This window comes from Heterodontus francisci, chromosome 29 (assembly GCF_036365525.1).
Source record: "Heterodontus francisci isolate sHetFra1 chromosome 29, sHetFra1.hap1, whole genome shotgun sequence".
NCBI classification, from domain to species: Eukaryota; Metazoa; Chordata; class Chondrichthyes; order Heterodontiformes; family Heterodontidae; genus Heterodontus; species Heterodontus francisci.
Window position 1 is genome coordinate 58845692 of NC_090399.1, and position 144179 is coordinate 58989870.

Genomic DNA, 144179 nt, shown 5'->3' on the forward strand with positions numbered 1-144179 from the left:
GGGCGGAGCCTCCAAAACTTCGGTGTCCTCCGGGCTGACCTGCAGCAGTTCCTCCCACAAAACTCTGCGCGCGTCCTCGCTGGACGGATCCGGAGAGAACAACGCACTGTAATCAGTAAGGACCAGGAAGCCCATTCCCTCCGATCCGTGATGGAGGATCCGTCGTCGGCCAGCAGCTCAACGAGCTGCTAACGGACCCTCCGCCATTTTTCCAGCGAGTAGAAGAGTGAGGCGCGGTCCAAATCTTCCAGGATCTGAATTCGCGACCTCACATGTGCGCCTCAGGACCCTCTGAGCTACAGGTCCCTCAGCGCGCCCTTCTTCTCTTTGCACACCTGCCACAGGGCCGGGTCCATGACAGCATGACCGAGGCAGGACTCCAAGTCGAGCACCTCCCTCTCCAGGCGCCTGATCTCGGCTTCCCGCCTCTTGGTCGACCCCTTCGCGTACTCCTGACAGAAGACGCGGGTGTGTGTGAGTCTTGCCCACGTCCCACCATAGCCTCAAGGAGGGGAAGCCCCCCTGCTTCCTTCTCCAGTCGGCCCAAAATCGACAGAACGAGTCCCGGAATTGCTCATCCTCCAGCAGCCAGTTGTTAAAGTGCCAGTACGCGGACCCTGCCCGCGTGCGGAGCGGAGTAAACTCCGCCCACAGCAGGTGGTGGGCCGAGCACAGCACCAGCCGCATGGAGGCCGCCAAGACGCAGGAGACGTACGCCTGCGAAAAGTAAAGGCAGTCGATTCGGGACCCTCCTCCTCCAAACCTCCACGTGAAGGCGCTGGAGTCAGGATGGAGATTCCGCCAGACGTCCAAGTTAAGGGAGCTGATCAGCTGAAAACCACAGCCTCTGGAACCGACTGAGCGGTGTCTGTTGGATGTGTGGGGGGAATGGGAGGAGCCTGGGCCGAGGAGGAGCTGGCGGCCGGGAGGTTGGGGCAGTTCTTACGAACATGACCCACCCCCTTGCAGACATGGCACCGTGCCCCGTCCGAGGTCCAAAAGATGCGGTAGGCCATCCCCTGGAACTCCACATTAAATTGGCCTTCCGAGTCCTCCTCCCGCGCCAGCTGCATAAATAACTGGCGGCGGAAGGAGTAGACATGTTGGAGGCTATTTTCCCGAAGACCAAGTCGGACTGGGGTGATCCCTGACCTCACCTCCCCCAGATGGTGCAGGTGGGGGAGGTGGAGCTCACTGGGAATGAAGAGTGGGACGTTGGATAACATTATCCGCTGCACAGCGGACCCCAGAGGGTCCACTGGCAGAAACAGGAGAGGAGAGGTCACCCTGTTGGGAGTTTTCTATAGACCTCCAAATAGTTCCAGAGATGTAGAGGAAAGGATAGCGAAGATGATTCTCGACAGGGGCGAGAGAAACAGGGTAGTTGTTATGGGGGACTTTAACTTTCCAAATATCGACTGGAAATACTATAGTTCGAGTACTTTAGATGGGTCTGTTTTTGTCCAGTGTGTGCAGGAGGGTTTTCTGACACAGTATGTAGACAGGCCAACCAGGGGCGATGCCACATTGGATTTGGTACTGGGTAATGAACCCGGCCAGGTGTTAGATTTAGATGTAGGTGAGCACATTGGTGATAGTGATCATAATTCGGTTAGGTTTACCTTAGCGATGGGCAGGGACAGGTATATACAGCAGGGCAAGAATTATAGCTGGGGGAAAGGAAATTATGATGCGATTAGGCAGGATTTAGGATGCGTAGGATGGGGAAGGAAACTGCAGGGGATGGGCACAATCGAAATGTGGAACTTTTTCAAGGAGCAGCCACTGCGTGTCCTTGATAAGTATGTACCTGTGAGGCAGGGAGGAAGTTGTCGAGCGAGGGAGCCGTGGTTTACTAAAGAAGTTGAAGCGCTTGTCAAGAGGAAGAAGGCGGCTTACGTGAGGATGAGACGTGAAGGCTCAGTTAGGGCACTTGAGAGTTGCAAGCTGGCCAGGAAGGATCTAAAGGGAGAGCTAAGAAGAGCGAGGACAGGACACGAGAAGTCATTGGCGGATAGGATCAAGGAAAACCGTAAGGCTTTCTATAGGTATATCAGGAATAAAAGAATGACTAGAGTTAGATTAGGGCCAATCAAGGATAGTAGTGGGAAGTTGTGTGAGGAATCAGAGGAGATAGGGGAAGTGTTAAATGAATATTTTTCGTCAGTATTTACAGTAGAGGAAGAAAATGTTGTCGAGGAGAATACTGAGATACAGACTACTAGACTAGATGGGATTGAGGTTCACAAGGAGGAGGTGTTAGCAATTTTGGAAAGTGTGAAAATAGATAAGTCCCCTGGGCCAGATGGGATTTATCCTAGGATTCTCTGGGAAGCTAGGGAGGAGATTGCAGAGCCTTTGTCCTTGATCTTTATGTCATCATTGTCGACAGGAATAGTGCCGGAAGACTGGAGGATAGCAAATGTTGTCCCCTTGTTCAAGAAGGGGAGTAGAGACAGCCCTGGTAATTATAGACCTGTGGGCCTTACTTCGGTTGTGAGTAAAATGTTGGAAAAGGTTATAAGAGATAGGATTTATAATCATCTTGAAAAGAATAAGTTCATTAGCGATAGTCAGCACGGTTTTGTGAAGGGTAGGTCGTGCCTCACAAACCTTATTGAGTTTTTCGAGAAGGTGACCAAACAGGTGGATGAGGGTAAAGCCGTGGATGTGGTGTATATGGATTTCAGTAAGGCGTTTGATAAGGTTCCCCATGGTAGGCTATTGCAGAAAATACGGAAGTATGGGATTGAAGGGGAATTGGTGCTTTGGATCAGAAATTGGCTAGCTGAAAGACAGAGGGTGGTGGTTGATGGCAAATGTTCATCCTGGAATATAGTTTCTAGTGGTGTACCGCAAGGATCTGTTTTGGGGCCACTGCTGTTTGTCATTTTTATAAATGACCTGGATGAGGGTGTAGAAGGGTGGGTTAGTAAATTTGCGGATGACACTCAGGTCGGTGGAGTTGTGGATAGTGCCGAAGGATGTTGTAGGGTACAGAGGGACATAGATAGGCTGCAGAGCTGGGCTGAGAGATGGCAAATGGAGTTTAATGCGGAAAAGTGTGAGGTGATTCACTTCGGAAGGAGTAACAGGAATGCAGAATACTGGGCTAATGGGAAGATTCTTGGTAGTGTAGATGAGCAGAGAGATCTTGGTGTCCAGGTACATAAATCCCTGAAAGTTGCCACCCAGGGTAATAGAGCTAATAAGGCATATGGTGTGTTAGCTTTTATTAGTAGTGGGATCGAGTTTCGGAGCCACGAGGTCATGCTGCAGCTGTACAAAACTCTGGTGCAGCCGCACCTGGAGTATTGCGTGCAGTTCTGGTCACCGCATTATAGGAAGGATGTGGAAGCTATGGAAAGGGTGCAGAGGAGACTTACTAGGATGTTGCCTGGTATGGAGGGAAGGTCTTACGAGGAAAGGCTGAGGGACTTGAGGTTGTTTTCATTAGAGAGAAGGAGGAGGAGAGATGACTTAATAGAGACATATAAGATAATGAGAGGGTTAGATAGGGTGGATAGTGAGAGTCTTTTTCCTCGGTTGGTGATGGCAAACACGAGGGGACATAGCTTTAAGTTGAGGGGTGATAGATATAGGACAGATGTCAGAGGTAGTTTCTTTACGCAGAGACTAGTAGGGGCGTGGATCGCCCTGCCTGCAACAGTAGTAGACTCGTCGACTTTAAGTGCATTTAAGTGGTCATTGGATAGACATATGGATGAAAATGGAATAGTGTAGGTCACATGGTGTCACAGGTCAGCGCAACATCAAGGGCCGAAGGGCCTGTACTGCGCTGTAATGTTCTATGTTCTAAAGGTCCCCCCCACAGTGAGCCCTTTGCTCAGGGCCAGGGACACGGCCCGCTCGGTCTTTAGAAAAAACACAGCCTTCCCGTACATCTTTGAGGCCGCAACAATGGCCGAGGGGCCGACAACCTCGGCCATTGTCTTCACACAGGCCTCAATGGACATGTTGGGGTGGGGATAGCTCTTCACCCCATGGCTGGATGTTATTAATTTAAAGGGTGACGGGGCTACGTGGGCAGCCACAGAGGCTGCAGCTGCATAGGTTGTAGAGGGCCCCGCCACCTGTGATGAAGGGCTTGCCATGGGTCTAAAAGCTGACCCACCTCAAATTGTAGGCTTGAAAATAACTTTAAGATGCACAAAACAAACAAACAACAGGTTAGGGGAGAGGCTGAGGGAATAGAGGAGAGGGAAAGACAGGCTGTAAGGGATGACTTTCTTTTCCTTTCTGGAGGTGGTGCACACAGCACACTTGAAACAGTCTCTGCCAGCACATTTGGTCTTACAGTCTTCTGGTTGGGGGAGGCGTCTTCACCTGGGTCAGCTGAAGCTGCCAGGCACTATTTATCCCCTTCTTTATATTAGCCAGGCAGCTTCAGCTGACTCAGGCTGGGCAATTGGGGTGGGGAGGGAGCTTCCCTGCAACTTTCGTGCAACTGCACAGCTCCCTGCAGAATTGTATAGCCCCCACCCCTTGTTTTTCTGGCCTCTTCCACCTCCCACAACAGTCCAAATGAAATAAGAGTCTGGTGCTAACACCCACCTCGAAATACAGACTTATTCCAAAAGTCTTTCCTCTGCAGCAAAAGTTGTTCAAAGTTTTTGCAGTTTCTCCTCAGCTCTCCCTCTCCAGCAGCACCTCCAGCAACTGACTGCAGCACTGTCAGCTGCACCTCGTTGATACACTTTGGAGTCCCACTTAGGAAGCAGCCAACCCCAGTGCTGTACCTGTCCTGGGAGAGTTTGATGGGGTCAGTGTTCAGGCAGCTTTACTCCATGTAACCTGTACTCTCCCTGCTGTGGGACCAGTTTAAGAGAAGATGGATATCATTCCTGATATCTCCCATTCCTGACTATTAAATTCTGACAGAGTTTGTGTTGGTCAGTATTGTTATTATAAACCTCTTTCCGTTCAGCCCAGATCGTTCTCTCTCTCACTGGGGTCCGGGTTCCATCGGCAGTTCCTTCACGGGAATGTTCTGACTATTGTTATTGGACCACTGGAAACATCACTGTCTGTTCCCACTGTGATCTCCCGGTACAGGCCCTAACCACTGATTACATTCCTCTCCCCAGTCACTGTCTGAAACTGAACCAGACTGTTCACAACCTCATCGTCCTATTTAATCCAGAGCTGAGATTCTGACCCTGTATCCTCTTCATCACCAAGACCACCCACTGCCACCTCTATAACGCTGCCCGTCTCCACCCCTGACTCCACTCATCTGCTGCTGGACCCTCATCCATACCTTTTTCCCTCTAGATTTGACTATTCCAATACTCTCCTGACCAATCTCCTATCTCCCACCCTCCATAAACTTCAGTTCATCTTAATCTCTGCTCCTTGTATCCTAACTCACACCAAGACCCATCACCCATCACCCATGTGCTTGCTGAAAAGGAGATTCGAGGTTATAAAGAGTCTCCCTTGATACAGGAGTGTGACAGTCTGGAGTAAGACCCTGTGCTGACATCAAAGATGGTCGGTGGGATTGTTGCCTTGATGTAACAGCTTACATGTAACGTCAGTTTAACAACCTTTTTTATCCTGGGGTTAGAGGGATCTCCCCAGATACAGGAGTGTGAGGGAGGGATTTGAGAGACCTCCCTCTATAAAGGAGTGTGAGAGAGGGTTGAGAGGGAGCTCCCTAGATATAGGAGTGTGAGAGATGCGCTGGAGAGATCCCGCAGATACAGGAGTCTGACAGAGGGACTAGTGGGACCTCCCCAGATACAGCAGTGAGAGATAGCGGTTAGAGGGATCTCCCCTGATACAGGCGTGTGAGAGAGAGATTAGAGGGATCTCCATAGATACAGAAGTGTGAGCGAGCTGTTAGAGGAATCTCCCCAGATACATGGACTAGAACATGCGTCTGGAGTGGGACAAGCTGTTGATGTTAATGGTGATTGTTGGATGTCCTCATCATGGTGTCAACCTTCCCAGTAACATCAGTTTAATGACCTTACTTACCCTGCACTTTCACAAACATGAGCAAACATTTCTGAACAAAATCAGTTTGACAGCAGATAAATGGATTGATTGTCACAACTGATTGTATCTCTGAGGGAGAGTCAGTCTTACAACTTTATTTAACCTTCTCCTCCTTTAAACCTGAGCAAGATTCTCAGGTCAGTTCATATTTGCAGTAGATAAATGGAATGAATGTCACAGCTAATTGTAGGTTCAATGAAGTTCAGAATCTCACACATTATCCAAACATCCCCAGTCAATCATTCATCAGTTACTGTAAACAAGACCAGGGAAATGTATCAGAATTTTAATAATACACGAGCTAATAGAATCACTAACCCTCCCTCACTGACCTCTCTGCATTTCCTCATGCAAGTTAAACACTGCTTCCCTGATAGAGATACAGACACTGAATCATTCTGAGTATAGATCCATGGACAGTAACACCAGCAGGGAAATAGTGTCGATAATCACTCAGTGTTTGATGTAGAATTTTCTGATATTACAGGAGTTGAAAGAGGGGCTAGTGTGATCTCCCAGATACAGGAGTGTGAGACAGGGGTTACAGGGATTTCCCCAGATACAGGGGTGTGAAAGAGGGGCTAGACGGAACTCCCCAGATACAGGAATGTCAGAGATGGGTTAGTGGGACCTCCCCAGATACAGGGGTGTGAAAGAGGGACGAGACGGAACTCCCCAGATACAGGAATGTCAGAGATGGGTTAGTGGGACCTCCCCAGATAGAGGAAAGTGAGAGTAGGCTTCGTGAGACCTCCTCAGATACAGGAATGTGGGAGAAGGTTTGACAGAACCTTACACAGATACATGAGGAAATAGAGAGAGAGATTTTAGAGGGACCCCCAAAGCACAGGACGTTGAGTGATTTATCAGCGGGATCTCTGCAGAAAGAGGAGTGTGAGTGAGGGATTAGAGGGACCTTTGCAGATGTACAGTGAGAGCAAGGGTAGGGAGCTTTCTCCAGATACTGGAGTGTGGGAGAGAGTTTGGCAGACCTACTGAGACACAGGAGTGTGGGGAAGAGGGTTTAGAGGGAACTCTACAGATACCAGAGTGTGAGAGTGGGGTTAGAGGGACTTCTCCAGGTACAGGAGTGTGGGAGAGGTTTTGACGGACCTACCCAGATAAAGGAGTGTAAGGGAGAGAGAGTTTAGAGGGGCCTTCCAAGGCACAGGATTTTGAGTGCGTTATTAGCAGCATGTCTGAAGATAGATCCGTGAGTGAGGGATTAGAGGGATCTTTGCAGATGGACGAGTGACAAAGGAGTTAGCGGGACTACCACAGATGCAGGGATGTGAAAAATGTATCAGAGGGATCTTTTCAGAAAAAGGCATGTGGCAGAGAGTTCAGACGGACTCCCCAGCTACAGGAGTTGAGAGACGTGTTGGTCAGGACCTCCCCAGATAGAGGAACATGAGGTAATTATTACAGACAGGTCGCCTCTGGTGAAAAGTGGACACGTAGTTTGGTAATGAAGTTTCCCCTTTTGATCGAAATAATTTTTCCTTGATCAATTTCAGGGGCTTCTCACGTCATGTCTAAAAACAATTCAAATGGGCTGATGCCTGTGGATTCATTTGGTGAATCTTTGACAGTGAACAGTGAGAAAGCTACTCCTTTATCCCAGTCATGGGGGTAATCACGGCAATATACCCTGATCATGGTTTTCAGGGTTTGATGGTATCATTCCAGAGCCTCTTGGGGCTGTGGGTGGTTTGTTGAAGATTCCAGCTGGTCAATATCAAGGCTGTGTAGGACTTCCTGGAATGTTCAAGGACATGAAATTAATTCCTTGATGGGACTGAATTTCTTTGCACATGCCGTATCATGTGAAAAAGTGGGTCAGCCCCTTGACTACGGCTTTGGCAGTAATTTTCCTGAAGGGAATGCCTTCTGGGAATCGGGTGGCCATATCCATGATGGTTAGGAGGTATTGGTAACCTGTCCTAGTTTTGGATATTGGTCCCACACAATCGGCAAGAACTCTGGTGAAGGATTCCTCGAAAGCAGGGATAGGGATTAGCGGAGCAGATTTGATGATTTTCTGGTTTCCCAACAAGCTGGCAGGTGTGGCAGGTCCTGCAAAATGTAACCACATCCTTATGGATTTGAGACCAAAGTGTCAGCTTATCCAGGTATTGTTCTGATACCCATGTGCCAAGCCATTGGGATTTCATGGGCAATCCTCAAAATCTCTCTCCGATATTTAGGGGAGTCTAAGATTTGGTGAACCACTGTCCACTCCTCCTCTGCTGGTCACTATGGAGTTCTCGATTTCCTCATTATTACTCCATTTTTAAAGTAATAACATTCAGACATTTTCCTGCCTCTGCCTCAGAACAGGCGGTCTGCTCTATTCTTTTCAACTTGGGATCTGCCTGATGGGCTAAAATTAAAAAGGATTTCCTCTTTACTTCCTTCTCCTGCCTATAATCTCCAAAAAGTATTTCAACCAGCCAGACCTCGGGGTCCTCTGACTGAATTACTGCCTCAGCTTGCTCTGCTGGAGCTTGCTTAGCCATGGACCTGGTTACCACACAGTCAGGGAATATTCCAGGGACTTCCTCCTGTATTTGTTCAGTCTCCTTGGCCTCATTAGGTTGGTCTAAAACTACTGGGGCTGCTACTACTTTACCTCCAGTCAAATCATTACCTCACAGCAAATCTATTCCAGCCACAGACAGACTAGGAACAATCCCTCCTGTAACTGGTCCAGAGACTTGGTCACACTGCAGGTCGACCTGATATAGGGGTACAGACATGTACCTGCCTTCAATGCCTTTGATCAGAGCCTTCACCTTTAGCGAGCTCTCTGGTGGAAAGGTCATACCTTTATCCAGCATTAAAGATTGTGTGGCCCCGGTTTCTCGGAACAGGACAATGGATTTGCCTGTTACATTAGAGGGTCATGGGGACACTTTTCCCTTTAAAAGAAAATTCTGATAATGTTCAGGAATATTTTCTTCTTCTCCCACACCCACAGCAGAATTCTTTAAGGGATTCCTTACCGTGGTTAGGACCACAAGCCTGTCAGCCTTGCTGCCTGCTTGGACATCCTTTTCCAGGCTAGCCTTGTGAATTCCTACAAAATTTACTGACTTCCCCTTTAGCTGTCAGCTTTCACATGCCCTGTTTTACTGCAATGGGAACACACAGGTCTGTGGAAGACATTCCTGCCCTCTGCACTTTCTTTCCTGACCAGTTGGGGGCTTCTTGCATTCTCACTTTTGGTTCCCTTTTCACTCGCATCACATCTTTTATCATTATCCCACTTTCTGTCCTTTCTAGACCTCTGGGGATTACTATGGAAGGGTCTTCCCTGAGAAAAAACTGATTTATGAATAAGCTCATAGTCGACTGCCATCACAGCTGCTTTTCTTACCCTTGTATTTCTTTGCAGTTCAATATGAGTCTTTATGTGAAGGGGAATGCTGTTTTTAAATTCTTCTTGTAAAATAGCTCCTCTTAAATTTTCATGTCAGAGGTCTAAGTTGAGAGATCGTATCAAGCGATCAAAAGCCATGTGTTTAACTCTTTCAAATTCAATAAAGGTTTGGGCAGGTCTTTTCCTAGTATTTCAGAACCTTTGCTGAAAGGCTTCAGGGACTAACTCGTATGGATTTAAGAAAGTAGTTTTAATCTGTTCGTAATCACAAGAGCTTTCTTCTGGTAACATACCACTGATGTGTGAGAGAGAATGAGTTGTCTGTAAGATTGTGTGTATGTTAGGACAGAGTAAACGTTCCTGTACACTGTCCCATCAAACACTCCCAGTGCAGGTACAGCACCGGATTGGCTGGGCAATTTGTGGAGCACTTCCTGTGTGTAATCAGCTGCACCTGTGGGAGCAGCAGCTGGAGAGGAGAGAACAGAGAGCTGAGAACTAACAACTACAAATTATAAACTATAACACAAGTGTGGACCTGAGTCTATTTATTGGAGCAAAAGACCTGCAAGTTATTTTGGAGAGGTGGGTGTTGGAGCACTGGTGAACTGTTTTTCTTGGACTGTTGGGGGAGGGAGGAGATTCCGGAAGATCCAGGGGTGGGACTGAAAGATTCTTTCGGGGGCCCCTGTATTTGCTTTTGTGTTTTCCTCCATCTTGCACGAAGGGGCCTCCCTCCTCACCCCAACTGCGTGGCTCGGGACGGCTGGAGCTGCCCTGGTGAAGAAACTCTTTGTAACAAGAGCAGAAAGTGGAAAGAACCAGGGGTTCCAGTCGACCCGGGTGAAGAACCCTCCCCTGACCAGAAGACTGGACTTTGTGTTCTCTAAAGGAAGGTGCTCCAACCACCAATTGAAGAGAAACATCCTCACAGCATTTCTCTCCCTTCCACCACTCAGCTACCTAATCTCTACTCTCCTCTACTTTTCCTTTTCACCCCTATCCCCCTCTACCCCCACCCCTGCCACATCATATTGCCTTCGTTTAAAAAACTGTTGTTTGCTTTATTTCTTAGAGGTGTGCGTGGCTCTTCGACCCCATGACAAGCCCCTCTTCACCAGTGGTGGGGCTTATCGCATGAATGCTGCTGTGGCTGCTGCAGCTGCACATGTTGCCCCCTCACCATTTGCACCGATATTATCGAAGCATGGGGTCAAGAGCTACATCCACCCCAATATGTCAATAGAGGGATGTGTGAAAGCAATGGCCGAGGTTGTTGGCTCTTCGGCCATTGTTGCTGCCTCTAAAATGTACGGGAAGGCTGTGTTTTTCCTGAAGACCGAGCAGGCGGTGTCCCTGGCCCTGAGCAAGGGGCTCACCGTGGGCGGGAATCTTTCTGCCAGTGGGCACCCTGGAGGCCACTGTGCAACTGGTCATTCTGTCAAATGTCCTGGCCTTTATTCCTGGTGAGCTCCTCCTTCCCCACCTGCACCATCTGAGGGAAGTAAAGACAGGTCTCACCCCAGTCCCACTCGGTCTTCCGGAGAACGGCCTCCGACATGTGTACTCCTTCCGCCACCAGTTATTTTTGCAGCTGGCGTGGGAGGAAGTCACAGGTGGCCATTTCAATGTAGAGTTCCAGGGGATGACCACCGTCATGGGCATGTTCGGACGGGGTGTGGTGTCATGTCTGCAAGGGGGTGGGGCATGTTCGTAAGAACTGCCCCAACTTCCCGGCTGCCAACTCCACCTCGGCGGCACAGAGTGGCACCTCCTCCCACTCCCCCTACACCTTCTAAAGACGTCGCTCAGTCGGTTCCGGAGGCCGTGGTTTGCACAGCCTCCAGTGGGGAGAGGGGTGTTCGTCCGAGTAGAAGGAAGGCGCGGTGGAAAATTAAACGCCGAGAAGCGTGTCCCCTGGACACCATGACACAAACTGAGCCTAGGCTCAGCCCAAGGCCTGCTCATGGGGAAACCACCTGTCTCAGGGCTGGGCTCAGGCCCAGGGTGACCAGGCAAAAGGAGGGTGCGGAGGCCGAGGCTTCCAATGACATGGAGGTCTCTGAGCCTCCGCGCTCTCGTGGGAAAAAGAGGAGAAGGCACCCCTCCACGGAGGTAAATCAGGGCCCTGTCGATGTCTATGCTTTCCAGTGATACAATCTAATGCAATGCTTTGAATGAGCTGTGTAACACTCAGGGAACAATGTCACCTCCACTTTCCAGGCAAATACTGTCCCTTTAACTCCTGCCGACAGTTTACCCAATACCCCAGGCACAGTTGCTACATTGAAATGTCAATTGATAATTTAAAAAACTGGATTGAGAGATTTATGTTTGGAAAAATATTAAGGAATATGGAACCAAGGAGAGGTGTAGATGGAGTTAATGTACAACCCAGCCCGAACTGAATTGAGTGGAACAGGCTGAATGGGCAACATAAACTCTGTTAGTATGAGGAAAAAAATTCCACTTCCCCTGTGCGCAGTGTACTCAGGTTTCCACACAGTTACAACCCAGTCATTATATTCCAGTCCATAAAATTATTGCAACCTAAATAAAGACCAAGGGTTTGTCAAACACGGTTTGATCAAGGTGAGGCCCCTTTAACTAGAAAGGTCAAAGCCTGTGATCACAGGACAAGCCTGACCCTCACACTGTCCATCACAGTGAGATGAGACATCACAATAGGTTTGTAAACTGGGTCAGTTTGAGACAGGAGGTTGTACAAGCAGTTTCAGTGAAGGAAAAGGAGCTGCACTGACTGGGACTAACTGGCTGATCTATCTCAGAGTGAATGTGGTCAGGTAGAAGATCTGAGCAGGTTCACTTTGTGAAGGGTGTCTTGCAGGCCCCCACCTGCCAAGAGTGAGGCACACATTATTTTTCCACATGAACATTAAAACTTAAAATAGTGGCTGGGAAGAAAAGAGGGATATCACAAGGAATTGCCAAGTCCCTGACTGGAAAGACATTTGCATGCGAGTAGACAGTGTTGCAACAAAGGACCCAGTCCCTGCTTCTCCAAGACACACAAGACCTGGTCAGGCCACTTTAGTCACATGATTAACTGGCTGTTTTTCTTTAACTTGCCACAGAATGTTTGAAAGTCAGAAAGCTGTTTGCTCCTGGACTGAACAGATCTCTCTCCTGTCTGCTCCCATCTCTTTCTCACGGAACTGAAGACCCACTGAGGACACATGAACCCCAAGAGAGAAAGATCTCCTGCAGTGAACAAGATTTAAGAAGAATAGTGGGCCCCAATGAAAAGTACGATCTGTCTCTAATCAAAGACTCTACGGCGAGCTGGAAACACAGAATCAGTAACAAGAAACCCCCTTCAAACACCGCCTCAAACCTCTCTACTTTATTTTACTTCTGCTCTTTTCTGCCTCTATTTGCATGTGTGTATTGAGTGTGCATGCTAGCATCGGCGAGTAGGTGTTAACTGAATTAAAGTTATGTTTTAATAAATTTCACCTTTCTTCTTTAAACCAAAGAAAACCTGGTGTGCTCATTTCTTTGCCTTATAATTGGAAAGCGGTGAACAAGGATTCACCAAAGGGGGATCTCAAAACACGGTGTGTTTAAAAATCAAACCATGTTCCAATAAGACCAGGTGAAGATAGTAAAAGATCCTGAGACACCTTTCTCACCTGGTCAAAGTAACATTAAAAGGTAAAATAATACATTGGTGAACAAGTGGAAGGAGTTGATATTCTGGTTGTGTATCTGGCACATCCTGTTAGCTGAGATCATGAGTTAAGGACTGGATTGATGCCCAACACATAAGCTTGTGTTCTGGAAGATGGGGAGAAATGGCAACTGTCAAGCTGCCAACAGACCCATCATCACACAGAAGAGAAACGCCCCAGGATTTCATCAGAGAGCAGAGTCACTCCCAATTTGTGAGAGTGTAAATAGAGCAGCAAAGTTTCCAAGCCCAGATTCGGAAGGTTTCCACTCCGGCTGTCTGATCCGGAGGAGCTCGACGGAAGATGAGGAAATTTATTTTGTTGATTTGTTTCCTGTTGTTGACTCAGTCCATCACTGCTGGAACTGGGAAGAGCCATGGATTTGGTGGATGTGCTGGTGGAGTTTACGGAGATTTGACAAATATAGGTCTGTCAATTTCTCTGATCTCTCAGCAGCCGGGACTCAGACAGTTTCATTTTTAAAATACTTTATTCTCTTTGAAATTCACGGTTTGATTAGTTGAATTAAGTTGATTGTATGAAAGACTGAAGAATTTAATGTAAACCAGTTCCCCAGGTAAATCCCCTGATTGTTTATTCACTACCTGAGTGAGGAGAGGGAATGGTGAGCTGATCCAAACAGACCAGCAATAAAAGCACAGATTACTGGGTGTTGCCGAGTTGGTGGATCTCAGCCGGAGCATTGACCCGGTTGCCAGACTCTGTAATTGGCCTCAGTACCCAGGTACTACAGAGGGGAAACTCACAGTTGCTGCTCCCGATCATTGCAACCTGCTGCAGAGTGTGAGAGTGAGGACAGGATCGGGAATTCCTTCAGTCCCTTTCCCCCACACTGACTGTGCAGACTCACAGGTGAAGGATGGTGAATTGGGAGCAATACTGGAGGTGTCTGTGGAATCAATCCCCAAACATGAGTCAGTTTTTCAAAATATGTGGGGAGGAAATGGGAGTAAAAGGGTTTTAAACAGGTTTATTTAATTTTATTAATACTGCAGCTTTCATAGAGATGGGGATGTGAGAACATGCATTAAGTAGATGTGACAAGTGGTGAAATGATCCATTGTCAGTAACTGGGTGTCAGTCTGCCTCAGTTGGGTGTTGAGTGAACAAGTTGTGGGTTGATGTCCCACTCCAGTCTATACAGTCCAGCACTGGGGGAGTGCTGCTCTGTTGGAGGTGTCATGTTTTGGATGAACCATTAACTGGAGACCCTGTCTACCTGTTATGGGACAGGGAATATCTGGTACATTATTTGAAGAGCTGGGAGTTCTCCCGGTGTCCTGGACCAATATCACTCTCACAACCAACATGACCAGAAACTCCCCATCCTGTTAAATCTCATTCACTGTTTGTGGGACTTTGCTGCAGTGTTTCCTATAAAACAGTGTCGGCTCTTCAGAAACAGTCCATGGTCTATGAAACTCTTTGGGCCCTTCTGGTGATGGGAAAGGTTCTATATAAATGTCAGATCTTTCTTTTCTGTGTCTCTGGTCTCAGATAGTGGATGTGGTGGGGTCCACTCTGAGGAAAACCCCTTGGGCTGCCCTTCAGGACAGAGAGTGAGTCTGTACAGGTCAGGGGGAGGGAGGGAGGTGTGGGGTTTTATTAAATACAAAAGAGCTAAGGTTGATGTGTGGTCCAGAGTCAGTGCCAGTAACACTGACAGACTCAGCTTCATGTTTTCTCATTGTTCTCCCTCTCTCTGTGTACAGAAACTTCACTCAATTCATTCTTTATTTTGGATTTTAGGCCAAAGCGGAATGATTGTACCAGAGTGTCATGATGGTGACAGTAATACAGACAAGGAACTTGTCCAATTTTCATGCTTTGGGAAGTTCCGATGTTGCAGACTGAAAAAGTGACAGATCCAGAGATGGATTCCCACCAGCCCGACCTCTCCAAGTTCTCACTGAATGAAACCTTTGTTCCTGGGAAACAGGCTCTGTTTGATTGTTTCGGTCCTGTAACCCCTGACCCTGTATTACTGCTGTCTGAATAATGGGCTGTACTCAGAAATAAAACTTACTGCATTGATCACTGCTTCATATCTGTGTCTTGTTTCTCTTGAGGATCAGTGTGTGTGAGGACAGAGTGTTTGAGGGTGGATTGAGGCTGGGAGAAGATGTGGGAATTACAGGAAATAGGAAGAGGAGATCACTGCAGGGAATCTCTGAATGTTCAGAATAACACATTCAGAAAGAGACTGAGATAAGACAGGGGTCCCAGAGTGACAGCACTCTGACCTTTCGACATTCAAGATATCTCACAGAAACGGGTTTGTTCAGCTCGCTTGGAATGAGATATAATTTTCTTCAGACTCACAATCTGTCCAATAGGACAGCGTAGAGCAAGCTTTACTCTGAATCTAACAGTGCCATACCTGCCCTGGGAGTGTTTGATTGGACAGTGTAGAGGGAGATTTACTCGGCCTCTAACCTGTTTTTTTTTATGTCGAGGGGGCCTTTATTCCTCAGGCCCCCTTTATATAAATACTTATATTTTTTTAAAAATAACTATTAAAACCAGATAAATAAACAAAAAACTCAAATTAAAATGCCATTCTCGGCGTCGACAATGCACTCCAGTCCCTGCGGTGCCCACCGGTCGCGGAAGGTCTCAAGCGTACCGGCGGACACCGCATGCTCCTTTTCCAGGGACACCCGGGCGCGAACGTAACCGCGAAAGAGGGGCAGGCAATCGGGGAGGACGGACCCCCCGACGGCCCGCAACCTGGACCTGTGAATTGCCACCTTGGCCAGGCCCAGGAGCAGACCGACGAGGAGATCCTCCTCCCGGCCCAAGCCCCTCCGCACCGGGTGCCCAAAGATCAGGAGCGTGGGACTGAAGTGCAGCCAGAATTTGAGGAGCAGCCCCTTCAGATACTCAAATAGGGGCTGCAACCTCGCACACTCCGTATAAATGTGGAACACGGACTCGTCCAGGCCGCAGAAAGTACAGGTGGCCTGGGAGTCCGTGAACCTACTTAAAAGCCCATTGCACGGGACTGCTCTGTGCAGCACCCTCCACCCCAGGTCCCCGATGTAAAGGGGGAAGACTCCCGCGTAGAGAGACCTCCATCGGGGTTTCCCCTCGCCGCCAGATGGCAACGCGGACCGCCAGGGCGTGTCCGGCCGGCAGGCGAGGGCGAGGAAGTGGAGAGTGTGCAGGAGCAGCCCGTACAGGAAACCCCTCCGCACCGATTGGAATGGCACGGAGGGCATTTCCGAGAGGCGGCTCGGGTTGTGCGGGCCCAGCTCCCGAGGAGGGTTTCGGGGCCTGGGTCCGATGAGCAGTTCCGGCTGAGCGGGTGTCAGCTCGGCCGGGATCGCTCCGCACTCCAGAGCCCCCTCGCCACCCGCAGTGAGGGACATCCCGGGGGTTACGGCTACTCCTCCGCCCGCCGGACCGTCCCCGGAGTCGGCCGCCCGGACAGCCGAGGCGCTCTCCTCCGCCGGCGGGGGAGCGCCCTGACTGGAGGCGACCATGTTCCAGACTCGGAAAAGATCCCGGTAAAAGACAGGCAACTCCCTCAGAGAGGCGCGGCTAATGGACTCCACCGGGAGCTGCGTGTTGTCTTGAAGGCAGTGACACTGGCGGAAAAAATACGTCGCCAGCGCACACCATCTGGGAGGACGCTCGACGTACAGGTATCTCTGCAGGGTCCGAAGGCGGAGAGTCGCAGCCTGGGTGCGGACGCACACCAGCGACTGACCGCCCTCCTCGATCGGGAGACTCAGGACCGCGGCAGAGACCCAGTGTTTCCTCTTGCCCCAGAAGAAATCGACGAGCTTCTTCTGGATCTTGGTGGCAAATACAGGGGGCGGGGCCAAAGTGACCAACCGGTACCACAGCATGGAGGCCACCAGTTGGTTTATGACCAACGCTCGGCCCCTGTAGGAAAGCACTCGGAGCAGTCCTGTCCAGCGCCCCAGCCGAGCGGTGACTTTCGCCTCCAACTCCTGCCAGTTTGCCGGCCAGGCTTCCTCAGCGGGGCTAAGGTGGACTCCCAGATAGAGGAGGTGCGTGGTGCTCCACGCAAAAGGTGTCATCTCCTCCGGCAGGGAGTCCACCCACCACTGACCAACCAGGAGTCCGGAACATTTCTCCCAATTGATCCTCGCGGAGGACGTGGCCGAAAAGGTCTGCTGGCAGTCGCGCATCCTCCGCAAGTCAACGGGATCTGTGATTGCGAGGAGCACGTCGTCGGCGTAAGCCGAGAGGACGACCCGCATGGCCGGCTCGCGCAGAGCCAATCCCGTCAACCTCCTGCGAAGCAGGCACAGGAAGGGCTCCACGCAGATGGTATACAATTGGCCGGACATGGGGCACCCCTGACGCACTCCTCTCCCAAATCGAAGGGGCGCTGTCAAGGACCCGTTAACTTTGACTAGACACTCTGCGGCGGCGTATAAAAGTCGGACCCGGGCCACAAAATGCGGCCCGAGTCCGAAAGCGCGCAGAGTCCCGAAAAGGTAATCGTGATCCACCCTGTCGAACGCCTTCTCCTGATCGAGGGAGAGAAAGGCAACCGACTGACCAGTCCTCTGGGAAAGATGGATCAGGTCCCGGACCAGGTGGATGTTGTCCTGGATGGACCGGCCCGGGACCGTGTAGGACTGGTCGGGGTGGATCATGTGGGCCAGCACGGAGCACAGGCGGGTAGACATAGCCCGGGCAAAGATCTTATAATCCGTGCTGAGGAGGGAGACCGGACGCCAGTTTTTAAGCAGGCGGAGATCGCCCCTCTTCGGCAGCAGGACGATGACCGCCCTGCGCCACGAGAGGGGCATCTCCCCGGTCGCCAGGCTTTCCCCCAGGACCCGCGCGTAATCGTCCCCCAGGACGTCCCAGAACGCCCTGAGGAACTCCACGGTCAACCCATCCAGCCCTGGGGATTTGCCCCTCGAGAGCTGGTGGAGGGCGCCAGTCAGCTCCGCTAACGTGAGTGGAGCCTCCAATCCTTCGGCGCCCTCCGGGCTGACCTGTGGCAGGTCCTCCCACAAAACTCTGCGCGCATCCTCGCTGGACGGATCCGGAGAGAACAACGCACTGTAATACGTCCGGACCAGGAGGCCCATTCCCTCCGGATCCGTGATGGAGGATCCGTCGTCGGCCAGCAGCTCGACGAGCTGCTTACGGACCCCCCGCCATTTTTCCAGCGAGTAGAATGGTGAGGCACGGTCCAAATCTTCCAGGATCTGGATCCGCGACCTCACATACGCGCCTCGGGACCCTATGAGCTGCAGGTCCCTCAGCGCGCCCTTCTTCTCTTTGTACGCCTGCCACAGGGCCTTGGTGGTGGCGGTAGGGGGAACCTGAGGACCAGAAACAGGAGGCAGCTCCCCTCCAACAGATGGGCCCTGCACCTCAGGGCCCTGTGTTATTTCTGTAGAGGGGTGCCTTCTCCTCTTTTTCGCACTTGGGCGCGGAGACTCAGAGACCTCCATGTCATCAGAGGCCTCCGCCTCCGCACCCTTTTTTCCCTTTTTAGTCACCCTGGGCCTGAGCCCAGCCCTGGGACAGGTGGATTCCATGGGAATGGGCTTTGGGCTGAGCTCAGGCTCGGGTTGAGTCAAAGTGTCCAGGGGACGCGCCTCATGATGTTTCTTTTTTCCCAGCGTCTCCCTTCCGCTCGGATGGACGCTCCCCTCCCCGCCAGAGGCTGTGAAAACCACAGCCTCCGGAACCGACTGAGCGGTGTCTGTTGGATCTGCGGGGGGAGTGGGAGGAGGTGCTGTGGAACCACTCTGGGCCGCCGAGGTGGAGCTGGCGGCCGGGAGGTTGGGGCAGTTCTTACGAACATGCCCCACCCCCTTGCAGACGTGGCACCGCGCTCCATCCGAGGTCCAGAAGACGCGGTAGGCCGTCCCCTGAAACTCTATACCGAAGTGGCCCTCCAAGACCTCCTCCCGCGCCAGCTGCATGAATAGCTGGCGGCAGAAGGAGTGGACATGTCGGAGGCTGTGCTCCCGAAGACCGAGCGGGACTGGGGTGATCCCTGACCTCACCTCCCCCAGATGGTGTAGGTGGGGGAGGAGGAGCTCATCAGGAATGAAGGGTGGGACGTTCGACAAGGTTACCCGATGTGCAGTGGCCCCCAGAGGGTCCACTGGCAGGAAAATCCCACCCACTGTGAGCCCCGTACTTAGGGCGAGGGACACAGCCCGCTCGGTCTTCAGGAAGAACACAGCCTTCCCATACATCTTTGAGGCTGCAACAATGGCCGAGGGGCCGACAACCACGGCCATTGCCTTAACACAAGCCTCAATAGTCATATTAGGATGGGTGTAACTCTTCACCCCATGCTTTGATGTTAAGATTTTAAATGGTGACGGGGCCACAGGAGCAGCTGTCACAGCTGCTGCAGCATAGGAGGGCCCCGCCACCGGAGAGGACTGAGAAGTCATGGGGCGGAAGAGTTACAAGCACTTTGTTGAGAGCAAAAAAAAAGAAAAGAGCAAATACAATAAATCAAAAATGTAACACTTAAAGGATGTAGCACAGGGGAAGAGGCTGAGGGAGAGGAAGGCCAAGAGGAATCAGTCTTTGTTAGTATTGCACAAGTCTTGTAGCTGGACTTCCAGTTGGGAGGGTGGGGTGATGTCTTCACCTGGGTCAGCTGTAAGCTGCCCAGGCACACGCCTCCTTCGATGTTCAGATAATAAGTCTCTTCACCTGGGCAGCTCCAGCTGTCCCAGGCTTAATAGTTGGGGTGGGGAGGGAGCTCCCTATCCAAAGATGTTAAACACAGGAGCTCCCTATTGAACAATACAGCCCCACCCAAGGTCTTCAGGTCTCTTCTTTCCCCACCCCCAACAATCAATGAAAAAGACTTTCAGTACCAAGCAAACTCACAAAAAGAGCTTCCAGTTCTCTGCCTTCCTTCCTTTGTTGAAATTTGGAAAAAACTTTTGTTTCAGTTTGAGTCTCTCCCTCTTGCAGCAGTCACACAGCCTGCAGCCTCCAACCTCTGCACACAGCCACAGTCAACTGCACCTCGTTGATGCACTCAGGCTCCCAAATCAGAGAGCAGCCAATCCCAGTGCTGTACCTGCCCTGGGAGTGTTTGATTGGACAGTGTAGAGGGAGATTTACTCGGCCTCTAACCTGTGTTGTACCTGCCCTGAGAATGTTTGATGGGACAGTGTAGAGGGAGCTTTCCTCTGTTCCCATCCTGCCTGTGGGTAGAAACTGCCAGGCACCTTGGTGGCCAACTATAGGCTTGTTCATACCCTGCTCTCACACATCATGACTGTGTCCAGTGGAGAAGTGGCATCCACAGCCCCCCCTCTAATATTCACATATATGGTGAGTACATAGACAAGGAGTGGGGAGCAGGCAGTGGAGAATGTTGAGGAGGCAATGGAGATTGGGAAGAGGGACAATTGGCAGAGGGCACATAAGATTAATGAAATGCATACCTGGCTCAATGACTGGTGTGGGAGAAGTGGGTTTCGGTTCATGGGGCACTGGCACCAATACTGGGGAAAGTGGAGGATGTACCTTTGGGAACGGTCTGCACCTGAACCGTGCTGGAACCAGTGTACAAGTAAATGCATAACTAGGGAAGTAGAGAGGGTTTTAAACTAAACAATGGTTGGGGGAGGGGGGTGGGGTGGGGTGAGGGGTCAAACCTCGGTAGATGTAGCAAATCAATGGGTAGAGTCAAGGCAGGAGAGCAGAATAGTAACATGGGAAATGAAGGTCAGAAAATAGCAGGAAGGGACAGAGGGAAACAAACCTATGAACACATCAACAGTCAAGACTAGATGTTACAAAGATAACAGAAAGACAACTAAAGGTTCTGTATCTGAATGCACACAGCATTCACAACAAAGTAGATGAATTGCTTGCACACCTTGAAGTTTCTAATTATGATCTGATAGCTGTTGCAGAGGTGTGGCTGCAGGATGACTAGGATTGGGTCCTGAATATTGAGGGGTATATGATATTCAAGAAGAATAAGAAGCTAGGTAAAGGTGGAGGGGTAGCACTGTTAATCAAGGATGGCATTGGTGCAATAGCTAGAGATGACATTGGTTCTGGAGATCAGGATGTAGAATTGGTTTGGGTGGAGATGAAGAATAGTAGGGGAAAGAAGTCACTAGTGGGAGTGGTCTACAGGTCCTCTAACAGTATCCACAATGTAGGATGAAGTATTCAAGAACCAATATTGGGTGTTTGGGACAAAGGGACAGGAATATTCATGGGTGAATTTAATCGCCATATAAACCTGGAAAATCAGATTGGTAATAGTAGCCTGGATGAGGAATGTATAGAACAGCACTTGAAGGAAGCACTGAAGGGGCACAGAATGTACTCTGGCTCGGTAGCACCATTACTGACCGAGCTGGCCGAGTCCTAAAGGACATATCTGCTTGACTGGGAATGCGGCAGGTGGTGAGGGAACCAACAGAGGAGAAAACATACTTGATCTTGTGCTCACCAAGCTGCCTGCTGCAGATGTATCTGTCCATGACAATATTGGTTGGATTGACCACCAGACAGTCCTTGTGGAGACAAAGTCCCACCTTCATGTTGAGGAAACCCTCCTTTGTGTTGTGTGGAACTACCATCGTTCCAAATGGGATAGATTTTGAACATATCTAGCAATGCAAAACTGAGCATCCATGAGGTGCTGTGGGCCATCAGCAGCAGCAGAATTGTACTCAACCACAATCTGTAACCTCATAGCCCGGCATATCCCCCACTCTACCATTACCATCAAGCCAGGAGACCAACCCTAGTTCAATGAAGAGTGCAGGAGGGCAAGCCAGGAGCCTCACCAGGCATACTTCAAAATGAAGTGTCAACCTGGTGAAGCTACAACACCGGACTATCTGCATGCCAAACTGCGTAAGCAGCATGCGATAGACAGAGCTAAGTGATCCCATAACCAACAGAGCAGATCTAAGCTCTGCAGTCCTGCCACATCCAGCAGTGAATGGTGGTGGACAACTAAACAACTAACTGGAGGAGGTGGCTCCACAAATATCCCCATCCTCAATGATGGGGGAGCCCAGCACATCAGTGCGAAAGATAAGGCTGAAGCATTTGCAACAATCTTCAGCCAGAAGTGCCGAGTTGATGGTCCATTTCGGCCTCCTCCTGAAGTCCCCAGCATCACAGATGCCAGACTTCAGCTAATCTGATTCACTCCGCGTGATATCAAGAAACGACTGAAGGCACTGGATACTGCAAAGGCGATGGGCCCTGACAATATTCCGGCAATAGTACTGAAGACCTGTGCTCCAGAACTTTCCGCGCCCCTAGCCAAGCTGTTCCAGTACAGCTACAACACTGGCATCTATCCTGCAATGTGGAAAATTGCCCAGGTATGTCCTGTACACAAAAAGCAGGACAAGTCCAAACCGGCCAATTACCGTCCCATCAGTCTACTCTCAATCATCAGTAAAGTGATGGAAAGTGTCATCAACAATGCCATCAAGCGGCACTTGCTTAGCAATAACCTGCTCAGTGACACTCAGTTTGGGTTCTGCCAGGGCCACTCAGCTCCTGACCTCATTATAGCCTTGGTTCAAACATGGACAAAAGAACTGAACTCACGAGGTGAGGTGAGAGTGACTGCCCTTGACATCAAGGCAGTATTTGACCGAGTATGGCATCAATGAGCCCTAGCAAAACTGAAGTCAATGGGAATCAGGGGGAGAAACCTGATGGCTGAAGTCATACCTAGCGCAAAGGAAGATGGTTGTGGTTGTTGGAGGTCAATCATCTGAGCTCCAAGATGTCACTGCAGGAGTTCCTTAGGGTAGTGTCCTCGGCCCAACCATCTTCAGCTGCTTCATCAATGACTTTCCTTCAATCATAAGGTCAGAATTGGGGATGTTCGCAGATGATTGCACAATGTTCAGCACCATTCCTGACTCCTTAGATACTGAAGCAGTCTGTGTAGAAATGCAACAAGACTTGAACAATATCCAGGCTTGGGCTGATAAGTGGCAAGTAACATTCGCACCACACAAGTGCCAGGCAATAACCATCTCCAACCAGAGAGAATCAAATCATCTCCCCTTGACATTCAATGGCATTACCATCGCTGAATCCCCCACTATCAACATCATTGACCAGAAACTGAATTGGAGTAGCCATATAAATACCGTGGCTACAAGAGCAGGTCAGAGGCTAGGAATCCTGTCGAAAGTAACTCACCACCTGACTCCCCAAAACCTGTCCACCATCTACGACGTGCAAGTCAGGAGTGTGATGGAATACTCTTCACTTGCCTGGATGGGTGCAGCTCCAACAACACTCAAGAAGCTTGACACCATCCAGGACAAAGCAGCCCACTTGATTGGCATCCCATCTACAAACATTCACTTCCTCCACCACCGACACACAGTGGCAGCAGTGTTTACCATCTACAAGATGCACTGCAGCAACGCACCGAGGCTCCTTAGACAGCACCTTCCAAACCCGCGACGTCCACCAACTAGAAGGACAAGGTCAGCAAGTGCATGGGAACACCACCACCTCCAAGTTCCCCTCCAAGTCACACACCATCCTGACTTGGAACTATATCGCCGTTCCTTCGCTGTCGCTGGGTCAAAATCCTGGAACTCCCTTTCTAACAGCACTGTGGGTGTACCTACCCCACATGGACTGCAGCAGTTCAAGAAGGCAGCTCACCACCACCTTCTCAAGGGCAATTAGGGATGGGCAATAAATGCTGGCCTGGCCAGCGTCGCCCAGATCACATGAATGAATTTTTAAAAAGAATGCTTTCAAGATCGTTTCTTGGAGCAGCACATTCTGCAACCAACCAGAGAGAGGTTATATTCTAGTAGGTATCGTGTAATGTGACAGGATTAAGTAATGACCTGAGAGTAAATGCACCTCTAGGTAGCAGTGACCACAATATGATTGAATTTTACATCCTGTTTGAAAGAGAGAAGAGTGTGTCTAAGACCTGTATTTTAAACTTAAATAAGGGCAACAATGGAAGCTGAGCTAGCTGACGTGAACTGGGTTACTAGGCTCGGAGATAGATCAATAGAGAAGCAGTGGCAGATATTTAAGGGGATATTTCAAAATACTCAGGATAAGTATATTCCTACTATGAAGAACAATTCTAAGGGGAGGACCCACCATCCTTAACAAAGAAGTTAAGGAAAGCATCAAACTTAAGGAAAAAACAGATAATTACATAAAGGTGAGTGGCAGGTCAGCTGATCGGTCAGAATACAAAGAACAGCACTGAATTAATAAAATGTTATACAGGAGAAAAAAAATTAGAGTATGAGGGGATGATAGCTGGAAAGTTAAAAATAGATAGCAAGAGTTTCTACAGCTATTTAAAAAGGAAAAGAGTAAGTAAAGTGAATGTTGGTCCTCCAGAGACTGAGAACGGGGAGTTAATAGCAGATAATAAGGAAATTACAGATGAACAAATATTTTGCTTCTGTCTTCACTATAGAGGATACAAAAACGTTCCAGTAATAGCTGTAAATCAGTAGGTGGAAGGAAGAGAGCAACGTGGTAAAATTACAATCACCAGGGAAGCGGTACTGACCAAACTGATGGCGCTGCGGGCTGACCAGTCCCTGGGCCCTGATGGTCTTCATCCTCGGGTCTTAAAAGAGGTGGCTAATGAGATGGTTGATGCGTTGGTTTTAATTTTTCACAATTCACTAGATTCTGGAAAGGTTCCATCAGAATGGAAAGTAGCAAATATAACTCTTCCATTCAAGAAGGAGGGGAGGCAAAAATCAGGTAACAGTAGGCCTTTATCTTGATGTCTGTCATGGGGAAGGTTTTAGAATTGCTCATTAAGGAGGTTGTAACTGGGCACTCAGAAAAACTAAAGGTAATCAGGAATAGTCAGCATGGTTTTGTGAAAGGAAAATCATGTTTCACCAATTTATTGGAGTTCTTTGAAGGAGTAACATGCGTTGTGGATAAAGGGGACCCATTGCAGTACTGTACTTGGATTTACCGAAGGCATTTGACAAGGTGCCACATAAAAATTATTGTGCAAAGTAGGAGCTCATGGTGTTGGGGTTAACATATTATCATGGATAGATGATTGGCTGACAGGCAGAAAACAGAGAATATGTATAAATGGGTCATTTTCTGATTGGCAGGATGTGTCGAGTGGAGTCCTGCAGGAGTCTGTGCTGGGGCCTCAACTTTTTACAATTTATATCAATGACTTAGATGAGGGGAGCGATGGCATGGTAGCTAAATTTGCACTTGACACAAAGATAGGTCAGGAATTATGTTGTGAAGAGGATATAAGGAGGTTGCAGACCAACACAGATAGGTTGGGTGAGTGGACAAAAATCAGGCAGATGGAGTATAATGTGGGAAAATGTGAAGTTGTTCACTTTGGCAGGAAGAATTAAAAAATGCAGAGTATTACTTAAACGGAGAACCACAGCAGAATTCTGGGGTGCAGAGGGATCTAGATGTTCTAATGCATGAGTCACAAAAAGTTAGTATATAGGTACAGCAAGTAATAAAGAAGCCTCATGGAATGCTATCCTTTAGTACAAGAGGATTTGAAAATAAAAGTGAGGATGTTATGCTTCAGTTATACAGGGCATTGTTGAGACCACATCTTGACTAATGTGTGCAGTTTTGGTCTTCCTATTTAAGGAAGGATGTGAATGTGTTGGAGGTGGTTCAGAAAAGGTTTACTAGATTGATACCTGGAATGAGTGGGTTGTCTTATGAGGAAAGGTTGAAGAGACTGGGCTTGTTTTCACTGGAGTTGAGAAGAGTGAGGGGAGACTTGATTGAAGTTGATAAGATCCTGAACGGTCTTGACAAGGAGGATGTGGAAAGGATGTTTGCACTTCTGGGTGAGTCCAGAACTAGGGGGCACTGTTTGAAAATTAGGGGTTGCCCTTTCAGGACAGAGATGAGGAGAATTTTCTTTGTCTCAGAGGGTTGGGCGGCTTGGAATTCTCTGCTCAGAAGATGGCGGAGGAGCGGTCATTTAATATTTTTAAGGCAGAGGTGGATAGATTCTTGTTAGGTAAGGGAATCAAAGACTGTGGGGGTAGATGGGAGTGTGGAATTCGAGACACAAACAGATCAACCATGACCTAATTGAAGAGCAGAGCAGGCTCGAGGGGCTGAATGGCCTACGTCTGCTCCTAATCATATCTTTGTAATTGGTTGATGAAGAAAGAGGTTGACAAGTATTTAACTCTGAGTTAGTTTAGTCCCGAGCATAGAATTCTAGAATAATGCAGCACAGAAGGAGGACATTCGGCCCATCAAGCCTGTGATTAGTTCACATTAGTTCCATTTCTCTGTCTTTTCCTGATAGTATTGCAATGTTTCTGCCCATCAAATATATCTCCAATTCCCTTTTAAAAGTTATTACTGAATCTGTTTCCAACTCCCTTTCAGACAGTGCATTCCAAATCACAACAACTCACTGTGTAAAATAAAATCTCCTCATCTCACCTTTGGTTATTAGAATTAGAACATTACAGCGCAGTACAGGCCCTTCGGCCCTCGATGTTGCGCCGACCTGTGAAACCATCTGACCTACACTATTCCATTTTCATCCATATGTCTATCCAATGACCACTTGAATGCCCTGAAAGTTGGCGAGTCTACTACCGTTGCAGGCAGGGCGTTCCACGCCCCTACTACTCTCTGAGTAAAGAAACTACCTCTGACATCTGTCCTATATCTATCACCCCTCAACTTAAAGCTATGTCCCCTCGTGTTTGCCATCACCATCCGAGGAAAAAGACTCTCACTATCCACCCTATCTAACCCTCTGATTATCTTATATGTCTCTATTAAGTCACCTCTCCTCCTCCTTCTCTCCAACGAAAACAACCTCAAGTCCCTCAGCCTTTCCTCATAAGACCTTCCCTCCATACCAGGCAACATCCTAGTAAATCTCCTCTGCACCCTTTCCAAAGCTTCCACATCCTTCCAATAATGCGGTGACCAGAACTGCACGCAATACTCCAGGTGCGATCTCACCAGAGTTTTGTACAGCTGCAGCATGACCTCGTGGCTCCGAAACTCGATCCCCCTACTAATAAAAGCTAACACACCATATGCCTTCTTAACAGCACTATTAAACTGGGTAGCAACCTTCAGGGATTTATGCACCTGGACACCAAGATCTCTCTGTTCATCTACACTACCAAGAATCTTCCCATTAGCCCAGTACTCTGCATTGCTGTTACTCCTTCCAAAGTGAATCACCTCACACTTTTCCGCATTAAACTCCATTTGCCATCTCTCAGCCCAGCTCTGCAGCCTATCTATGTCCCTCTGTACCCTACAACATCCTTCGGCACTATCCACAACTCCACCGACCTTAGTGTCATCCGCAAATTTACTAACCCACCCTTCTACACCCTCTTCCAGGTCATTTATAAAAATGACAAACAGCAGTGGCCCCAAAACAGATCCTTGTGGTACACCACTAGTAACTAAACTCCAGGATGAACATTTGCCATCAACCACCACCCTCTGTCTTCTTTCAGCGAGCCAATTTCTGATCCAAAGCTCTAAATCACCTTCAATATGATTATAAATCCTATCTCTTATAACCTTTTCCAACATTTTACCCACAACCGAAGTAAGGCTCACAGGTCTATAATTACCAGGGCTGTCTCTACTCCCCTTCTTGAACAAGGGGACAACATTTGCTATCCTCCAGTCTTCCAGCACTATTCCTGTCGACAATGACGACAATAAAGATCAAGGACAAAGGCTCTGCAATCTCCTCCCTGGCTTCCCAGAGAATCCTAGGATAAATCCCATCTGGCCCAGGGGACTTATCTATTTTCACACTTTCCAAAATTGATTACACCTCCTCCTTGTGAACCTCAATCCCATCTAGCCTAGTAGGCTGTATCTCAGTATTCTCCTCAACAACATTTTCTTTCTCTACTGTAAATACTGACGAAAAATATTCATTTAACGCTTCCCCTATCTCCTCTGATTCCACACACAACTTCCCACTACTATCCTTGATTGGCCCTAATCTAACTCTAGTCATTCTTTTATTCCTGATATACTTATAGAAAGCCTTCGGGTTTTCCTTGATCCTATCCGCCAATGACTTCTCGTGTCCTCTCCTTGCTCTTCGTAGCTCTCCCTTTAGATCCTTCCTGGCTAGCTTGTAACTCTCCAGCGCCCTAACTGAGCCTTCACGTCTCATCCTAACATAAGCCTTCTTCTTCCTTTTGACAAGCGCTTCAACTTCTTTAGTAAACCACGGCTCCCTCGCTCGACAACTTCCTCCCTGCCTGACAGGTACATACTTATCAAGGACACGCAGTAGCTGCTCCTTGAATAAGCTCCACATTTCGATTGTGCCCATCCCCTGCAGTTTCCGTCCCCATCCTACGCATCCTAAATCTTGCCTAATTGCATCATAATTTCCTTTCCCCCAGCTATAATTTTTGCCCTGCGGTATATACCTGTCCCTGCCCATCGCTAAGGTAAACCTAACCGAATTGTGATCACTATCACCAAAGTGCTCACCTACATCTAAATCTAACACCTGGCCGGGTTCATTTCCCAGTACCAAATCCAATGTGGCATCGCCCCTGGTTGGCCTGTCCACATACTGTGTCAGAAAACCCTCCTGCACACACTGGACAAAAACTGACCCATCTAAAGTACTCGAACTATAGTATTTCCAGTCAATATTTGGAAAGTTAAAGTCCCCCATAACCACTACCCTGTTACTCTCGCCCCTGTCGAGAATCATCTTCACTATCCTTTCCTTTACATCTCTGGAACTATTCGGAGGTCTATAGAAAACTCCCAACAGGATGACCTCTCCTCTCCTGTTTCTAACCTCGGCCCATACTACCTCAGTAGACAAGTCCTCAAACGTCCTTTCTGCCGCTGTAATACTCTCCTTGATTAACAATGCCACACCAGCCCCCCCTCTCTTTTACCATCTTCTCTGTTCTTACTGAAACATCTAAATCCCGGAACCTGCAACATCCATTCCTGCCCCTGCTCTACCCATGTCTCCGAAATGGCCACTACATCGAGATCCCAGGGACCAACCCATGCTGCAAGCTCACCCACCTTATTCCGGATGCTCCTGGCGTTGAAGTAGACACACTTTAAACCAAGTTCTTGCTTGCCAGTGCCCTCTTGCGTCCTTGTAACCTTATCCCTGACCTCACTACTCGCAACATCCTGTCCACTGGAACTACAATTTAGGTTCCCATTCCCCTGCTGAATTAGTTTAAACCCCCCCGAAGAGCACTAGCAAATCTCCCCCCCAGGATATTGGTACCCCTCTGGTTCAGGTGAAGACCATCCTGTTTGTAGAGGTCCCACCTACCCTAGAAAGAGCCCCAATTATACAGGAAACCAAAACCCTCCCTCCTACACCATCCCTGCAGCCACGTGTTCAACTCCTGTCTCTCCCTATTCCTCACTTCGCTATCACGTGGCACGGGCAACAACCCAGAGATAACAACTCTGTTTGTCTCGCTCTAAGCTTCCACCCTAGCTCCCTGAATTTCTGCCTTACATCCCCATCTCTCTTTCTACCTATGTCGTTGGTGCCTATATGGACCACGACTTGGGGCTGCTCCCCCTCCCCCTTAAGGATCCCAAAAACACGATCCGAGACATCACGAACCCTGGCACCTGGGAGGCAACACACCAACCCGTGAGTCTGGAATCTGAGCTTCAAACACTGCGGCACATCCGGGAGGGGGAGAATTAACTGGACGTTTTGTTTCAGGAGGCAGTCACACCTGGTAGATTAAGTAATTCAAATTCAGTTAGTGATCAGGGACAACAGGGTGTGATTGCAAGTGAGGCATGTTGGGGGGATCCTGAGTTCAAGAGTGGAGGAGCCTCAGCCTTTGACCTTATCCAACAGGTCTGAGATTTTTGCTTCCTGTGTGGATGAGGAAATGGGATGCGGGGAGGATGAGCCAACTGACCATGGCACCATGGTGCAGAAGGCCATTCAAGAGGGGGGAGCAAAAAGACAAGTGGTAGTCATAGGGGATTCTATAATTAGGGGGATAGATAGTATCCTTTGCAAGCTGGATCGGGAGTCCCGTATGGTGTGTTGCCTGCCCAGTGCCAGGGTGCAGGACATCTCTGGCCGGCTTGAAAGGATATTGGAGCAGGAGGGGGAGGATCCAGTTGTTGTGGTCCACGTTGGGACTAACAACATAGGCAAGGCTAGGATGGAGGACCTGTTTGGGGATTGTAAAGCACTCGGAACGAAATTAAGGAACAGGTCCTCGAGGGTCATAATCTTCGGATTACTGCCCGAGCCACGTGCAAATTGGCTTAGGGATAAGAAAATTAGGGAAGTAAACACGTGGCTAAAGGAGTGGTGTGGGAAAGAGGGGTTCCATTTCATGGGGCATTAGCATCAGTTTTGGAACCGGGGGGATTTGTACCGATGGGACGGTCTCCACTTGAACCGATCTGGAACCAGTGTTCCAGCGAAAAGGATAAATAGGGTGGTCTCTGGGACTTTAAACTAGTGAGTCGGGGGGAAGGGAAAGGGAAAACGACAGGGAGTATGATGGTAAATAAAAAGGGAAGCAGCAGGTTAACATGTGTGCAGGAGGGTTTAAGTTCAAGGCAGACTATTAAAGAAGCAGAAAGGAAGGATAACTCAGGAGATATTATTAGAGATGTTGGAAATCATGAGGGTAAGAAAGCTAGCATAAAGGCACTTTACCTGAATGCTCGTAGCATTCGTAACAAAGTTGATGAGTTAACGGCACAAATCATCGCGAATGAATATGATTTGGTAGCCATTACGGAGACATGGTTACAGGTTGGTCACGACTAATGGGCGGCACAGTGGCGCAGTGGTTAGCACCGCAGCCTCACAGCTCCAGCTAACTGGGTTCAATTCTGGATACTGCCTGTGTGGAATTTGCAAGTTCTCCCTGTGTCTGCGTGGGTTTCCTCCAGGTGCTCCGGTTTCCTCCCACATGCCAAAAGACTTGCAGGTTGATAGGTAAATTGGCCATTATAAATTGCCCCTAGTAGAGGTAGGTGGTAGGGAAATATAGGGACAGGTGGGGATGTGGTAGGAATATGGAATTAGTGTAGGATTAGTATAAATGGGTGGTTGATGGTCAGCACAGACTCGGTGGGCCAAAGGGCCTGTTTCAGTGCTGTATCTCCAAACTAAGACTGGGAGTTAAATATCCAGGGGTACCAGACTATTCGGAAGGACAGACAGGAAGGTAAGGGAGGTGGTGTAGCTCTGATACTCAAGGACGACATCAGGGCGGTGCTGAGAGATGATATAGGTTCTATGGAGAATGAGGTTGAATCCATTTGGGTGGAAATTAGAAACTCTAAGAAGAAAAAGTCACTGATAGGCGTAGTCTATAGGCCACCAAATAATAACATCACATTGGGGCGGGCAATAAAAAAAGAAATAACTAATGCCTGTAAAAATGGTACGGCAATTATCATGGGGGATTTTAATCTACATGTAGATTGGTCGAACCAGCTCAGTCAGGGTAGCCTTGAGGAGGAGTTCATTGAGTGTATCCGTGATAGTTTTCTTGAACAGTATGAAATGGAACCGACGAGGGAGCAACCTATCCTAGATCTAGTACTGTGTAATGAGACAGGAATAATTAATGACCTCATAGTTAGGGATCCTCTTGGAAGGAGTGATCACAGTATGGTTGAATTTAGAATACAGATGGAGAGTGTGAAGATAAAATCCAATACCAGGGGGACTACAATAGAATGAGGGAGGACTTGGCTAAAGTAGACTGGAAACAAAGATTTTATGGTGGGACAGTTGACGAGCAGTGGAAGACTTTCAAAGCAATTTTTCAAAGTGCTCAGCAAAAGTATATTCCAGTGAAAAGGAAGGACTGGAAGAAAAGGGGTAATCTGCCATGGGTGTCTAAGGAAATAAGGGAGGCTATCAAATTGAAAGAGAAGGCATACAAAGTGGCCAAAAACAGCATGAAACGAGAAGATTGGGAAAACTTTAAAGGTCAACAAAAAGCCACAAAAAGAGCTATAAAGAAAAGTAAGATAGAACATGAGAAAAAACTAGCACAGAATATAAAGACAGATAGCAAAAGTTTCTATAAATATATAAAATGAAAAAGAGTTTCTAAAGTAAACGTTGGTCTTTTAGAGGATGAGAAGGGGAATTTAGTTATGGGATATGATGAAATGGCAGAGGCATTGAACAGGTATTTTGTATCGGTCTTCACAGTGGAGGACACTAATAACATGCCAGTAATTGACAAAGAGACGAACGTAGGTGAGGACCTGGAAACAATCATTATTACGGAAGAGGTAGTGTTGGGCAAGCTAATGGAGCTAAGGATTGATAAGTCTCCTGGCCCTGATGGAATGCATCCCAGGGTACTAAAAGAGATGGCGGGAGAAATAGCAGGTGCACTGGCGGTAATTTTCCAAAATTCGCTGGACTCTGGGGTAGTCCAAGCAGATTGGAAAACAGCAGATGTGACGCCACTGTTTAAAAAAGGAGGTAGACAAAAGATGGGGAATTATAGACCGGTTAGCTTAACCTCTGTAGTGGGGAAGATGCTTGAGTCTATTATCAAGGAAGAAATAGCAGGGCATCTTGATAGAAATTGTCCCGTTGGGCAGATGCAGCATGGGTTCATGAAGGGCAGGTCATGATTGACAAATCTTTTGGAATTCTATGAAGACATTACGAGCAAGGTGGACAATGGGGACAATGGGGACCCAGTGGATGTGGTGTACCTGGATTTCCAAAAGGCCTTTGACAAGGTGCCGCACAAGAGGCTGCTGCAAAAGATAAGGATGCATGGCGTTAGGGGTAAAGTATTAGCATGGATAGAGGATTGGTTGACTAACAGGAAGCAGAGAGTGGGGATAAATGAGTGCTATTCTGGCTGGCAATCAGTCACTAGTGGTGTGCCTCAGGGATTGGTGTTGGGACCACAATTATTTACAATTTATATAGATGATTTAGAGTTGGGGACCATGTGTAGGGTGTCAAAGTTTGCAGATGACACTAAGATGAGTGGCAGAGTAGTGTGCAGATGACTGTGAAACTTTGCAGAGGAACATAGATACATTGAATGAGTGGGCAAAGGTCTGGCAGATGGAATACAATGTTAATAAATGTGAAGTCATTCATTTCGGTAGGAGTAACAGTAAAAAGGATTATTACTTGAATGGTAAAAAGTTGCAGCATGCTGCTATGCAGAGGGACCTGGATGTCCTTGTGCATGAATCGCAGAAGGTTGGTCTGCAGGTACAGCAAGTAATTAGGAAGGCAAATGGAATTTTGTCCTTCATTGCTAAAGGGACTGAGTTTAAAAGCAGAGAGGTTATGTTGCAGCTGTATAAGGTACTGGTGAGGCCGCACCTGGAGTACTGTGTGCAGTTTTGGTCTCCTTACTTGAGAAAGGATGTACTGGCACTGGAGGGGGTGCAGAGGAAGTTCACTAGGTTGATTCCGGAGTTGAGGGGGTTGGCTTTTTTTTTAAGAGATACAGCACTGAAACAGGCCCTTCGGCCCACCGAGTCTGTGCCGACCATCAACCACCCATTTATACTAATCCTACACTAATTCCATATTCCTACCACATCCCCACCTGTCCCTATATTTCCCTACCACCTACCTATACTAGGGGTAATTTATAATGGCCAATTTACCTATCAACCTGCAAGTCTTTGGCATGTGGGAGGAAACTGGAGCACCCGGAGGAAACCCACGCAGACACAGGGAGAACTTGCAAACTCCACACAGGCAGTACCTGGAATTGAACTCAGGTCGCTGGAGCTGTGCGGCTGCGGTGCTAACCACTGCGCCACTGTGCCGCCCCATATGAGGAGAGTCTGAGTAGATTGGGATTATATTCATTGGAGTTCAGAAGAATGAGGGGGGATCTTATAGAAACATATAAAATCATGAAGGGAATAGATAAGATACAAGTAGAGAGGATGTTTCCACTGGCAGGTGAAGATAGGACAAGAGAGCATAGCCTCAAGATAAGAGGGAGCAGATTTAGGACTGAATTGAGAAGGAACTTCATCACCCAGAGGGTTGTTAATCTATGGAATTCCTTGCCCAGTGAATTAGTTGACGCTTCTTCAGTAAACGTTTTTAAAGCTAAGGTAGATATCTTTTTGAACAATAAAGGAATTAAGGGATACGGTGAGAGAGCGGGTAAGTGGATCTGAGTCCAAGAAAAGATCAGCCATGATCTTATTGAATGGCGGAGCAGGCTCGAGGGGCTGGACGGCCTATTCCTGCTCCTAGTTCTTATGTTCACTGAGTGGGGAGTGGGGAACACTGAGTTGGGAACACTTACTGGGGAGTGGGGAACATTGAGCAGGGAGTGGGAAACATTGAGCGGGGAGTGGGAACACTGTGTGAGGAGTGGGGAACACTGAGTGGGGAACACAGAGTGGGGAATGGGAACCACTGAGCGGGGAGTGGGGAACACTGAGTGGGGAACACAGAGCGGGGAATGGGAAACACTGAGTGGGGAGTGGGGAACACTGAGGCCGGAGTGGGGGGGGGACCACTGAGTGGGGAATGGAAAATACTGAGTGGGGAGTGAGGAACACTGAATGGTGAGGTGGGGATCACTGAGTGGGGAGTCGGGAATACTGAGAGGGGAAAACTGACTGGGGAGTGGGGAAGACTGGGCAGGGAGTGGGGAAGACTGGGCAGGGAGTGGGGAACACTGAGCTGGGAGTGGGGAACCCTAAGTGGAGAGTGTGGAACACTGAGAGGGAACACTGAATGGGGAGTGGGGAAAACTGACTGGGGAGTGGGGAAAACTGACTGGGGAGTGGGGAAGACTGGGCAGGGAGTGGGGAACACTGGGCAGGGAGTGGGGAACACTGAGCGGGGAGTGGGGAACCCTAAGTGGACAGTATGGAACACTGAGAGGGAACACTGAATGGGGAGTGGGGAAAACTGAGTGGGGAGTGGGGAACACTGAGTGGGGAAAACTGAGTGGGGAGTGGGGAACACTGAGTGGGGAACACAGAGTGGGTATTGGGGAACATAGAGTGGGTATTGGGGAACACTGATTGGGGAGAGGGAACAATATGTGGAGAATGGGGAACACTGAGTGGGTATTGGGGAACACAGAGTTGGGAACACTGACTGGGGAGTGGGGAACATTGAGCAGGGAGTGGGGAACACTGAGCGGGGAGTGGAAATACTGAGTGGGGAGTGGGGAACACAGAGTTGGGAACACTGACTGGGGAGTGGGGAACATTGAGCAGGGAGTGGGGAACACTGAGCGGGGAATGGAAATACTGAGTGGGGAGTGGGGAACACAGAGTTGGGAACACTGACTGGGGAGTGGGTAACATTGAGCAGGGAGTGGGGAACACTAAGCGGGGAGTGGAAATACTGAGTGGGGAGTGGGGAATACTGAGTGGGGAACAGTGAGCAGGGAATGGGGAACATTGAGCAGGGAGAGGGGAACACTGAGTGGAGAGTGGGGAACACTGAGTGGGGAACACTGAGTGGGGAGGTGGGGAACACTGAGAGGGGAAAACTGAGAGGGAAGTGGGGAACACTAAGTGGAGAGTGGGGAACACTGAGTGGGGAACACTGAGTGGGGAGGTGGGGAACACTGAGAGGGGAAAACTGAGAGGGAAGTGGGGAACACTATGTGGAGAGTGGGGAACACTGAGTGGGGAACACTGAGTGGGGAGTGGTGAACATTGAGCAGGGAGTGGGAACAATGAGTGGGGAACACTGACTGGGGAGTGGGGAACATGGAGCAGGGAGTGGGGAACACTGAGTGAGGAGTGGGGAACACTGAGTAGGGTGTGGGGAACACTGAGTGGGGAGTGGGGAACACTGAGTGGGGAGTGGGGAACAATGAGTGAGGTGCGGGGAACACTGAGTGGGGAACACTGTGTGGGAAGTGGGGAACACTGAGTGGGGAGTGGGGAACAATGAGTGAGGAGTGGGGAAAACTGAGTGGGGAGGTGGGGAACAACTGAGAGGGGAAAACAGAGTGGGGAGTGGGGAACACTGACTGGGGAGTGGGGAACACTGAGTGGGGAACACTGAGTGGGGAGTGGGGTAAACTGAGTGGGGAGGTGGGGAACACTTGGTTGGGAAAACTGAGAGGGGAGTAGGGAACACTGAGTGGGGAGTAGGGAACACCGAGTGGGGAAACACTTAGTGGGGAGTGGGGAAAAGTGAGCCGGGAGTGGGGAACACTGAGCGGGCAGTGGGAACATTGAGTGGAGAGTGGGAAACACTGAGTGGGGAACACTGAATGGGGAACACTGAATGGGGAACACTGAATAGGGAACACTGAGTGGGGAGTGGGGAACACTGAGTGGGGAACACTGAGCGGGGAATGGGGAACATTGAGCAGGGAGTCGGGAACACTGAGTGGGGAACACTGACTGGGGAGTGGGGAACACTGGGCAGGGAGTGGGGAACACTGAGCGGGGAGTGGGGAACCCTAAGTGGAGAGTGTGGAACACTGAGAGGGCACACTGATTGGGGAGTGGGGAACACTGAGTGGCGAGGTGGGGAACACTGATTGGGGAGAGGGAACACTAAGTGGGCAACACTGAGTGGGTATTGGGGAACACTGATTGGGGAGTGGAAACAATATGTGGAGAGTGGGGAAAACAGAGTGGGGAACACAGAGTGGGTATTGGGGAACACTGATTGGGGAGTGGAAACAATATGTGGAGAGTGGGGAACACAGAGTGGGGAACACTAAGTGGGCAACACTGAGTGGGTATTGGGGAACACTGAGCGGGGAGTGGGGAACACAGAGTTGGGAACACTGAGTGGGGAGTGGGGAACATTGAGCAGGGAGTGGGGAACACTTAGCGGGGAGTGGAAACACTGATTGGGGAACACTGAGCGGGGAATTGGAAACACTGAGTGGGGAGTGGAAAATACTGAGTGGGGAGTGGGGAACACTGAGCAGGGAATGGGGAACACTGAGCAGGGAGTGGGGAACACTGAGTGAGGAGTGGGGAACACTGAGTGGAGAGCGGAGAACACTGAGTGGGGAACAATGAGTTGAGAGTGGGGAATACTGAGTGGGGAGTCGGGACTACTGAGTGGGGAACACTGAGCGGGGAATGGGGAACATTGAGCAGGGAGTCGGGAACACTGAGTGGGGAAAACTGACTGGGGAGTGGGAAAGACTGGGCAGGGAGTGGGGAACACTGGGCTGGGAGTGCGAAACACTGAGCGGGGAGTGGGGAACCCTAAGTGGAGAGTGTGGAACACTGAGAGGGAACACTGAATGGGGAGTGGGGAAAACTGAGTGGGTATTGGGGAACACTGATTGGGGAGAGGGAACAATATGTGGAGAGTGGGGAACACTGAGTGGGTATTGGGGAACACTGAGCGGGGAGTGGGGAACACTGAGTGGGGAACACTGAGCGGGACATGGGAAACATTGAGCGAGGAGTGGGGAACACTGAGTGGGGAACACTGAGCGGGGAGTGGGGAACACTGAGTCTGGAGGGGGGGACCACTGAGTGGGGAGTGGAAAATACTGAGTGGGGAGTGGGGAATACTGAGTGGGGTACAGTGAGCAGGGAATGGGGAACATTGAGCAGGGAGTGGGGAACACTGAGTGAGGAGTGGGGAACACTAAGTGGAGAGTGGGGAACACTAAGTGGAGAGTGGGGAAGTGTGTGGGGAGTGGGGAACAATGAGTGAGGTGCGGGGAACACTAGTGGGGAACACTGAGTGGGAAGTGGGGAACACTGAGTGGGGAGTGGGGAACAATGAGTGAGGAGTGGGGAACACTGAGTGGGGAACACGGAGTGGGGAAAACTGAGTGGGGAGGTGGGGAACAACTGAGAGGGGAAAACTGAGTGCGGAGTGGGGAAAACTGAGTGGGGAGTGGGGAACACTGAGTGGGGAACCCTGAGTGGGGAGTGGGGTAAACTGAGTGGGGAGGTGGGGAACACTTAGTTGGGAAAACTGAGAGGGGAGTAGGGAACACTGGGTGGGGAGTGTGGAACACTCAGTGGAGAGTGGGGAACACTGAGTGGGGAACCCTGACTGGGGAGTGGGGAACATTGAGCAGGGAGTGGGGAACACTGAGCGGGGAGTGGGGAACACTGAGCGGGGAGGGGAAACACTGAGTTGGGAGTGGGGAACACTGAGAGGGGAGTGGGGAGCACTGAGAGGGGAGTGGGGAACACTGAGTGGGATATTGTGGAACACTGAGCGGGGAGTGGGAACACTGCGTGGGGAACACTGACTGGGGAGTGGGGAACATTGAGCGGGGAGTAGGGAACACTGAGCGGGGAGTGGGGAACACTGAGCGGGGAGGGGGAACACTGAGTTGGGAGTGGGGAACACTGAGCGGGGAGTGGGAACACTGAGAGGGGAGTGGGGAACACTGAGAGGGGAGTGGGGAACACTGAGTGGGATATTGTGGAACACTGAGTGGGGAGTGGGAACACTGAGTGGGGAGTGGGGTACACTGAGTGGGGAACACTGACTAGGGAGTAGGGAACATTGAGCAGGGAGTGGGGAACACTGAGCGTGGAGTGGGAACACTGAGTGGGGAATGCGGAGTGGGGAACACTGAGCAGGGAGTGGGGAACACTGAGAGGGGAGTGGGAACACTGAAGGGGGAGGTGGGGAACGCTGAGTGGGGAGTGAGGAACACTGAGTGGGGATCACTTACTGGGGAGTGGGGAACATTGAGCGGGGAGTGGGGAACACTGAGCGGGCAGTGGGAGCACTGAGTGGGGCATGGGGAACACTGAGAAGGGAGTGGGGGACAATGAGTGGGGAACACCGACTGCGGAGCGGGAACACTGAGTGGGGTGTGGGGAACATGAAGTGGAGAGTGGGGAGCACTGAATGGGGAACACTGAGCGGGGATTGGGGAACATTGAGCAGGGAGTCGGGAACACTGAGTGGGGAAAACTGACTGGGGAGTGGGAAAGACTGGGCAGGGAGTGGGGAACACTGGGCAGGGAGTGGGAAACACTGAGCGGGGAGTGGGGAACCCTAAGTGGAGAGTGTGGAACACTGAGAGGGAACACTGAATGGGGAGTGGGGAAAACTGAGTGGGTATTGGGGAACACTGATTGGGGAGAGGGAACAATATGTGGAGCGTGGGGAACACTGAGTGGGTATTGGGGAACACTGAGCGGGGAGTGGGGAACACTGAGTGGGGAACACTGAGCGGGGCATGGGAAACATTGAGCGAGGAGTGGGGAACACTGAGTGGGGAACACTGAGCGGGGAGTGGGGAACACTGAGTCTGGAGGGGGGGACCACTGAGTGGGGAGTGGAAAATACTGAGTGGGGAGTGGGGAATACTGAGTGGGGAACAGTGAGCAGGGAATGGGGAACATTGAGCAGGGAGTGGGGATCACTGAGTGAGGAGTGGGGAACACTAAGTGGAGAGTGGGGAACACTAAGTGGAGAGTGGGGAACACTGCGTGGGGAGTGGGGAACAATGAGTGAGGTGCGGGGAACACTGAGTGGGGAACACTGAGTGGGAAGTGGGGAACACTGAGTGGGGAGTGGGGAACAATGAGTGAGGAGTGGGGAACACTGAGTGGGGAACACGGAGTGGGGAAAACTGAGTGGGGAGGTGGGGAACAACTGAGAGGGGAAAACTGAGTGCGGAGTGGGGAAAACTGAGTGGGGAGTGGGGAACACTGAGTGGGGAACCCTGAGTGGGGAGTGGGGTAAACTGAGTGGGGAGGTGGGGAACACTTAGTTGGGAAAACTGAGAGGGGAGTAGGGAACACTGAGTGGGGAGTGTGGAACACTCAGTGGAGAGTGGGGAACACTGAGTGGGGAACACTGACTGGGGAGTGGGGAACATTGAGCAGGGAGTGGGGAACACTGAGCGGGGAGTGGGGAACACTGAGCGGGGAGGGGAAACACTGAGTTGGGAGTGGGGAACACTGAGAGGGGAGTGGGGAACACTGAGAGGGGAGTGGGGAACACTGAGTGGGATATTGTGGAACACTGAGCGGGGAGTGGGAACACTGCGTGGGGAACACTGACTGGGGAGTGGGGAACATTGAGCGGGGAGTAGGGAACACTGAGCGGGGAGTGGGGAACACTGAGCGGGGAGGGGGAACACTGAGTTGGGAGTGGGGAACACTGAGCGGGGAGTGGGAACACTGAGAGGGGAGTGGGGAACACTGAGTGGGATATTGTGGAACACTGAGTGGGGAGTGGGAACACTGAGTGGGGAGTGGGGTACACTGAGTGGGGAACACTGACTAGGGAGTAGGGAACATTGAGCAGGGAGTGGGGAACACTGAGCGTGGAGTGGGAACACTGAGTGGGGAATGCGGAGTGGGGAACACTGAGCAGGGAGTGGGGAACACTGAGAGGGGAGTGGGAACACTGAAGGGGGAGGTGGGGAACGCTGAGTGGGGAGTGAGGAACACTGAGTGGGGATCACTTACTGGGGAGTGGGGAACATTGAGCGGGGAGTGGGGAACACTGAGCGGGCAGTGGGAGCACTGAGTGGGGCATGGGGAACACTGAGAAGGGAGTGGGGGACAATGAGTGGGGAACACCGACTGTGGAGCGGGAACACTGAGTGGGGTGTGGGGAACATGAAGTGGAGAGTGGGGAGCACTGAATGGGGAACACTGAGTGGAGAGTGGGGAACACTGAGTGGGGAGGTGGGGAACACTAAGTGGAGAGGGGGGAACACTAAGTGGAGAGGGGGGAACACTGAGTAGTGAACACAGATTAGGGAGTGGGGAACACTGAGAGGGGAGTGGGGAACACTGAGTGGGGAGTAGGGAACACCGAGTGGGGAACACTGAGTGGGGAGTGGGGAAAGGTGAGCCGGGAGTGGGGAACACTGAGCGGGAAGTGGGAACATTGAGTGGAGAGTGGGAAACACTGAGTGGGAAACACTGAGTGGGGAACACTGAATGGGGAACACTGAATAGGGAACACTGAGTGGGGAGTGGGGAACACTGAATGGTGAGGTGGGGAGCACTGAGTGGGGAGTCGGGAATACTGAGTGGGGAACAGTGAGCGGGGAATGGGGAACATTGAGCAGGGAATGGGGAACACTGACTGGGGAGTGGGGAACACTGACTGGGGAGTGGGGAACACTGGGCAGGGAGTGGGGAACACTGAGCGGGGAATGGGGAACCCTAAGTGGAGAGTGTGGAACACTGAGAGGGAACACTGATTGGGGAGTGGGGAACTCAGAGTGGGTATTGGGGAACACAGAATGGGTATTGGGGAACACTGGGGAGTGGGAACAATATGTGGAGAGTGGGGAACACTGAGTGGGGAACACTAAGTGGGCAACACTGAGTGGGTATTGGGGAACACTGAGCGGGGAGTGGGGAACACAGAGTTGGGAACACTTACTGGGGAGTGGGGAACACTTAGCGGGGAGTGGAAACACTGACTGGGGAACACTGAGCGGGGAATTGGAAACACTGAGTGGGGAGTGGGGAACACTGAGTGGGGAGTGGGGAACACTGGGAGGGGAACACTGAGCCGGGAGTGGGGAACACTGAGTCCGGAGGGGGGGAACCACTGAGTGGGGAGTGGAAAATACTGAGTGCGGAGTGGGGAATACTGAGTGGGGAACACTGAGCAGGGAATGGGGAACATTGAGCAGGGAGTGGGGAGCACTGAGTGAGGAGTGGGGAACACTAAGTGGAGAGTGGAGAACACTGAGTGAGGAACAATGAGTGGAGAGTGGGGAACATTGAGTGGGGAGGTGGGGAACACTGAGAGGGGAAAACTGAGAGGGGAGTGGGGAACACCATGTGAAGAGTGGGGAACACTGAGTGTGGAACACTGAGTGGGGAGTGGTGAACACTGAGCGGGGAATGGGAACAATGAGTGGGGAACACTGACTGGGGAGTGGGCAACATGGAGCAAGGAGTGCGGAACACTGAGCGGGGAGTGGGGAACACTGAGAAGGGAGTGGGGGACATTGAGCAGGGAGTGGTGGACAATGAGTGGGGAACACCGACTGTGGAGTGGGAACACTGAGTGGGGTGCGGGGAACACTGAGCGGGGAGTGGGGAACGCTGAGTTGGGAACACTGACTGGGGAGTGGGGAACATTGAGCAGGGAGTGGGGAACACTTAGCGGCGAGTGGAAACACTGAGTGGGGAGTGGTGAACACTGAGTGGGGAACACTGAACGGGGAATAGGAATCACTGAGCGGGGAGTGGGGAAGACTGAGTGAGGAGGTGGGGAACACTGAGTGTGGAACACTGAGTGGGGAGTGGTGAACACTGAGCGGGGAGTGGGAACAATGAGTGGGGAACACTGACTGGGCAGTGGGCAACATGGAGCAGGGAGTGGGGAACACTGAGCGGGGAGTGGGGAACACTGAGCGGGGAGTGGGGAACACTGAGTGTGCTGTGGGGAACACTGAGTGGGGAGTGGGGATAACTGAGTGGGGAACACAGAGTGAGGAGTGGGGAACACTGAGTGGGGAGTGGGGAACAATGAGTGGGGAGTGGGGAACACTGAGTGGGGAACACTGACTGGGGAGTAGGGAACATTGAGCAGGGAGTGGGGAACACTGAGCGTGGAGTGGGAACACTGAGTGGGGAATGCGGAGTGGGGAACACTGAACAGGGAGTGGGGAACATTGAGCGGGGAGTGGGAACACTGAAGGGGGAGGTGGGGAACGCTGAGTGGGGAGTGAGGAACACTGAGTGGGGATCACTTACTGGGGAGTGGGGAACATTGAGCAGGGAGTGGGGAACACTGAGCGGGGAGTGGGAGCACTGAGTGGGGCGTGGGGAACACTGAGAAGGGAGTGGGGGACATTGAGCAGGGAGTGGTGGACAATGAGTGGGGAACATCGACTGTGGAGTGGGAACACTGAGTGGGGTGCGGGGAACACAAAGTGGAGAGTGGGGAGCACTGAATGGGGAACACTGAGTGGGGAGTGGGGAACACTGAGTGGGGAGTGGTGAACACTGAGTGGGGAACACTGAACGGGGAATAGGAATCACTGAGCGGGGAGTGGGGAAGACTGAGTGAGGAGGTGGGGAACACTGAGTGTGGAACACTGAGTGGGGAGTGGTGAACACTGAGCGGGGAGTGGGAACAATGAGTGGGGAACACTGACTGGGGAGTGGGCAACATGGAGCAGGGAGTGGGGAACACTGAGCGGGGAGTGGGGAACACTGAGCGGGGAGTGGGGAACACTGAGTGTGCTGTGGGGAACACTGAGTGGGGAATGGGGATAACTGAGTGGGGAACACAGAGTGAGGAGTGGGGAACACTGAGTGGGGAGTGGGGAACAATGAGTGGGGAGTGGGGAACACTGAGTGGGGAACACTGACTGGGGAGTAGGGAACATTGAGCAGGGAGTGGGGAACACTGAGCGGGGAGTGGGAACACTGAGTGGGGAATGCGGAGTGGGGAACACTGAACAGGGAGTGGGGAACATTGAGCGGGGAGTGGGAACACTGAAGGGGGAGGTGGGGAACGCTGAGTGGGGAGTGAGGAACACTGAGTGGGGATCACTTACTGGGGAGTGGGGAACATTGAGCAGGGAGTGGGGAACACTGAGCGGGGAGTGGGAGCACTGAGTGGGGCGTGGGGAACACTGAGAAGGGAGTGGGGGACATTGAGCAGGGAGTGGTGGACAATGAGTGGGGGAAATCGACTGTGGAGTGGGAACACTGAGTGGGGTGCGGGGAACACAAAGTGGAGAGTGGGGAGCACTGAATGGGGAACACTGAGTGGGGAGTGGGGAACACTGAGTGGGGAGTGGGGAAAACTGAGTGGGGAGGTGGGGAACACTAAGTGGAGAATGTGGAACACTGAGAGGGAACACTGATTGGGGAGTGGGGAACACTGAGTGGGAAGGTGGGGAACACTGAGTGGGGAAAACTGAGTGGGGAGTGGGGAACACTGAGCGGGCAGTGGGAACATTGAGTGGAGAGTGGGGAACACTGAGTGGGGAACACTAAGTGGGGAACACTGAGTGGGTATTGGGGAACACTGAGCGGGCAGTGGGGAACGCTGAGTTGGGACCACTGACTGGGGAGTGGGGAACATTGAGCAGGGAGTGGGGAACACTTAGCGGGGAGTGGGGAACACTGAGTGGGGAGTGGGGAACACTGAGTGGGGAGTGGGGAACAATGAGTGAGGAGTGGGGAACACTGAGTGGGGAACACGGAGTGGGGAAAACTGAGTGGGGAGGTGGGGAACAACTGAGAGGGGAAAACTGAGTGCGGAGTGGGGAAAACTGAGTGGGGAGTGGGGAACACTGAGTGGGGAACCCTGAGTGGGGAGTGGGGTAAACTGAGTGGGGAGGTGGGGAACACTTAGTTGGGAAAACTGAGAGGGGAGTAGGGAACACTGAGTGGGGAGTGTGGAACACTCAGTGGAGAGTGGGGAACACTGAGTGGGGAACTCTGACTGGGGAGTGGGGAACATTGAGCAGGGAGTGGGGAACACTGAGCGGGGAGTGGGGAACACTGAGCGGGGAGGGGAAACACTGAGTTGGGAGTGGGGAACACTGAGAGGGGAGTGGGGAACACTGAGAGGGGAGTGGGGAACACTGAGTGGGATATTGTGGAACACTGAGCGGGGAGTGGGAACACTGCGTGGGGAACACTGACTGGGGAGTGGGGAACATTGAGCGGGGAGTAGGGAACACTGAGCGGGGAGTGGGGAACACTGAGCGGGGAGGGGGAACACTGAGTTGGGAGTGGGGAACACTGAGCGGGGAGTGGGAACACTGAGAGGGGAGTGGGGAACACTGAGTGGGATATTGTGGAACACTGAGTGGGGAGTGGGAACACTGAGTGGGGAGTGGGGTACACTGAGTGGGGAACACTGACTAGGGAGTAGGGAACATTGAGCAGGGAGTGGGGAACACTGAGCGTGGAGTGGGAACACTGAGTGGGGAATGCGGAGTGGGGAACACTGAGCAGGGAGTGGGGAACACTGAGCAGGGAGTGGGGAACACTGAGAGGGGAGTGGGAACACTGAAGGGGGAGGTGGGGAACGCTGAGTGGGGAGTGAGGAACACTGAGTGGGGATCACTTACTGGGGAGTGGGGAACATTGAGCGGGGAGTGGGGAACACTGAGCGGGCAGTGGGAGCACTGAGTGGGGCATGGGGAACACTGAGAAGGGAGTGGGGGACAATGAGTGGGGAACACCGACTGCGGAGCGGGAACACTGAGTGGGGTGTGGGGAACATGAAGTGGAGAGTGGGGAGCACTGAATGGGGAACACTGAGTGGAGAGTGGGGAACACTGAGTGGGGAGGTGGGGAACACTAAGTGGAGAGGGGGGAACACTAAGTGGAGAGGGGGGAACACTGAGTAGTGAACACAGATTAGGGAGTGGGGAACACTGAGAGGGGAGTGGGGAACACTGAGTGGGGAGTCGGGAACACCGAGTGGGGAACACTGAGTGGGGAGTGGGGAAAGGTGAGCCGGGAGTGGGGAACACTGAGCGGGAAGTGGGAACATTGAGTGGAGAGTGGGAAACACTGAGTGGGAAACACTGAGTGGGGAACACTGAATGGGGAACACTGAATAGGGAACACTGAGTGGGGAGTGGGGAACACTGAATGGTGAGGTGGGGAGCACTGAGTGGGGAGTCGGGAATACTGAGTGGGGAACAGTGAGCGGGGAATGGGGAACATTGAGCAGGGAATGGGGAACACTGACTGGGGAGTGGGGAACACTGACTGGGGAGTGGGGAACACTGGGCAGGGAGTGGGGAACACTGAGCGGGGAATGGGGAACCCTAAGTGGAGAGTGGGGAACACTGAGAGGGAACACTGATTGGGGAGTGGGGAACTCAGAGTGGGTATTGGGGAACACAGAATGGGTATTGGGGAACACTGGGGAGTGGGAACAATATGTGGAGAGTGGGGAACACTGAGTGGGGAACACTAAGTGGGCAACACTGAGTGGGTATTGGGGAACACTGAGCGGGGAGTGGGGAACACAGAGTTGGGAACACTTACTGGGGAGTGGGGAACACTTAGCGGGGAGTGGAAACACTGACTGGGGAACACTGAGCGGGGAATTGGAAACACTGAGTGGGGAGTGGGGAACACTGAGTGGGGAGTGGGGAACACTGAGAGGGGAACACTGAGCCGGGAGTGGGGAACACTGAGTCCGGAGGGGGGGAACCACTGAGTGGGGAGTGGAAAATACTGAGTGCGGAGTGGGGAATACTGAGTGGGGAACACTGAGCAGGGAATGGGGAACATTGAGCAGGGAGTGGGGAGCACTGAGTGAGGAGTGGGGAACACTAAGTGGAGAGTGGAGAACACTGAGTGAGGAACAATGAGTGGAGAGTGGGGAACATTGAGTGGGGAGGTGGGGAACACTGAGAGGGGAAAACTGAGAGGGGAGTGGGGAACACCATGTGAAGAGTGGGGAACACTGAGTAGTGAACACAGATTGGGGAGTGGGGAACACTGAGAGGGGAGTGGGGAACACTGAGTGGGGAGTAGGGAACACCGAGTGGGGAACACTGAGTGGGGAGTGGGGAAAGGTGAGCCGGGAGTGGGGAACATTGAGCGGGAAGTGGGAACATTGAGTGGAGAGTGGGAAACACTGAGTGGGAAACACTGAGTGGGGAACACTGAATGGGGAACACTGAATAGGGAACACTGAGTGGGGAGTGGGGAACACTGAATGGTGAGGTGGGGAGCACTGAGTGGGGAGTCGGGAATACTGAGTGGGGAACACTGAGCGGGGAATGGGGAACATTGAGCAGGGAATGGGGAACACTGACTGGGGAGTGGGGAACACTGACTGGGGAGTGGGGAACACTGGGCAGGGAGTGGGGAACACTGAGCGGGGAATGGGGAACCCTAAGTGGAGAGTGTGGAACACTGAGAGGGAACACTGATTGGGGAGTGGGGAACACTGAGTGGGGAGGTGGGGAACACTGAGTGGGGAACACAGAGTGGGTATTGGGGAACACAGAATGGGTATTGGGGAACACTGGGGAGTGGGAACAATATGTGGAGAGTGGGGAACACTGAGTGGGGAACACTAAGTGGGCAACAGTGAGTGGGTATTGGGGAACACTGAGCGGGGAGTGGGGAACACAGAGTTGGGAACACTTACTGGGGAGTGGGGAACACTTAGCGGGGAGTGGAAACACTGACTGGGGAACACTGAGCGGGGAATTGGAAACACTGAGTGGGGAGTGGGGAACACTGAGTGGGGAGTGGGGAACACTGAGAGGGGAACACTGAGCCGGGAGTGGGGAACACTGAGTCCGGAGGGGGGGAACCACTGAGTGGGGAGTGGAAAATACTGAGTGCGGAGTGGGGAATACTGAGTGGGGAACACTGAGCAGGGAATGGGGAACATTGAGCAGGGAGTGGGGAGCACTGAGTGAGGAGTGGGGAACACTAAGTGGAGAGTGGAGAACACTGAGTGAGGAACAATGAGTGGAGAGTGGGGAACATTGAGTGGGGAGGTGGGGAACACTGAGAGGGGAAAACTGAGAGGGGAGTGGGGAACACCATGTGAAGAGTGGGGAACACTGAGTGTGGAACACTGAGTGGGGAGTGGTGAACACTGAGCGGGGAATGGGAACAATGAGTGGGGAACACTGACTGGGGAGTGGGCAACATGGAGCAAGGAGTGCGGAACACTGAGCGGGGAGTGGGGAACACTGAGAAGGGAGTGGGGGACATTGAGCAGGGAGTGGTGGACAATGAGTGGGGAACACCGACTGTGGAGTGGGAACACTGAGTGGGGTGCGGGGAACACTGAGCGGGGAGTGGGGAACGCTGAGTTGGGAACACTGACTGGGGAGTGGGGAACATTGAGCAGGGAGTGGGGAACACTTAGCGGCGAGTGGAAACACTGAGTGGGGAGTGGTGAACACTGAGTGGGGAACACTGAACGGGGAATAGGAATCACTGAGCGGGGAGTGGGGAAGACTGAGTGAGGAGGTGGGGAACACTGAGTGTGGAACACTGAGTGGGGAGTGGTGAACACTGAGCGGGGAGTGGGAACAATGAGTGGGGAACACTGACTGGGCAGTGGGCAACATGGAGCAGGGAGTGGGGAACACTGAGCGGGGAGTGGGGAACACTGAGCGGGGAGTGGGGAACACTGAGTGTGCTGTGGGGAACACTGAGTGGGGAGTGGGGAACAATGAGTGGGGAGTGGGGAACACTGAGTGGGGAACACTGACTGGGGAGTAGGGAACATTGAGCAGGGAGTGGGGAACACTGAGCGTGGAGTGGGAACACTGAGTGGGGAATGCGGAGTGGGGAACACTGAACAGGGAGTGGGGAACATTGAGCGGGGAGTGGGAACACTGAAGGGGGAGGTGGGGAACGCTGAGTGGGGAGTGAGGAACACTGAGTGGGGATCACTTACTGGGGAGTGGGGAACATTGAGCAGGGAGTGGGGAACACTGAGCGGGGAGTGGGAGCACTGAGTGGGGCGTGGGGAACACTGAGAAGGGAGTGGGGGACATTGAGCAGGGAGTGGTGGACAATGAGTGGGGAACATCGACTGTGGAGTGGGAACACTGAGTGGGGTGCGGGTAACACAAAGTAGAGAGTGGGGAGCACTGAATGGGGAACACTGAGTGGGGAGTGGGGAACACTGAGTGGGGAGTGGGGAAAACTGAGTGGGGAGGTGGGGAACACTAAGTGGAGAATGTGGAACACTGAGAGGGAACACTGATTGGGGAGTGGGGAACACTGAGTGGGAAGGTGGGGAACACTGAGTGGGGAAAACTGAGTGGGGAGTGGGGAACACTGAGCGGGCAGTGGGAACATTGAGTGGAGAGTGGGGAACACTGAGTGGGGAACACTAAGTGGGGAACACTGAGTGGGTATTGGGGAACACTGAGCGGGCAGTGGGGAACGCTGAGTTGGGACCACTGACTGGGGAGTGGGGAACATTGAGCAGGGAGTGGGGAACACTTAGCGTGGAGTGGGGAACAGTGAGTGGAGAGTGGGGAACACTGAGCGGGGAGTGGGGAACACTGAGCCGGGAGTGGGGAACACTGAGTCCGGAGGGGGCGAACTACTGAGTGGGGAGTGGAAAATACTGAGTGGGGAGTGGAAAATACTGAGTGGGGAATACTGAGTGGGGAACACTGAGGAGGGAATGGGGAACATTGAGCAGGGAGTGGGGAACACTGACTGAGGAGTGGGGAACACTAAATGGAGAGTGGGGAACACTAAGTGGAGAGTGGGGAACACTGAGAGGGGAAAACTGAGAGGGGACAGGAGAAGACTATGTGGAGAGTGGGGAACACTGAGTGGGTAACACTGAGTGGGGAGTGTTGAACACTGAGCGGGGAGTGGAAACAATGAGTGGGGAACACTGACTGGGGAGTGGGGAACATGGAGCAGGGAGTGGGGAACACTGAGCGGGGAGTGGGGAACACTGAGTGGGGAGTGGGGAACACTGAGTGGGGAGTGGGGAAAACTGAGTGGGGAGTGGGGAACACTGAGTGGGGAGTGGGGAAAACTGAGTGGGGAACACAGAGTGGGGAACACAGAGTGGGGAACACAGAGTGGGGTGTGGGGAACACTGAGTGGGGAGTGGGGAATACTGAGTGGGGAGTGGGGAACACTTTGTTGGGAAAACTGAGAGGGGAGTAGGGAACATTGAGTGGGGAGTGTGGAAAACTCAGTGGAGAGTGGGGAACACTGAGTGGGGATCATTGAGTGGGGCGGTGGGGAACACTGAGCGGGGAGTGGCGAACACTGAGTGGGGAGTGTGGAACACTGACTGGGGAGTGGGGAACATTGAGCAGGGAGTGGGGAACACTGATTGGGGAGTGTGGAACATTGAGCAGGGAGTGGGGAACACTGAGTGGGGAGTGTGGAACACTGACTGGGGAGTGGGGAACATTGAGCAGGGAGTGGGGAACACTGAGCGGGGAGTGGGGACCACTGAGCGGGGAGTGGGGAACACTGAGCGGGGAGTGGGGAACACTGAGCGGGGAGTGGGAACACTGAGCGGGGAGTGAGAACACTGAGCGGGGAGTGGGAACACTGAGTGTGGAGTGGGGAAAAATGATTGGGGAACACTGGCTGGGGAGTTGGGATCATTGAGCAGTGCTTGAGGAACACTGAGCGGGGAGTGGGGAACATTGTGCTGCGAGTCGGGAACACGGAGGGGGACAGGGAACACTGAGTGGGGAGTGTGGTACACTGAGCGGGGATGTGGGAACACTGAGTGGGGAGGTGGGGAACACTGAGCGGGTAGTAAGGAACACTGAGCAGGTAATGGGGAACACTGAGCGGGGAATGGGGAACACTGTGTGGGGAGGTGGGGAACACTGAGTGGGTAACACTGAGTGAGGAGTGGGGAACACTGAGTGAGGAGGTGGGGAACACTGAGTAAGGAGGCGGGGAACACTGAGTGTGGTGCACTGAGCGGGAAATGGGGAAATCTGAGCGGCCCGTGGGGAACACGAAGTGGGGAACACTGAGCGGGGAATGGGGAACATTGAGCGGGGAGTGGGGAACACTGAGCAGGGGGTGGGGAACACTGAGCAGGGGGTGGGGAACACTGAGCGGGGATTGGGAACACTGAGCGGGGATTGGGAACACTGAGCGGGGAGTGGTGAACACTGAGCGGGGAGTGGGGAACACTGAGCGGGGAGTGGGAACACTGAGCGGGGAGTGTGGAACACTGAGCGGGGAGTGGGGAACACTGAGTGGGGAGTGTGGTACACTGAGTGGGGAGTGGGGAACACTGAGTGGGGAGTGGGGAACGCTGAGTGAGGAGTGGGGAACACTGAGTGAGGAGTGGGGAATACTGAGCAGGGAGTGGGGAATACTGAGCAGGGAGTGGGGAACATTGAGCAGGGAGTGGGGAACACTGAGCGGGGAATGGGAACACTGAGCGGGGAGTGGGGAACACTGAGTGGGGAGTGGGGAGTGGGGAACACGTAGCGGGGAGTGGGAACGCTTAGCGGGGAGTGGGGAACACTGAGCGGGGAGTGTGGTACACTGAGCGGGGAGTGTGGTACACTGAGCGGGGAGTGGGGAACACTGAGCGGGCAGTGGGGAACACTGAGCGGGGAGTGGGGAACACTGAGCAAGGAGTGGTGAACATTGGGCAGGGAGTGGGGAACATTGGGCAGGGAGTGGGGAACACTGAGCGGGGATTGGGAACACTGAGCGGGGAGTGGGGAACACTGAGCGGGGAGTGGGGAACCCTGAGCGGGGAGTGGGGAACACGTAGCGGGGAGTGGGAACACTTAGCGGGGAGTGGGAAAACTTAGCGGGGAGTGGGAACACTGTGCGCGGAGTGGGGAACACTGAGCGTGGAGTGGGGAACACTGAGCGTGGAGTGGGGAACACTGAGCGCGGAGTGGGGAACTCTGAGTGGGGAGTGGGGAACATTGAGCAGGGAGTGTGGAACACTGAGCGGGGAGCGGGGAACACTGAGTGGGGAGTGGGGAACATTGAGCAGGGAGTGTGAAACACTGAGCGGGGAGTGGGAACACTGAGCGGGTAGGTGGGGAACACTGACTGGGGAATGGGGACACTGAGTGGGTAACACTGAGTGGGGAGTGGGGAACACTGAGTGGGGAGGTGGGGAACACTGAGCAGGGAGTGGGGAGCACTGAGTGTGGAGTGGGGAAAAATGATTAGGTAACACTGGCTGGGGAGTTGGGATCATTGAGCAGGGCTTGAGGAACACTGAGCGGGGAGGTGGGGAACACTGAGCGGGTAGTAAGGAACAATGAGCGGGTAATGGGGAACACTGAGCGGGGAATGGGGAACACTGTGTGGGGAGGTGGGGAACACTGAGTGGGTAACACTGAGTGGGGAGTGGGGAACACTGAGTGAGGAGGTGGGGAACACTGAGTGAGGAGGTGGGGAACACTGAGTGAGAAGGCGGGGAACACTGAGTGTGGTGCACTGAGCGGGAAATGGGGAAATCTGAGCGGCCCGTGGGGAACACGAAGTGGGGAACACTGAGCGGGAAATGGGGAACATTGAGCAGTGAGTGGGGAACATTGAGCGGGGAGTGGGGAACACTGAGCAGGGGGTGGGGAACACTGAGCAGGGGGTGGGGAACACTGAGCAGGGGGTGGGGAACACTGAGCGGGGATTGGGGAACACTGAGAGCGGAGTGGGGAACACTGAGCGCGGAGTGGGGAACACTGAGTGCGGAGTGGGGAACATTAAACAGGGAGTGGGAACACAGAGCGGGGTGGGAACACTGAGCGGGGAGATGGGGAATTCTGACTGGGGAGGTGGGGAGTTCTGACTGGGGAGGTGGGGAAAGCTGAGCAGGGAGTGGGGAACATTAAGCAGGGGTTGGGGAACATTGGGCAGGGAGTGGTGAACATTGGGCAGGGAGTGGGGAAGACTGAGTGGGAAACACAGACTGGCGAATGGGGAACACTGAGTGGGGAACACTGAGTGGGGAGGTGGGGAACACTGAGTGGGGAGGTGGGGAACACTGAGTGGGGAGGTGGGGAACACTGTGTGGAGAGAGGGGAACACTGAGTGGGGAATACTAAATGGGGAGTGGGGAACACTAAGTGAAGAGTGGAAAACACTGAGTGGAGAACTCTGATTGGGCAGTGGGGAACATTGAGTGAGGAGCTGGGAACACTGAGTGAGGAGTTGGGAACATTGACTGGGGAGCGGGGAACACTGAGTGGAACATGGGGAACACAGAATGGGGAACACTGACTGGGGAGTGAGGAACACTGAGCAGGGAGAGGGGAACACTGAGCAGGGAGTGGGGAACACTGAGCAGGGAGTGGGGAACACTGAGCAAGGCTGGGAACATGAGCGGGGTTTGGGGCACGCTGAGTGGGGAGCACTGAGTAGGGAACACTGAGTGGGGAACACTGAGTGGGGAGTGGGGAACAGAGTGGGGAGTGGGGAACATTGAGCAGGGAGTGTGGAACACTGAGCGGGGAGTGGGAACACTGAGCGGGGAGTGGGGAACATTGAACAGGGAGTGTGGAACACTGAGTGGGGAGCGTGGAACACAGAGTGGGATACACTGATTGGGGCGGTGGGGAACACTGAGCGGGGAGTGGCAACACTGAGCGGGTTGTGGGGAACATTGAGAAGGGAGTGGGGAACACTGAGTGGGGAACACCGACTGGGGAGTGGGGAACACTGAGTGGGGAACACTGACTGGGGAGTGGGGAACACTGAGTGGGGAGTGGGGAACACTGAGTGGGGAGTGGGGAACACTGAGTGGGGAGTGGGGAACACTGAGTGGGAAGTGGGGAACACTAAGTGGGGAACACTGAGTGGGGAACACTGAGTGGGAGTAGGGAACACTGAGTGGGGAACACTGAGTGGGGTGTGGGGAACACTGAATGGAAAGTGGGGAGCACAGATTGGACAAGACTGACTGGGGAGTGGGGAACACTGAGCAGGGAGTGGGGAACAATGAGCGGGGGAGTGGGAACACTGAGTGGGTAGGTGGAGAACACTGAGCGGAGGTGGGGAACACTGAGTGGAGAGAGTGGAACACTGAGTGGGGAAAACTGAGAATGGAGTGGGGAACACTGAGTGTGGAGTGGGGAACACTGAGTGAAGAATGGGGAACACTGAGTGGGGAACACTGATTGGGGAGTGGGGAACACACTGAGTGGGGACTTGGGAACACTGAGTGGGAAGTTGGGAACACTGAGTGAGGAGCGGGGAACACTGAGTGGGGAGCGGGGAACACTGAGTGGAATGTGGGGAACACAGAATGGGGAACACTGAGTGGGGAGTTGGGAACAGTGAGCAGGGCTGGGATCACTGAGCGGGGATTGGGGCACACTGAGTGGGGAGGTGGGGAACACTGAGCGGGAGGTGCGGAACACTGAATGGGGAGTGGAAAATACTGAGTGGGGAGTGGTAAAATACTGAGTGGGGAACATTGAGCACGGAATGGGGAACATTGAGCAGGGAGTGGGGAACACTGAGCGGGGAGTGGGAACACTGAGCGGGATATTCTGGAACACTGAGTGGGGAGGTGTTGAAAACTGAGTGGGGAAAACTATGAGGGGAGTAGGGAACACTGAGCGGGTAGTGGGGAACAGTTAGTGGATAGTGGGGTACACTGGGTGAGGAGTGGGGAACACTGAGTGTGGAACATTGAGCAGGGAGTGGGGAACACTGAGCCGGGAGTGGGGAACACTGAGGGTGGAGTGGGAACACTGAGCTTGGAGTGGGGAACCGTCAGTGGGGTGTGTGGAGTGGGGAACACTGAGCAGGGAGTGGCTAACATTGAGCAGGGAGTGGGAAACACTGAGCGGGGAGTGGGAACACTGAGCGGGGAGTGGGAACACTGAGCGGGGACTGGGAGCACTGAGCGGGGACTGGGAGCACTGAGCGGGGACTGGGAACACTGAGCGGGATATTGTGGAACACTGAGCGATGAGTGGGAACACTGAGCGGGATATTGTGGAACACTGAGCGGGGAGTGGGGAACATTGAGCGATGAGTGGGAACACTGAGCGGGATATTGTGGAACATTGAGCGGGGAGTGCGGAACACTGAGTGCGGAGGTGGTGAAAACTGAGTGTCGAAATCTGAGAGGGGAGTAGGGAACACTGAGTGGGTATTGGGGAACAGTTAGTGGAGAGTGGGGTACACTGGGTGGGGAGTGGGGAACACTGAGTGTGGAACATTGAGCAGGGAGTGGTGAACACTGAGGGGGGAGTGGTGAACACTGAGGGAGGAGTGGGGAACACTGAGCTGGGAGTGGGGAACAGTGAGTGGGGTGTGTGGAGTGGGAACACTGAGCAGGGAGTGGGTAACATTGAGCGGGGTGTGGGGAACACTGAGCGGGGAGTGGGGAACACTAAGTGGGGAACACTGAGTGGGGAACACTGAGTGGGAGTAGGGAACACTGAGTGGGGAACACTGAGTGGGGTGTGGGGAACACCGAATGGAAAGTGGGGAGCACAGATTGGACAAGACTGACTGGGGAGTGGGGAACACTGAGCAGGGAGTGGGGAACAATGAGCGGGGGAGTGGGAACACTGAGTGGGTAGGTGGAGAACACTGAGCGGAGGTGGGGAACACTGAGTGGAGAGAGTGGAACACTGAGTGGGGAAAACTGAGAATGGAGTGGGGAACACTGAGTGTGGAGTGGGGAACACTGAGTGAAGAATGGGGAACACTGAGTGGGGAAAACTGAATGGGGAGTGGGGAACACTGAGTGGGGAGCGGGGAACACTGAGTGGGGAGCGGGGAACACTGGGGAGCAGGGAACACTGAGTGGAACGTGGGGAACACAGAATGGGGAACACTGAGTGGGGAGTTGGGAACAGTGATCAGGGCTGGGATCACTGAGCGGGGATTGGGGCACACTGAGTGGGGAGGTGGGGAAAACTGAGCGGGAGGTGCGGAACACTGAGTGGGGAGTGGAAAATACTGAGTGGGGAGTGGTAAAATACTGAGTGGGGAACACTGAGCAGGGAATGGGGAACATTGAGCAGGGAGTGGGGAACACTGAGCGGGGAGTGGGAACACTGAGCGGGATATTCTGGAACATTGAGTGGGGAGGTGTTGAAAACTGAGTGGGGAAAACTATGAGGGGAGTAGGGAACACTGAGCGGGTAGTGGGGAACAGTTAGTGGATAGTGGGGAACACTGAGTGTGGAACATTGAGCAGGGAGTGGGGAACACTGAGGGGGGAGTGGGGAACACTGAGGGGGGAGTGGGGAACACTGAGCTGGGAGTGGGGAACAGTGAGTGGGCTGTGTGGAGTGGGAACACTGAGCAGGGAGTGGGTAACATTGAGCGGGGTGTGGGGAACACTGAGCGGGGAGTGGGGAACACTGAGCGGGGAGTGGGGAATACTGAGTGGGGAGTGGGGAACACTGAGCAGGGAGTGGGGAACAGTGAGTGGGGTGTGTGGAGTGGGGAACTCTGAGCAGGGAGTGGGTAACACTGAGTGGGGAACACTGAGTGGGGAACACCGACTGGGGAAGTAGCAAAACTGAGTGGGGTGTGGGGAACACAAAGTGGAGAGTGGGGAGCACTGAGTGGGGAACACTGACTGGGGAGTGGGGAACACTGACTGGGGACGACTTATTGGGGAGTGGGGAACATTGAGCGGGGAGTGGGGAACTTTGAGCGGGGACTGGGGAACAGTGAGTGGGGAGGTGGTGAAAACTGAGCAGCGAAAACTGAGAGGAGAGTAGGGAACACTGGGTGTGGATTGGGGAACAGTTTGTGGAGAGTGGGGTACACTGGGTGGGAAGTGGGGAACACTGAGTGTGGAACATTGAGCAGGGAGGGGGGAACACTGAGCGGGGATTGGGGAACACTGAGGGGGGAGTGGGGAACACTGAGTGTGGAACATTGAGCAGGGAGGGGGGAACACTGAGCGGGGAGTGGGGAACACTGAGCGGGGAGTGGGGAACACTGAGGGGGGTGTGGGAACATGAGCTGGGAGTGGGGAACAGTGAGTGGGGTGTGTGGAATGGGGAACACTGAGCAGGGAGTGGGTAACATTGAGCAGGGAGTGGGGAACACCGACTGGGGAGTGGCAACACTGAGTGGGGAGTGGGGAACACGAAGTGGAGAGTGGGGAAAACTGAGCGGCGAAAACTGAGAGGGGAGTAGGGAACACTGAATGGGTATTGGGGAACAGTTAGTAGAGAGTGGGGTACACTGGGTGGGGAGTGGGGAACACTGAGTGTGGAACATTGAGCAGGGTGTGGGGAAGACTGAGCGGTGAGTGGGGAACACTGAGCGGTGAGTGGGGAACACTGAGTGTGGAACATTGAGCAGGGTGCGGGGAACACTGAGCGGGGATTGGGAAGACTGAGCGGGGAGTGGGGAAGACTGAGCGGTGAATGGGGAACACTGAGGGGGGAGTGGGGAACACTGAGCTGGGAGTGGGGAACAGTGAGGGGGGTGTGTGGAGTGGGGAACTCTGAGCAGAGAGTGGGGAACATTGAGCAGGGAGTGGGGAACACTGAGTGGGGAACACCGAATGGGGAGTGGCAACACTGAGTGGGGTGTGGGGAACACGAAGTGGAGAGTGGGGAGCACTGAACGGGGAACACTGACTGGGGAGTGGGGAACACTGAGCGTGGTGTGGGGAACACGAAGCGGAGAGTGGGGAACACTGAGCGGGGAACACTGACTGGGGAATGGGGAACACTGAGCGGGGAGTGGGAACACTGAGAGGGGAGTGGGAACACTGAGAGGGGAGTGGGAACACTGAGCGGGTTATTCTGGAACACTGAGTGGGGAGGTGGTGAAAACTGAGTGGGGAAAACTATGAGGGGAGTAGGGAACACTGAGTGGGTAGTGGGGAAAATTTCGTGGAGAGTGGGGTACACTGGGTGAGGAGTGGGGAACACTGAGTGTGGAACATTGAGCAGGGAGGGGGGAACACTGAGCGGGGATTGGGAAGACTGAGCGAGGAGTGGGAACACTGAGCTTGGAGTGGGGAACAGTCAGTGGGGTGTGTGGAGTGGGGAACACTGAGCAGGGAGTGGGGAAAATTGAGCAGGGAGTGGGGAGCACTGAGCGGGGAACACTGACTGGGGAGTGGGGAACATTGAGCAGCGAGTGGGGAACACTGAGTGGGGAGGTGGTGAAAACTGAACAACGAAAACTGAGAGGGGAGTAGGGAACACTGGGTGGGTATTGGGGAACAGTTAGTGGAGACTGGGGTACACAGGGTGGGGAACACTGACTGGGGAGTAGGGAACATTGAGCAGGGAGTGGGGAACACTGAGCGTGTAGTGGGGAACACTGAGTGGGAAGTGGGGAACTCTGAGTGGGGAGTGGTGAACACAGAGCAGGGAGTGGGGAACACCGTGTGGGGAGTGGGAACACTGAGCAGGGAGTGGGGAACACTAAGTGGGGAACACTGAGTGGGGAACACTGAGCAGGGATTGGGGAACACTGAGTGGAAAACACTGTCTGGGGAATACTGACTGGGGAGTGGGGAACACTGAGCGGGGATTGCGAACACTGAGCGGGGAACACTGAGCAGGGATTGGGGAACACTGAGTGGAAAACACTGTCTGGGGAATACTGACTGGGGAGTGGGGAACTTTGAGCGGGGAGTGGGGAACAGTGAGTGGGGAGGTGGTGAAAACTGAGCAGCGAAAACTGAGAGGGGAGTAGGGAACACTGGGTGTGTATTGGGGAACAGTTAGTGGAGAGTGGGGGACACTGGGTGGGGAGTGGGGAACATTGAGCAGGGAGTGGGGAACATTGAGCAGGGTGTGGGGAACACTGAGCGGGGAGTGGGGAACACTGAGCGGGGAGTGGGCAACACTGAGCGGGGAGTGGGCAACACTGAGCGGGGAGTGGTCAGTGGGGAACACTGAGTGGGGTGTGGGAACACTGAGCGGGGACCGGGGAATTCTGATTGGGGAGTTGGGGAACACTAAGCAGGGAGTGTGGAACATTGAGCGGGGAGTGGGGAACAGTGAGTGGGGAGGTGGTGAAAACTGAGCAGCGAAAACTGAGAGGGGAGTAGGGAACACTGGGTGGGTATTGGGGAACAGATAGTGGAGAGTGGGGTACACTGGGTGGGGAGTGGGGAGCACTGAGTGTGGAACATTGAGCAGGGAGGGGGGAACACTGAGCGGGGATTGGGTAGACAGTGCGGGGAGTGGGGAACACTGAGCCGGGAGTGGGGAACACTGAGGGGGGAGTGGGAACACTGAGCCTGTAGTGGGGAACAGTCAGTGGGGTGTGTGGAGTGGAGAACACTGAGCAGGGAGTGGGGAACACGAAGTGGAGAGTGAGGAACACTGAGTGGGGAACACTGAGTAGGGAACACTGACTGGGGAGTGGGGAACATTGAGCAGGGAGTGGGAAACACTGAGAGGTGAGTGGGAACACTGAGCGGGGAGTGGGAATACTGAGCGGGGACTGGGAACACTGAGCGGGGACTGGGAAAACTGAGCGGGATATTGTGGAACACTGAGCGATGAGTGGGAACACTGAGCGGGATATTGTGGAACACTGAGCGGGGAGTGGAGAACACTGAGCGGGGAGTGGCGTACACTGAGTGGGGAACACTGACTGGGGAGTAGCGAACATTGAGCAGGGAGTGGGGAACTCTGAGCATGTAGTGGGGAACACTGAGTGGGGAGTGGGAAACACAGAGCAGGGAGTGGGGATCACCGTGTGGGGAGTGGGAACACTGAGCAGGGAGTGGGGAACACTAAGTGGGGAACACTGAGTGGGGAACACTGAGTGGGGAACACTGAGCAGGGATTGGGGAACACTGAGTGGAAAACACTGTGTGGGGAACACTGACTGGGGAGTGGGGAACATTGAGCAGGGAGTGGGGAACACTGAGTGGGGATTGGGAACACTGAGCGGGGAGTGGGCAACACTGAGCGGGGAGTGGGCAACACTGAGCGGCGAGTGGTCAGTGGGGAACACTGAGTGGGGTGTGGGAACACTGAACGGGGAGCGGGGAATTCTGATTGGGGAGTTGGGGAACACTAAGCAGGGAGTGTGGAACATTGAGCGGGGAGTGGGGAACACTGAGCGGGGAGTGCGGAACTTTGAGCGGGGAGTGGGGAACAGTGAGTGGGGAGGTGGTGAAAACTGAGCAGCGAAAACTGAGAGGGGAGTAGGGAACACTGGGTGTGTATTGGGGAACAGTTAGTGGAGAGTGGGGTACACTGGGTGGGGAGTGGGGAACACTGAGTGGAAAACACTGTGTGGGGAACACTGACTGGGGAGTGGGGAACATTGAGCAGGGAGTGGGGAACACTGAGCGGGGAGTGGGGAACACTGAGGGGGGTGTGGTAACATTGAGCAGGGAGTGGGGAACACTGACTGGGGAGTGGCAACACTGAGTGGAGAGTGGGGAACACGAAGTGGAGAGTGGGGAAAACTGAGCGGTGAAAACTGCGAGGGGAGTAGGGAACACTGAGTGGGTATTGGGGAACAGTTAGTGGAGAGTGGGGTACACTGGGTGGGGAGTGGGGAACACTGAGTGTGGAACATTGAGCAGGGTGTGGGGAACACTGAGCGGGGAGAGGGGAACACTGAGCGGTGAGTGGGGAACACTGAGGGGGGAGTGGGGAACACTGAGGGGGGAGTGGGGAACAGTGAGAGGGGTGTGTGGAGTGGGGAACTCTGAGCAGGGAGTGGGGAACATTGAGCAGGGAGTGGGGAACACTGAGTGGGGAACACAGACTGGGGAGTGGCAACACTGAGTGGGGTGTGGGGAACACGAAGTGGAGAGTGGGGAGCACTGAGCGGGGAACACTGACTGGGGAGTGGGGAACATTGAGCAGCGAGTGGGCAACACTGAGTGGGGAGTGGGAACACTGAGTGGGGAGTGGGGAACATTGAGCAGCGAGTGGGGAACACTGAGTGGGGAGGTGGTAAAAACTGAGCAGCGAAAACTGAGAGGGGAGTAGGGAACACTGGGTGGGTATTGGGGAACAGATAGTGGAGAGTGGGGTACACTGGGTGGGGAGTGGGGAGCACTGAGTGTGGAACATTGAGCAGGGAGGGGGGAACACTGAGCGGGGATTGGGAAGACAGTGCGGGGAGTGGGGAACACTGAGCCGGGAGTGGAGAACACTGAGGGGGAGTGGGAACACTGAGCCTGTAGTGGGGAACAGTCAGTGGGATGTGTGGAGTGGGGAACACTGAGCAGGGAGTGGGTAACACGAAGTGGAGAGTGAGGAACACTGAGTGGGGAACACTGAGTAGGGAACACTGACTGGGGAGTGGGGAACATTGAGCATGGAGTGGGAAACACTGAGAGGTGAGTGGGAAACACTGAGAGGTGAGTGGGAACACTGAGCGGGGAGTGGGAATACTGAGCGGGGACTGGGAACACTGAGCGGGAACTGGGAAAACTGAGCGGGATATTGTGGAACACTGAGCGGGGAGTGGAGAACACTGAGCGGGGAGTGGCGTACACTGAGTGGGGAACACTGACTGGGGAGTAGCGAACATTGAGCATGTAGTGGGCAACACTGACTGGGGAGTGGGGAACAGTGAGCGGGGAGTGGGGAACACAGAGCAGGGAGTGGGGAACACAGAGCAGGGAGTGGGGAACACCGTGTGGGGAGTGGGAACACTGAGCAGGGAGTGGGGAACACTAAGTGGGGAACACTGAGTGGGGAACACTGAGTGGGGAGTGGGGAACACTGAGTGGAAAACACTGTGTGGGGAACACTGACTGGGGAGTGGGGAACATTGAGCAGGGAGTGGGGAACACTGAGCGGGGATTGGGAACACTGAGCGGGGAGTGGGCAACACTGAGCGGGGAGTGGGCAACACTGAGCGGGGAGTGGTCAGTGGGGAACACTGAGTGGGGTGTGGGAACACTGAGCAGGGAGCGGGGAATTCTGATTGGGGAGTTGGGGAACACTGAGCAGGGAGTGGGGAACATTGAGCGGGGAGTAGGGAACATTGAGCGGGGTGTGGGGAACAGTGAGTGGGGAGGTGGTGAAAACTGAGCAGCGAAAACTGAGAGGGGAGTAGGGAACACTGGGTGTGTATTGGGGAACAGTTAGTGGAGAGTGGGGTACACTGGGTGGGGAGTGGGGAACACTGAGTGTGGAACATTGAGCAGGGAGGGGGGAACACTGAGCAGGGATTGGGAAGACTGAGTGGGAGTGGGGAACACTGAGCGGGGAGTGGGGAACACTGAGGGGGGTGTGGCAACATGAGCTGGGAGTGGGGAACAGTGAGTGGGGTGTGTGGAGTGGGGAACACTGAGCAGGGAGTGGGTAACATTGAGCAGGAGTGGGGAACACCGACTCGGGAGTGGCAACACTGAGTGGGGAGTGGGGAACACGAAGTGGAAAGTGGGGAAAACTGAGCGGCGAAAACTGAGAGGGGAGTAGGGAACACTGAGTCGGTATTGGGGAACAGTTAGTGGAGAGTGGGGTACACTGGGTGGGGAGTGGGGAACACTGAGTGTGGAACATTGAGCAGGGTGTGGGGAACACTGAGAGGTGAGTGGGAAACACTGAGAGGTGAGTGGGAACACTGAGCGGGGAGTGGGAATACTGAGCGGGGACTGGGAACACTGAGCGGGAACTGGGAAAACTGAGCGGGATATTGTGGAACACTGAGCGGCGAGTGGAGAACACTGAGCGGGGAGTGGCGTACACTGAGTGGGGAACACTGACTGGGGAGTAGCGAACATTGAGCATGTAGTGGGCAACACTGACTGGGGAGTGGGGAACAGTGAGCGGGGAGTGGGGAACACAGAGCAGGGAGTGGGGAACACAGAGCAGGGAGTGGGGAACACCGTGTGGGGAGTGGGAACACTGAGCAGGGAGTGGGGAACAATAAGTGGGGAACACTGAGTGGGGAACACTGAGCAGGGATTGGGGAACACTGAGTGGGGAGTGGGGAACACTGAGTGGAAAACACTGTGTGGGGAACACTGACTGGGGAGTGGGGAACATTGAGCAGGGAGTGGGGAACACTGAGCAGGGATTGGGAACACTGAGTGGGGAGTGGGCAACACTGAGCGGGGAGTGGGCAACACTGAGCGGGGAGTGGTCAGTGGGGAACACTGAGTGGGGTGTGGGAACACTGAGCGGGGAGCGGGGAATTCTGATTGGGGAGTTGGGGAACACTGAGCAGGGAGTGGGGAACATTGAGCGGGGAGTAGGGAACATTGAGCGGGGTGTGGGGAACAGTGAGTGGGGAGGTGGTGAAAACTGAGCAGCGAAAACTGAGAGGGGAGTAGGGAACACTGGGTGTGTATTGGGGAACAGTTAGTGGAGAGTGGGGTACACTGGGTGGGGAGTGGGGAACACTGAGTGTGGAACATTGAGCAGGGAGGGGGGAACACTGAGCAGGGATTGGGAAGACTGAGTGGGAGTGGGGAACACTGAGCGGGGAGTGGGGAACACTGAGGGGGGTGTGGCAACATGAGCTGGGAGTGGGGAACAGTGAGTGGGGTGTGTGGAGTGGGGAACACTGAGCAGGGAGTGGGTAACATTGAGCAGGAGTGGGGAACACCGACTCGGGAGTGGCAACACTGAGTGGGGAGTGGGGAACACGAAGTGGAGAGTGGGGAAAACTGAGCGGCGAAAACTGAGAGGGGAGTAGGGAACACTGAGTCGGTATTGGGGAACAGTTAGTGGAGAGTGGGGTACACTGGGTGGGGAGTGGGGAACACTGAGTGTGGAACATTGAGCAGGGTGTGGGGAACACTGAGAGGTGAGTGGGAAACACTGAGAGGTGAGTGGGAACACTGAGCGGGGAGTGGGAATACTGAGCGGGGACTGGGAACACTGAGCGGGAACTGGGAAATCTGAGCGGGATATTGTGGAACACTGAGCGGCGAGTGGAGAACACTGAGCGGGGAGTGGCGTACACTGAGTGGGGAACACTGACTGGGGAGTAGCGAACATTGAGCATGTAGTGGGCAACACTGACTGGGGAGTGGGGAACAGTGAGCGGGGAGTGGGGAACACAGAGCAGGGAGTGGGGAACACAGAGCAGGGAGTGGGGAACACCGTGTGGGGAGTGGGAACACTGAGCAGGGAGTGGGGAACAATAAGTGGGGAACACTGAGTGGGGCACACTGAGCAGGGATTGGGGAACACTGAGTGGGGAGTGGGGAACACTGAGTGGAAAACACTGTGTGGGGAACACTGACTGGGGAGTGGGGAACATTGAGCAGGGAGTGGGGAACACTGAGCGGGGATTGGGAACACTGAGCGGGGAGTGGGCAACACTGAGCGGGGGAGTGGGCAACACTGAGCGGGGAGTGGTCAGTGGGGAACACTGAGTGGGGTGTGGGAACACTGAGCGGGGAGCGGGGAATTCTGATTGGGGAGTTGGGGAACACTGAGCAGGGAGTGGGGAACATTGAGCGGTGAGTAGGGAACATTGAGCGGGGTGTGGGGAACAGTGAGTGGGGAGGTGGTGAAAACTGAGCAGCGAAAACTGAGAGGGGAGTAGGGAACACTGGGTGTGTATTGGGGAACAGTTAGTGGAGAGTGGGGTACACTGGGTGGGGAGTGGGGAACACTGAGTGTGGAACATTGAGCAGGGAGGGGGGAACACTGAGCAGGGATTGGGAAGACTGAGTGGGAGTGGGGAACACTGAGCGGGGAGGGGGGAACACTGAGCAGGGATTGGGAAAACTGAGCGGGATATTGTGGAACACTGAGCGGGGAGTGGGGAACACTGAGCGGGGAGTGGCGTACACTGAGTGGGGAACACTGACTGGGGAGTAGCGAACATTGAGCAGGGAGTAGGGAACTCTGAGCGTGTAGTGGGGAACACAGAGCAGGGAGTGGGGAACACCGTGTGGGGAGTGGGAACACTGAGCAGGGTGTGGGGAACACTTAGTGGGGAACACTGAGTGGGGAACACTGAGCAGGGATTGGGGAACACTGAGTGGGGAGTGGGGAACACTGATTGGAAAACACTGTGTGGGGAACACTGACTGGGGAGTGGGGAACATTGAGCAGGGAATGGGGAACACTGAGCGGGGATTGGGAACACTGAGCGGGGACTGGGCAACACTGAGCGGGGAGTGGTCAGTGGGGAACACTGAGTGGGGTGTGGGAACACTGAGCGGGGAGCGGGGAATTCTGATTGGGGAGTTGGGGAACACTGAGCACGGTGTGGGGAACATTGAGCGGGGAGTGCGGAACAGTGAGTGGGGAGGTGGTGAAAACTGAGCAGCGAAAACTGAGAGGAGAGTAGGGAACACTGGGTGTGTATTGGGGAACAGTTTGTGGAGAGTGGGGAACACTGGGTGGGGAGAGGGGAACACTGAGTGTGGAACATTGAGCAGGGAGTGGGGAACACTGAGCGGGGATTGGGAAGACTGAGTGGGAGTGGGGAACACTGAGCGGGGAGTGGGGAACACTGAGGGGGGTGTGGCAACATGAGCTGGGAGTGGGGAACAGTGAGTGGGGTGTGTGGAGTGGGGAACACTGAGCAGGGAGTGGGTAACATTGAGCAGGAGTGGGGAACACCGACTGGGGAGTGGCAACACTGAGTGGAGAGTGGGGAACACGAAGTGGAGAGTGGGGAAAACTGAGCGGCGAAAACTGAGAGGGGAGTAGGGAACACTGAGTGGGTATTGGGGAACAGTTAGTGGAGAGTGGGGTACACTGGGTGGGGAGTGGGGAACACTGAGTGTGGAACATTGAGCAGGGTGTGGGGAACACTGAGCGGGGATTGGGAAGACTGAGCGGGGAGTGGGGAACACTGAGCGGTGAGTGGGGAACACTGAGGGGGGAGTGGGGAACACTGAGCTGGTAGTGGGGAACAGTGAGAGGGGTGTGTGGAGTGGGGAACACTGAGCAGGGAGTGGGGAACATTGAGCAGGGAGTGGGGATCACTGAGTGGGGAACACCGACTGGGGAGTGGCAACACTGAGTGGGGTGTGGGGAACACGAAGTAGAGAGTGGGGAACACTGAGCGGGGAACACTGACTGGGGAGTGGGGAACATTGAGCAGGGAGTGGGGAACACTGAGCGGGGAGTGGGAACACTGAGCGGGGAGTGGAAACACTGAGTGGGATATTCTGGAACACTGAGTGGGGAGGTGGTGAAAACTGAGTGGGGAAAACTATGAGGGGAGTAGGGAACACTGAGTGGGAAGTGGGGAACATTTAGTTGAGAGTGGGGTACACTGGGTGAGGAGTGGGGAACAATGAGTGTGGAACATTGAGCTGGGAGGGGGGAACACTGAGCGGGGATTGGGAGGACATGTGCGAGGAGTGGGGAACACTGAGGGGGGAGTGTGAACACTGAGCTTGGAGTGAGGAACAGTCAGTGGGGTGTGTGGAGTGGGGAACACTGAGCAGGGAGTGGGGAACATTGAGCACGGAGTGGGGTACACTGAGTGGGGAACACCGACTGGGGAGTGGCAACACTGAGTGGGGTGTGGGGAACACGAAGCGGAGAGTGGGGAGCACTGAGCGGGGAACACTGACTGGGGAGTGGGGAACATTGAGCAGCGAGTGGGGAACTCTGAGCGTGTAGTGGGGAACACTGAGCGGGGAGTGGGGAACAGTGAGTGGGGAGTGGGGAACACAGAGCAGGGAGTGGGGAACACCGTGTGGGGAGTGGGAACACTGAGCAGGGAGTGGGGAACACTGAGCGGGGACTGGGAAAACTGAGCGGGATATTGTGGAACACTGAGCGATAAGTGGGAACACTGAGCGGGATATTGTGGAACACTGAGTGGGGAGTGGGAACACTGAGTGGGGAGTGGGGAACATTGAGCAGCGAGTGGGGAACACTGAGTGGGGAGGTGGTGAAAACTGAGCGGCGAAAACTGAGAGGGGAGTAGGGAACACTGAGCGGGGACTGGGAACACTGAGCGGGGACTGGGAAAACTGAGCGGGATATTGTGGAACACTGAGCGATGAGTGGGAACACTGAGCGGGATATTGTGGAACACTGAGTGGGGAGTGGGAACACTGAGTGGGGAGTGGGGAACATTGAGCAGCGAGTGGGGAACACTGAGTGGGGAGGTGGTGAAAACTGAGCTGCGAAAACTGAGAGGGGAGTAGGGAACACTGGGTGGGTATTGGGGAACAGTTAGTGGAGAGTGGGGTACACTGGGTGGGGAGTGGGAAGCACTGAGTGTGGAACATTGAGCAGGGAGGGGGGAACACTGAGCGGGGAGTGGGAAGACAGTGCGGGGAGTGGGGAACACTGAGCCGGGAGTGGGGAACACTGAGGGGTAGGGGGAACACTGAGCTGGGAGTGGGGAACAGTCAGTGGGGCGTGTGGTGTGGGGAACACTGAGCAGGGAGTGGGTAACACGAAGTGGAGAGTGAGGAACACTGAGTGGGGAACACTAAGCGGGGAACACTGACTGGGGAGTGGGGAACATTGAGCAGGGAGTGGGAAACACTGAGAGGTGAGTGGGAACACTGAGCGGGGAGTGGGAACACTGAGCTTGGAGTGGGGAACAGTCAGTGGGGTGTGTGGAGTGGGGAACACTGAGCAGGGAGTGGGGAACATTGAGCACGGAGTGGGGTACACTGAGTGGGGAACACCGAGTGGGGAGTGGCAACACTGAGTGGGGTGTGGGGAACACGAAGCGGAGAGTGGGGAGCACTGAGCGGGGAACACTGACTGGGGAGTGGGGAACATTGAGCAGCGAGTGGGGAACTCTGAGCGTGTAGTGGGGAACACTGAGCGGGGAGTGGGGAACAGTGAGTGGGGAGTGGGGAACACAGAGCAGGGAGTGGGGAACACCGTGTGGGGAGTGGGAACACTGAGCAGGGAGTGGGGAACACTGAGCGGGGACTGGGAAAACTGAGCGGGATATTGTGGAACACTGAGCGATGAGTGGGAACACTGAGCGGGATATTGTGGAACACTGAGTGGGGAGTGGGAACACTGAGTGGGGAGTGGGGAACATTGAGCAGCGAGTGGGGAACACTGAGTGGGGAGGTGGTGAAAACTGAGCGGCGAAAACTGAGAGGGGAGTAGGGAACACTGAGCGGGGACTGGGAACACTGAGCGGGGACTGGGAAAACTGTGCGGGATATTGTGGAACACTGAGCGATGAGTGGGAACACTGAGTGGGATATTGTGGAACACTGAGTGGGGAGTGGGAACACTGACTGGGGAGTGGGGAACATTGAGCAGGGAATGGGGAACACTGAGCGAGGATTGGGAACACTGAGCGGGGACTGGGCAAGACTGAGCGGGGAGTGGTCAGTGGGGAACACTGAGTGGGGTGTGGGAACACTGACGGGGGAGTGGGGAACACTGAGCTGGTAGTGGGGAACATTGAGTGGGTTGTGTGGAGTGGGGAACTCTGAGCAGGGAGTGGGGAACATTGAGCAGCGAGTGGGGAACACTGAGTGGGGAGGTGGTGAAAACTGAGCTGCGAAAACTGAGAGGGGAGTAGGGAACACTGGGTGGGTATTGGGGAACAGTTAGTGGAGAGTGGGGTACACTGGGTGGGGAGTGGGAAGCACTGAGTGTGGAACATTGAGCAGGGAGGGGGGAACACTGAGCGGGGATTGGGAAGACAGTGCGGGGAGTGGGGAACACTGAGCCGGGAGTGGGGAACACTGAGGGGTAGGGGGAACACTGAGCTGGGAGTGGGGAACAGTCAGTGGGGTGTGTGGTGTGGGGAACACTGAGCAGGGAGTGGGTAACACGAAGTGGAGAGTGAGGAACACTGAGTGGGGAACACTAAGTGGGGAACACTGACTGGGGAGTGGGGAACATTGAGCAGGGAGTGGGAAACACTGAGAGGTGAGTGGGAACACTGAGCGGGGAGTGGGAATACTGAGCGGGGACTGGGAACACTGAGCGGGGACTGGGAACACTGAGCGGGGACTGGGAAAACTGTGCGGGATATTGTGGAACACTGAGCGGGGAGTGGGGAACACTGAGCGGGGAGTGGCGTACACTGAGTGGGGAACACTGACTGGGGAGTGGGGAACATTGAGCAGGGAATGGGGAACACTGAGCGAGGATTGGGAACACTGAGCGGGGACTGGGCAAGACTGAGCGGGGAGTGGTCAGTGGGGAACACTGAGTGGGGTGTGGGAACACTGACGGGGGAGTGGGGAACACTGAGCTGGTAGTGGGGAACATTGAGTGGGTTGTGTGGAGTGGGGAACTCTGAGCAGGGAGTGGGGAACATTGAGCAGGGAGTGGGGAACACTGAGTGGGTAACACCGACTGGGGAGTGGCAACACTGAGTGGGGTGTGGGGAACACGAAGTGGAGAGTGGGGAGCACTGAGCGGGGAACACTGACTGGGGAGTGGGAAGACTGCGCGGGGACTGGGAACACTTAGCGGGGACTGGGAAAACTGAGCGGGATATTGTGGAACACTGAGCGATGAGTGGGAACACTGAGCGGGATATTGTGGAACACTGAGTGGGGAGTGGGAACACTGAGTGGGGAGTGGGGAACATTGAGCAGCGAGTGGGGAACACTGAGTGGGGTGTGTGAAGTGTGGAACACTGAGCAGGGAGTGGGGAACATTGAGCAGCGAGTGGGGAACACTGAGTGGGGTGTGTGGAGTGGGTAACATTGAGCAGCGAGTGGGGAACACGAAATGGAGAGTGGGGAAAACTGAGCGGCGAAAACTGAGAGGGGAGTCGGGAACACTGAGTGGGTATTGGGGAACAGTTAGTGGAGAGTGGGGTACACTGGGTGGGGAGTGGGGAACACTGAGTGTGGAACATTGAGCAGGGTGTGGGGAACACTGAGCGGGGATTGGGAAGACTGAGTGGGGATTGGGAAGACTGAGCGGTGAGTGGGGAACACTGAGCGGTGAGTGGGGAACACTGAGCGGTGAGTGGGGAACACTGAGGGGGGAGTGGGGAACACTGAGGGGGGAGTGGGGAACATTGAGCAGGGAGTGGGGAACACTGAGTGGGGAACACTGACTGGGGAGTAGCAACACTGAGTGGGGTGTGGGGAACACGAAGTGGAGAGTGGGGAACACTGAGTGGGGAACACTGACTGGGGAGTGGGGAACATTGAGCAGGGAGTGGGGAACACTGAGCGGGGAGTGGGAACACTGAGTGGGATATTATGGAACACTGAGTGGGGAGGTGGTGAAAACTGAGTGGGAAAAACTATGAGGGAACACTGAGTGGGTAGTGGGGAACATTTAGTTGAGAGTGGGGTACACTGGGTGAGGAGTGGGGAACACTGAGTGTGGAACATTGAGCAGGGAGGGGGGAACACTGAGCACGGATTGGGAAGACTGAGCGGGGAGTGGGGAACACTGAGGGGGGAGTGGGAACACTGTGCTTGGAGTGGGGAACAGTCAGTGGGGTGTGTGGAGTGCGGAACACTGAGCAGGGAGTGGCGAACATTGAGCAGGGAGTGGGGAACACTGAGTGGGGAACACCGACTGGGGAGTGGCAACACTGAGTGGGGTGTGGGGAACAAGAAGTGGAGAGTGGGGAGCACTGAGCGGGGAACACTGACTGGGGAGTGGGGAACATTGAGTAGCGAGTGGGGAACACAGAGTGGGGATTGGGAACACTGAGTGGGGAGTGGGGAACATTGAGCAGCGAGTGGGGAACACTGAGTGGGGAGTGGGAACACTGAGTGGGGTGTGGGGAACATTGAGCAGCGAGTGCGGAACACTGAGTGGGGATGTGATGCAAACTGAGCGGCGAAAACTGAGAGGGGTGTAGGGAACACTGGGTGGGTATTGGGGAACAGTTAGTGGAGAGTGGGGTACACTGGGTGGGGAGTGGGGAGCACTGAGTGTGGAACATTGAGCAGGGAGGGGGGAACACTGAGCGGGGATTCGGAAGACAGTGCGAGGAGTGGGGAACACTGAGCCGGGAGTGGGGAACACTGAGGGGGGAGTGGTAACACTGAGCTTGGAGTGGGGAACAGTCAGTGGGGTGTGTGGAGTGGGGAACACTGAGCAGGGAGTGGGTAACACGAAGTGGAGAGTGAGGAACACTGAGTGGGGAACACTGAGCGGGGAACACTGTCTGGGGAGTGGGAAACACTGAGCGGTGATTGGGAACACTGAGCGGGGAGTGGGAATACTGAGCGGGGAGTGGGAATACTGAGCGGGGACTGGGAACACTGAGCGGGGACTGGGAAAACTGAGCGGGATATTGTGGAACACTGAGCGATGAGTGGGAACACTGAGCGGGATATTGTGGAACACTGAGCGGGGAGTGGGGAACACTGAGCGGGGAGTGGCGTACACTGAGTGGGGAACACTGAGCAGGGAGTGGGGAACACTGAGCGTGTAGTGGGGAACACTGAGTGGGGAGTGGGGAACTCTGAGTGGGGGGTGGGGAACACTCAGTGGGAAACACTGAGCGGGGAGTGGGGAACAGTGAGTGGGGAGTGGGGAACACAGAGCAGGGAGTGGGGAACACCGTGTGGGGAGTGGGAACACTGAGCAGGGAGTGGGGAACACTGAGTGGGGAACACTGAGCAGGGATTGGGGAACACTGAGTGGGGAGTGGGGAACACTGAGTGGAAAACACTGTGTGGGGAACACTGACTGGGGAGTGGGGAACATTGAGCAGGGAGTGGGGAACTCTGAGCGGGGATTGGGAACACTGAGCGGGGAGTGGGCAACACTGAGCGGGATATTGTGGAACACTGAGTGGGGAGTGGGAACACTGAGTGGGGAGTGGGGAACATTGAGCAGCGAGTGGGGAACACTGAGTGGGGAGGTGGTGAAAACTGAGCTGCGAAAACTGAGAGGGGAGTAGGGAACACTGGGTGGGTATTGGGGAACAGTTAGTGGAGAGTGGGGTACACTGGGTGGGGAGTGGGAAGCACTGAGTGTGGAACATTGAGCAGGGAGGGGGGAACACTGAGCGGGGATTGGGAAGACAGTGCGGGGAGTGGGGAACACTGAGCCGGGAGTGGGGAACACTGAGGGGTAGGGGGAACACTGAGCTGGGAGTGGGGAACAGTCAGTGGGGTGTGTGTTGTGGGGAACACTGAGCAGGGAGTGGGTAACACGAAGTGGAGAGTGAGGAACACTGAGTGGGGAACACTAAGTGGGGAACACTGACTGGGGAGTGGGGAACATTGAGCAGGGAGTGGGAAACACTGAGCGGGGAGTGGGAATACTGAGCGGGGAGTGGGAATACTGAGCGGGGACTGGGAACACTGAGCGGGGACTGGGAAAACTGAGCGGGATATTGTGGAACACTGAGCGGGGAGTGGGGAACACTGAGCAGGGAGTGGCGTACACTGAGTGGGGAACACTGACTGGGGAGTGGGGAACATTGAGCAGGGAATGGGGAACACTGAGCGAGGATTGGGAACACTGAGCGGGGACTGGGCAACACTGAGCGGGGAGTGGTCAGTGGGGAACACTGAGTGGGGTGTGGGAACACTGAGGGGGGAGTGGGGAACACTGAGCTGGTAGTGGGGAACATTGAGTGGGTTGTGTGGAGTGGGGAACTCTGAGCAGGGAGTGGGGAACATTGAGCAGGGAGTGGGGAACACTGAGTGGGTAACACCGACTGGGGAGTGGCAACACTGAGTGGGGTGTGGGGAACACGAAGTGGAGAGTGGGGAGCACTGAGCGGGGAGCACTGACTGGGGAGTGGGAATACTGCGCGGGGACTGGGAACACTTAGCGGGGACTGGGAAAACTGAGCGGGATATTGTGGAACACTGAGCGATGAGTGGGAACACTGAGCGGGATATTGTGGAACACTGAGTGGGGAGTGGGAACACTGAGTGGGGAGTGGGGAACATTGAGCAGCGAGTGGGGAACACTGAGTCGGGTGTGTGAAGTGTGGAACACTGAGCAGGGAGTGGGGAACATTGAGCAGCGAGTGGGGAACACTGAGTGGGGTGTGTGGAGTGTGGAACACTGAGCAGGGAGTGGGTAACACCGACTGGGGAGTGGCAACACTGAGTGGGGAGTGGGTAACATTGAGCAGCGAGTGGGGAACACGAAGTGGAGAGTGGGGAAAACTGAGCGGCGAAAACTGAGAGGGGAGTCGGGAACACTGAGTGGGTATTGGGGAACAGTTAGTGGAGAGTGGGGTACACTGGGTGGGGAGTGGGGAACACTGAGTGTGGAACATTGAGCAGGGTGTGGGGAACACTGAGCGGGGATTGGGAAGACTGAGCGGGGATTGGGAAGACTGAGCGGGGAGTGGGGAACACTGAGCGGTGAGTGGGGAACACTGAGCGGTGAGTGGGGAACACTGAGGGGGGAGTGGGGAACACTGAGGGGGGAGTGGGGAACATTGAGCAGGGAGTGGGGAACACTGAGTGGGGAACACTGACTGGGGAGTAGCAACACTGAGTGGGGTGTGGGGAACACGAAGTGGAGAGTGGGGAACACTGAGTGGGGAACACTGACTGGGGAGTGGGGAACATTGAGCAGGGAGTGGGGAACACTGAGCGGGGAGTGGGAACACTGAGTGGGATATTATTGAACACTGAGTGGGGAGGTGGTGAAAACTGAGTGGGGAAAACTATGAGGGAACACTGAGTGGGTAGTGGGGAACATTTAGTTGAGAGTGGGGTACACTGGGTGAGGAGTGGGGAACACTGAGTGTGGAACATTGAGCAGGGAGGGGGGAACACTGAGCACGGATTGGGAAGACTGAGCGGGGAGTGGGGAACACTGAGGGGGGAGTGGGAACACTGTGCTTGGAGTGGGGAACAGTCAGTGGGGTGTGTGGAGTGGGGAACACTGAGCAGGGAGTGGCGAACATTGAGCAGGGAGTGGGGAACACTGAGTGGGGAACACCGACTGGGGAGTGGCAACACTGAGTGGGGTGTGGGGAACACGAAGTGGAGAGTGGGGAGCACTGAGCGGGGAACACTGACTGGGGAGTGGGGAACATTGAGCAGCGAGTGGGGAACACTGAGTGGGGAGTGGGAACACTGAGTGGGGAGTGGGGAACATTGAGCAGCGAGTGGGGAACACTGAGTGGGGAGTGGGAACACTGAGTGGGGAGTGGGGAACATTGAGCAGCGAGTGCGGAACACTGAGTGGGGATGTGATGCAAACTGAGCGGCGAAAACTGAGAGGGGTGTAGGGAACACTGGGTGGGTATTGGGGAACAGTTAGTGGAGAGTGGGGTACACTGGGTGGGGAGTGGGGAGCACTGAGTGTGGAACATTGAGCAGGGAGGGGGGAACACTGAGCGGGGATTCGGAAGACAGTGCGAGGAGTGGGGAACACTGAGCCGGGAGTGGGGAACACTGAGGGGGGAGTGGTAACACTGAGCTTGGAGTGGGGAACAGTCAGTGGGGTGTGTGGAGTGGGGAACACTGAGCAGGGAGTGGGTAACACGAAGTGGAGAGTGAGGAACACTGAGTGGGGAACACTGAGCGGGGAACACTGTCTGGGGAGTGGGGAACATTGAGCAGGGAGTGGGAAACACTGAGCGGTGATTGGGAACACTGAGCGGGGAGTGGGAATACTGAGCGGGGACTGGGAACACTGAGCGGGGACTGGGAAAACTGAGCGGGATATTGTGGAACACTGAGCGATGAGTGGGAACACTGAGCGGGATATTGTGGAACACTGAGCGGGGAGTGGGGAACACTGAGCGGGGAGTGGCGTACACTGAGTGGGGAACACTGAGCAGGGAGTGGGGAACACTGAGCGTGTAGTGGGGAACACTGAGTGGGGAGTGGGGAACTCTGAGTGGGGGGTGGGGAACACTCAGTGGGAAACACTGAGCGGGGAGTGGGGAACAGTGAGTGGGGAGTGGGGAACACTGAGTGGAAAACACTGTGTGGGGAACACTGACTGGGGAGTGGGGAACATTGAGCAGGGAGTGGGGAACACTGAGCGGGGCCTGGGCAACACTGAGCGGGGAGTCGTGAGTGGGGAACACTGAGTGGGTAGTGGGAACACTGAGCGGGGAGCGGGGAATTCTGATTGGGGAGTTGGGGAACACTGAGCAGGGAGTGGCGAACATTGAGCAGGGAGTGGGGAACACTGAGTGGGGAACACCGACTGGGGAGTGGCAACACTGAGTGGGGTGTGGGGAACACGAAGTGGAGAGTGGGGAGCACTGAGCGGGGAACACTGACTGGGGAGTGGGGAACATTGAGCAGCGAGTGGGGAACACTGAGTGGGGAGTGGGAACACTGAGTGTGGAGTGGGGAACATTGAGCAGCGAGTGGGGAACACTGAGTGGGGAGGTGGTGAAAACTGAGCGGCGAAAACTGAGAGGGGAGTAGGGAACACTGGGTGGGTATTGGGGAACAGTTAGTGGAGAGTGGGGTACACTGGGTGGGGACTGGGGAGCACTGAGTGTGGAACATTGAGCAGGGAGGGGGGAACACTGAGCGGGGATTGGGAAGACAGTGCGGGGAGTGGGGAACACTGAGCCGGGAGTGGGAAACACTGAGCAGGGAGTGGGTAACACGAAGTGGAGAGTGAGGAACACTGAGTGGGGAACACTGAGCGGGGAACACTGACTGGGGAGTGGGGAACACTGAGCGGTGAGTGGGAAACACTGAGCGGTGAGTGGGAAACACTGAGCGGGGAGTGGGAATACTGAGCGGGGAGTGGGAATACTGAGCGGGGACTGGGAACACTGAGCGGGGACTGGGAAAACTGAGCGGGATATGGTGGAACACTGAGCGATGAGTGGGAACTCTGAGCGGGATATTGTGGAACACTGAGCGGGGAGTGGGGAACACTGAGTGGGGAGTGGCGTACACTGAGTGGGGAACACTGACTGGGGAGTAGGGAACATTGAGCAGGGAGTGGGGAACACTGAGCGTGTAGTGGGGAACACTGAGTGGGGAGTGGGGAACTCTGAGTGGGGGGTGGGTCACACTCAGCGGGAAACACTGAGCGGGGAGTGGGGAACAGTGAGTGGGGAGTGGGGAACACAGAGCAGGGAGTGGGGAACACCGTGTGGGGAGTGGGAACACTGAGCAGGGAGTGGGGAACACTAAGTGGGGAACACTGAGTGGGGAACACTGAGCAGGGATTGGGGAACACAGAGTGGGGAGTGGGGAACACTGAGTGGAAAACACTGTGTGGGGAACACTGACTGGGGAGTGGGGAACATTGAGCAGGGAGTGGGGAACACTGAGCGGGGATTGGGAACACTGAGCGGGGAGTGGGAACACTGAGCCGGGAATGGGCAACACTTAGCGGGGAGTAGTGAGTGGGGAACACTGAGTGGGGTGTGGGAACACTGAGCGGGGAGCGGGGAATTCTGATTGGGGAGTTGGGGAACACTGAGCAGGGAGTGGGGAACATTGAGCAGGGAGTGGGGAACACTGAGTGGGGAAGGCGACTGGGGAGTGTGAACACTGAGTGGGGTGTGGGGAACACAAAGTGGAGAGTGGGGAACACTGAGTGGGGAACACTGAGTGGGGAATGGGGAACACTGACTGGGGAGTGGGGAACACTGACTGGGGAGTGGGGAACATTGAGCAGCGAGTGGGGAACACTGAGTGGGGAGTGGGAACACTGAGTGTGGAGTGGGGAACATTGAGCAGCGAGTGGGGAACACTGAGTGGGGAGGTGGTGAAAACTGAGCGGCGAAAACTGAGAGGGGAGTAGGGAACACTGGGTGGGTATTGGGGAACAGTTAGTGGAGAGTGGGGTACACTGGGTGGGGAGTGGGGAGCACTGAGTGTGGAACATTGAGCAGGGAGGGGGGAACACTGAGCGGGGATTGGGAAGACAGTGCGGGGAGTGGGGAACACTGAGCCGGGAGTGGGAAACACTGAGCAGGGAGTGGGTAACACGAAGTGGAGAGTGAGGAACACTGAGTGGGGAACACTGAGCGGGGAACACTGACTGGGGAGTGGGGAACATTGAGCAGGGAGTGGGAAACACTGAGCGGTGAGTGGGAAACACTGAGCGGGGAGTGGGAATACTGAGCGGGGAGTGGGAATACTGAGCAGGGACTGGGAACACTGAGCGGGGACTGGGAAAACTGAGCGGGATATGGTGGAACACTGAGCGATGAGTGGGAACTCTGAGCGGGATATTGTGGAACACTGAGCGGGGAGTGGGGAACACTGAGTGGGGAGTGGCGTACACTGAGTGGGGAACACTGACTGGGGAGTAGGGAACATTGAGCAGGGAGTGGGGAACACTGAGCGTGTAGTGGGGAACACTGAGTGGGGAGTGGGGAACTCTGAGTGGGGGGTGGGTAACACTCAGCGGGAAACACTGAGCGGGGAGTGGGGAACAGTGAGTGGGGAGTGGGGAACACAGAGCAGGGAGTGGGGAACACCGTGTGGGGAGTGGGAACACTGAGCAGGGAGTGGGGAACACTAAGTGGGGAACACTGAGTGGGGAACACTGAGCAGGGATTGGGGAACACAGAGTGGGGAGTGGGGAACACTGAGTGGAAAACACTGTGTGGGGAACACTGACTGGGGAGTGGGGAACATTGAGCAGGGAGTGGGGAACACTGAGCGGGGATTGGGAACACTGAGCGGGGAGTGGGAACACTGAGCCGGGAATGGGCAACACTTAGCGGGGAGTAGTGAGTGGGGAACACTGAGTGGGGTGTGGGAACACTGAGCGGGGAGCGGGGAATTCTGATTGGGGAGTTGGGGAACACTGAGCAGGGAGTGGGGAACATTGAGCAGGGAGTGGGGAACACTGAGTGGGGAAGGCGACTGGGGAGTGTGAACACTGAGTGGGGTGTGGGGAACACAAAGTGGAGAGTGGGGAACACTGAGTGGGGAACACTGAGTGGGGAATGGGGAACACTGACTGGGGAGTGGGGAATACTGACTGGGGAGTGGGGAACACAGAGTGGAGAGTGGGGAACACAGAGTGTGTAGTCTGGAACACTGAATGGGGAAAAGTGAGAGGGCAGTGGGGAACACTGAGTGGGGAACACTGAGTGGGGAATGGGGAACACGAAGTGGAGAGTGGGGAACTCTGAGTGGGGTGCATGGAACACTGAGTGGATAGTGGGGAACACTGAGTGGGGAACATTGACTGGGACGTGGGGAATATTGAGTCGGGAGTGGGGAAAACTGAGTGGGGAGTGGAGAACACTGAGTGGGGAACATTGACTGGGACGTGGGGAATATTGAGCCGGGAGTGGGGAACACTGAGCCGGGAGTGGGATTACTGAGAGGGGAGTGGGGAAAACTGAGTGGGGAGTGGAGAACACTGAGTGGGAAACAATGACTCGGGAGTGGAGAACATTGAGCAGGGAGTGGGGAACACTTAGCGGGGAAAGGGAACTCTGAGTGGTGAATGGGGAAAACTGAGCGTGGATTGGGGAACATTGAGAAGGGAGTTGGGAACACGGAGCGGGGAGTGGGAACACTGAGTGAGGGGTGGGGTATACTGAGTGGGGTACACTGAGCGGGGAATGTGGAACACTGAGCTGGGAGTGGGGAACATGAAATTCTACCATGTTGTGATTGCTACCCCCTAGAGGATCCTGAACTAAGATATCTTTTGTTAATCCTACCTCATTACACATTACTTGATCTAAAATAGCCTGTTCCCGGGTTGGTTCTGTAACATATTGCTCTCAGTAACAATCCCTGATGTACTCCACAAATTTCACTTGCATGTTACTTTTGCCAATCTGATTTGTCCAGTCAATATACAGATTAAAAATCACCCATGACAATTGTAGCGCCCTTCTTACATGCCTCTGTTATTTCCTGATTTATACTATGTCCTACAGTGAGGCGACTCTTCGGGGGCCGATAGACCACTCCCACCCGTGACTTCTTCCCTGTGCTATTCCTTATTTCCACACAAACTGATTCCACATCACAATCTATTGCATCTATATCACTACTCACCGCCGCACTGATACCTTCCTTTATTAACAAAGCTACCCCACCTCCTTTTCCTTTTTGCCTATTTTTCCAGAATGTTTAATACCCTTGAATATTGAGTTCCCAGTCTTGGTCACCCTGCAACCACATCTCTGTAATAGCTGTCGTCATATTCATTTATTTCTATTTGTGCCATCAACTCTTGTATCTGGGTAGGTCCCTCTAACCCCTCTCTCACACTCCTGTATCTGGGGACGTCCCTCTAGCCCTCTGTCACTTTCTCATACTCCTGTATCCAATGAAGACCTATAACATCTCACTCACACTCGTGTTTCTGGGAGATTCCTCTAATCCTTCTCTCACACTCCTCTATCTCACTTACCTGGGAGACTGGATGGGCAGTCGGAGGACCTGGAAAGATCTAACCCGAGCAGGAGCTATAAGTCGAGAGTGGGGTTCAAGGCCCTCACTTACCTGGGAGAGTGGAGTGGCAGGCTGCAGACCTGGGAGGAATCGAAACCGGAGCGGGAGTTATAAATCCAGACCCAGGCTCGAGGCCTTCACTTACCGGGGAGAGTGGAGAGGAAGTCTGAGTCTCTGTCTGTGTCTCAGTCTCTGTCTGTGTCTGTGTCTGGATGTCAGCACACGCTCGGTCTGAAAAGTGACAAAACAAAAACTAACCGTGACATCATGGGAAATCCGTAAGCTGATTGGTTGGTGAGTAACAACTGTTAGTTTGCGCCTGTAAGGAGCTGAAAAATCAGAGAAAAAAGTTTTTTTTTAAAAAATCCTCGAGTAGCTAACTTTTCAATGGTAAGGTTAGGATTACCAATGTTTTTAGTTGGTGTAATTTATCAGTAATTACTAATGAGAAAGTGCTGTTTGGACAGAGTGTGAGGATGTGAGTTATATATGAGGGATTTCACTGACTTGGGGAAGGTTGTGCTCTCTGGTTTCTTGCTTTTCTTTCCTGACTTTTCAGCCTCCACAGTACAGGGGAAGAAGCTGATTGGCGAGTAACTGGTAAGTTATTCTACTTATTACACTAGTGATAATTAGTTTGTAAAGCTAAGGTATGGCAGGGCAGCTCGGCCTAGTGGAATGTGCCTCCTGTGGTATGTGGGAAGTCGTGGACACACCGTGTGTCCTTGATAAACACATCTGCAGGAAGTGTCACCGGCTGCAGAATCTTGAGCTCCGGGTTTCGGAACATGAGTGGCGGCTGGAGTCACTGTGGTGCATCCACGAGGCAGAGAACTACATGGACAGCACGTTTCAGGAGGTAGTCACCCTGGAGCTTAAGAGAGCACATGCAGAGAGGGACTGGGTGGCTGCCAGACAGACAAGAAAGTCAAAGCAGGTAGTGCAGGAGACCCCAGAGGGATCCCACTTTCTAACTGGTATTCAGTTCTGAGTACCGATGGGAGAGAGAGTTTATCTGGAGAGTGCAGCGAGAGTCATGACCAGAGCACCATGGGTGGCTCAGCTGTGCAGGGAGGGAGGAGAAAAGACAGGAGAGCAATAGTGATAGGGGATTCTATAGTGAGGGGAACAGATCGGCGTTTCTGTGGTCACAGACGTGATTCCAGGATGGTATGTTCCCTCCCTGGTGCAAGGGTTATGGATATCACTGAGTGGCTACAGAGCATTCTGGAGAGTGAAAGTGCACAGCAAGAGGTCATGGTCCACATTGTTATCAACGATATAGGTAGAAAAAGGGATGAGGTCCTGCAGGCTGAGTTTAGTGACTAGAAAAGAGATTAGCAAGCAGGACCTCGAAGGTAGTAATATCCAGATTACTCCCAAGGCCATGTGCTAGTGAGTATAGAAATAGGAAAATACACCAGATGAATGCGTGGCTGGAGAGATGGTGCAGGAGGGAGGACTTCAGATTTCTGGGATATTGGGACCAGTTCTGGGGAAGGTGGGATCTGTACAAGCCAGACGGTCTACACCTGAACAAGTCTGGGATGAATATCCTTGCAGGAAGGTTTGCTGGTGCTGTTGGGGATGGTTTAAACTAGTTCGGCAGGGGGATGGGAACCTGAGGGCAGTTTCAGATCGGACAATTTCAGAGCAGGGAATGGGAGGCAGAAAATTAGCCAGTGACTCTGAAAGACAGAAGAAGCAAACATTGCAAAGTGTGCAGCGGAGGATTTTGGCAGTGTTAAAAGGTATTGATTTAAATGCAAGAGTAGAGCAAATAAAGCCAATGAGCTGAAAGCACAGATAGACACAGGGCAACACAATATCAATACTATAACAGGAAATTGGCTGAAAGAGGGGCAAAAATGGCAGTACAACATCCCTGGAGAAAGAGTTTTCAGGCAGGAGAGAGAGGGGGATAAAAAAGGAGGGGGTGTAGTATTATTGGTTAAGGAATTAATAACAGTTGGGAGGAGGGAAGATATGCTAAATGAATCATCAAATGACGCTATATGGGTGGAGCTCAGAAATAAAAAAGGGCAGCCAAACTACTAGGAATGTACAATAGACCCCCAAATAGAAAGAGGGAGATAGAAGAACAAATATGTAGGTAAATTTCTGAGTGCAAAAACTATAGGGCAATAATCGTGGGGATTTCAACTATCCAAAGATCAACTGTGATACAGTGTAAAGGGCACAGAGGGAACAAAATTCTTGAACTGATTCAAGAGAACTTTTTTAGCCAGCACGTAACAAGCCCAATGAGAGGGGCACAGCTCTAGATTTAGTTTTTAGATTTTTTTTTTGAGATTACAGCACTGAAACAGGCCCTTCGGCCCACCGAGTCTGTGCCGACCATTAACCACCAATTTATACTAATCCTACACTAATCCCATATTCCTACCACATCCTCACCTGTCCCTATATTCCCCTACCACCTACCTATACTAGTGGCAATTTATAATGGCCAATTTACCGATCAACCTGCAAGTCTTTGGCATGTGGGAGGAAACCGGAGCACCCGGAGAAAACCCACGCAGACACAGGGAGAACTTGCAATTGATTGATCCTTTCGATTGATCAGATATGACTGCACCTCCCATACATAGTCTCTGAAGATAGCTTGATGGCCTAAGTCATTGTCACACAATGCGGAATGTTTGCTATCCCCATCAACATTCCAGTCATGAATAGTCTCCGAACACCTTTACTTACATTTCCATCATGAGGCCGACAAGTCTATCAATTATTGTGACCCTGAGCCTGTCTTAATTGAAATGCAGTAAGGTACTTATCAAAACATCCTGCCTCATAGCAAAGTCACTTCTGCTATTGTTGTTACAGTTAAACCGTCTTCCACCATCTCTCCAATACAGCGTACAAATATACATTTCACATAACAACATGATTCCAAACACGAGGTCCATAACTTAATTCTAATATAATACATTGATACATATACAAAGTATAACTATTCCTGAACATAACCACAATATCATTTCAAATTATTCTACTTTAAAACATAGCACCTCATGTGAATTGTATCAGGCCACAACTCGCACAGATTCATCCAACAGATTAAATATGGCAGTTAACCCCTTAGTTCCTACAGTGCCCACCGTGAGGGTAAAATACCAGATGGCATTGATCCCTCATACATTACCCTTAAGTGGGGCATATTCTTTCATGGTCTCCTGTCTAATTCTCATTTTCTTTATCATCCCCATGATTTGTCTTAACGCACACACCAAAATCAGAATTATCACCTATTGAACGATTACAAAGACATGGGAAATAATCCTGATCCAAGGGGGTATTTCAATGTCACACCAGTGACTCTCATCCCCTATCTCAGGGATTTCCTTATTAATTTCCTTAGTTTATTGTTGCAGGACATAAAAGTGTTTGTTGGATGTATTGAGTCTTTGCAATAGCTCAGTCAGATGTTCAGGAAAAGGGGGAATGCCATAAACAAATCTACTAACATATTGATATAACTGCTCCTTGAGGTCATCTTTAACAGTGATATTTATTTGCTGATTATTCCTTATACTGAATAGGACCTTGTTTACTATCTGAGCCCTTAGAGAGGGACTAAAACAAAATTCTCCCTTATTTATTTGACACATTAAACTGCCATATGTATACTCTGTGTGGGTAGTAACAACACAATAACTTCCCTCACCTTGGTAGACAGAGTGATTGGGGAACTCCTCTCCACTCACTATTTCCATTGTACAGTTGAGGGGGTCTTTGTTCCAGGTTAATCCACATGTTGGAGCAGAGTTTACTACAATATCATATGGGCAAACAAAGGCATCCTCTGACTGGAGACACCCAGACAAGTCAGGGGCAACCCAAGTGGTTTCATTGACTAGGGAGATATAAATAGGTGGATTTTTGTATCTAACAATGTGATTCCTCATTATTATCTATTCCTTAACAACTGTTGCAGTAATTCAAGATTCCAAAGACCAATTATTTATTCTTTTGCTGAAGCTTGTTAATTCTAAATGATTGTCCTGTTCTCAGTACTTTTGTTTCAAGTAACAGATCAGGCATGGACTTGAAAGAATCTCCAGCTCTCCCTGTATCATATCCATCTTTTGAATCATTCCTAGCCCTTCAACTGTCTCTCTGAACTTTCATCTTGCTCCCTCTGTCCATTTCCAGTGTGTTAATTCTATTCTAATTGTTTTAAAGTCAGTTACTCTCTGGAATATGTATCAATGCCTTGATAATTTACAACATGTTTCACTTTACTGGCCACATTAACCATTCCGTGTTGTGTTGTTGTCAAATAGGCGAACATGGCTTAAAAGGGGGCAGAATTCTTAAAATGCATGCAGGAGAGTTTTTTGAGCTGGTACATAGAAAGTCCGACAAGAGAAGGGGCAGTACTGGACCTAATCGTAGGGAATGAAGTGTCAGTGGGGGAATATTTCAGGGATAGTGACCATAACTCTAAGATATAAGGTAGTTATGGAAAATGGCAAAGATGGACCAGAAATAAAGATGCTGAATAGGGGGCAGGCCGATTTTAAAGATGATAAAACAGGATCTGGCCAAAGTGGACTGGGAGCAGCTACTTGCAGAAAAGTCGACATCAGAGCAGTGGGAGTCATTCAAAGAGGAAATAGTGAGAGTTCAGAGCCAACATGTACCCATTAAGGTGAAGGGTAGGACTAACAAGTCCAGGGAGCCCTGAATGTCAAGGGATTTTGAGGATTGGATCAGTCATAAAAAGGAGGCTTATGGCAGATTCAGAGTGCTGGAAACAGCAGAGGCCCAAGAGGAGTATAGAAAGTGTAGAGGGGTATTTCTAAAAGTAATTAGGAGAGCGAAGAGAGGACATGAAAAAACACTGGCGGGCAAGATAAAGGAAAATCCTGAGGCATTTTATAAGTATATTAAGGACAAGAGGATAACCAGGGAAAGAGTAGGGCCCTTTCGGGACCAAAGTGGCAATCTGTGTGTGGAGCCAGAGGACATGGGTGAGGTTTGATTACTTTTCATCTGGGTTCACTATGGAGAAGGACAATGTAGATGTAGAGGTCAGGGAGGGGGATTGTGATATACTTGAACATATTAGCACTGAAAGGGAGGAAGTATTAGCTGTTTTAGCAGGCTTAAAAGTGGATAAATCCCCAGGCCCAGATGAGATGTATCCCAGGTTGTTATGTGAGGGAAGGGAGGAGATTGCAGGGCCTCTGACACACATTTCCAAATCCTCGCTAGCCACAGGAGTGGAGGACAGCGAATGTGGTATCATTATTCAAGAAGGGTAGCAGGGATAAACTAGGTAATTACAGGCCAGTGAGTCGAACATCAGTGGGAGGGAAAATATTGGAAAAAATTCTGAGGGACAGGATTAATCACCACTTGGAGAGGCAGGGATTAATCAGGGATAGTCAGCATGGCATTGTCAGGGGGAGATCGTGTCGAACATGACTGAATTTTTTGAGGCGGTGACGAAATGTATAGATGAGGGTAAAGCAGTTAATGTGGTCTATATGGAGTTCAGTAAGGCTTTTGATAAGGTCTCACATGGGAGATTGGTTAAGAAGGTAAGACCCATGGGATCCAGGGCAATTTGGCAAATTGGATCCAAAATTGGTATATTGGGAGGAGGCAGAGGGTAATGGTCGAGGGCTGTTTTTGCGAGTGGAAGCCTGTGACCAGTGGTGTATTGCAGGGATCGGTGCTGGGATGCTTGCTGTTTGTAATGTACATTAATGATTTAGACGTGAATATAGGAGGCATAGGTTTGCAGATGACACGAAAATTGGTGGTGTTGTAAATAGTGAGGAGGAAAGCCTCAGATTACAGAAGGATATAGATGGGCTGGTAAGATGGGTGGAGCTTGGCAAATGGAATTTAATCCTGATAAGTTGAGGTGTTGCATTTTGGGAGGACTAACAAGGCAAGGGAATATACAATGGATGGTAGGATCCTAGGAAGTACAGAGGGTCAGAGAGACCTTGGTGTACTTGCCCATAGATCACTGAAGGCAGCAGCACAGATAGATAAGGTGGTTAGGAAAGCATATTGGATACTTGCCTTTATTAGCCGAGGCACAGAATATAAGAGCAGGGAGGTTATGATGGAGCTGTATAAAATGCTAGTTAGACCACAACTGGAGTACTGTGTACAGTTCTGGTCACCACACTATAGGAAGGATGTGATTGCACTGGAGAGGGTGCAGAGGAGATTCACCAGGATGTCGCCTGAGCTGGTGCATTTTAGTTATGAAGAGAGACTGAAAAGGCTGGGGTTTTTTTTTCCTTAGAGCAGAGAAGGCTGAGGGGAGATATGATTGAGGTGGGCAAAATTATGAGGGGCATTGATAGGTTAGATAGGAAGAAACGTTTTCCCTTAGTGGAGGGTTCAATAACCAGGGGGCATAGATTTAAGGTAAGGTGCAGCAGGTTTAGAGGGGATTTGAGGGAAAACATTTTCACCCAGAATGTGGTTAGAGTCTGGAATGCACTGCCTGAAGAGTTGGTAGAGGCAGGAACCTTCTCAACATTTAAGAAGTATTTAGATGACCACTTGATATGCCATAGCATACAAGGATACGGGCCAATTGATGGAAAATGGGATTAGAATAGTTAGGTGCCTGATGGCGGGCACAGACACAATGGGCCGAAGGGCCTGTTTCTGTACTGTATAACTCTATCACACTATGTCTGAGACCCATTATTCAGTGCATTTCACCATGCATTCGGCATGTTAATGACTTTATGTGTAACACATCACATTTGCACACTAACACCAGTGTCCCAATATCATGTCACACATTCCTGACCCTCCGGTGACCTTAACAAAAGATCAAAAAGGGGACGGGGTGGGAGAGGTGTCTCGAGAGCCTTGCTCATCTCCCACTGCATGGTCCCAATGCCTTGGGTAGTGGCCAGAATGTCAAATTCAGTTCTCTTTTTAAAAAAAACATAGGCAAGATACAAATCTCCAAGAGAAAGCTATCAGTTTACAATTCATAACGACACTCTCCGAACTCTTATTAGAGTTATTAACTTCCTGGAAATTATGCACATTAATTGAACAGTTTGAATTCTGATTCTGCCAATTTTTTCCCCAAAATTCCTTATTTGGATCTCACATCAACCAGATTTTATTTCCAATTCTAATTCAATACAATTCTCATTAATTACAATTCTATTTCATTTTTGCACCCTGGAGAAACTTTAATGTCCATTACCCATAATGTCTTTAACTGAGGAATCAAACAGACCCTTAATCATTATCTCACTGTAGCGGCAGTTCCCACTGACACAACATCTTACTTCACAATAATATACTGGCAGGCAGACATGTAGTTGTCCCAGGCATTACCATTTTGTTTTGAAGTAAAATGTTGTTTATCTCCTTAAACTTCAAGTGAACTTCCCTTCTGAGTGCTTGGAATAACAACTCATCAATTTGTGTTATCAATTCCAATTTTAGAAATAATTATCCCCAGGCTTGGTGCTTTTAAATGGTGTTTTTACATCAGATAAAAGTGTTTGCAGGTGTTTAGAGGTGACCTTCACATCTCTTGTTTTCAAGCACTTTGTCTTGAAAGATTTTCAAAACTTCTGGATTTCTTATTGTTCTTGTTTCTGTTTTAAAAAAAGCACAAAGAATCCATTTGTCTCTGGTCAGGAGTCCAATGGGTTAACATGTCTAATTGTATCTGTGAATTCATCAGTTTAAAATGTCATAATGCCTAATGTACTGTATATAAATCTTCAATGAACTAAAAGTTTTGTAGTGAGCTAAACTGCGAGCTGAAAGGGTTAACTGTCTCTGCTAGTTTGAAAAGGGGGCGGGGCAAAAGTTCTCAGATTACATCACCACCTTTTCTTTGAAAATACTTCCTTTAAGCCATAAAGGCGGGGCTAAAGTGTGGCGAGTCGAAGAGACTTCGCAGTTGGCAAGAAAAAAGACAGAAGCGCAAGGGGAGAGCCAACTGTGTAACACCCCTGACAACCAATTTTACCTGCAGCACCTGTGGAAGAGTCTGTCACTCTAGTATTGGCCTTTATAGCCACTCCAGGCACTGCTTCACAAACCACTGACCACCTCCAGGTGCTTATTCATTGTCTCCCGAGACAAGGAGGCCAAAGAAGAAGCCATGTACACACACCCAAATGGGATAAAGCATGTTCAATTAAACTCCCAATTGTTTCCAAAACTCCTTAGCTTTCTTCAAAACCCAAGACTAATTCCAACCCAGGTGACTGAACAATCACCTCAAACATCCCAAATTCCAATTTACACAATCAAACCTTAAAACTGTCCCACTCTTACATGTGTGAATTAGTCTCCAGAAAAAAATTCCCACATGTTTTATCATTGTCACCAGAATGTCACTGTGGCAACCAATGAAATTCCAATTTCATCACTTAGAAAGGTTTACTTTATTAATTCCACATCCCTTTAGACTGTGCTTACAATTCTCATATTTAACTGAAAGTGCCAATTCTACTATTGCAGGATTGTGTGTCCCAGAGATAAAAACTAAATATTACAAATGCAGACACACATTCAACAGACAACTTCAAACAACTTCCACTTAAGACCACAAAGGGTTAAACAGGTTTAAGTTCTCTGCACAGAACAATGAAGATGACACACACACAAAAAAATTCAAATGAATCACACACACACCCAAACTGGAAAAAAGGTCTTTTATCCACAAATTAGGAAGCTTCCTCTCACATACACTGCAGTTGCTCTGGGTCTTTTCAACTTTAATAACTTAGAACTAATGATGAACTAAACACAGAACTGAATAAGCACGTGCTTTTTCTTTAAAAGGGAAAAGAAGAAATTAAATTACCTCACTTGTCTTCTTTTTTCAGGTACCTTCACAAATGCCTGTGAATAGAAAACTAAAGAAAGAATTAATTCCACAAACAACAAAAGGAAACCTTCAACATTCTTAGTCCCAAAAGAAAATCACCCAGCAAAGTTTTTGCAGCCTGTCACACAGTGCTTCCAGTCACAGAGAGATTCTTAAAGAGAGAGAACATTACAACCTGGGTAGTCAGTGGCGTAGTGGTATTATCATTGGACTAGTAAACAAAAGACCCAGGGTATTTCTCTGGGGACATGGATTCGAATCCCGCCACAGCAGAAGGTGGAATTTGAATTTAATTAATAAATCTGGAATTAAAAGCCAGTCTAATGAGGGCCATGAAACCATTGTCGATTGTTGGAAAAAAACCTCTGGTTCACTAAAGTCCTTTCGGGAAGAAAATCTGCTGTCCTTACCTGGTTAACTCTTAAATGCCCTCTGAAATGGCCCAGCAAGCCACTCAGTTGTATCTAACCACTACGAAGTCAATAAAAAGGAATGAAACTGGACAGACCACCCGGCATCGACCTAGGCACCGGAAACGACAATGGTAAACCCCGCCTTGTCGACCCTGCAAAGTCCTCCTTACTAACATCTGGGGGCTTGTGCCAAAGTTGGGAGAGCTGTTCCACAGACTAGTCAAGCAACAGCCTGACACAGTCATACTCACGGAATCATACCTAACAGACAATGTCCCAGACACTGCCATCACCATCCCCGGGTATGTCCTGTCCCACTGGCAGGACAGACCCAGCAGAGGTGGTGGCACAGTGGTATACAGTAGGGAGGGAGTTGCCCAGGGAGTCATCAACATCGACTCCGGTCCCCATGAAGTCTCATGGCATCAGGTCAAACATGGGCAAGGTAACCTCCTACTGATTACCACCTACCGCCCTCCCTCAGCTGATGACTCAGTACTCCTTCATGTTGAACAGCACTTGGAGGAAGCACTGAGGGTGGCAAGGGCACAAAATGTACTCTGGGTGGGGGACTTCAATGTCCATCACCAAGCGTGGCTCAGTAGCACCACTACTAACCGAGCTGGCCGAGTCCCAAAGGACATAGCTGCTAGACTGGGTCTGCGGCAGTTGCAGGGAAAACCAACATGAGGGAAAAACATACTTGACCTCGTCCTCAGCAATCTGCCTGCTGCAAATGCTTCTGTCCATGACAGTATTGGTAGGAGTGACCACCGCACAGTCGTTGTGGAGACGAATTCCTGCCTTCACATTGAAGATACCATCCATCGTGTTGTGTGGCACTATCACCGTGCTAAATGGGATAGATTTAGAAAAGATCTAGCAATGTAAAACTGGGCATCCATGAAGCACTGTGGGCCATCAGCAGCAGCAGAATTGTATTCAACCACAATCTGTAACCTCATGGCCCGACATATCCCCCACTCTACCATTACCATCAAGCCAGGAGACCAGCCCTAGTTCAATGAAGAGTGCAGGCGGGCATGCCAAGAGCAGCACCAGACATACCTCAAAATGAGGTGTCAACCTGGTGAAGCTACAACACAGAACTATCTGCATGCCAAACTGTGTAAGCAGCATGCGATAGACAGAGCTAAGCAATCCCATAACCAATGGATCAGATCTAAGCTCTGCAGTCCTGCCATATCCAGCAGTGAATGGTGGTGGAGAATTAAACAACTAACTGCACAAATATCCCCATCCTCAACGATGGGGGAGCCCAGCACAACAGTGCGAAAGATAAGGCTGAAGCATTTGCAACAATCTTCAGCCAGAAGTGCCGAGTTGATGATCCATCGCGGCCTCCTCCTGAAGTCCCCAACATCACAGATGCCAGACTTCAGCAAATTCGATTCACCCCACGTGATATCAAGAAACGACTGAAGGCACTGGATACTGTAAAAGGCTATGGGCCCTGACAATATTCCGGCAACAGTACTCCAGAACTTGTTGCGCCCCGAGCCAAGCTGTTCCAGTACAGCTATAACACTGGCATCTACCCTGCAATGTGGAAAATTTCCCAGGTATGTCCTGTACACAAAAAGCAGGACAAGTCCAACCCGGCCAATTACCGCCCCATCAGGCTACTCTCAATCATCAGTAAAGTGATGGAAGGTGTCATCAACAGTGCCATCAAGCGGCACTTGCTTAGCAATAACCTGCTCAGTGACACTCAGTTTGGGTTCCGCCAGGGCCACACAGCTCCTGACCTCATTACAGCCTTGGTTCAAACATGGACAAAAGGGCTGAACTCAAGAGGTGAGGTGAGAGTAACTCCCCTTGACATCAAGGCAGCATTTGACCGAATTTGGCATCATGGAGTCCTAACAATGAGGCGAGCAACTCACCTCTTGACTCCCCAAAGCCTGTCCACCATCTACAAGGCACAAGTCAGGAGTGTGATGGAATACTTTCCACTTGCCTGGATGGGTGCAGCTCCAACAACACTCAGGAAGCTCAACACCATCCAGGACAAAGCAGCCCGCTTGATTGGCACCCCATCTACAAACATTCACTCCCTCCATCACCGACGCACAGTGGCAGCAATGTGTACCATCTACAAGATGCACTGCAGCAACGCAACAAGGCTCCTTAGACAACACCTTCTAAACCCGCGACCTCTAGCAACTAGAAGGACAAGGGCAGCAAATACATGGGAACACCTCCACCTGCAAGTTCCCCTCCAAGTCACACACCATCCTGACTTGGAACTATATCGCCGTTCCTTCACGGTCACTGGGTCAAAATCCTGGAACTCCCTGCCTCACATCACTGTGGGTGTACCTACCCCAAATGGACTGCAGCGGTTCAAGAAGGCAGCTCACCACCACCTTCTCCAGTGCAATTAGGGATGGGCAATAAATGCTGGCCTGGCCAGCGACACCCACATCCCATGAATGAATAAAAAAAAACTCATATATTCCATTCTCCTTCATTTCATCAGAACTGAACTCATCCTTCTTCCCATTTAAATCAACTTTGATCCAAGTGTAGACAGAACACAGATTAAATAACCAACAATCTTAAAACAACATACAAGACTAAACCAAAGAGTGTTAATTAGTCTACAATTCCAGTGACACAGAACACTGAGCACACACACAAGGGAATCACACAGAGAGGAGTTATTCTCAGTTTAAATTTCCCTCGACACAGGATCTGAGCTGGATATGAACTCCAGTGAAGGTTTCAAGTTGAACTTCTTTTCACAACAATCTGGTTGCTCACACACCGTCCTAACCTTTACAGTGGGCTATCGTAATTTCTTTTCCTTCTGTCCATTCTCCCTCATGTGCAATCTACTTTCAGGTTCTGAAATTCTCAATTCACAATGAGTCCCCATTTTAATAATGTCTAACTCATGGATGCAGGTTTGTAAATCATTGGGACTCAGGGGCCGGGGTCAGGAATTAGTTCCTGTCTGCTGTCCCGCTTGATTTAAAACACGAGTCTCCATCACCACATTAACAGGAAGATCGGTGGGGGGTGGGAGGGGGGTGTGTGGAGTGGGGAGGTCCTGGACCCGCGAGTCTTCACCCGAGTGGTACTTGGAGGCTTTCTCCCTGAATGAACCCCACTCTACCTCTGAGGAATCAGCATATTCTGGATCATATAGGGTGACAGCAGACACAAATACTCACTGTTTCCCCAACTTACTCTCTAACACCCTGATTTTAAGATGGCACTGTCAGTGATCTGTCTCCCAGTGGGGCTACTAAAGGGCTTCCCTCAGAACACCACGTGATTCTTCTAACTGCTCGCTAAGGTTTTTATTTTCCTGGCTCATAATATCGAAGTCTTGCTGAGCATTTTGGAGAGAATGCATCGAACTCCCTGCCTGTACAGCAATAACACACTGCTGCTGAATTACTGCTCTCATACTAGCCAGCTGCTGCTGTAACACATCAATCTGATGCTTCTGATCCTGTATGAATTTGCCCTTTCCTTGGACTAACTGGTCATCCCTCTGCACGCAATATGATGCCGCTGAGGAGATGAGCTTGAAGGCTCTACCTACCTTCAACTACTTCTCATCAACCCGTTCCTGAATAAACTGAACTACTTCCTCAAACGGAACACGATCTTTGGGTTTAAACATTCCATGAGCAGTACCTGCTGGTCCTTCATTTTAACTTTTCTATCTAGCTGGACCTGAAAAGCCTTCAACACGGATTTGTCTGTCATGATTATATGTTCGAGAGAAAACAACTACTGGTAATCAGTAAAATGCACTGAAACACTCCAGTTACAGTTCCCCCTCTCCTTGATCAAATGCTGGCCAGAAGAATGACTCGGAGAATCTATCTCAACAACAACCAGAAGTCTTGCTGAAAACAGAGACATTTTGTCGAAGCTTTTCATTCTTGCATTCATCAGGACAATTCCCAGAAGTCTGGTTTTAACTAGTCATCATGTCCCATCTCTGGGTTCCCAATTGTAAGATTTTTGTGTCTTTGTGCGGAATGTTGACTCACCTTTGACCCACAAGGTACAGACTCTGGTATTCTTAAATCAAGTTATTGAGTTTATTAAGCACAGCAAGGATTTGCAAGCCAATGGCAGTAATTAAACAGCAGAGTGTCCTCAATTCTTGCTTCCTGAGCTGCTGTGTTATAGTCTTCTCTCTTGAAGTGTTCTGCTGACTGCAGGATGATGTCTTCGAATTAATTCTCCCCGATGTCTCTGAGCACCTTTCATTTATCTCACCATCCGAGGGTTCCTTCATACCATACTCGGTTTCCACCTGCCCCAGAAGAAATCAATGAGCTTCTTTTGGATCTTGATGGCAAATAAAGGGGGCAGGACCAAAGTGACCAACTGGTACCACAGCATCGAGGCCACCAGTTGGTTTATGACCAACGCTCGGCCCCTGTATGAAAGCACTTGGAGTAGTCCTGTCCAGCGGCCTTACCGAGTGATGACTTACACACCAACTCCTCCCAGTTTGCCGGCCAGGCTTTCTCAGCAAGGCTCAGGTCGACTCCCAGATAGAGTAGGTGTGTAGTGCTCCACACAAAAGCTGTTAACACCACTGGCAGGGAGTCCACCCGCCACGCACCCATCAGGAGTCCAGAACATTTCTACCTGGTGGTCCTCACAGAGGACGCAACATTAAAGATCTGCTGGCACTCGCACATCCTCCGCAGGTCAACAGGATCTATGACCATGAGGAGCACGTTATTGGTGTAAGCTGAGAGGATGACCCACATGCCCAGCCAGCGCAGAACAAATCCCATCAATTTCCTGTGAAGCAGGCACAGGAATGGCTCCACGCAGATGGTATACAATTGGCCAGTCATGGGGAAACCCTGACTTAATCCTTTCCCAAAGCGAAGGGGCACAGTCAAGGAACCATTAACTTTTTGACCAGACACCGCAGTGGCTTTGACAAGATGGACTTGAGTCACATTTTGTCCTGAAAGATATCCGTGATCCATTCTGTCAAACGCCTTCTCCTGATTGAGGGAGAGGAAGGCAACTGACAGACCAGTCCTCTGGGAAAGATTGATCAGGTTCCCAGACCAGGTGGATATTGTCGTGGATGGTCCGGACCGGGACCCTGTTGGACTGGTCGAGGTGGATCATGTGGGGCAGTATGGAGCCCACACGGGTAGACATAGCCCAGGCAAAGATCCTGTAATCCGTGCTAAGGGGAGACGGGACTTTAGTTCTTAAGCAAACGGATATCACCCTTCAGCAGCAGGATGATGACCACCCTGTGCCATGAGAGGGGCATCTCCCCGGTAACCAGACATTCCCCCAGGACCCGCACATAATCGCCACCCAGGGTGTCCCAGAACGCCCTGAAGAACTCCACGATCAGCCTATTCAAGCCTGGAGATTTGCCCCTCGAGAGTTGGTGGAGGGCACTGGTCGGCTCCGCCAATGTGAGCAGAGCTTCCAGTCTTTCAGTGCCCTCTGGGCTGACCTTTGGCAGGTCCTCTATCAAAATTATGCGCACGTCCTCGCTGGACAGATCCGGAGAGAACAACGCACAGTAATAGGGACGGACCAAAAGGCCCATTGCTTCCAGATCCATGATGGAGGATTCGTCGTTGGGCAGCATCTCGATGAGCTGCTTATCGACTCCCGCTATTTTTACAGTGAGTAGAAGAAGGGTGAGGTGCGGTCCAAATCTTCCAGGATCTTCATCCGCGATCTCACATACGCGCCTCGAGACCCTACAAGTTCCAAGTCCCTCAGCATGCCCTTCTTCTCTTTGGACTCCTGCCATAGGGCCGGGTCCATGACAGCCTGACCGAGACAGGACTCCAAGTTGAGCACCTCCCTCTCTAGGTGCCTGAGCTCAACTTCCCACCTCTTGGTCGACACCTTCGCGTACTCGTGACAGAAAACATGGATGTGAGTCTTGCCCACATCCAATCATAGCCTCAAGGAGGGGCATCCCCCCGCTTCCTTCTCCAGTCGACCCAGAATCGACGGAATGAGTCCCAGAATCGCTCGTCCTCCAGCAGCCGGTTGTTAAAGCAGTCAAGCACAAGCTCCATAACCCACAAGATCTCCGGCTGAAAAGTCGGGGAAAACAAGATCGCCACCTCACTAGAAAGTGGGGTGATGTGACTCATGTCGACCCCACCCTGCCACTCCAGGAGCCAGGTGGATTTGTCTCCCGGAATGGTGTGGGTTTCCTGCAGAAAGCTCACCGAATATCTCCCTTCCCTGAGGACTGAGAGATTGTGAAATCTGTGGTGAGACCCTCTGCTGCTGTTGATACTGAGGCTGGTTATGGTTATCTTCATGTCACACCTACTCTATCTGGGAGTCGACCTGAGCCTTGCTGAGAAAATAAAAGCAAAATACTGCGGATGCTGGAAATCTGAAATAAAAACAAGAAATGCTGGAATCACTCAGCAGGTCTGGCAGCATCTGTGGAAAGAAAAGCAGAGTTAACGTTTCGGATCAGTGACCCTTGCTGAGAAAGCCTGGCCGGCAAACTGGGAGGAGTTGGAGTGAAAGTCATCACTCGGTAAGGCCGCTGGACAGGACTACTCCAAGTGCTTTCCTTCAGACCCTGTGGAGATACCTGTATGTCGAGTGCCCTCCCAGATGGTGTGCACTGGTGATGTATTTTTTCCGCCAGGGGCACTGCCTTCAAGACAACACGCAGCTGTCGGCAGAGAATGTTAGCTCCGCCTCCCTGAGGGAGTTGCCTGTCTTTTACTGCGATCTATTCAGAGTCTGGAACATGGTCACCTACAGTCAGGGCACTCACCCGCTGGCAGAGGAAAGGGCCTTGGCTGTCGGGTCAGCCAGCTCTGGGGATGGACCGATGGGTGGAGGAGTAGCTGAAGCCCCTGGGACACCCCTCACTGTGGGTGACATGGAGGCTCGGGAGTGTGGAGCACTCTCAGCCGAGCTGACCCCCGCTCAGCCAGAACTGCTCATTGGTCCGGGGCACAGAAACCCTCCTTGGGAGCCTGTCCCGCACAACCTGAACCACCTCTCGAAAATGCCCTCTGTGCCATTCCACACCATGCGGGGGGGTTTCCTGTATGGGCTGCTCCTGCTCACTCTCCACTTCCTCACCCTCGTCTGCCACCTAGACATGCTTTTGCGGACCTTGTTACCAGCTGGCGGTGAGGGGAAACCCCGTGGAGGTCTCTCTACGTGGGAAACCTCACCCTTTACATCGGAGACCAGGGGTGCAGGGTGATGCACAGGGCAGTCCCGTGCAATAGACTGTTAAATATGTACACGGACTGTCCAGGCCGATGTGAAGCAAGGGGAGGCCTCACAGTGTGAGCACACAGTGCAATGTACTTCACTGTTTATCAACACAGAGATGATGGACTGGGGAAGGCCTCACAGTGCGAGCACACAGTGCAATGAACTTCACTGTTTATCAACACAGAGATGATGGACTGGGGGAGGCCTCACAGTGTGAAAACAGTGTGAAATATACACAATGTTTATTAACATAAACATAAATGAGGGAGGTGGTGGTGTAGTGGTAATGTCACTGGACTAGTAATCCAGAGACCAGGCTAATGCTCCGGGGACATGGGGTTCGAATCCCACCACGGCAGAGGGTGAAATTTAAATTTAATTTAAGGGTGATGGACACTCAGTGTTTATAAACACAGACAGATGATAGACCAGGAGAGGCCTCACAGTGTGAACACAGGGTGATGGAAACTCAGTGTTTATAAACACAGAGAGATGATAGACCAGGGGAGGCCTCACAGTGTGAACAAAGGATGATGTACACTCAGTGTTTATAAACACTGAGAGATGATAGACCAGGGGAAGCCTCACAGTGTGAACACAGGGTGATGTACACTCAGTGTTTATAAACACAGAGAGATGATGGACCAGGGGAGGCCTCACAGTGTGAACACTGGGTGATGTACACTCAGAGTTTATAAACACAGAGAGATGATAGACCAGGGGAGGCCTCACAGTGTGAACACAGGGTGATGTACACTCAGTGTTTATAAACACAGAGAGATGATAGACCAGGGGAGGCCTCACAGTGTGAACACAGGGTGATGTACACTCAGTGTTTATAAACACAGAGAGATGATAGACCAGGGGAGGCCTCACAGTGTGAACACAGGGTGATGTACACTCAGTGTTTATAAACACAGAGAGATGATAGACTGGAGGGGGTGTCCTCACAGTGTGAACACAGGGTGATGTACACTCAGTGTTTATAAACACAGAGAGATGATAGACCAGGGGAGGCCTCACAGTGTGAACACAGGGTGATGTACACTCAGTGTTTATAAACTCAGAAAGATGATAGACTGGAGGGGGTGACCTCACAGTGTGAACACAGGGTGATGTACACTCAGTGTTTATAAACACAGAGAGATGATAGACTGGAGGGGGTGTCCTCACAGTGTGAACACAGGGTGATGTACACTCAGTGTTTATAAACACAGAGAGATGATAGACTGGAGGGGGTGACCTCACAGTGTGAACACAGGGTGATGTACACTCAGTGTTTATAAACTCAGAGAGATGATAGACCAGGGGAGGCCTCACAGTGTGAACACAGGGTGATGTACACTCAGTGTTTATAAACACAGAGAGATGATAGACCAGGGGAGGCCTCACAGTGTGAACACAGGGTGATGTACACTCAGTGTTTATAAACACAGAGAGATGATAGACTGGAGGGGGTGACCTCACAGTGTGAACACTGGGTGATGTACACTCAGTGTTTATAAACTCAGAGAGATGATAGACTGGAGGGGGTGACCTCACAGTGTTTAAAGAAGCGCACTTGCAACACACCGGGCCTGGGCGCTTACACATTCACAAAGTGGAAACGCACGCTACCCAGGCGAACTGCGAGAGGGAACAAGCGCCTGGCACGAGCTTCTTGACCCCCAAGGTCTCTGGCTGAAAAGTCCGTGCCAACAAGATAGCCACCCCACTAGAAATAGGGGTGAGGTGACTCACATCGATCCCACCCTGCCACTCCAGGAGCCAGGTGGCTTCGTCTCCCGGAATGGTGTGGGTTTCCTGCAGAAAGCTCACCGCAAATCACCCTTCCCTGAGGATTGAGAGATTGTGAAATCTGCGGTGAGACCCCCTGCTGCCATTGATGTTGAGGCTGGCTGTGGTTATCTTCATGTCAAAGGTACTTAAAACCCGTCACCAACAGCTCACTGTGAGGAGGGAACGGAAGTACACCTGGCCTTCCACTCCTCCTGCAACCCATTGAGGAACGCTTTAAACCAGCGCCTCTCAACCAGTTTCATGCCCGTGCCCTTCCCCGCTTTCTGGAGGGTGGCACAGACAGACTGGATGATCAGCGCCTGATTCGGCCAACAGCCGAGGGCCAGCTGAACTTTATTGCGGCAACCCCTCCATGCCACAAGGAAATCCCGGAGTTCCGCCGTGGGGATGAGAGGAGACGCGGTGGGAGGCACGAGGGACTCCACTACCTCACTGGCGATGGAATCAAGATCATCCTTCATGCCCCACACCGAATCCCCATCCTCCTCCGGGTTGTCACCGCCAGCGGCCGACACATCCACCACACACTGTGGAGCGGCCGGGACGTCCGCCCCAGCTGGTCCCGCCTCTGTCACGATCCCACCCCCAGGATCGTTGGCGGAGGAGTCCTCTCTGGGTTCTACTGTGAGACTGGAGCCTATGGGCGCCAGCGGTTCAGGACCCCGCTCCACCTCCGTTCCCAGGCCAATGAGTGGTCCAGGGGAGATGGAAGTTCCCGACTCCGGAAATCCAGCCAGAGCTCAGACCGGAGGCGGAGAGAGGAGGTCATCTCCTGCCCCGACAACGTCCACAGGCCCAGCAGAAGGGGATCATTTTCAACCGTAACTGGGTCTGGTATGTCCTGGTTGAGTGTGGATTTTGGCTGTGAGGGCCGACCCTTTGAGGCCTCGCCCTCCTCTCCATTCAGGACACCTGACCCAGTGGCAGAAAGGGAGACATCCCCAGGCTCCCCCACCACAAGCAGGGCTCCACTTGCTCCTTCAGGAGTGGCTGGATGTACAGGGGTTTCCCCCTCCCCTCCATCCTGAGGGCCAGGGAGCTCCTGCCCAGGCTTTGCAGCCTTGATGGTGGTGGTGGCAGGGGGAACCTGGGGACCTGAACCAGGAGACAGCTCCCCTCCAATAGATGGGCCCTGCTGCACAGGGCACTGATTTACCTCCGTGGAGGGTTGCCTTCTCCTCTTGTTCCCACTAGGGCGAGGAGGCTCAGAGACCTCCATGTCAATAGGGGTCTCTGCCTCCACAACCTCCTTTTGCCTGGTCACCCTGGGCCCGAGCCCAGCCCTGGAGCAGGTGGATTCCCCGGGAGCAGGCCTTGGGCTGAACCTAGGCTCGGGTTGTGCCATAGTGTCCAGGGGATGTGCTTGCTGGCGTTTAACTTACTCCGCGCCTTCCTTCTACTCGGACGGGCACCCCCCTCCCCACCGGAGGCCGTGAAAACCACAGCATCCGGAACCAACTGAGTGACGTCTTTAGGAGGTGTAGAGGGAGTGGGAGGAAGTACAGCGGCGCCACCCTGGGCCGCCGATGTGGAGTTGGCAGCCGGGAGTTTGGGGCATTTCTTACGAACATTCCCCACCCCCTTACAGACATGGTACCACACCCCATCCACGGACCAGAAGACGCGGTAGGTCGTCCCCTGGAACTCTACATTGAAATGGCCATCTGTGACCTCCTCCCCTGCCAGCTGCATAAATAACTGGTGGTGGAAGGAGTACACATGCTGGAGGCTGTTCTCCTGAAGACAAAGCGGGACTGGGATGAGCCCTGTCTTTACTTCCCCCAGATGGTGCAGGTGGGGAAGGAGGAGCTCACCAGGAATGAAGGGCAGGACATTTGACAGAATGACCAGTTGCGCAGTGGCCTCCAGGGGGTCCACTGGCAGAATGTTCCTGCCCACGGTGAGCCCCTTGCTCAGGGCCAGGGACACAGCCCGCTTGGTCTTCATGAAAAACACAGACTTCCCGTACATTTTAGAGGCACAACAATGGCCGAATTGCCGACAACCTCGGCCATTGCTTTCACACATGCCTCTATTGACATATTGGGGTGGATGTAGCTCTTGACCCCATGCTTTGATGTTATTAGTGCAAACGGTGACGGGGCAACAGGTGCAGCTGCAGCAGCCGCAGCAGCATACGTGTGAGAAGGTCCCGCCACCGGTGAAGAGGGGTTTGCCATGGGGTCGAAGAGCCACGCACACCTCTAAGAAATAAATAAAACAACAGTTTTATAAACTAAGGCAATATGATGGAGGGGGTGGGGGTAGAGGGGATAGGGGTGAAAAGGAGAAGGAAAAGTAGAGGAGAGTAGAGATTAGGTAGCTGAGTGGTGGAAGGGAGAGAAATGCTGTGAGGATGTTTCTCTTCAATTGGTGGTTGGAGCACCTTACTTTAGAGAACACAAAGTCCAGTCTGCTGGTCAGGGGAGGGTTCTTCACCCGGGTCGACTGGAACCCCTGGTTCTTTCCCCTTTATGCTCTTGTTACAAAGAGTTTCTTCACCCGGGCGGCTCCAGCCGTCCCGAGCCACGCAGTTGGGGTGGGGAGGGAGGCCCCTTAGTGCAAGATGGAGGAAAACACAAAAGCAAATACAGGGGCCCCCTATCAAATCTTTCAGTCCCACCCCTGGATCTTCTGGAATCTCCTCCCTCCCCCAAAAGTGCAAGCAAAACAGTTCACCAGTGCTCCAACACCCACCTCTCCAAAATAACTCTCAGGTCCTTTACTCCAATGGATAGACTCAGAACCACGCTTGTGTTATAGTTTGTAGTTGTTAGTTCTCAGTTCTCTCCTCTCCAGTTCCAGCTCCCACAGGTACAGCTGCTTCAGCTGATTACACGCAGGAAGTGCTCCACAAACTGCCCAGCCAATCCCGTGCTGTACCTGTCCTGGGAGTGTTTGATGGGACAGTGTCGAGGGAATAAAAACAGAAAATGCTGGAAATCCCCAGAAGGTCAGGCAGTATCTGAGGAGAGGGGAAGAGAGTTAACATTTCACATCATTTATCTTTCATCGGAAAACTGCGTAGTGTAGAGGGAGTCTGAGTCAAGACCCACTTGTCACTACCAGTATAACTATCTTCTGCTGTATCTCCCTGCTCTGAATGAACTCAATACGTGTCTTAAAACCTGATCATTTTGAACAAAATCCCTTGGTTTGAAGGTCAGTGATAATAACCTGACCAGGCTTTAATTAGAAAACAATATGTGTGTGTTCAAGAAATATTAAACTGAATGGGGATGATGGATTTAATAAAATTGCCTCTCCATCTCTCTTTCTGTGTACCGCTGTCTGTATTCCTTTGTCAAATTGCTTCACCGTCTTTCACTCTCTGCCTCATTTTATCTCTCCATCTTTCTGGTTAATCAATTCCGGCCACCCTCCCATCTCTATGTTTCATTCTCTGTCTCTGTTCCTTGCCTCCTCATTCTCTCACTCTCATTAACTTTGCTCTTTCTCTCTCTTCATTCTCCCCCTTTCTCTCTTCCAGTCTCTCTCTCTCTCTCTCTCTCTCTCTCTCTCTCCGTGTTTACCTTGTAAGTCAGGATTCCTGGTACAACAGGACCATCCCAATACAAACACTGTCACACTGAGCCCAACCTGGACTCTGAACACATTCCATGAGCTGATCACAGCTTCTGACCCTGAGTTTTAAATGAGTGCAAAGGATGTTCAGGACCCCACCAGTGGTTGGAATCCAGCAAGATTTCCCTGTTAATCTGGAGAGAAGCTTCTTTGTGGTTCTAACATCTGCTGCACCACTGCCTCCACATCTCACCCAGCCCCATCTCTGAAGGCATTTTATTACATTTCATATTCCTGTGACTATTCCACCCTCTTCTTTACCTATGGATTCTCCGTGTCTTCGATTAGCCTCTTACAAACATACGAATTAGGAGTAGAAGTAGGCCATTCGGCCCCTCGAGCCTGCTCCACCATTCAATACGATCATGGCTGATCTGTTTGTGTCTCAAACTCCACACTCCCATCTACCCCCGATAACCTTTGATTCCCTTGACTAACAAGAATCTATCTACCCCCGCCTAAAAATTATTCAGTGACCCTCCACCACCACCTTCTGAGACAGAGAGTTCCAAAGTCAAACAACCCTCTGAGAGAAAAATACTCTCCTCATCTCTGTCCTGAAAGGGCCACACCTAATTTTAATCAACGTCCCATAGTTCTGGACTCCCCCACAAGAGGAAACATCCACCTTGTCAAGACCGTTCAGGATCTTATCAACTTCAATCAAGTCTCCCCTCACTCTTCTAAACACCAGTGAAAATAATCGCTGTCTGTTCAACCTTTCCTCATAACACAACCCACTCATTCCAGGTATCAATCTAGTAAACCTTCTCTGAACCACCTCCAATGCATTCACATCCTTCCTTAAATAAGGAGACCAAAACTGCACACAGTATTCGAGATGTGGTCTCACCTGTATAAATGAAGCATAACATCCTTACTTATATTTTCAATTCCTCTCGTAATAAAGCATAGCATTCCATTCGCCTTCTTTATTACTTGCTGCACCTATAGACTAACTTTTTGTGATTCATGCACTAGAACACCTAGATCCCTCTGAACCTCGGAATTCTGCAGTCGTTCTCCATTTAAGTAATACTCTGCTTTTTTATTCTTCCTGCCAAAGTGAACAACTTCACATTTTCCCACATTATACTCCAACTGCCTGATTTTTTTCCCACTCACTCAACCTATCTGTATTGGTCTGCTACCTCCTTATATCCTCTTCACAACATACTTTCCTCCCTATCTTTGTGTCATCTGCAAATTTAGCTGCCATGCCATCATTCCCCTCATCTAGGTCATTGATATAAATTGTAAAAAGTTGAGGCCCCAGCACAGACTCCTGCAGGACCCCACTCGTCACATCCTGCCAATCAGCAATTTCTGCATACTATCTGTTTTCTGTCAGACAGCCAATCTTCTAGATTAGATTAGATGTACAGCACTGAAACAGGCCCTTCGGCCCACCGAGTCTGTGCTGCCCATCAACCACCCAGTTATACTAATCCTACACTCATCCCATATTCCTACCAAACATCCCCACCTGTCCCTATATTTCCCTACCACCTACCCATACTAGTGACAATTTATAATGGCCAATTTACCTACCACCCTGCAAGTTTTTTGGCTTGTGGGAGGAAACCAGAGCACCCATGTCTCCCCCTCTGTCTATCTTGCTTATTTCCCTCTGTATGTTTCCTCTTTGCTGTTGTCTCTCTGCCTCTCTCTCCCTGTGCCTACGATCTGAGTCAAGATTATTGCTGTATAATTTCTGTCCCAACACAAACACTTTTACACAAGCCCAGCACGAACACTGAACACAGTGTATGAGCTGAACTCAGCTTCTACATCCCCAGTTTTTAAATGAGCTGCCCTGGATGTGCCAGGCTCCATCAGTGGCTTCGAGTCCTGCAAGATTTTACAGTTAGTCTGGACTGAAGCTTACTTTTGGATTTAACTGCTGCTTCAGCTCTGCCTCCCCATCTCACCCAGCTCCATTCCTCAACACATTTTATTACAGTTCATCTTACAAGGAAAGATCCACCTGCTTATGTAAACAAGCTGGTTGGACAATCTAGAACCAGGAGACACAGTCTTAGTTTAGGGCGGCACTGTGGCGCAGTGGTTAGCACCGCAGCCTCACAGCTCCAGGGACCCGGGTTCGATTCTGGGTATTGCCTGTGTGGAGTTTGCAAGTTCTCCCTGTGTCTACGTGGGTTTTCTCCCACAAGCCAAAAGACTTGCAGGTTGGTAGGTAAATTGGCCTTTATAAATTGTCACTAGTATAGGTAGGTGGTAGGGAAATATAGGGTCAGGTGGGGATGTTTGGCAGGAATGTAGGATTAGTATAACTGGGTGGTTGATGGTCGGCACAGACTCGGTGGGCCGAAGGGCCTGTTTCAGTGCTGTATCTCTAATCTAATCGAATAACAGTCGGCCATTGAGAACTAAGATGAGGAGAAATGTTTTCACTCAAAGGGTTGTGAATCTTTGGAATTCTCTCACCCAGAGGCTGCTGGATGATCAGCTGTTGAGTATATTCAGGACTGAAATGGATAGATTTTTGGATAATAAGGGATATGGAGGTAGTGTGGGAAGGTGGAGTTAAAGTAATAGATCAGATATGATCGCATTGAATGGCACAGCAACACTGATGGGCTGAATGGCCTACTCTGTTCCTATTTTTTATGTTCATATATTCGTATAATTCGTAGGGCAGCACAGTGGTGCAGTGGTTAGCATCACAGCTCCAGCTAACCGGGTTCAGTTCTGGGTACTGCCTCTGCGGAGGTTGCAAGTTCTCCCTGTGTCTGCGTGGGTTTTCGCCGGTTGCTCCGGTTTCCTCCCACCTCCAAAGACTTGCAGGTTGATAGGTAAATTGGCCATTGTAAATTGCCCCTAGTGTAGGTAGGTGATCGGAGAATGGTGGGGATGTGGTACAAAATATGGGATTAATGTAGGATTAGTATAAATGGGTGGTTGTTAGTCGGCACAGACTCGGTGGGCCGAAGGGCCTGTTTCAGTGCTGTATCTCTAAATAAATAAATAAATAAAAGTATGCGTGCGATGTGTTTTGCTTTGTAAGTCTTCTGGGCCTTGCTTTTCCTTATTTTTGACAGTCTTTCAATGTGACTGAATTTGTTTGTTCAACTTGCAAATTCATCTTAAATGTTTGAATAATTGTCAGCCAGTTACTGCTGATGTGCTGAGTGTATTTCCATATTGGGCACAAATGTCTCGGGGATTGTGGATCACAGTCAGGTGAAAAAACACAGAAAAGGCCATTGGACAAACTACCTAATAGTGGAAGGGAATTTGTGGAAATTATGTTGCAAAGCTCTGAAATAAGTAAAATTTATAGCAGAAAAATCATGGGAAATTTCAACTCCAGCAAATGATGTGGGAAGAAGATGTAGAGAAAGGGGAAAAGGTAATGGAGTATTTACAGTGTGTTCAGGACACAATTCCTACCCAGTAGGTCAAAGTTCATCAAGGGTGGATCCAGTCATTGAAAATAAACCAGAGCAGATATGAAAAGTAAACTTGGGTGAGAATTGAGGCAATATCAATGACAACATAATAAGCTTTAAGGAAATGATTCAGATCGATATAAGTAAGAAAAGCCAAAACTAATAGATTCGAAAAAGCTGATTTTTGGGGGTTGAAATTGCAACTGGTGAAGATTAACTGGAACAGAATATTAACAAAGAGAGAGAACAGCCAGGCCCCATCAGTGGTTTCGAGTCCGGCAAGATTTTGCTGTTAATCTGAAGGGGAAATTGCCTTTGCTTCTGTACTCGGAAGCAGCTCTGCCTCCCATCTCACCCAGTCCTCTTCATAAACTCATTTTATCACGTTTCATCTTGCAGTGACATATCCACCTGCTGAAGTATATACACTAGCTGTAGAGTCTAGAACTAGGAGACACAGTCTCTGAATAAGGGTCAACCACTTAGGAATAAGATGAGGAGGAATTTCTTCCCCCAAAGGGTTTTGGATCTGGAATTCTCTACCCCAGAGGGCTGTGGATGCTCAGACATTGAGTATATTGAAAGCAGAGATTGATTGATTTTTAGACAATGAGGGATTAAGGGATATGGAGATGGTGTGTGAAGGTGGAATGAAGGTAACAGATCAGGCAAAAACATATGAACTGGTGGAGCAAGTTCCAATGGCCGAGTGGCCTGCTCCTGCTCCTGTATCTAATGTTCATATACCTGCAATGTGCTCCACTCTGTAAATCTTCTGCACCTTGTTTTTCCTTATTTCTGACAACCTGTCTTTGTAACTGAAGCTATTTGGTCAGTTTCCAAATTTATCTTAAACATTTGAGTAATTGGCAAGCAATTGCTGCTGATCTTATAAAGACATTTCCATACAGGACATAGATACCTCAGAGGAATGTGGATCCAGTCAGGTTAAATAATGTAACAAAGGTTATTCTACAGACCACCTAATAGTGGAAGAGATCGAAAGGAAAATATACAAAGCTATGAAACAAGTACAATTCATAGCATCATAATCATGGAATATTTAATAGCAAATAATCTGGCAGGAAGAGGAAGGAAAAGGGGATAAAAGGGAATGGAGCAGTTTCCCTGTGTTCCGGACATCTTTCTTACCCAGTACATAAGAAGCCCAACAAGAGAGGAATCACTGATGGATCAAGCAATATAGAATGCACCAGAGCAGATAAAAGTTGGAGATTTCAGACAAACCCGTTGGAATATCAGTCAGAACAGAATATAGTTTAAGGTGATGTTTGAGAAAGATGTAACTGAAAAAAGGCAAAAAAGGAATCGATTGGTAAAAAGCTGACTTTGGGGGATGAAAATGGAAGTTGTGAGGATAAACTGGAACAAATATTGATGAACAAAGATAGTTCAGTTGTCGGAAATATGTAAAAAGGTGATCAAAAATTCCACTAAAACAAGAACCAATTAAACAAATCATGAAACAGTATAAATGAAAAAAGGGATAAGTGTGAAACTGAAATGAAAGTCAAAGGCAGGCAATAAGTATATTGAGAATAAGGGAGAGGATGACGAAAACCAAAATCAGGAGGTTAGGGAACATGTTCAAAACGTAAAACAAAGGGAAACTGTGAAATTAAATTCTGAGGAAATATAAAAAGGAATATTAAAATATCCTTCAGACGCGTAAATAACAGAAAGGTAAATCCGAATAGGGATAAAGTCAATGTCGGCTGCACAGGAAAAACTCACAGGTAATGGGGACAGATGGCAGAAAGATTGGAGAATTACTTTGCCTCAGTTTTACCAGCTGGACTAACAAGGTGGATTTGACATCATTACAGGTAGATATCAAAACATTTAAAGCAGAAAGGAGGGGATAGCAGTAAAACCTAGAGATGATAAATTCTGGAAACTGGATGAATTGCATCCGTGTATACTAAAACAGGCAAGGGAAGACCCCATTGAGAGTGATGTATTCAGTTCTGGACCCTACACCTCAAGAATGATGTATTAGCTTCGGAAGGGGTGCAGCACCTATTCACCAGAATAATACTGAAGCTACAAGGGTTAACCTGTGAGGACAGATTTATTTAAATTATTTGTTTGTGATATTGTGGGTGTCACTGACTAGGCCAGCATTTGAGATATGCCTGGTGCTGCTCTTGCCATGTCCTCCTGCAATCTTCATTGAACCAGGATTGGTCCCCCAGCTTGTTGGTAATGGTGGAGTGGGGGATATGCCGGGCCATGAGGTTACAGCTTGTGGTTGAGTACAATTCTGCTGTTGCTGACGGCCCACAGCACCTCAAGGAAGCCCAGTTTTGAGTTGCTAGATCTGTTTGAAATCTATCCCATTTAGCATGGTGATAGTGTCACACAACACGATGGAGGGTATCCTCAATGTGAAGACAAGACTTTGTCTCCACAAGGACTGTGTGGTGGTCACTCCTATCAATACAGTCATGGACAGATGCATTTGCAACAGCTAGATTGCTGAGGACGAGGTCAAGTTGGCTTTGCCCTCTTGTTGGTTCCCTCACCACCTGCTGTAGACCCAGTCTAGCATCTCTATCCTTTAGGACTCGGCCAGCTCGGTCAGTGATGGTGCTCCCAAGCCATTCTTGGTGACGCACATTGAAGTCTCCCACTCAGAGTATATTCTGCACCCTTTCCACCCTCAGTGCTTCTTCCAATTGGTGTTCAACATGGAGGAGTAATGAATCATCAGCTGAGTGGGGGGGGGGGGCGGTAGGTGGTAATCAGCAGGAGGTTTCCTTGCCCATGTTTGACCTGATGCCATGAGACTTCATGGGGTCTGGAGTCGATGTTGATGACTCCCAGGGCAACTCCCTCCTGACTGTATACCACTGTGCCATCACCTCTGATGGGTCTGTCCTGCCAGTGGGACAGAAAGTACCCAGGGATGGTGATGGTCATGTCCTGGACATTGTCTGTTAGGTATGATTCCGTGAGTATGACTGTGTCAGGCTGTTGCTCGATTAGTCTGTGGGACAGCTCTCCCAACTTTGGCACAAGCCCCCAGATGTTAGTAAGGAGGACTTTGCAGGGTCGACAGGGCTGGATGTGCTGTTGTCATTTCCGATGCCTTGGCCAATGCTTGGTGGTCTGTCTGGTTTCATTCCTTTTTAGACATTTCTCTAGTGGTTAGGTACAACTGAGTCGGCCATTTCAGAGGGTGTTTAAGAGTCAACCACATTATTGTTTGTCTGGAGTCACATGTAGGCCAGACTGGCTAAGAGCAGCAGATTTCCTTCCCTGAAGGACATTAGTGAACCAGATGGGTGTTTACAACAATCGACAATGGTTTTATGGTCACCATTACTGAGGCTCGCTTTTTTCTAAATTCCACATTGATTCATTGTATTTAAATTCCACCAGCTGCCATGGTGGGATTTGAAGCCATGTCCCCAGAGCATTAGCCTGGGCCTCAGGATTGCTAGTCCAGTGACATTACCACTACACCACCTCCCCCACACTCAATACCTCTGTTTATGAAGCCCAAAATCCCAGAGGTGTTGATAATTACTGCTCAATATGCCCTGTCACTTTCAAAGATCTATACACATGAATCCCCATGTCTGTCTGTTCTTGCACATGCTTTAGAAATGTGTCATTAAGTCTATATTACCTTTCCCGATCCCTTCTGCCAAAATGTATCAATTCACACTGCTCCATATTAAATTCCATTTGGCACTCGTCTTCCCACTCTGCTAGCCTATCAATGTCCTGTTGCAGTTGATTTGTATCATCCTCACTGTTTGTCACAACTTCAAGTTTGATATCACCAGCACATTTTCAAATGTTACTCTGCATTCCAATATCCATGTCAATTATATGTATAATATATCAAAACAATTAGTAGATCTAACACTGACTGTAATGGAACACCACTGTCTAATATGCTCCAGTCTGAAATACAGCCTTTCACCTCAAATCACTGTTTTCATCCAGTGACAGAGGATTTGAGGAAAGTAGCAGGAGCAATGCAGAGAATGATGAAATATACTCATTCAGGGACTTGCAGCTACGGAGAGATGGCAGGAGTGAGAATAAGTACAGGGCTGAATGGAAGGGGACACTGATTGAGCACAGTGCATCCCAGTATGTGTACAGCAGCAGTAATGGTGAGTGTGCACCACCTGATGTTTTAATATACAAGGTGCATGTTATCAGGTTGTGTTACTATTAAGTGTGTGGGTGCACCCACTGGAGGTTTAATATACATGTTACATTTCAGTAATTCTGCAATGCAAATTAGGGAGAGTGTGTGCCACCTTGTGGCTGAATGCAGAAACTGCGATTTAGAATCAGAATGGTCCAGCACAGAATGAGGTAATTCAGCTCATCGTGTCTGTGTTGGGTCTTCAGATTTCTCTTTAGATAATTATCCAATTCTCTTTTGAAAGCTACTAATGACTCTGCCTCCACAACACTCTCATGCAGTGCATTCCAGATCCCAACTATTGGCTGCAAACGTTTTTCCGCAAGTTACCTTTGGTTCATTTCCCATCCACTTTAAATCAGTATCCACTCGTTCTTGACCCTTCCACCAATGGGAAAGGTTTCTCCCTATCTACTCTGTCTAAACACCTCATTATTTTGAACAGCAATGTCAAATCTCCAAACAACCTTCTCTTGTCCAAAGAGAGCAGCCCCAGCTTCTCCAATCTATCCATGTAACTGAGTCCCTCATCCTTGGAACCATTCTGATAAATCTTTATTACACCCTCTCTAACACCTTCACATTCCTCCTACTGTGTGGTGCCCAGAATTGGACACAATATCCCAGTTAAGGCTGAACCAGTGTTTCATAAAGGTTCTCATGAAAGGTCAGAAAATTAACTTTGTTTCTCTCTCCTTAGATGCTACCACACCTGCGAAGTGTTTCAAGCATTTTCAGTTTCCATTCCCGATTTCCAGCATCCACAGTATTTCACTCTTGTTTTATGAAGGTTCACCATAACCTCTTTGTGTTTGTACTCTATGTCTCTATTTATACAGCCCAGGAACACTTACACCTTAGTAACCACTTTCTCAACCTGACCTGCCATCTTCAACAATATGTGCACATTTACCCCCAGGTCCTGCTGCTCCTGTTCCCTCTTTACAATTGTAGTTTGTTTTTTTATATTGCCTCTCTACATTCTTCTGTGTGTCACTTTGCACTTTTCTGTGTTAAATTTAATCTGCCAGTTGCCTGCCCATTCCACCAGCCTATGTCTGCTTGAATTTATCACTATCGTCCTCACTGTTCACTCTACTTCCAAGTTTGTATCATATGCAAATTTTCAAATTGTGCATTGACCAAGTCTAGGTCATTATTATAGATTAATAAAAGCAGTGCTCCTGCTAATGATCCTGGGGAACTCCACTATGTACCATCCTCCAATCCAAAGTATAACCATTCACAAATACTCTCTGTTTCCTGTCACTCAGCTAACTATCCATGCTGTCAATGTCCCTTTTATTTCACAGGCTTCAACTTTGCTGACAGGCCTATTATGTGTCACTTTATTCACCCTTTTTTTGCAAGTCCATGTACACCAATCAACCACATTACCATTATCAACCCTCTCTGTTATCTCACCAATAAAACTCAATCAAGTTAGTTAAATATGATTCACCTTTAATAAAATCGAAACAGAAAATGCTGGAAATACTCAGCAGGTCAGAGAGCAGATAGAAACATAGAAAATAGGAGCAGGAATAGGCCATTCGGCCCTTCGAGCCTGCTCCGCCATTCATTGTGATCATGGCTGATCATCCAACTCAGTAACCTGTTCCCGCTTTCGCCACATATCCTTTGATTCCTTTCACCCCAAGAGCTATAACTAACTCCTTCTTGAAAACATACAATGTTTTGGCCTCAACTGCTTTCTGTGGTAGTGAATTCCACAGGCTCACCACTTTCTGAGTGAAGTATTTTCTCCTCATCTCAGTCCCGAAAGGTTTACCCTGTATCCTTAGACGATGACCCCTGGTTCTGGACTCCCCCACCATCGGGAACATCCTTCCTGTATCTACCCTGTCAAGTCCTGTCAGAATTTTATAGGTTTCTATATGTGGAGAGAAAAACAGAGCTCACGTTTCAGGTCAATGACCTTTCATCAGACCTGGGAAAAATTAGAAATATAATAGGTTTTAAGTAGGTGAAATGGGAGAGGATGGAAAAAGAACAAAAGTGAAATTCTGTGATAGGGAGACATTAAAGGTTAATACAGTTTGTGTTGCAAGGACAAAGGGAGTTGTCATGGGAACAAGTAAAGAAACAGAAAGTATGTCCAGAGGAACTGTAAATGACAGAATAATGAACAGCTGCCGTCTGAAATCAAAAACAGGAGAAAAACAAAACTAAGACCAAAACATGCAAAGAAAATGAAACAAAAAGGGGAGAGAGATTACGTTCTGAAATTGCTGAATTCAGTGTTGAGTCCAGAGGGCTGTAAACTGCCCAGTCAAAAGATGATCTGCTGTTCCCTGAGCTTACATTGAGCTTCATTAGAACACTGCAGCAGGTCAAGGACAGAGGTCAGTGTGAGAGCAATGTGGAGAATTAAAATGTTAGGACACCGGAAGCTCAGGGTCATGCTGCAGATTGAAGAGAGATGTTCTGTAATGTGGTGACTGAATCTGTGTTTGGTCTCCCCAATGATGAGCAGATCACATTGTGAGCAGTGAATACAGTATACTACATTGAAAGAAGTACATGTAAATCACTGTTTCAACTGCAAGGTGTGCTCGGGGCCTTGGATGGTGAGGAGAGAGGAGGTAAAAGGGCAGGTGTTGCAACTCCTGCCCTTACATGGGAAGTTGTTGTGAGAAGTGGACAGGGTATTGGGGGTTATTAAGTAGTGGACCAGAGTGTTGCAGAAGGAACGGTCTCCTCAGAATGCTGAAAGTGTAGGTGAGGGGAAGATGTGTTTGGTGGTGACATCACACTCATAAGATCATAAGAAATAGGAGTAGGAGTGGGTCATTTGTCCCCTTGAGCCTGCTCCACCATTCAATAAGATCATGACTGATCTGAGTGTGGCCTTAACTCCACTGTCCTGCCTGACCCCATCACCCTTGACTCTCTTGTAGGTCAAAACTCTGCCTAACTTTCGACCCTGCAAAGTCCTCCTTACTAACATCTGGGGGCTTGTGCCAAAGTTGGGAGAGCTGTCCCACAGACTAATCGAGCAACAGCCTGACACAGTCATACTCTCAGAATCATACCGAACAGACAATGTCCAGGACATGACCATCACCATCCCTGGGTACTTTCTGTCCCACTGGCAGGACAGACCCATCAGAGGTGACGGCACAGTGGTATACAGTCAGGAGGGAGTTGCCCTGGGAGTCATCAACATCGACTCCAGACCCCATGAAGTCTCATGGCAGCAGGTCAAATATGGGCAAGGAAACCTCCTGCTGATTACCACCTACCGCCCCCCACTCAGCTGATGAGTCATTACTCCTCCATGTTGAACACCAATTGGAAGAAGCACTGAGGGTGGAAATGGTGCAGAATATACTCTGGGTGGGAGACTTCAATGTGCATCACCAAGAATGGCTTGGTAGCACCATCACCGACCGAGCTGTCCGAGTCCTAAAGGACATAGCTGCTAGACTGGGTCTGCGGCAGGTGGTGAGGGAACCAACAAGAGGGCAAAACCAACTTGACCTCGTCCTCATCAATCTATCTGCTGCAAATGCATCTGTCCTTGACAGTATTGATAGGAGTGACCACCACAAAGTCCTTGTGGAGACAATGTCTTGTCTTCACATTGAGGATACCCTCCATCGTGTTGTGTGACACTACCACTGTACTAAATGGGATAGATTTCAAACAGATCTAGCAACTCACAACTGGGCTTCCTTGAGGTGCTGTGGGCCATCAGCAACAGCAGAATTGTACTCAACCACAAGCTGTAACCTCATGGCCCGGCATATCCCCCACTCCACCATTACCAACAAGCTGGGGGACCAATCCTGGTTCAATGAAGATTGCAGGAGGACATGGCAAGAGCAGCACCAGGCATATCTCAAATGCTGGCCTAGTCAGTGACACCCACAATATCACAAACAAATAATTTAAATAAATCAGTCCTCACAGGTTAACCCTTGTAGCTTCAGTATTATTCTGGTGAATAGGTGCTGCACCCCATCCTAAACTAATACATCATTCTTGAGGTGTAGGGTCCAGAACTGAATACATCACTCTCAATGGGGTCTTCCCTGGCCTGTTTTAGTATACACGGATGCAATTCATCCAGTTTCCAGAATTTATCATCTCTAGGTTTTACTGCTATCCCCTCCTTTCTGTTTTAAATGTTTTGATATCTACCTGTAATGATGTCAAATCCACCTTGTTAGTCCAGCTGGTAAAACTGAGGCAAAGTAATTCTCCAATCTTTCTGCCATCTCTCCTCATTACCTGTGAGTTTTTCCTGTGCAGCCGACATTGACTTTGTCCCTATTTGAAGTTACCTTTCTGTTATTTATGTGTCTGTAGGATATTTTAATATTTCTTTTTAAATTTCTTCAGAATTTAATTTCACAGTTTCTCTTTGTTTTACTTTTTGAACATGTTCCCTCACCTCCTGATTTTGGTTTTCGTCATCCTCTCCCTTATTCTCAATATACTTATTCCCTGCCTTTGACTTTATTTCAGTTTCACACTTCTTCCTTTTTTCATTTATGCTGTTTCATAATTTGTTAAATTGGTTCTTGTTTTCGTGGAATTTTTGATCCCCTTTTCACATATGTCCCACTGCTGATTGTTCATCAATGTACTGTTCCAGTTTATTTTCACAACTTCCATTTTCATCCCCCATTCTATTACTTTTTTGCCTTTTCTTAGTTACATCTTTCTCAAACATGACCTTAAACTATATTCTGTTCTGATTGATATTACAGCGAGTTTCTCCGAAATCTCCAACTTTTATCTGCTCTGGTGCATTCTATATTGCCAAATCCATCAGCGATTCCTCGCTTGTTTGGGCTTCTTATGTACTGGGTAAGAAAGATGTCCGGAACACAGGGAAACTGCTCCATTCCCTTTCATCCCCTTTTCCTTCCTCTTCCTGACAGATTATTTGCTATGAAATATTCCATGATTATAATGCTATGAATTTTACTTGTTTCATAGCTTTGTAGATTTTCCTTTCGATCTCTTCCACTATTAGGTGGTCTGTAGAATAACCTTTGTTACATTATTTAACCTGACTGGATCCACATTCCTCTGAGGTATCTATGTCCTATATGGAAATGTCTTTATAAGATCAGCAGCAATTGCTTGTCAATTACTCAAATGTTTAAGATAAATTTGGAAACTGACCAAATAGCTTCAGTTACAAAGACAGGTTGTCAGAAATAAGGAAAAACAAGGTCCAGAAGATTTACAGAGTGGAGCACATTGCAGGTATATGAACATTAGATATAGGAGCAGGAGTAGGCCACTCGGCCATTGGAACTTGCTCCACCAGTTCATATGTTTTTGGCTGATCTGTTACCTTCATTCCACCTTCACACACCATCTCCATATCCCTTAATCCCTCATTGTCTAAAAATCAATCAATCTCTGCTTTCAATATACTCAATGTCTGAGCATCCACAGTCCTCTGGGGTAGAGAATTCCAGATCCAAAACCCTTTGGGGGAAGAAATTCCTCCTCATCTTAGTCCTAAGTGGTTGACCCTTATTCAGAGACTGTGTCTCCTAGTTCTAGACTCTACAGCTAGTGTATATACTTCAGCAGGTGGATATGTCACTGCAAGATGAAACGTGATAAAATGAGTTTATGAAGAGGACTGGGTGAGATGGGAGGCAGAGCTGCTTCCGAGTACAGAAGCAAAGGCAGTTTCCCCTCCAGATTAACAGCAAAATGGTGCTGGACTCGAAGCCACTGATGAGGACTGGCTGTTCTCTCTCTTTGTTAATATTCTGTTCCAGTTAATCTTCACCAGTTGCAATTTCAACCCCCAAAAATCAGCTTTTTCGAATCTATTATTTTTGGCTTTTCTTACTGATATCGATCTGAATCATTGCCTTAAAGTTTATTATGTTGTCATTGATATTGCCTCAATTCTCACCCAAGTTTACTTTTCATATCTGCTCTGGTTTATTTTCAATGACTGGATCCACCCTTGGTGAACTTTGATCTACTGGGTAATAATTGTGTCCTGAACACATTGTAAATACTCCATTACCTTTTCCCCTTTCTCTACGTCCACTTCCCACATCATTGCTGTCGTTGAAATTTCCCATGATTTTTCTGCTATAAATTTTACTTATTTCAGAGCTTTGCTACATAATTTCCACAAATTCCCTTCCACTGGTTTGTACAATGGCCTTTTCCCTGTTTTTTAACCTGACTGTGATCCACACTCCCCGAGGCATTTGTGCCCAATATGGAAATACACTCAGCACATCAGCAGCAACTGGCTGACAATTATTCAAACATTTAAGATGAATTTGCAAGTTGAACAAACAGATTGAGTCACAGAGACAGACTGTCAAAAATAAGGAAAAGTAAGCCCCATAAGACTTACAAAGCAAAACACATCTCACTCAGACTTTTATTTTTTTATTTATTTGAAGATACAGCACTGAAACAGGCCCTTCGGCCCACCGAGTCTGTGCCGACTAACAACCACCCATTTATACTAATCCTACATTGATCCCATATTTTGTACCACATCCCCACCATTCTCCTATCACCTACCTACACTAGGGGCAATTTACAATGACCAATTTACCTATCAACCTGCAAGTCTTTGGAAGTGGGAGGAAACTGGAGCAACCGGCGAAAACCCACGCAGACACAGGGAGAACTTGCAAACTCCGCAGAGGCAGTACCCAGAACTGAACCCGGTTAGCTGGAGCTGTGATGCTAACCACTGCGCCACTGTGCCGCCCTACGAATTATACGAATATAAGAACATAAAAAATAGGAACAGAGTAGGCCATTCAGCCCATCAGTGTTGCTGTGCTATTCAATGTGATCATATCTGATCTATTACTTTAACTCCACCTTCCCACACTATCTCCATATCCCTTATTATCCAAAAATCTATCCATTTCAGTCCTGAATATACTCAACAGCTGATCATCCAGCAGCCTCTGGGTGAGAGAATTCCAAAGATTCACAACCCTTTGAGTGAAAACATTTCTCCTCATCTTAGTTCTCAATGGCCGACTGTTATTCTGAGACTGTGTCTCCTGGTTCTAGATTGTCCAACCAGCTTGTTTACATAAGCAGGTAGATCTTTCCTTGTAAGATGAACTGTAATAAAATGTGTTGAGGAATGGAGCTGGGTGAGATGGGGAGGCAGAGCTGAAGCAGCAGTTAAATCCAAAAGTAAGCTCCAGTCCAGATTAACTGTAAAATCTTGCAGGATTCAAAGCCACTGATGGAGCCTGGCACATCCAGGGCAGCTCATTTAAAAACTGGGGATGTCGAAGCTGAGTTCAGCTCATACACTGTGTTCAGTGTTCGTGCTGGGCTTGTGTAAAAGTGTTTGTGTTGGGACAGAAATTATACAGCAATAATCTTGACTCAGATAGTAGGCACAGGGAGAGAGAGGCAGAGAGACAACAGCAAAGAGGAAACATACAGAGGGAAATAAGCAAGATAGACAGAGGGGGAGACATGGAGTGAGAGGTTTAGAGAGGCTGTTAAAGAGAGAATCAGGCAGAGAGTGTGAGTGGAATGATGTCATGTTAGTCTATTTGGTAAAATATCTTATAATACAGCTTGATGTTCACCAGGCTGGGTTCCCTAATCTCCAGTGACATCTGTGTCCCAGATGGATATAAGCTCAGCAGATCAGCAACAATTCCTTCCCAATTATTCAAACGTTTCAGATGAATTCAGAAAATGACCAAACAGCCTCAGTTACAGTCATAGGCTGACAAAATAAGGAACATGAGGCAACAGTTTTATCAAGAAGACATTTGACAAGGTGCCACATAAAAGGTTATTGTGCAAAGTAGGAGCTCATGGTGTAGGGGATAACATATTAACATGGATAGAAGATTGGCTGACTGACAGTAAACAGAGAGTATGCAGAAATTGCTGATTGGCAGGATGTGACGTGTGGAGTCCTGCAGGAGTCTGTGCTGGGGCCTCAACTTTTTACAATTTATATCAATGACCTAGATGAGGGGAATGATGGCATGGCAGCTAAATTTGCAGGTGACACAAAGATAGGGAGGAAAGTATGTTGTGAAGAGGATATAAGGAGGTTGCAGACCAAAACAGATAGGTTGGGTGAGTGGGCAAAAATCAGGCAGATGGAGTATAATGTGGGAAAATGTGAAGTTGTTCACTTTGGCAGGAAAGAAAAGCAGAGTATTACTTAAACGGAGAACCACAGCAGAATTCTGAGGTTCAGAAGGATCTCGGTGTTCTAGTGCATGAGTCACAAAAAGTTAGTCTATAGGTACAGCAAGTAATAAAGAAGGTGAATGGAATGCTATGCTTTATTACGAGAGGAATTGAAAATATAAGTAAGGATGTTATGCTTCATTTATACAGGGCATTGGTGAGACCACATCTCGAATACTGTGTGCAGTTTTGGTCTCCTTATTTAAGGAAGGATGTGAATGCGTTGGAGGTGGTTCGGAGAAGATTTACTAGATTGATACTTGGAATGAGTGGGTTGTGTTATGAGGAAAGGCTAGACAGACAGCGATTATTTTCACTGGAGCTTAGAAGAATGAGCGGAGACTTGATTGAAGTATATAAGATCCTGAACGGTCTTGATAAGGTGGATGTTTCCTCTTGTGGGGGAGTCCAGAACTCGGGGGCGTTGATTAAAATTAGGTGTGGCCCTTTCAGGACGGAGATGAGGAGAGTATTTTTCTCTCAGAGGGTTGTTTGACTTTGGAACTCTCTGTCTCAGAAGGTGGTGGTGGAGGGTCACTGAATAATTTTAAGGCGGGGGTAGATAGAATCTTGTTAGTCAAGGGAATCAAAGGTTATCGGGGGTAGATGGGAGTGTGGAGTTTGAGACACAAACAGATCAGCCATGATCGTATTGAATGGTGGAGCAGGCTCGAGGGGCCGAATGGCCTACTTCTACTCCTAATTCGTATGTTTGTAAGAGGCTAATCGAAGGCACGGAGAATCCATGGGGAAAGAAGAGGGTGGAATAGTCACAGGAATATGAAATGTAATAATACCTTCAGAGATGGGGCTGGGTGAGATGTGGAGGCAGTGGTGCAGCAGATGTTAGAACCACAAAGAAGCTTCTCTCCAGATTAACAGTGAAATCTTGCTGGATTCCAACCACTGGTGGGGTCCTGAACATCCTGGGCACTCATTTAAAACTCAGGGTCAGAAGCTGTGATCAGCTCATGGAATGTGTTCAGAGTCCAGGTTGGGCTCAGTGTGACAGTGTTTGTATTGGGACAGTCCTGTTGTACCAGGAATCCTGACTTACAAGGTAGACACGGAGAGAGAGAGAGAGAGAGAGAGACTGGGAGAGAGAGTTAGAGAGAGAGGGAGAATGAGAGAGATAGACAAAGAGAGGAAGGAAAAAAAAGACAAAGGCTGAGACAGAGGAACCAAAAACCTAGAATAATGAGAGACAGGGAGAGATAGAGTGAGATAGTTTGACTTTGAGACAGATAGAAGGAGACCAGGCAGAGGAATTGGAAAAGATTGAGTGAGGCAATGTATAGCAAGAGGGAAAGTGGAGACTGGCCGAGAGGGCGATGGAGAGAGAGCAAGGCAGAGAACAGAGTGGGAGTGGGTGGGGGGAAGAATCATTGCAAAAAGTAGAAACCAGAAGCAGGAAAGTGAAGGGCAAAAAAGTGGGAAAAACAGTAAGGCAGAGGGAAATAACAGACATAGACAGAGAGATAGACAGAGAGATAGACAGAGAGAGAGAGAGAGAGAGAGAGAGAGACTGGGAGAGAGAAAGAGCAAAGTTAATGAGAGTGAGAGAATGAGGAGGCAAGGAACAGCGACAGAGAATGAAACATAGAGATGGGAGGGTGGCCGGAATCGATTAACCAGAGAGATGGAGAGGTAAAATGAGGCAGAGAGTGAAAGACGGTGAAGCAATTTGACAAAGGAATACAGACAGCGGTACAGAGAAAGAGAGATGGAGAGGCAATTTTATGAAATCCATCATCCCCATTCAGTTTAATATTTCTTGAACACATATTGTTTTCTAATTAAAGCCTGGTCAGGTTATTATCACTGACCTTCAAACCAAGGGATTTTGTTCAAAATGATCAGGTTTTAAGACACGTATTGAGTTGATTCAAAGCAGGAAGATACAGCAGAAGATAATTATACTGGTAGTGACAAGTGGGTCTTGACTCAGACTCCCTCTACACTACGCAGTTTTCCGATGAAAGATCAATGAGGTGAAATGTTAACTCTCTTGCCCTCTCCTCAGATGCTGCCTGACCTTCTGGGTATTTCCAGCATTTTCTGTTTTTATTCCCTCGACACTGTCCCATCAAACACTCCCAGGACAGGTACAGCACGGGATTGGCTAGGCAGTTTGTGGAGCACTTCCTGTGTGTGATCAGCTGAAGCAGCTGTACCTGTGGGAGCTGGAACTGGAGAGGAGAGAACTGAGAAGTAACAACTACAAACTATAACACAAGTGTGGACCTGAGTCTATCTATTGGAGTAAAGGACCTGTGAGTTATTTTGGAGAGGTGGTGAACTGTTTTGCTTGGACTGTTGGGGGAGGGAGGAGATGCCGGAAGATCCAGGGGTGGGGCTGAAAGATTCTATAGGGGTCCCTGTATTTGCTTTTGTGTTTTCCTCCATCTTGCACTCAGGGGCCTCCCTCCCCACCCCAACTGCGTGGCTCGGGACGGCTGGAGCCGCCCGGGTGAAGAAACTCTTTGTAACAAGAGCAGAAAGTGGAAAGAACCGGGGGTTCCAGCCGACCCGGGTGAAGAACCCTCCCCTGACCAGGAGACTGGACTTTGTGTTCTCTAAAGTAAGGTGCTCCAACCACCAATTGAAGAGAAACATCCTCACAGCATTTCTCTCCCTTCCACCACTCAGCTACCGAATCTCTACTCTCCTCTGCTTTTCCTTTTCACTCCTATCTCCCTCTACCCCCCACCCCCTCCATCATATTGCCTTAGTTTAAAAAACTTTTGTTTACTTTATTTCTTAGAGTTGGACATGGCTCTTTGACCCCATGGCAAGCCCCTCTTCACTGGTGGCCGGACCTTCTCACACGTATGCTGCTGCGGCTGCTGCAGCTGCACCTGTTGCTCCGTCATCGTTTGCACCAATAACATCAAAGCATGGGGTCAAGAGCTACATCCACCCCAATATGTCAATAGAGGCATGTGTAAAAGAAATGGCCGAGGTTGTCGGCCCTTCGGCCATTTTTGCTGCCTCTAAAATGTATGGGAAGGCTGTATTTTTCCTGAAGACCGAGCGGGCGGTGTCCCTGGCCCTGACCAAGGGACTCATCGTGGGTGGGATCTTTCTGCCAGTGAACCCCCTGGAGGCCACTGTGCAATGGGTCATTCTGTCAAATGTACCGCCCTTCATTCCTGGTGAGTTCCTCCTTCCCCACCTGCACCATCTGGGGGAAGTAAAGACAGGGCTCAGCCCAGTCCTGCTCGGTCTTCAGGAGAACAGCCTCCGGCATGTGTACTCCTTCCGCCGCCAGTTATTTATGCAGCTGGCGCGGGAGGAGGTCACAGATGGCCATTTCAATGTAGAGTTCCAGGGGACGACCTACCGTGTCTTCTGGACCTTGGACGGGGCGTGGTGCCATGTCTGCAAGGGGGTGGGGAATGTTCATAAGAAATTCCCCAATCCCCCCAGCTGCCAACTCCACCTCGGCGGCCCAGGGTGGCACCGCTGTACCTCCTCCCACTCCCCCGACACCTCCTAAAGACGTCACTCAGTCAGTTCCAGATGCTATGGTTTTCACGGCCTCCGATGGGGAGGGGGTGCCCATCCGAGTGGAAGGAAGGCACGGAGGAAAATTAAACGCTGAGATGCGCGTCCCCTAGACACCATGACACAACCTGAGCCTGGGCTCAGCCCAAGGCCCGCTCCTGGGGAATCCACCTGCTCCAGGGATGGGCTCAGGCCCAGGGTGACCAGGCAAAATGAGGGTGAGGAGGCAGAGGCCTCTGATGACATGGAGGTCTCTGAGCCTTTGCGCCCTAGTGGGAAAAAGAGGAGAAGGCACCCCTCCACGGAGGTAAATCAGGGCCCTGTGGAGCAGGGACCATCTATTGGAGGGGAGCTGTCTCCTGGTTCAGGTCCCCAGGTTCCCCCTGCCACCACCACCATCAAGGCTGTAAAGCCTGGGCAGGAGGTCCCTGGCCCTCAGGATGGAGGGGAGGGGGAAACCCCTGTACATGCAGCCCCTCCTGAAGGAGCAAGTGGAGCCCTGCTTGTGGTGGGGGAGCCTGGGGATGTCTCCCTTTCTGCCACTGGGTCGGGTGTCCTGAATGGAGAGGAGGATGAGGCCCCAAAGGGTCGGCCCTCCCAGCCGAAATCCACACTCAACCAGAACATACCAGATCCAGTTATAGTTGAAAATGATGCCCCGTCTGCTGGGCCTGTCGGGGCAGGAGATGGCCTCCTCTCCACTCGTCCAGTGACATTACCACTACACCACCACCTCCCTCATTTATGTTTATGTTTATAAACATTGTGTATATTTCACACTGTGTTCACACTGTGAAGCCTCCCCCAGTCCATCATCTCTGTGTTGATAAACAGTGAAGTGCATTGCACTGTGTGCTCACACTGTGAGGCCTCCCTCAGTCCATCATCTCTGTGTTGATAAACAGTGAAGTGCATTGCACTGTGTGCTCACACTGTGAGGCCTCCCCTTGTTTCACATCGGCCTGGACAGTCTGTGTACCTATTTAAAAGTCTATTGCATGGGACTGCCCTGTGCAGCACCCTGCACCCCTGGTCTCTGATGTAAAGGGTGACGTTTCCCATGTAGAGAGACCTCCACGGGGTTTCCCCTCACCGCCAGCTGGTAACAAGGGCTGCAAAAGCATGTCCAGGTGGGAGACGAGGGCGAGGAAGTGGCGAGTGAGCAGGAGCAGCCCGTACAGAAAACTCCTCCGCACGGTGTGGAATGGCACAGAGGGCATTTTCGAGAGGCGGCTCAGGTTGTGCGGGACAAGCTCCCGAAGAGGGTTTCGGTGCCCCGGATCGATGAGCAGTTCTGGCTGAGCGAGGGTCAGCTCGGCAGAGCGTGTTCCATCCTCCCGAGCCCCAATGTCACCCACAGTGAGGGGTGTCCCGGGGTGCTTCAACTACTCCGCCACCCGTCGGTCCATTCCCGGAGCTGGCTGGTGCGACAGCCAAGGCCCTTTCCTCTGCCAGTGGGTGAGTGCCCTGACTGCAGGTGACCATGTTCCAGACTCTGAATAGATCGCAGTAAAAGACAGGCAACTCCCTCAGGGAGGTGGAGCTAACATTCTCCGCTGAGAGTTGCGTGTTGTCTTGAAGGCCGTGACACTGGCAGATAAAATACATCACCAGCGCACACCATCTGGGAGGACACTTGACATACAGGTATCTCTGCAGGGTCTGAAGGTGGAGAGTCACAGTCTGGGTGCGGACGCGCACTAGTGACTGGCCGCCCTCCTCAATCAGCAGACGCAGGACTGCGGCAGAGACCCAGTGTTTTCTCTTGCCCCAGAAGAAATTGACGAGCTTCTTCTGAATCTTGGTGGCAATGCAGGGGACAGGACCAAAGTGACCAATCGGTATCACAGCATCGAGGCCACCAGTTGGTTTATGACCAGCGCTCGGCCCCTGTCGGAATGCATGCGTAGCAGTCCTAACCCAGTAGTGGCTTTTGCCTCCAACTCCTCCCAGTTTGCCGCCAAGGCTTCCTCAGTCGGGCTGAGGTGGACTCCCAGATAGAGGAGGTGTGTGGTGCTCCATGCAAACCACATTAACTCCTCCAGCAGGGGCTCCACCCGCCACTGACCCACCAGGAGACCTGAACACTTTCCCCAATTGATCCTCACAGAGGATGTGGCGGAAAAAGTCTGCTGGCAGTCGTGCATCCTCCGCAAGTCAATGGGATTTGTGACCGTGAGGAGCACATCTTCAACATAAGCTGAGAGGATGATCCACATGCCCGGCCTGCGCAGAGCCAAACCCGTCAACCTTCTGCGAAGCAGGCACAGGAATGGCTCCATGCAGATGGTATATAATTGGCCGGACATGGAACATCCTGAGATACTCCTCTACCAAAGCGAAGGAGTGCCATCAAGGACCTGTTAACTTTGACCAGACACTCTGCCACGGCGTACAGAAGTCAGACCTGGGCCACAAAATGTGGCCTGATTCTGAACTGTGGGATTGGAATTCCTCCCCCTCAACTGGACTGTAAAACTGCAGTTTGTAGAGTATGGGGAAGGTATCCCAACCCCCTTGGACACTAGTACTGTGAGCCAAAGAGCCAAACCTCAGCGCAAAGCACACAGAGGCAGGTTGCATTCCTGTGGGTCAATTCACAAACATTCCAATATCACAACAGAACTGATACTGTTAAAGGACTGGACTTTGGGACATGATTATAACAGTGACACAGTGATAACTGCCATCATGTTAAGTGCTTGGGGAGGCCATTGTTTACCTCACCTTGGTGGAGTTCATTGTTCTCGGTCCAGGAAATCACATCAGCACTGAATGGATCTGTCTGGACCAGGCAGGTAACAGAGGAAAAGGATTAAAAGGTGTTAAGTGCTGACCATCCAGCAGGATGGCTTCAGGAGATGTGATTATGATATTTCGATAAGGATCATCATAAAAAGGACAAGATCAAAGGGTTTGATGCTGCAGTCGAGAAGGAGGGTCAGGAATGGTCAACCTGGCTCGTGGACCTACAATTCTCACCGGAAGGACCAATCACATGGAGGATTGTAAGTTATCAGCCAAATCCAAGGGGTATTTGAGGCTGAGAGTTTTAAAACAATTTTAAGTGTGGCAACCAAATCCTGGGAGATTTTGGGTTTTGAATTGAGTGAATTTGGGGCATAAACGTGGAGCTTTGCCTGTGGTTTTTTTTCCAAAAAGTTTATTTTATAAGTTGTGGTGACCTGTGTGTTTGGGTGAGCGCTGAGGGTGAAATCGTGGAGGGATTTAATTTGGACTAACCAATCAAGGTGTCATATGGTGTCCTTTAAATTAGTTTAGTGGTCTTTATAACAGGGTGTTAGGAGGGTTTTTGTTTTTTTAAATAAACAAATTTGTGGTTCAGCCTAACCCTGTGTCGTGTGCAATTTTGTTCTTGTCATTCCCAAAGTCCAAGAACTGTAGTAAGGGGGTACGGGAACGGAACCTCTTACAATCCTGGTGAATCTCAGCTGCACCCTCTCCAGTTCAATCACATCTTTCATATAGTGTGGTGACCAGAACTGTACACAGTATTCCTGCTGTGGCCTGACTAGCATTTTATACAGCTCCATCATAACCTCCCTGCTCTTCTATGCCTCGGCTAATAAATGCAAGTATCCCATATGCCTTCCTAACTACCTTATCTACCTGTGCTGCTGCCTTCAGTGATCTATGGACAAGTACACCAAGGTCCCTCTGACCCTCTGTACTTCCGAGGGACCTAGCATCCATTGTATATTCCCATGCCTTGTTAGTCCTCCCAAAATGCGTCACCTCGCACTTCTCAGGATTAAATTCCATTTGCCACTGCTCTGCCCATCTTACCAGCCCATCTATATCATCCTGTAATCTAAGGCTTTCCTCCTCACTATTTACGACAGCACCAATTTTAGTGTCATCTGCGAACTTACTGATCATACCTCCTATATTCACGTCAAAATCATTAATATACACTACAAACAACAAGGGTCCCAGCACCGATCCCTGTGGTACTCCACTGGTCACAGGCTTCCACTCACAAAACAACAATCCACCAACACCCTCTGCCTCCTGCCATGAAGTCAATTTTGGATCCAATTTGGCAAATTGCCCTGGATCCCATGGGCTCTTACTTACTTGACCAATCTTCCATGCGGGACCTTATCAAAAGCCTTACTGAAGTCCACGTATACTACATCAACTACTTTATCCTCATCTACACATCTCGTCACCTCCTCAAAAAATTCAGTCAAAATTCTTAGACATGATCTCCCCGACAAAGCCATGCTGACTATTCTTGAGTAATCCCTGTCTCTCCAAGTGGAGATTAATCCTGTCCCTCAGAATATTTTCCAATAGTACCCCGACCACAGATGTTAGACTCACTGGCCTGTAATTACCTGGTTTATCCCTACTACCCTTCTTGAATAATGATACCACATTCACTGTCCTCCAGTCCGCTGGCACCTCTCCTGTGGCTAGAGAGGATTTGAAAATTTGTGTCAGAGCCTCCGAAATCTCCTCCCTTGCCTCACATAGCAGCCTGGTATACATCTCATCTGGGCCTGGGGATTTATCCACTTTTAAGCCCGCTAAAGTCGCTAATACCTCCTTCCTTTCAATGCTAATTTGTTCAAGTATATCACAAACCCCTCCCTGATCTCTCCAACTACATCGTCCTTTTCCATATTGAACACAGATGAAAAGTAATCATTCAAAGCCTCACCTATATCCTCTGGCTCCACATACAGATTGCCACTTTGGTCCGTAATGGGCCCTACTCTTTCCCTGGTTATCCTCTTGCCCTTAATATACTTATAAAACACCTTGGGATTTTCCTTTATCTTGCCCGTCAGTGTTTTTTCATGCCCCCTCTTTGTTCTCCTAATTACTTCTTTAAGTACGCCCCTACACTTTATAAACTCCTCTAGGGCCTCCGCTGTTTTCAGCCCTCTGAATCTGCCATAAGCCTCCTTTTTTCCCTTATCTAATCCGCTATATCCCTTGACATCCAGGGTTCCCTGGAACTGTTGGTCCTACCCTTCACCTTTATGGGAACATGCTGGCCCTGAACTCTCACTATTTCCTTTTTGACTGATTCCCACTGGTCTGATGTAGACCTTCCTACAAGTAGATGCTCCCAGTCCACTTTGGCCAGATCCTGATTTATCATATTGAAATCGGCCTTCCCCCAATTCAGTACCTTTATTTCCGGTCCATCTTTGCCATTTTCCATAACGACCTTAAATCTTACAGAGTTATGGTCACGATCACCGTAATGTTCTCCCACTGACACTTCTACCACTTGTCATGGAACAAAGGCAAACAATATGTTAATGTGTGGTGAAAGACATTAACGTTACTAGAGAGAGAGTGTTAATTGACAGAAACTTGGAACAACCTGACCCAAAGCATCAACATGACAAAAAAAGCAGTGGGTAGGCACATGGTAATAAAAAATGAATGATGAAACAAATGAAATAAAATAAATAAAGAAAGAAAAAGAAAAAAAAAAGCAGAAAATAAAAGGGGGGGGGCCCGTCATGCTCTGAAATTATTGAACTCAATGTTCAGTCCAGCAGGCTGTAGCGTGCCTAATCGGTAAATGAAATGCTGTTCCTCGAGCTTGCATTGATGTTCACTGGAACACTGCAGCAAGCCCAGGACAGATATATAGACATGAGAGCAGGGGGTGTGTGTTGAAATGCCCAGCAACTGGAAGCTCAGGGTCATGCTTTCGGACTGAGCAGAGGTGTTCCGCAAAGCAGTCACCCAATCTGTGTTTGGTCTCCCCAATGTAGAGGAGAAATGTTGCATCATCAGAGTAGATGCGTTGGAGACGGAGAAACTGGGAGAATGGAATGGTGTACTTACCTAGTCCAGGTAGCTGTGGGAGTCAGTGGGCTTATAATGAATATTACTAGACAGCCTATTCACAGAGATGGAGACAGAGAAGTCGAGGAAGGGAAGGGAAGTGTTGGAGATGGACCATGTAAAGCTGAGAGAGAAGGGTGGAAATTAGAAGCAAAGTTGATAAAGTTTTCCAGTTCGGGGCAGGAGCAGGAAATGGCACCAACACATTCATCAATGTACCGGAAAACGAGTTGGGGGAGGGGGCCTGATTAGGACCGGAAGAAGGAATGTTTGACATATCCCACAAAAAGACAGGCAAAACTAGAACCCATGTGGGTACCCACAGCAACACCTTTTACTTGAAGGAAGTGAGTGGAGTTGAAGGAGAAGTTGTTCAATGTGAGAACAAGTTCAGCCAGACTGAGGAAGGTGGTGGTGGATGGGGACTGGTTGGGTCTCTGTTCAAGGAAGAAGCAGAGTGCCCTCAAATCGTACCGGTGGGTGATGGAGGTGCAGAGAGATTGGACGTCCATAGTGAAGAGGAGACAGATGGGGCCAGGAAACTGGAAATTGTCAAAATGACATAGGGCGTCAGAAGAGTCACGGGATGCAGGTGGGACGAGACTGGACCAGGGAAGAAAAGATAGAGACAAGATAGGAAGAAATAAATTCAGTGGGGCAGGAAAAGGCTGAAACAACGTGAGCACCAGGACAGTCTTGTTTGTGGATTTTGGGAAGGAGGTAGAAGCGGGTTGTCCAGGGTTGCAGGACTATGAGGCTGGAAGCTGTAGAGGGCAGCTTTCCTGTGACGTCACTGTTCACGTTGTTTTCAAACTCTTGCTGTCTCTCCCGGTTACTTTATGCTCCGGCTCCGCTCTCGCTGTTTCCTGCTCGCTGAGTGAACTCTCGCTCCCTCTCCTGGTCTCTTTATACTTTATGATAGAGATACAGACACTAACACATTCTGAATATAGATCCATGGACAATGACACCTACTGGAACATGGACAGTGCCGACAATCACTTAATGTCTGATGTAAAATTTCCTGATATTACAGGCGGGTACGAGAAGCGTTAGAGGGACCTCTGTATGATTATTGTGTGTTTGTGTAGGATGTTGATTCACTTTTAACCCACAAGGTACTGTCTCTGATATTTTTAAATCAAGACAGTGAGTTCATTAAGCACAGCAAGGATTTGCAAACAATTCTAAACCAATGGCAGTAGTTAAACAGCAGAGTGCCCTCAGTTTGGCGTCCCGAGCTGCTGTGGTGCAGTCCTCTCTCTTGAGGTGTTCTGTTGACTGCAGGATGGTCTCTTCTCGAATCTGTGTGCACTGATGTCTCTCAGCACCTTTTATTTATACCCGCACCCTGATCCTCCGACGGTTCCTTCATTCCATATTAGGTTACATTCCACCTGAACCCTTTCAATTGATCAGGTATGACCTCACCTTTCATACATTGTCTCTGAAGATAGCTTGATGGCCTAAGTCATTGTCACACAATGGGGAATGTTTGCTATCCCCATCAACATTCCAGTCATAAATAGTCTCCGAAAACCTTTACTTACATTTCCATCATGAGGGCTACAAGTCTTATCAATTATTGTGACCCTGAGCCTGTCTTAATTGAAATGCAGTAAGGTACTTATCAAAACATGCTGTCTCATCGCAAAGTCACTTAAACTATTGTTGTTACAGTTAAACCGTCTTCCACCATCTCTCCAATACAGCGTACAAATATACATTTCACATAACAACATGATTCCAAACACAAGGTCCATAACTTAATTAGAATATAATACTTTGATACATATACAAAGTATAACTATTCCTGAACATAACCACAATATCATTTCAAATTATTCTACTTTAAAACTTAGCACCTCATGTGAATTGTATCAGGCCACAACTCGCACAGATTCATCCAACAGATTAAACATGGTAGTTGTTAACCCCTACAGTGCCCACCATGAGGGTAAAATACCAGATGGCATTGATCCCTCATACATTACCCTTAAGTGGGGCATATTCTTTCATGGTCTCTTGTCGAATTCTCAATTTCTTTCTCATCCCCATGATTTGTCTTAATGCACACACCAAAATCAGATTTATCGTCTATTCAACGATTACAAAGACATGGGAAATAATCCTGATCCAAGGGGGTATTTCAATGTCACACCAGTGACTCTCATCCCCTATCTCAGGGATTTCCTTATCAATTTCCTCATTTTATTGTTGCAGGACATAAAAGTGTTTGTTGGATGTTTTGAGTCTTTGTAATAGCTCAGTCAGATGTTCAGGAAAAGGGGGAATGTCAAAAAACAAATCTACTGACATATTGATATAACTGCTCCTTGAGGTCATCTTTAACAGTGATATTTATTTGCTGATTATTCCTTATACTGAATAGGACCTTGTTTACTATCTGAGCCCTTAGAGAGGGACTAAAACAAAATTCTCCCTTCTTTATTTGACACATTAAACTGCCATATGTATACTCTGTGTGGGTAGTAACAACACAATACCTTCCCTCACCTTGGTAGACAGAGTGATTGGGGAACTCCTCTCCACTCACTATTTCCATTGTACAGTTGAGGTGGGTCTTTGTTCCAGGTTAATCCACATGCTGGAGCAGAGTTTTCTACAATATCATATGGGCAAACAAAGGCATCCTCTGACTGGAGACACCAAGACAAGTCAGGGGCAACCCAGGTGGTTTCATTGACTAGGGAGATATAAATAGGTGGATTTTTGTATCTAACAATGTGATTCCTCATTATTACCCGTTCCTTAACAACTGTTGCAGTAATTCAAGATTCCTAAGACTAATTGTTTATTCTTTTGCTGAAGCTTGTTAATTCTAAATGATTGTCCTGTTCTCAGTACTTTTGTTTCAAGTAACAGATCAGGCATGGACTTGAAAGATTCTCCAGCTCTCCCTTTATCATATCCATCTTTTGAATCATTCCTAACCCTTCAACTGTCTCTCTCTGAACTTTCATCTTGCTCCCTCTGTCCATTTCCAATGTGTTTAATTCTATTCTAATTGTTTAAAGTCAGTTACTCTCTGGAATATGTGTCAATGCCTTGATAATTTAAAACATGTTTCACTCTACTGGCCACATTAACCATTCCATGTTGTACTGTTGTCAAGTTGGTGAACATGTCTGAGACACATTCTTCAGTGCATTTCATCATGCATCTGCATGTTAGTTACTTTATGCATAACACATCACATTTGCACACTTACACCAGTGTAATAATATCATGTCACACATTCCTGACTCTCCAGTGATATTGATAAAAGATCTAAAAGGGGAGGGGGTGGGGGAGGTGTCTCGAGACCGTGCTCATCTCCCACTGCATGGTCCCAATGCCTTGGGTAGTGGCCAGAATGTCAAATTCAGTTCTCTTAAAGAAAAACATAGGCAAGATACAAATCTGCAAGAGAAAGCTATCAATTTACAATTCTTAACTCCACTCTCCTAACTCTTATTAGAAATTTCTGAACTTCCTGGAAATTATGAACATTAATTTAACATTTGAGTTCTTATTGTGTCAATTTTTGTCCCCAAAATTCCTTCCTTAGATTTCACATCAACCAGATTTTATTTCCAAGTCTCATTAATTACAATTCTCATTAATTACAATTCTATTTCATTTTTGCACCCTGGAGAAACTTTAAAGTCCATTCCCCATAATGTCTTTAACCGAGGAATCAAACAGACCCTTAATCATTATCTCACTGTAGCGGCAGTTCCCACTGACACAACATCTTACTTCACAATAATATACTGGCAGGCAGACATGTAGTTGCCCCAGGCATTACCATTTTGTTTTGAAGTAAAATTTTGTTTATCTGCTTAAACTTCAAGTAAACTTCCCTTACGAGTTCTTGGAATAACAACTCATCAATTTGTGTTTTCAATTCCAATTTTAGAAATAATTATCCCCAGGCTTGGTGCTTTTAAATGGTGCTTTTACATAAGATAAAAGTGTTTGCAGGTGTTTAGAGGTGATCTTCACATCTCTTGTTTTCAAGCACTTTGTCTTGAAAGATTTTCAAAACTTCTGGATTTCTTATTGTCCTTGATTTTGTTTTTTAAAAAGCACAAAGAATCCATTTGTCTCTGGTCAGGAGCCCAATGGGTTAACATGTCTAATTGTATCTGTGAATTCATCAGCTTAAAATTTCATAATGCCTAATGTACTGTATATAAATTTTCAATGAACTAAAAGTTTTGTAGTGAGCTAAGCTGCGAGCTGAAAGGGTTAACTGTCTCTGCCAGTTTGAAAAGGGGGCGGGGCAAAAGTTCTCAGATTACATCACCACCTGATCATTGAAAAAAGAGCAAATACATTCCTTTAAGTCATGTACACACACCCAAATGGGTGAAAGTATTTTCAATTAAACTCCCAATTGTTTCTAAAACTCCTTAGCTTTCTTAAAAACCCAAGACTAATTCCAACCCAGGTGACTGAACAATCACCTCAAACATCCCAAATTCCAATTTACATAGTCAAACCTTAAAACTGTCCCACTCTTACATGTGTGAATTAGTCTCCAGAATAAAATTCCCACATGTTTTATCATTGTCACTAGAATGTCACTGTGGCAACCAATGAAATTCCAATTTCATCACTTAGAAAGGTTTACTTTATTAATTCCACATCCCTTTAGACTGTGCTTACAATTCTCATATTTAACTCAAAGTGCCAATTCTACTATTGCAGGATTGTGTGTCCCAGGGATAAAAACTAAATATTACAAATGCAGACACACATTAAACAGACAACTTAAAACAACTTCCACTTAAGACCACAAAGGGTTAAACAGGTTTAAGTTCACTGCACAGAACAATGAAGATGACACACACACAAAAAAATTCAAACAGAAGAATCACACACACCCAAACTGGAAAAAAGGTCTTTTATTCACAAATTAGGAAGCTTCCTCTCACACACACTGCAACCACTCTGGGTCTTTTCAACTTTAATAACTTAGAACTACTGATTAACTAAACACAGAACAGAATAAACACGTGCTTTTTCTTTAAAAGGGAAAAGAAGAAATTAAATTACATCACTTGTCCTCTTTTTTCTGGTACGTTTATGAATGCCTGTAAATAGAAAACTAAAGAAAGAGTTAATTCCACAAACAACAAAAGAAAATCTTCAACATTCTTAGTCCCAAAAGAAAATCACCCAGCAAAGTTTTTGCAGCCTGTTATACAGTGCTTCCAGTCAGAGACATTCTTAAAGAGACAGAACATTACAACCTCACATATTCCATTCTCCTTCATTTCATCAGAACTGAACTCATCCTTCTCTTTAAATCAACTTTGATCCAAGTGTATACAGAACACAGATTAAACAACCAACAATCTTCAAACAACATACAAGACTAGACCAAAGAGGTTTAATTAGTCTACAATTCCAGTGACACAGAACACTGAACACACACACAAGGGAATCACACAGAGAGGAGTTACTCTCTCTTTAAATTTCCCTCGACACAGGATCTGAGCTGGATATGAACTCCAGTGAAGGTTTCAAGTTGAACTTCTTTTCACAACAATCTGGTTGCTCACACACTGTCCTAACCTTTACAGTGGGCTATCTTAATTTCTTTTCCTTCCGTCTATTCTCCCTCATGTGCAATCTACTTTCAGGTTCTGAAATTCTCAATTCACAATGAATCCCCATTTTAATAATGTCTAACTCATGGATGCAGGTTTGTAAATCATTGGGACTCAGGGGCCGGGGTCAGGAATTAGTTCCTGTCTGCTGTCCCGCTTGATTTAAAACACGAGTCTCCACCACCACATTAACAGGAAGATCGACAGGGGTGGGAGGGGGGGTGTGTGGAGTGGGGAGGTCCTGGATCCGCTAGTCTTCACCCGAGTGGTACTTGGAGGCTTTCTCCCCGAATGAACCCCACTTTACCTCTGAGGAATCAGTATATTCTGGATCATATAGGGTGACAGCAGACACAAATACTCACTGTTTCCCCAACTTACTCTCTAACTCCCTGATTTTAAGATGGCACTGTCAGTGATCTGTCTCCCAGTGGGGCTACTAAAGGGCTTCCCTCAGAGCGCCACGTGAGTCTTCTAACTGCTGGCTAAGTTTTTTATTTTCCTGGCTCATAATATCGAAGTCTTGCTGAGCATTTTGGAGAGAATGCATCGAACTCCCTGCCTGTACAGCAATAACACACTGCTGCTGAATTACTGCTCTCATACTAGCCAGCTGCTGCTGTAACACATCAATCTGATGCTTCTGATCCTGTATGAATTTGCCCTTTTCTTGGACTAACTGGTCATCCCTCTGCACGCAATTTGATGCCACTGAGGAGATGAGCTTGAAGGCTCTACCTACCTTCAACTTCTTCTCATCAACCCGTTCCTGAATAAACTGAACTACTTCCTCAAACAGAACACGATCTTTGGGTTTAAACATTCCATGAACAGTACCTGCCAATCCTTCATTTTAACTTTTCTATCTAACTGGACCTTAAAAGCCTTCAACACAGGTTTGTCTGTCATGATTTTTCATTTGAGAAAAAACTACTACTGGCAATCAATAAAATGTACTGACACACACCAGTTACAGTTCCCCCTCCTCGATCAAATGCTGGCCAGGCAAATGACTAGGAGACTCCATCTCAACAAAGACCAGAAGTCCAGTTTTAACTAGTCATCATGTCCCATCTCTGGATTGCCAATTGTAAGATTTTTGTATGTTTGTGCAGGACGTTGACAAGCCTTTGACCCACAAGGTTCACACTCTGGTATTCTTAAATCAAGATAGTGAGTTTATTAAGCATAGCAAGGATTTTCAAGCAATACTTAACCAGCAGCAGTTGTAAAACAGCAGAGTGTCCTTGATTGTTGTTTCCTGAGCTGCTGTAGTGCAGTCTTGTCTCTTGAGGTGTTCTGTTGACTGTAGGATTCTCCCCAATGTCTCTCAGCAACTTTCATTTGTGCTACCATCTGAAGATTCCTTAATTCCATATAAGGTTACATTCCACCTTATCTCTTTCGATTGATCAGATATGACTGCACCTCCCATACATTATCTCTGAAGATAGCTTGATGGCCTATGTCAGTGTCACACAATGGGGAATGTTTGCTATCCCCATCAACATTCCAGTTATGAATAGTCTCCGAACACCTTTCCTTACATTTCCATCATGAGGCCTACAAGTCTATCAATTATTGTGACCCTGAGCCTGTCTTAATTGAAATGCAGTAAGGTACTTATTAAAAAATCCTGTCTCATAGTAAAGCCATTTCTGCTATTGTTACAGTAGACACCGTCTTCCACCATCTCTCCAATACAGCATACAAATATACATCTCCCCGAACATGATTCCAAACACAAGATCCATAACAATATTCACAATATATATTAATGATATAAAGTTTGCACATGACACAAAGCTGGGTGGGAGTGTGAGCTGTGAGGGGGATGCAGAGAAACTCCAGTGTGATTTGGAAAGGTTGAGTGAGTCGACAAATACATGGCAGATGCAGTATAATGTAGATAAATGTGAGGTTATCCACTTTGGTGGCAAAAACAGAAAGGCAGATTATTATCTGAACAGCAATAGATTGGGAAAGGGGGAGGTGCAGTGAGTCCTGGGTGTCCTTGTGCACCAGTCGCTGAAAGTAAGCATGCAGGTGCAGCAGGCAGTTAAGAAGGCAAATGGTATGTCGGACTTCATAGTGGGAGGATGTACTGATGCAATTATACAAGGGCTTGGTGAGACCACATCTGGAGTATTGTGTGCAGTTTTGGTCTCCTTATCTGAGGAAGGATGTTCTTGCTATGGAGGGAGTGCAGCGAAGGTTCACCAGACTGATTCCTGGGATGGCAGGACTGATGTATGAAGAGAGATTGGGTCAATTAGGCTTGTATTCACTAGAGTTTGGAAGAATGAGAGGGGATCTCATAGAAACCTACAAAATTCTAAGGACTGGACAGACAAGATGCAGGAAGGATGTTCCCGATGGCGGGGGATTCTTGGACGAGGGGTCACAATCTAAGGATAAGGGGTAAGCCATTTAGGACTGAGATGAGAGAGAGTGGTGAACCTGTGGAATTCTCTACCACAGAAAGCAGTTGAGGCCAAATCATTAAATATATTCAGGAACACGTTAGATATCGTCTTTAGGGCTAAAGGAATCAAGGGATACGGGGAGAAAGCGGGAACAGGGTACTGAGTTTGGACAATCAGCCATGATTGTATTGAATGACGGTGCAGGCTCGGAGAGCCGAATGACCTACTCCTGCTCCTATTTTCTATGTTTCTCTGTTTAATTTTAATATAATATATTGCTATATATACAAAGAATAACTATTCCAGAGCAACATCATTGAAAGTCATTCCACTTTAAAACATAGTGCCTCATGTGAATTGTAACAGGCCATAACTTCACAGAATCACAGAATTGTTACAGCACAGAAGGAGGCCATTCGGCCCATCATGTCCACACTGGCTCTATGAAAGAGCAAACTCCCTCAGTTCCATTCCCCGCTCTTCTCCCTGTAACCCTGAACATTCTTCCTTTTCATATAACTGTCCAATTCCCTCCTGAATGCTTCAGTTGAACCTGCCTCCACCACATTCTCAGGCAGCGCATTCCAGACCTTAACCACTCGCTGTGTGAAAAAGTTTTTCCTCTTGTCACTTTTGCTTCTCTTACCAAATACTTTAAATCTATGCCCTCTCGTTCTTTCACAAGTGGGAACAGTTTCTCTCTATCTACCCTGTCCAGACCCCTCATGAACGGCTGTGTTTCCTGACAATGCTACCGCTAGGTGACACTGCTGCACTTGCTCATGTGCCACTAAAACGTCACAGTCTGTGACTTTAGGCAGCTGCCAGGACTAAAGATGGCGCTGCTCAAATAATCACACAGAGGCAACCTAACAAACACATGGCAGCAGACAATGGCGGAGTCAGAGAACGAGTGGGAGGGGGAGGGAGGGAAGCCGAGTGGGCGAGCGAAAGGGCCGGTGACGGAGGGGAGCAGAGTGGCCGGAGACAGCAGCGAGGGGTGGGGAGAGGGGGGAGGAGTGTGTTTTTCTGCACATGTGCCATAACCTTGCAACAGCAAAAGACGTACTGGCCAATCTCCACACCCGGTGACACCAAGGTCTTCTGTCTCTCGCTCCCCGCGGCTCTCTACGGCCTCTCGCTTCCGGCCCTCTCCATCATCCAGCCGTTCCCACCAGCTGCAGATCCCCCATCCAGCCGCTTTCTCCCCTATTTCTCAACTGTACTTCAGGCATTGCAGCTGTCTGCCTTTTGCATCCCCCTCTTCAGGCACTTCTGAATTTAACTCCCTCCCACTAAACCCCCACACCCCTTCTACCCCCACCCCCTCTCTACCACTCCCCCCACAACTCACCTCTCCCCCCACCCACTCTACCTCTCCCCCTCCCGTCTCTGCCTCCCATCTCCCCCAATACCCCAACCCCCTCCCCCCACTCCCCTTTACCCCCCCTCTTCCCTCACCTCCCCCTCTCCCTCCCCACTCCCCTCTTACCCCTCTTCCCCCACCTCCCCCTCTCCCCCACCCCCCGTCTCCCCTCACAAACCCCCCCACCTCATTCTCACAACCCCCCCCCACCTCCCCCTCACCCCAAGGACCACACCACAGTTAAATATCTGAAGTGCGGTTGCAAAGTCGGGAAAATAGCATCAAAAATCTCAACAATTCCATGTTTAATTATTGAGAAATTTTATTCAGTACATTAAACATTCGAGGCACTGCTGTGCACGGATACATGAGTGTTGTGTCCAGCATTCCCGTGAGACAGACAGGCCGAGTCTCTGCTATACAGAACTAAAGAGATTGTTCCTGGAGAGCCTTGTGGTGAATGAACGCTTGGCTCTCTATTCCACTGCTGTATTGTCCATGTGAAGAAGGCAAAGTCACAAGAGTCTGAGCTCAGTCTATTCTTGGTGAATGTTCCCCAAACACATCCCAATGTGCATTCCCAATTCATCCATAAATGCAAGGTTCCTTTCCACATCGTGATGAGCTCCGCAGCATGATCCAGTTGCCTTCGTTGCTTGAATGCTGACCTTCAGTCTCAAGGATTGTTTTCTCGATGGCATGTTTTACATGAAAAGAAAATAAGGAAAGAACATCAGTGTCAGAGCTTCCCTCCTCCAATGAAATTACTGTTGAACATGCTTTATGTTCTGCAGTAAAGGCATGTACTGATAACACGGCCAATGAATCACTTAGTTCCCAATTCAGCTGTTAGAGTCAGGATGATGTAACTGCCCCTATCTCGTGATGGTTCAATGCTGCTCTCAGGGAAAACATGAATGATATCAGGGTGCTGGAAAAAGAAGCACATTTCTTTTGGACTATGAACATAAAGCAGGCCATTTAGCCCAGCTGTTCCCTGCTAGAGGTTATGCTACTCCTGCGCCTTCCCATACGCTCCCATTTAATCCTGCCTACTACTATCAGCATCACCTTCCATTTCTTTAACTCTTATCTACCTTTGCCTTAAAGCAACATTGAAGATGGAGAATGGTGTGGCTGCACTCCCACCTCACCAGTTGTGTACACAGCAAGAGCATTCACATTTGTGCTACCACTGGACACAGCATGCTTGTTTCTTTTAGTGCTCAGTCTCTTCTTGCTGCACATGTACTGCCTGCACACAGCCCCAGACAATGGAAAGGATTTTAGTGCAGTGCAGTGGACTGGAGCACATGCAGTGCCCCAGACAATGGGAATGTTTTCAGAGCAACTTACAACAGGGACTGGAGCACATGCAGTGCCCCAGACAATGGGAATGTTTTCAGAGCAACTTACAACAGGGACTGGAGCACATGCAGTGCCCCAGACAATGGGAATGTTTTCAGAGCAACTTACAACAGGGACTGGAGCACATGCAGTGCCCCAGACAATGGGAATGTTTTCAGAGCAACTTACAACAGGGACTGGAGCACATGCAGTGCCCCAGACAATGGGAATGTTTTCAGAGCAAGTTACAACAGGGACTGGAGCACATGCAGTGCCCCAGACAATGGGAATGTTTTCAGAGCAACTTACAACAGGGACTGGAGCACATGCAGTGCCCCAGACAATGGGAATGTTTTCAGAGCAAGTTACAACAGGGACTGGAGCACATGCAGTGTCCCAGACAATGGGAATGTTTTCAGAGCAACTTACAACAGGGACTGGAGCACATGCAGTGCCCCAGACAATGGGAATGTTTTCAGAGCAACTTACAACAGGGACTGGAGCACATGCAGTGCCCCAGACAATGGGAATGTTTTCAGAACAACTTACAACAGGGACTGGAGCACATGCAGTGCTCCAGACAATGGGAATGTTTTCAGAACAACTTACCTTGGAGCAATCTCCTCTTTCTGATAAAAATGAAGCAGACTGAAATTTTCAAAATGACTAAATAATTGCGAGAAAATGCCCGACAAAACCTCTCTCCTTCCACTTTCAGAAAATTGTGCCAAAGCTTGACGCAAGTGTGAATACCCGTTGGCGTTGCATAAAGCGCATAGGCAGAGGCTGACCAGGCGCATTGCCCGAAGATGCACACGTCACGTGCAACATCATCGGCGCGTGCGCTGACCAGTCCTGACAAGCCGGAGTGCAACGCATGCGCAGAGAGCAGGAGACCATCTGTGCATGTGTGCACCGCGGCACAGCCTGATAACATCAGTGGCAGCCAGCGTTGTCAGGAATCACTTTGTAGTATAAATGGTTGGTTGTTGGTTGGCACAGACTCGGTGGGCTGAAGGGCCTGTTTCAGTGCTGTATCTCTCCATGAGTCTATGAGTTTGCAAGTTCTCCCTGTGATCGCACTGATTTCCGCCGGGTGCTCCTGTTTCCTCCCACAGCCAAAGACTTGCAGGTTGATAGGTAAATTGACTGTTGTAAATTGCCCCTAGTGTAGGTAGGTGGTAGAGGGAAGGTGGGGATGTGGTGGGGAATATGGGATTAATGTAGTATTAGTATAAATGGGTGGTTGATGGTCAGCACAGACTCGGTGGGCTGAAGGGCCTGTTTCAGTGCTGTATCACTCTATGACTACCCATCCCTGGAACCATTCTCATGAATCTTTTCTGTAATCTCTCCAATACCCTCCTGTCTTTCCTCAAGTGCACACCCAGAATTAGACGCAATACTCCAGCTGAGGCCGAACTGGTGTCTTATACAAGTTCAACATAACTTCCTTGATCTTGTACTTTATACCCCTATTAATAAAGCCCAGGATATCGTATACCTGTCCTGCCACCTTCAATGACTTACGCAAATATACACCTCGGTCCCTCTGCTCCTGCACCCCCTTTAGAATTGTACCCTTTATTCTATATTGTCTCTCCATGTTCTTCTTCTTGCACAGATTCATTCAACAGGTTTTACATGGCAGTTGTTAAAGCCTTAGTTCCTACATCTCCCCAGATGAAGAAGTGTGAGAGGGGGATTAGAGGGCCTGCCCCATATACGGGAGTGTGAAAGAGGTGTTAGAGGGACCTCCCAGGAAACAGGAGTATCAGAGAGTGGTTAGAGGGACCTCTTCAGATACAGGAGACTGAGAGAGTCATTAGAAGGATCCACCCAGATACAGGAGTGAGAGAGAGGGGTTAGAGTGACCTCTTCAGATACAGGAGTGAGAGAGAGGGGTTAGATGTATCTCCCCAGATACTGGAATTTGAGAGAGGGATTAGAGCAGGCTCTGCAGTTACAGAAGTGTGAGAGAAGTGTTAGACAGCCCATCCCAGATACAGGATTGTGAGAGAGGGTTTAGAGGGACCTCACAAGATACAGGAATATGACAGGTGGATTATAGGGATCTCCCAGTTACAGGATTGTGGGAGAGGGCTTAAAGTCTCCCCAGATGCAGTGATGTGACCCATCCATTAAATCCTTTTGCCAAGACTGTTGTCTTGAATAGCTTTTCCATTGAATGGTTTCTTGCTGTCTTCTTCTTCTTCTTTGGCCTCCTTGTCTCGAGAGACAATGGGTAAGCGCCTGGAGGTGGTCAGTGCTTTGTGAAGCAGCGCCTGGAGTGGCTATAAAGGCCAATTCGAGAGTGACAGACTCTTCCACAGGTGCTGCAGATAAAATTGGTTGTCGGGGCTGTTGCACAGTTGGCTCTCTCCTTGCGCTTCTGTCTTTTTTCCTGCCGACTGCTAAGTCTCTTCGACTTGCCACACTTTAGCCCCGCCTTTATGGCTGCCCGCCAGCTCTGGCGATCGCTGGCAACTGACTCCTACGACTTGTGATCAACGTCACAGGACTTCATGTTGCATTTGCAGATGTCTTTAAAGTGGAGACGTGGACGGACGATGGGTCTGGTGCCAGTGACAAGCTCGCTGCACAGTGTGTCCTTGGCAATCCTGCCATCTTCCATGCGGCTCACATGGCCAAGCCATCTCAAGCACCGCTGACTCAGTAGGGTGTATAAGCTGGGGATGTTGGCTGCCTCGAGGACTTCTGTGTTGGAGATACGGTCCTTCCACCTGATGCCAAGGATTCTCCGGAGGCAGCGAAGATGGAATGAATTGAGACGTCGCTCTTGGCTGACGTACGTTGTCCAGGCCTCGCTGCCGTAGAGCAAGGTACTGAGGACACAGGCTTGATACACTTGGACTTTTGTGTTCCGTGTCAGTGCGCCATTTTCCCACACTTCCTTGGCCAGTCTGGACATAGCAGTGGAAACCTTTCCCATGCGCTTGTTGATTTCTGCATCGAGAGACAGGTTACTGGTGATAGTTGAGCCTAGGTAGATGAACTCTTGAACCACTTCCAGGGTGTGTTCGCCGATATTGATAGATGGGGCATTTCTGACGTCCTGTCCCATGATGTTCGTTTTCTTGAGGCTGATGGTTAGGGCAAATTCATTACAGGCAGCCGCAAACCTGTCGATGAGTCTCTGCAGAAACTCTTCAGTGTGAGATGTTAATGCAGCATCGTCAGCAAAGAGGAGTTCCCTGATGAGGACTTTCTGTACTTTGGTCTTCACTCTTAGATGGGCAAGGTTGAACAACCTGCCATCTGATCTTGTGTGGAGGAAAATTCCTTCTTCTGAAGACTTGAACGCATGTGAGAGCAGCAGGGAGAAGAAGATCCCAAACAGTGTCGGTGCGAGAAAATAGCCCTGTTTCACGCCACTCAGGATAGGAAAGGGATCTGATGAGGCGCCGCTATGCTGAATTGTGCCTTTCATGTTGTCATGGAATGAGGTGATGAAACTTAGTTGCTTTGGTCGGCATCCAATCTTTTCTAGTCGTCTGAAGAGACCACGTCTGCTGACGAGGTCAAAGGCTTTGGTCAGATCAATGAAAGCAACGTAGAGGGACATCTGTTGTTCATGGCATTTCTCCTGGAGCTGGTGAAGAGAGAACAGCATGTCAATGGTGGATCTCTCTGCCCGAAAGCCACACTGTGCCTCAGGGTAGACACGCTCGGCCAGCTTCTGGAGCCTGTTTAAAGCGACTCAAGCGAAGACTTTCCCCACTATGCTGAGCAGGGAGATTCCACGGTAGTTGTTGCAGTCACTGCCGCAAGCTATAAAGTCTGAGTCAAAGAGTGAATTCTCCATGCCAGGGATACAGCCATTCAGGACCAGAGATCAAGAGATACATTGTTACAATTTAATTTTGAACTGGCTTATAGTGGAAACAGACTGTTCTTATGGAGAAACAGACAGCTGTGTGTTAACACCTGAGTGGAGCTCAGAAAATTAACAAGTATTATCAGTTTGGGTGGAGTAAGAAACAACAAGGGGCAGAAAACACAGGTGGGAACAATTTATCAATCCCTAACTGTAGCTACAGTTTCGGGCAGATTATAAATAAGAAAATTAGAGGTGAATGTAACATGGGTAATACGGTTATCATGGGGGTATTTAATCTTCATATATAAAGTCATAGAGAGATACAGCACCAAAATAGGCCCTTCGGCCCACCGAGTCCGTGCTGACCATCAACCACCCATTTATACTAATCCTAAATTAATCCCATTTTCCCTCTCACATCCCCACAATTCTCCTACCACCTCCCTACACTAGGGGCAATTTTTTTACAATGGCTAATTTACCTATCAACCTGCAAATCTTTGGCATGTGGGAGGAAACCGGAGCACCCGGAAGAATCCCACGCAGTCACAGGGAGAACTTGCAAACTCTGCATATACTGGGCAAACCAAATTTGCTATAAGAGTGTGGAGGAGGAGTTCATGCAATGTATATAAGATACATTTCTAGATCAGCATGTCGAGAAACCAAATAGGTAACAGGCTATTTTAGATCAAGTATTGTGCATTGAGAAAGGGTTAGTTTATAACCTTGTCATAAAGCATCCTCGAGGGAAGAGTGATCACAATATGACAATTTTTCTTGAATTGGAGATTGATTTAGTTAAGTCAGAATGAAAGATATTAAATCTGAACAAAGCAAACTACATTGGTAGTAGGAGTGAGTTGCAGCACCACTTCTAATTTTTGTTATTGAGTGTGGTCTATTCATTTAAATGAATGGGATCTTTATTTTTTTTGCCACACAATCATTTATAGAATTAGTTCATTATTTTCTACAAATATACATTCCCATAATGAATAAAAAACCCACTGGAGAAGTTGTCCAACCATGGCTAACAAGAGAAGGTAAAGATGGTATTAGATAAAAGCAAAAGGCTGATTATGTTACCAAAAAGAGTAGTAAGCTTGAGAATTGGGAGGAGTCTAGAATTCAGCAACAGATCACCAAGAAATTAATAAAGAGAAAGAAAGAACATGAGAGGAGATTAACAAGAGACATAGTAACGTGTTGCAAAAGCTTCTGAAGGTGTGTGAAAAGGAAGAGATTAGTAAAAGTAAACCTTGGCCCCTTAGAGGCAGAGACAGGAGAAATTATAATGGGGAATCAGGAAATGGCAGAGACATTAAACAAATACTTGGTGTTTGTTTTCATGTTAGAAAACACAACAATCATTCTGGAAATAGTGAGGAACCAAGAGTCTCGTGACAATGAGGAACTTAAAGAAATTAGTATTAGCAAAGAAATATACTGGAGAAATTAATGGGACTAAAATTTAACAAATCCCTGGATCTGACAACCTGCATCTGAGGATTTTAAAACAGGTAGCTGCAGAGATAGTGGATGCATTGGTTTTGTTCTCCCAGATTTCCCAGATTCTGGAATGGTCCCAGTGGATTGGGAAGTAGCAAACATATCCCACTATTCAAGAAAGGAGGGAGAAAGGAAACAGGGAACAATAGGCCAATTGATCAGTCATCGGGAAAATGCTAGAATCTATTATTCGGGACATGGTAACAGAGCAGTAAGAAAATCACAATAGGATTAGGCAGAGTCAACACAGATTTATGAAGGGAAATCGTGTTTGAGTTTTTGAGGTTAGAACTAACAGAGTACATGAGGGGAACCAGTGAAGGTAGTGCATTTGGATTTTAAAAAAACATTTGATAAGGTGCCACACGAGAGATTATTACAGAAAATGAGGAGTGATGGGATTGGGGTAATAAACTGCCATGGATTGAGAATTGGTTAATGGACAGAAAACAGAGAGTAGGAATAAACAGGTCATTTTCAGACTGGCAGGCTGTAACTAGTGGGGTACTGCAAGGATCAGTGCTTGGACCTCAACTATTTACAATCTATCTCAATGAGAGGAGATGAGAGGACCCAGTGTTTCTGACAATATGATGTTAGATAGGAAAGTAATCTGTGAGGAGGATACAAAGAGGCTGCAATGGGGAACAGGTTGAATGATTGAGCAAGAACACAGCAGAGGGAATATGATGTGGGGAAGAGTGAAGTTATCGAATTCAGAAGGAAAGATAGAAAAACAGAATATTATTTAAATGGTGAGAGACTGGGAAATGTTAATCTTTAGAGGGACCTGGGGGGCCCTGTACACAAATCACTTAACATGAAGGTACAGCAAGCAATTGGGAAAGCAAATGGTATGTTAGCCTTTATTACAGGGGGATTGGAGTATTACAGTAAAGAATTCTTACTACATTTATATGTAGGGTCTTGATGAGACCACATCTAGAGTTTAGTCAGTATCTAATGCATGCTGTACCTGGATTGGGACTGTTTGATGGGACAATGTCGAGGGAGCTTTACTCTGTATCTATCCCATTTTTTTCTTTTTCTTTTTTTTTGTTGAGGTGGCCTTTATACCCCAGGCCCCTTTTATGTTTTTGTTGAGGGGGACGTTATTCCTCAGGCCCCCTTTATATACATTTTAAAATAACTATTAAAAACAGATAAATAAAACAAAACTCAAATTAAAATACCATTCTCAGCATTGATGATGCACTCCAGTCCCTGCGATGCCCACCGGTCGTGGAAGGCCTCAAGTGTGCTGGCGGACACCACGTGCTCCTTCTCCAGGGACACCCGGGCATGAACGTAACCACGGAAGAGGGGCAGGCAATCAGGGAGGACGGATCCCCCGAAGGCCCAAAGCCTGGACCTGTGAATTGCAACCTTGGCCAGATCCAGGAGCAGACCGACGAGGAGATCCTCCCCCGGCCCACGCCCCTCTGCACCAGGTGCCCAAAGATCAGGAGCGTGGGACTGAAGTGCAACCAAAACTTGAGTAGCAGCCCCTTAAATACTCAAAGATATACTCCATATACACGTGGAACACAGACTCGTCCAGGCCACAGAAATTACAGATGGCCTGGGAATCCGTGAAACTGCTTAAAAGCCTATTGCATGGGACTGCCCTGTGCAGCATCCTCCATCCCAGGTCCCCGATGTAAAGGGGAAGTACTCCCGTGTAGAGAGACTTCCACTTGGTATCCCCTCGCCGCCAGATGGCAACACGGACCGCCAGGGCGTGTCCGGCCAGCTGATTCGGCGAGGAAGTGGAGAATGTGCAGGAGCAGCCCGTACAGGAAACCCCTCTGCGCCGATTGGAATGGCACAGAGGACAGTTCTGAGAGGAGGCTCAGGTTGTGTGGGACCGGCTCCCGAAGAGGGTTTCAAGGCCTGGGTCCGATTAGCACTTCCGGCCGAGCATGAGTCAGCTCAGCTGGGTGTGCTCCGCGCTCCTGGGCCCCCTCGGCACCCACAGTGAGGGGCATCCCAGGGACTTCTGCTATTCCTCGGCCCGTCAGTCGTCTCCGGTGTCGGCCGCCCTGACAGCTGCGGCGTTCTCCTCTACCGGCAAGAGGAGTTGCCTGACTGGAGGTGACCATGTTCTAGACTCGGAATAGATCCCGGTAAAAGACAGACAACTCCCTCAGGGAGGCGTGGCTAACGAACTCCACCGGGAGCTGCGTGTCGTCTTGAAGGCAGTGCCCCGGCGGAAAAATACCTCGCCAACACACATCACCTGGAAGGATGCTCAACGTACAGGTATCTCTGCAGGGTCCGAAGGCAGAGAGTCGCAGCTTGGGTGCGGACGCACACCAGCGACTGGCCGCCCTCCTCGATCGGGATACAGAGGACCGCGGCAGAGACCCAGTGTTTCATCTTGCCCCAGAAG